The sequence below is a fragment of the Setaria viridis genome, chromosome 3, assembly GCF_005286985.2.
Source record: "Setaria viridis chromosome 3, Setaria_viridis_v4.0, whole genome shotgun sequence".
Lineage (NCBI taxonomy): Eukaryota > Viridiplantae > Streptophyta > Magnoliopsida > Poales > Poaceae > Setaria > Setaria viridis.
Window position 1 is genome coordinate 48,739,627 of NC_048265.2, and position 138,210 is coordinate 48,877,836.

Genomic DNA, 138,210 nt, shown 5'->3' on the forward strand with positions numbered 1-138,210 from the left:
GGCGGTGGCGCGGCGCTCGGGAAGTGTGGGAGTGAGTGGGGTGGCCGTGCGAGGCGAGGTTGCGGGCGACGGGAGCAGCAGCAGCAGGGCGAGGCGGGCGCTCGCCCCTTTATGGGGCGCGGGGCCCTAGGCATGGCATGGAAGCCAAGACCGGCGGTGGCTAGGGGCTCCGGCGACGCATGGGCCCAGATGGACCTTGGTGGGCCGGTTGCTGGGCCAGAGTGGGTCGGGCTCACAGGCCCGGCCCAGAGAAGGATTATATTTCCCATGATAGAAAAATCTAGAAATTCTAGATAATTCATTTAATTCATGAAAAATACTCCAAAAATTCCAGTAAAAATCCTGGAGATAGATTGGGACATGAGAAGTCCAAATAAAATACTTGGATCTTGTGAAAAGGATTCTAGAGCCTTCCAAAAATTAGATTTAGCTCTAGAAAAAGGAGAATAAATTCTAGAAAAAGCTGGAAAATTCTCAGAAGGGTCTGGACATCATCTAATCGCATTTACTTTTGCACTCATGAAACACCAAAATGCATTGGCATGAATGCAACACACGGAACAACCTTATTTAATTTTAGAAAAATAAATAATTATTTTTTCTATACTAAATTTCCTATAAAGAAAAATAAATGTTGGGAAAATTTTTAAAATTATGAGAAAATTATTTTTTATTTATTTTTTTTAATCGCATCCTGAAATTAAAAAAATGTCAGGGTGTGACATGCGACCATTCGGAGGTTTCACCTACCGTGTCGTGCGGTGGTAGTGATCACAGTTCGAGTCCCTCTGACTATATCGATAAATTATATTTGTACTAATTTTTAAAAATAATTGTATGATTTCTGGTGTTTTGAATTTGGTTTTGATAACGAATTGTACCTTCCGAGAAGGATGTTGTCAAATATATTTCTACAAAGCTGTTAAAGGTAGAAGGCGAGAGCTAGGGTGCATCGGGTTGCATTGCAACGAGGTAATATATATAACTACTGCAAATTACCTGTCAACGCGGGTGCCAATTAATCTCCAATGTTGAATAATGCAAACAAAATATAAATATCTCATGACTACACTTTGGAGGATTAATCCACCGGATTCATGAGGCAATGCTTCAGAGGAAGAAACATAGCATTGCATGAGACACGGTCACTGTCAGTAGCTAGATGCAATATAGTCCTGTTGAGAGAGAAGATGGACCAAGCTGGTTTGTACGGACTACCGAGTGTAGATGCAGGCCTCCTCTACGCCATCGTTTTCACTTTTCAGCAGAATGCAGAAGGAAAGGTAGCTAAAGTAGTAGGAATTGAAGAAGAAGAAAGTGACCTGAAGCATCTTCACAGCATGACATGATTATGAGGAAAATCTTGGGGTGCAGCAAGTTATTGTAGCAACATGTGGCTGCAAAGGTACCCGGCTTGTGAAGAAACCCAGTTCATACACAGGCATATAGTTCAGCCAATCACCTATTACTTGTACAGTTTGCAACCGGCCATACTCATCAAGGCTTGTAACGAGTCACATTTTTCAGACCATTGCCAATGGATTAGTTTTTCTATGGTGGAACCTACCAACCTATATTCAAATCTTAAACTCTGTGCCCATCGATAGCATAGCACTTGTGGTGACTTCGTCAATCTAAACTTCCTGGAGCGTTTTGCAAATAAAACCGCTGCAACTTGTAGTGCCACATTTTTTAAATAATGGAAGAAAGTTCCGAGTTCAACCTCAATCAATCCACAATTATTACAAATGATGGTCAAATGCTACCAACACCAAATAATTGAATTTAACAAAATTTCCACCTTGTAGTGCCACATGCAAGCCTGAAATCCGAATTTTCAGTTTGAAACTTTATATCTGAATCAAAAAAAAATTATCTGTTATCCTCTATTTAAGATGTGATTCGGGTGCGGAACCATATACCACTAGACAGTGTACGAGAAAAAAAAATACAACGATGCTGGGGACGTCGTGGAGATGTGAAAGAAAGGCCACCCACCCCTAAGATACTAGGAGTTAGCTAGTGTGATGGCGTCAAGGTGACTGCCACCTTGATTAGTAGCGGTTGCCTGTCAAAAAATAAACAACCACGCCCATGAAATATTATACTTTTCATCACAATACAAAGCTATTAGGTTTTAAAAACTTGTCTTATTGCTTGATCTCATACATGACCCAACAAGTGACAAGTATTTGCAAACATTCTTGAGTATCCAGCATCACGATCTACCAAATTTGTCCCTAGCAACTTAGCGAGAGAGCAGCTCAACTCGATACAATGTGGCCGCAACGCGTGGCGTGGACAACCCGGGACAGGACTGGAGTTCAAAGCCTCATGATGGAAGAGGGGTCTGGAACATGCCGTAGCAGTCAACTCATCGCTCGGAGTAATCATGAATCCATCATCGTCGTCGTATTTAGTTCATCTTGGTACGCCAGTGATTTTTTTTCTTTAAATGTTTATTTTTGCGACTCTCGCCCATTGGTTAGCACGTCAATATTGTGGAGCAATTGTAACATCCCTACTTGGAAACTCGGTGTCATAGCGTATTGCCCACCTTACCTCGTCAGCTAAGCTTTTGGACGAATTGGGGTGAAACTTCGGGAGCAATGGAAGCAAACATGGACCTGAAAGTAGCCTACAAGCCGTTGTATGCTCGCTCAGACGTAGCAACCCTATGGATTCTGACGAATCTCCTAAAGGCATTGGGCCACGGTGGCTCGGTGCTCGTAGCGCGCACATGTGGCGACGAGCGCGGCCGCCGCACACCTGGCGCCGGCGACGGCCACGAGCTCCCAAGCTCGGCCGCTCGGGGCTACGGGCTAAGCTGAAAGCGAGGAAATATCTGGGACGGCGACGCGGCCGGCCGAAGGCGACCACTCCACGACCGGTACACGACGTCCACAATAATGCGCCGGACAGGGACCCGCCGCCGGTGCATGGCCCCGCCGGCCGGCCGCTCGCCAGCGCCGGAGGCTCTAGAAGCGTCCGCGCGTGCAGCCGGGGCCCCCTGTTGATGAACAAAGTTTAGAGGATGGCAAAAGGAATGTAGGGGGAGCTCGGAACTGGGAAAGGGAGCAGATTGATCGATCCATCGATCTGTCAGGGGTAGGTGTCCTATCAGAGTCATGGTTGTTTCCTGCTCAATGATGGCTGTTGTTTCCTGGGCTCTCGAATCATAAGAGGAGAAATGGCGCAAGGGAGAAACTGTTCGCTGTCATAATGTATTAGTAACTGACAGTGCTAAATGAAAGTGATTTCAAAGAACCCAGAAAGGCCCCCCTGCTTTGACTGAAAGCGAGATGAAATACGATCGATTATTCGTATATACGAATGAATATTCATCTTGGAGAGAATGGTTTCTTAATCCTGACAGCCTCAGTCACGTCACCTGTCGTAGTGTCATGTTCAGGTTCCCCTTACCCTCCTCTGTTTCTCGTTGCTTCGAATTGACCCTCCGCTATGTTCTTCTCTGGCAGTTCCTTTCTTTGACTCCCTTTATGGACGACGAAGAAGAAATATCATTCTGAAGGATGAATCTCTAACCAGACTCATCTGATAATTCATATCCTTTTTAGACGACAGGTACATTGGCGAATAGTGAGCTGTGAGCGCAGCAAAGAGAGCATGCATTGAAGTGGATAATGTACAGCAGATCCGTCAAAACCTGTTGCTCACAGAGGTCCCGTATACAATTAGGTTGGGGACTGACTGTACGACGGTGTCGATGGGGATGGCAAAGTTCACCCCGGATGAGATCCCAGATCCTGCACAAGGAAGATTTGGCAGAGCAACGTTCAGTACATCTTCTGCACAGTATCTTGCACGCTCGGATGATATATAGCAACGATTAATGCAAGATCAATTCAATTCGTGGGATCTTCTTCCTTAAAGTGTACCAGAGACACAGGTATCACGGCCCATCTGAGATCCGCAACTATGTTTCTAGGTGTTAAGGTGTACAACACTACAGCTTGTTTTTCTTAAATTGAGGGGCATAAAAGTGGCACGACACGAAATAGATAGTGTGAACACAGAACACTGAAGCATGGGGTTTCACTTGACCTGCATAGACTTATCTTTAAGTTCCGGGGGATAAGGAGCACCAAATAGTCAAGTTAACAGCACCATTTTAGTATGACTATGACCTGGGACTTCATACAGAAAAATCAAAGATTCCCCACAAACTAAGGCAAAGCCGGACGTGATCATCCACCATGGGTCTTGACCATGGGGTGATAACAATTTGCCTGCTGCTTAGGGAATACCATCACAGGGAGAATTTATTTCGATCTTGACAGTCTTCTGTCAACCATGCCTTTCGTCATACAGGAGTCAAGGAACATGACTCAAAAGTCATGAAATGCCGTGGCAACTGTTAGAACTATAGTGTATTTGGTTCTTCAAAGGTTCAGTTTCCGTTTCTTCCAAACAAAAGTTTTTTCCCGCAAAAAAAAACTTTCACAAGGACTAAAGTATACCTTCTCGAGATGTGCATACAGTATGGTATGAGCTGACAACTGACAAAAGAGAAAGCGGTACTCTCTTACAGAAGACAAAAAGATGCATACCAAATGTCATGAGCCATTTATGATTTGATACTGAAGAAATACGAATTGCAGAAAATTGAGTGAACAATTACCTTTACGTGTGAATGTAGCTGTATTAACACCAATTACATGGCCATATGAGTCAATAAGTGGACCTCCTGAGTTACCTGACAGTAAGAAAAATTGTAAATATGGAACATATATTCATGCTAATCATTCATATTAAGCTCACACCCGAACATATATGGAATATAATGACAGGCCACAGCCCAGTACATAGCGGTAAATTAATATGTGATTCAATTACTGAGAGTTAGTGTAAATAAAACCACAAGCCAACAGGACAATGTAGCTATTATAACTACAATCGTGTACTCACAGTCGCAGCTTATCTAGCAACATAATTAATTAATTACTGTGTGAGATCTAGTATACTAATCTGCCAAGAAAGAATTCAAAATTATGCACTCTTTACTCTACCTAATCAAAGGAGAGATCCGGGTTCCCTTAGTATTCCAGTTTATGCCTTCATCTCCAAAGGAGACTCCATGTTGGGCCAAATCTACTTCATCCAACAGGCCCGAAGAGGCTTGGCCTAAACTATGTGCAATGCACCAAGAACTGCTATCTGTTGTCCACTCTTACTGCTCATAGGTTCCTAGGTTCCAAGAAAAGCGGTTTTCCGCCCTGCTTAATATCTCACAAGACTTGCAGTGGTGCTTTTTCTTTATTCTCCATAGGGAGAAAGAGCATTTCCTAATCCCTATGTTTACCTTGCAATAAAATCAATGCACAACCATACTAACGTAAGCCTTATCCATTCACAGGAACAAAAAGATAAAATTAGATGCATAGGGCCAAAACATTAATCTGAGATGCCTGAGTGCACTTAAATAACCTAAATTTCTTCCAAGAAAGCATGTCACTCGTGACTAAACAATAAAATACACCTCGAGGGAGCTCTAGTGAACAAAACAAATGAAAAGTTATCTTCATCGAATTCAATAATTATCATCTTGTACCAAAAGTCAGTTAGTGAACTTGAACTCATTTTAGAAAAGATGGTTGGAGATAATACTACACATCATACAAAACGAAGAAAGACAGTACCAGCATTTATAGCAGCATCTGTCTGTATAGCACCACGAATCGCTCTCCCATTGGGTGATGGTATCTCCCTCCCTAATCCGCTAACCACCTACAAGAAACATCAGTGATCACACCATCAAAATATTCTAGGTTTGTCATACAAGGGTGCAGAACAGTAGCATTATCCATAATTACATAAGGCATTCACTATGGGACAGAGGACTCTTAGAATGTACTTAACACAAACGTTGAACAACTTTTAAGGCATCATTACCCCAGTAGTTAGAGTGTGTTCATATCCATAAGGGTTCCCAATGGCAAAGCAACTTTGCCCAACTCGCAACCCCCGTGATGTGCCAATCAGAGCAGGCCTCAGCTTGTCACCATCAACATCTACCTGCGGCACTGATATGAATTCAACGATAGCGACTAGGACCCAATTTCACATCACTAAAACTTCAGTCACAAATAATGCAATCCCAAACCTTCAGTACAGCAAGATCATATGCTGGATCACAGCCTATTAGCCTCCCTTCCTTTGAGTAACTTTTGCCACTAGAATCCTCCAAGAACACCTAGAAACACCATAAAAAGCCCAGTTTAAAAGCGTAAATAAGCAGAAGTATTATCGTTAGTGAGTAATTAGCTGTTGATAGTGCAAGAAACAAGCAGGCAACCTTGCAGCGATGAAACACAGATCCATCTCCAGCTAGTTTTGCAACCACATGGTAATTTGTCACCTGATGCGCCAATTCAAGCATTCAAATTGAAACTCAAAGAAAAATCTCAATGAATCCCATGCAAAACACAAATTTCAAAGGATCAAGCTAAATATACAAATAAGCTTGCAAGGTAAAAGGATACAGATGAACACAATTATATAGAATGTTTGAAAATCTATTGAAATAACTGAATGTATCAGGTGGCACATATCAAAACCATAGTGCATGACGAAACATTGATGAGCATGAGACAAATTGGATGGCCAAAGTGGAAACCTCGCTTAGTCCAAATGTAGGTTTTCATGTGGGACAGTTGCAGGTAAGCCGATGAAACACCAAACAGATGTAACTAGCAATCACATTTCAGTTTGCGATAGACTAGGAAAACTACAATATACTGCAGTAATTTGAGCAAAATTCTAGTGTCAGTGTTTCCCAGCACGATGGTGAATTGTGATTGCCACTAATAACATCTGACACGGAAACCAATATCTATGTCTGTAGCGAATCAGCGTCTAACAGTAATCCAAAGCGCACTAATTCCATCTCTGAAATTCCTGGTTAATCCGAACAGAAATGCCAACAGGAAAGCACTCACAATGTGGCCCGCGGAGTCCCACACGAACCCGGACCCGGTCCCCTCCACCTTGGCGCCGCCCTCCTCCTCGTCTTCGTCGCCCCCCTCCCCGCCACCTCCCTTCCCCTGCGCCCCCGCGACGACGAGGTCCTTGATGAACACCACCGACGGCGACGCCTCCTGCGTACATCCTGGGGTCAGGGCTCCGGGGCTATGAAGACGAGACAGGGAAAGCGCACCTGGAACAGGCGGACGACGCGGGCCTCGTCGACGTCCTCGTCGGCGGCGCGGGCGGGCCGCGGAGGCGCCGGGGCGGCCGCGGACGCGGCGAGGAGGAGAAGCGCGGCGGCGGAGCTGCGGCGAGTGGTGGCGGAGGAGGAGAGCGAGGCCGGAGGCGGTGGTGGAGGGAGGCTGGGGCTCCGGTGGGGAGGCGATGGGAGGAGGTGGTGGAGCAGCGGCCGCAGCGCCATTCCCTGCGAACGGCGAGGCAGGCTATCGCAGTTGGAAGCGCGCTATCTGTTGAGTGATGACGTGGCAAAGGCTGGAGCAGTGGGGCGAAGGCAGATATGAGGTGGCTACGTCTACTTCTTTGGAAAGCGGGTTTCTGAAGGCGCCTTCTATGATTAGTCGCCGCGCCGTCTTGCATTGCGTTGCCTTGCACCGGCCATGGCCACTGGCCAGCCAGGGACGGCAAGCGAGAAGCAAGAAACGGAGTTGGATCAGGCCGGCGTTCAGAAAGCAGCGGCACAAGCAAGCTCTGCTCATTTCTCGAAGATCCTCTGCTATCTCGATCTTCTCGAAAGACCAATAAGATCAAGAAGATTTTTTTCGAACAACTTTGGGAAGATCCCACCTACTTGATTCTCTTTGGGGTGTTTGGGAGGAGGGGACTAAATTTTAACCCCCGTCATATCGAATGTTTGACATTAATTAGGAGTATTAAATCTAAACTAATTACACAACCTCTAAGCTAAATCGCGAGACGAATCTATTAAGCCTAATTAGTCCATAATTTGACAATGTGGTGCTACAGTAACCATTCGCTAATGATGGATTAATTAGGCTTAATATATTCGTCTCGCGATTTAGCCTAGGGGTTCCGCAATTAGTTTTGTAATTAGCTTATGTTTAGTCCTCCTAATTAGTATCCGAACATCTGATGTGACAGAGCTAAAGTTTAACCCCCTGGTATCCAAACATCCCCTTGATCGAAAATAAGATGGCACAGTACAAGTCTGGTCTCTGGCATAAGGGGGAGATTACGTAAGTTCTCACGTGGCTAGAAGTAAAGAGAAGTTACATAAGAGAAAACAGGAAATATCTTCAAGCCGATCCATAGAGCGGTGCAAGCTCAACGCAACAGGTGCCTAACGAAGCCGAAGTGCAATCTACCAATCGTCCATGGGAGCCACTACCAAGCAACTTGCTTGCCAGGTTCACTGGATTCAAAGTTCCACCATAACACCCCTCGCAGCTACGCCGCCTGTGGCCACCCTCCAATGATTCGGGAGGGTTTGCCAACAGAACGGGGGCTAAGGGTCACGGAAACAACTTGACCAAAATGTCGCCAGAAACGACGACCTCCCTTCAAGCTGAAGGCAACACCAATTGAGGCACATCCAGGTGCCGCATACCGCCATCCAACATCCTTTGAGGGGAGGAAGCTCCAAAGGAGGAAGGGCCGGCAAAGGCTCCCAACATTTGATTTGGTATCTCCATCAACAAGGAGAGCACCGACGAAGTAGAGGCGCTAGCGGTGGACACTTACGGAACCACAGTAAAATCCAAAGGAGCACCAACAACCTTCTAGTTCTGCTGCAAACACGGAGGCGAGGACGGTGGTCGCCGGTGGCGGCATTGGCACAGAGGAGAGGAGGCCATTCAATGATGCCTCCAAGAAGGTGGACGGCGACTTAGAGCGTTATCGTCATCGGCCCGTCAGGCGGGCAAAGGCTTTTTCCTAGGCCCCAATCCTCCGAGGACGCTGGTTCTGACCATGGAGAGTGCCGGAAAGGAGGTGGAGCACCGGTGCGGCGCACGGTCGACCGCAGGAGTGAAGGTGGAGGGGAGGGGGGAGCCGCAGGCAAGCACCAGCATTGGTGCTGCCGGTGGCTACGAGCCAACACGGTCCGCAATGCTAGGACTGCACGCAGTGCCGTCTAGGGCGGTCCACGAGCGTGAACTCGACTCAAACGCGGCGAGCCCATCACCGCTGCACCCTGGCTGGTGCCCCCCGGAGCGGATCCGTGAGAGAATCCGCCTCAAAGGTTAGGGGAATGCCGGATCCAGGCATGCGCGTGCCAAATCCGGGTGTGTCCAGACCAGAGCCGTCGTCCACTGCCGAAGCCGCCAGTAGATCGCCCCCTCCGGCGGTGTTGACGGCAATTAGCGCGCCAGTTGGTGAACCGCAAGCGCACGGATCAGTTGTAGCTTTTCTCTTAGAGTATTCCCCCAAAGTTTATCAATCCGTGGAACAAGTGGATTGCTAGCTCTCACTTTATACTAATCTTACCAACGAAACCAAGCAATATGAGTTGTGTAGAGAGACAAACTAATCTAAACTAAACAAGAAGCAAAAGTTGATACAAGATGGCAAACAAAGATAGATATGTGTTCCCTCCCTAGGATCTTGGTTCACATGAATATGCATCTACTACACAAATAGGTGTTGCCTTCACTAGCTATCACAGAAATTATGTGCTCGCTCAGCTCTTTCCCTCCTGCATATTGTCACTACTTAGGGATACTCAACAACTCCGCTCACACATATATATATCAAAGCATCTGCAGAGTTAAGCTAATCACCAAGATTACCACAAACTCTACTAAGGACATATGAAGCGCTCACATATGTAAATAAAGCATTGCAATGACATAGACCATGAAGCATTGATAGGCATAACGTACATGTAACAGTTACATATCAAAGATCCAAACAATCCTAGGGATGAATATAGGCTTTACCCATCATCTTACAGAGATTGATGCAAAAATGGGTAAAAGAGACTCTGAGAACGTCATCACCGAAGATGGCGGCAAGGGGGTGTAGGAGATCGGCCTAGGGCTCCTTAGGCCTCGGCCTGAGGGCTTCCTTGTGCCTCCTGACTCCCGCCAGCATTGGTCATCGTGGTGATCTAATCTAATCCCTGCTTTTCATCTTGTGGCGGTGGTGGCGGCTAGGTCTAAACTCGTCGAGATCCTCCTCCTTGTTGAAAGTCTTGGGTATTTATAGTTGGTAGTTTCAGTTGGGGTGCCTTTGAGGCCAAGTATCTGGAAAATAACCCTAGAGACTTCGCGGGCATCCTCCTGGTGAAAGGGGAGGTCGATCGAAGCCGAAAAAGGACCAGGCCGATTGGCCTGGACACTTGTAGGCCGATTGGCCTATCCTGTTTAGGCCTCCAATGTTCGAGTGTTTCTTACGAAAGTTGTAGATCTCGTCGAGCTATGCAATTTTCCTTGTAAATTCGTCCTAATCGGAGTTCGGATGAAAAAGATATGGTCCGTGCAAGTTTCAGCTCCCCTTGCGGGCCTGCAGTTCAATGTTCGTGTATGGGTCTTCCAATATCCAAAGTTTGGGCCCAAATCCAACTTGTAGAAAAATCTTTCATTTATGTCGTATTTCCTGTGATTTTGTAATACGGTCCAAAACACATCACATATGCAAATACGGGGTTATTTTAGGTGCCAAGTGGCGGGTTAGTATAAGAATATGCCTGAAAACACTAGTTAAATGGCACTAAAAGTGTATCAATAACGAGCGTCAACAGCCGGCGGCAAGGGGGAGTGTAAGGGAGGGAGAGGGTCGTGCCGCGCCCAACCGCCGTGCTCGGGTCTCGCGTTGGTCCGGGGTGCCGCCTCACTCCGTGCCAGCAAATCGCTCCCTTCGTGAGTTTCTCTCCAAGAAAATCAATCTCCATGGCTGCCGGATCTAGAAATTGAGAGGTAGGAGAAGGGGAAGGAGAGGGTTTTGTGCTAATTTGCCACGCCGCCGCCGTCCTCGCGAGCCCCAGACTTCCGGCAGCCCGCTCTGGCAGTGGTGAGGCAACTGGGGAGATTGGAGGAGGTGGCTGGTGGCGCGGGTTGAGGAGCCACCCGAGTCGCCCCTGGGAGCGATGCGGGACCCGGTGAGGTAACGAGGACTGAAAGACCAAGAAGATCCTCAGCTTTGAAGTCTGAATTGCCTAGAACTAACTGTACAAGTAGCTCCAAATCCACCGCCCATTCATGAAAGTCTGAACAATCGCTTGTCGTGATGCTCAGTTCTTGGTTGGATGAAGGTGAAACGCAGAGATGGCTGGGTGCTATACCGCAATCACAATCGCAATGGCAATCGTGGTTGCTGCCATGCCCGCCTGCTGCGGCTCGCTCTGCGCTGCTCTTCGGGTGGAGAGAATGGTGTGGGATGCTGCGAGGGGCTGAGCTTGGGATTGCTGGCCGAAGCGGTGGATTTGCGATTCCGGTGTGGAGGACCGCGGCGGTGCCGGACGGCTGGAGGAGGAGCGGACCGCGACGAGAGCTATTTGAAAATAGATAGGGGTCTAAATGGAAATAATCGGATCGCGACTATTAATCACGATCTAAATAGAGGGGGTTATATGTTAATATTTGGGGTAAAGTGAAAATATTCAGGTTGCAACTATTCGTCACGATCCAAATCAGCGTATTGGAAACAATAACCGGAAGCGTTCTGCAAATGTTTCGGGCCGGCCGGCGACATGGAAGCTGGCGAGGTCGCGCGCGGCGCCGGCGTCGGACTCCGCAGCTCCGCTCGACCGCGCTTTCCCCATCGATAACGCGCGCGTCCCGGGCTCCCGGGGCTCTAGTTCGTCCGGAGATGCTCTGGCTGTTGGGTGTTCGGTGGTAGCCTCAGGGGAGCTAGCTAGCACATAGCAGCAGGTGAGGCGGCGACGGCGACGTGGTACGAGCAACACCGCGGCGCCGCTCCCGCTCCTGCATGACGAGGACGGCCGGCGCCGGCGCCCCTGGAGTTGAATGGTTACCGCGCCGGAGCTCCGGGCTGCCGTTCAGGGATGGCGGGCGACTTGCTGTCCCGCACCGCCGCGACAGGCGGGCACGGCGACGAGAGCACACGTCCCCGCCGGGACGCGGTCGCCAGCTCCGACGACGCGCCTGCGCGGCGCGACCTCCGTGCCTCCACGCCGCCGGCAGCCACGGAGCCCATGCGGCTGTTTCGCACCCGCCGTCCGGCGTCGACACGCTGCACGCACCGCCTGCCTGGCGCGCTTCGCCCGCGCTTGAATAATCACAAGAGCTCGCTCACAAATCTCGTCTCGAAATGGAAGTAATCGGGGTTATCTCCTCCATAGTCGGCAAACCTTGTGCCTGCAAGGTAAATGGACGAGACACCTTTCTTACTTAACCAAGCAAATACTCCGTCCTTTTCAAATTATTATTCGTTTTAAAAATTATTATTCGTTTTAACTTTTCTAAGTACATAGATTTTGATATGCACCTAGATATAAACTCATATCTAGATATATAGAAAAAGTAATGTATTTAGAAAAATCAAAAGGAATTGCAATTTATGATGGAGGAAGTAAAACATACTGATTCTTAACAACTCGCATTTAAACCATCTAGTTCATTTTCGAGTTGTATTCTTTTTTTTTTGAAATGGCTTCTTGAGTTGAATTCGAATTGTACTAAATTGGTTGTACATACAACTTATACAAGCATATATAAGAATAAAATAAATAAGCGGTCTCTAAACTTGTCATGGGATCGGATGTCATTTAGGTACTGAGCTCTCAAAATGCATTTTCAGGTCCATGAACTTGTCTCAAGATGTCATCTGGATCCCTAAACGCTCAAAATATATTTTCACGTCCCCCAACTTGTCTCAGGATGTTGCCATCAGAGTCCTTACATTCTCGAAGTGCATTTTAAGATCCACCAATTAAGCGTCAAGAAACACACGCGTGATCACTGACATAAGGTAGTTGCCTTCCACATGCGTGATCACTGGCATAAGGTAGTTGCGAAGGCAGCGAGTAAGGAGGAAGCATTGCTATTAGCGATGGGTGTCAAGTTTTAAGATTTGAAAATGTATTTTAAAAATAGCTTCAAGAGCTTTCGCCGATCCAGCACGGTAGAAGTGGCCAATTTCCAATCTTATAACAATAAAAAAGCATTTTATGTCTTGAAGAATGTATTACGGACAATGCCAGTAATTAACAGCACACACCAACACGCTAGTCACTGGTCACTACTCATACAGCTGGGTGTACGAGTATTCCAGTAAAACACATCACGTATATATACACTTGATCCGGTGTGGCCGCACGACGCGAGCACAACAATGCAAGCAATCCCCCCATCAGGCATCATCCGGCCACACGGAACTTATCATATCAGCTGGTGGCTGAAAGCTAGGATGGTCGCCACGAATGCTCGGCGAGACGACGGTACACACAACAGTAACACGTACACACGGCACACCTCAGCAAAGCGTCATCTCTAAGGTTGCGCCGGCGGCGCAGCTCTCACGGTCACGGCTTCCATTGCTCATCTCGATCACGCGATGTCGCTCACATTGGGGACTGCGTCACGGGCATTACGGCGGCGCTGCCCATCCCGACCTCCTCGTCCAGAACATCCTCCTCCGTCGCGACCGGCGGCCTCGCCTTGGGGTCGAACCTCTTGCTCTTGGGGTTGGTCGCCGGGTCGTACCTCTTGATCACCAGCACGGACGCCGACGTCCTGAACTCGGGCGACACCAGGTAGCTCCCCACGGGTCCCAGCTCGTCGGGCCTCTCCACCAGCGGCGCCGTCGGCGGCATCCGCCCCACCACGAACACGTTGAAACCCGACAGCGACTCGATGGTCTCCAGCACCTGCTCCCTCGTGTACGCCTCCGGCTCCTCGAACCGCACCGACCCGTCCTTCGCCGCGCCCACCTTCGCCTTGAACGCCTCCACCGCCGCCTCGTCGGCCGCTTCCTCCTCCCCCGACCCCGACTGCAGCCGGCGGCTCGGCTGGAACCTCGCCAGCGTGATGGCGACGCCCGGGTGCTCCGCCATGCGCGTCGCGTAGGCCAGCGCCTCGCGGTCGTCAGGCCCGCCGAAGAAGAGCGCCACGACGGAGAAGGAGACGTTCTTGGCCGACACCTGCGCGTGCCCGCCGAGGCCGCGGTCGACGAGGATGGCGACGGAGCAGGGCGCCTCGCGGAGCACGCGCTTGTTGATGGCGTGGTACGCGGAGCCGAGAGACTGGAAGGAGCCGTCGTGGTGGAGCGCCTTGTGGTACGGCATGATGACGATGGCCGCGCGCTTGTCGGCGGCGCTGTCGATGACGTCCCGGTGGATGGTGTCGAGGTCGGAGATGGCCGTCATGGGCCGCACCCGCACGGAGCTCAGCTGCTGGAACGCCTCGAACGCCACCACCATCTGCTCGGTGCGCTGCTCCTTGCTGTTGAAGAAGGGCATGCCGTCGCGGCGGGCGCGGTGCACCAGGCTGATGGCCGACGACCGCTCCGAGAGCTCCACCAGGTGCATCGCGTACATGGTGAGGCGGCGGCGCCCGGTGCCCCGCGACGCCTCCACCAGGTTGAGCAGCGTCGGGATGTGGCGGTTGGTGTGGAAGCAGGCCAGCACGCGGAGCTCGTTCTCCGCGTCCCCGGCCGTGCACTCCACGGTGCGGCGCTTGTACGGCACCGTCTTCCTCGCCGGCTTGTAGATGGCCATGACGATGGGCGTCGTGATGAAGGTGGTGAACAGCGCCATGAGCACCAGGATGGCGAACGCCTCGTCGTTCAGCACCTTGCGGTCCCGGCCGATGTTGAGGACGATGAGCTCGACGAGCCCCTTGGTGTTCATGAGGAAGCCGAGTGTGATAGCCTCCCGCACGGGGATCTTGACGAACAGGGACGTGATCACCGTGCCGCCAATCTTGCCGAGGCATGCGTTTGCGATGACGAGCACGAGCAAGCCCCAGGACTTGGCCCCTTTGATAGTGGCCACATTGGTCTTGAGGCCACTGGAGACGAAGTAAAGCGGGAGGAAGAGCCCTGAGATGAGGTCCTCCACCTTCTCGATGAGCACACCAGCGAAAGGCCCGTCCTTCGGTACGACGATGCCGACCATGAAGGCACCAAACAGAGCATGAATGCCAATGATGTCGGTCACGAAACCAGCAGCGAGGACAATGGCGAGGGTGGCGCAGATGTAGACCTCCTTGACTGGCTCGCCCTCAGGTGACCGACGTGCCATCCAGGCCAGCACCGGGCGGAGGAACAAGCAGATTGCAATGACGAAGCCGGTAGCAGTCAGCAGCACCCACAGGGAAACTATCGGTGACCCAGAACCAGAGAGAGCAATGGCAAGTGCTAGCAGGATCCAGGCAGCAACGTCATTGACCGCAGCTGCAGACATGGCCATGCGACCAAGGTCAGTGGTCAGAAGCTTCAGCTCGGCCAGGATACGGGCGAGAACCGGGAAGGCGGTGATGGAGAGCGCGACGCCCATGAAGACAAGGAATGGCCCCTGTGGCGCCCCCTTGACAATGGTGGCACGGAACGCAAAAGATGTGCCGATGCCAAGCGCGAACGGGACAGATATGCCAGCAAGCGCGATGGCGAGGGCCTTCTTGCCAGTGCGGCGGATGGCAGAGATGTCGAGCTCGAGGCCGACGAGGAACAGGAAGAAAAGCAGGCCGAGGTTGGCCAGCGTGTCCAACACTGTCATGCTCTGGGCTGGGAACACGGTGTGCAAGAACTTTTCACTCCGGCCCAGAGCCGACGGGCCCAGCAGAATTCCTCCCTGCATCATCATTCAGGCAAACCAAGCAAGGCATGTGAGTGACCAAGTTTCAGCATCGTTCATCAAATCAGATGTCAAAAATACGAATTCAAATGTGTGTAAAATTGTAGGTCAATTGTGTTCACAAACTATGAAATATCTATTTTAGTTAGAACTTAGGATCAATGTTTGTTGCTGCGAATGAATTGTGAGGAAGAAACAATAATATAGACTCCATCACTCCAGAAGAAATATATATAGCGGCTAAGCGCAGATTTTTCCACGTTCCTCAAGACCTCAACTCATCTCCAGTATATGAATTATATAGTGAGATAACAGGGACGACCCTTCATTCTTCATAGGGACATGTTAGAACGTACCTAGTAGTTTGTTTATAGAACTAGAGCTATTGACAATTAAAGTAATTTCGTACAATGTCACTTGACTGACGATAATGATGGAAGCAACAAAAAAAATGTTTGAAAAGTATGTGAAGGAATATATACTATGTGTGCCAATAGCCGTTACTTCCCTTACTACTAATAAAACATCGTTTAGTAATTGTTGCAGTAGTATCTGTATCATTTTTTCTTGATTAAGTAATCTCTGCAGGTCACTGACAGCTAGGTTGGCAGGTAGCTGCAAGAAGTCTAAGCATCCTTCCAATAATACACTTAAAAATGCCGCCTTGGTTTCCCTATACATTTGTTTCTGTAGATACCCTCCATAAACTAGTGTTGACTTTAATGACTAAAATAAAGACAAGCAGGGCAAGCAAAAGACGGTGAGATGAACCATCCCCTATAACCTTCCCTCGTTCATTTCTTGATCGATTCAAGAATCTACAATAAAATACGGTGTGTCATCTGAACATGTGGGGAACGGGTGGTTCAGTTAGTCAAATAGTAGGACATTTGAGCGACGAAGCGGGAAGCCGCAAGGTTGTTGATGTTGATATATGCGTGTGCAGATACTGTGAATACCATGGAGGTAAAGCTGTGAATTGAATCGAAATACCCCCTTTTCTTGAAAAAAAATGGTGACAGCAGATTGGCAACTGAATCCTACCAGCATGAATATATGCAAGTTCTAATCAGATCCTCGAATCTTTTTCAAAAACAGAAGATAAGCTGTTATGGTAAAAATGGTGTCCCCCAAACGTGGTGCAAGCAAAGAGTTGAGTACAAGTCTTCCATTTTGGACTTTGTTTATCTCTAAGAAGATGCTTGGAGCCTCCTTTTCTCCTGTGCAAACAAAGTATCCTTGCTAATCTCTAGACTGACGGATACTATAAAATTCTGAGACTGGTGGGCGATCTCTGAATGCAGGGCTATCTGGGGCAGGCCTCCCCCAGGGAGTTGGGAACTTGGGATCCGGCCCGCCTGAATCTACTGACTACTAGCTGTGTATACCACGTGATGTGATGAGTTGTATGGCTCGGTGCTACCTTACTTAGTAGCACCGCACGATTTGAGGAGCAAGCTGGGATAAAATAATCGTCACAGTAGCTAATTTGGGGTGTATGATTGATTATTGGCTCCAAATCACCGCGTACTAAGCAGCGGATTTGCTGTTGCTTATCACAGTGATCTTCTTCTTCCTTTATTCAGAAGGGCCGGTGAGGAAATTAAATGAATTGGTCCATTCTTTTTGTCTATTCCACGTACTTACTATGAAATTGTTGAGGAAAATGGATATCCTTTCATAAGGCCGAGTGAGTCCACAGCGCTCAGGGTAGTCTTGTTTGAAATTTCTGCCAAATTCCTAAACCGGAAAAGGCTGTGGCAGTCTGAAACAGTGAGCGGTTGAAATGGAAGGGTGAGATGCCCCCAAGCAAATTCTCACCGAATACCAACCCCTATCGATTTCTACTCGGATGCTCATCACCAGCTGTTGTCAGGAAAAAAAATTGCGATGGTCAAAAGGAACTTCCCCCAAGAAAATGGTAACTGGAACATGAAATTGGTCAGTTCCATGCATCTAACTGCATGAAGCATGATCCCCGGAAGATTCAACTCGGCTGACTGACGGCTGAAGGTGTGAGCACAGGAGGCCCACAAAATCCAAGGAAGTTCAGTCAGCCGATGCATGTCCCCACCTCTGAACTACTAACCAAAATGGAGAGATGGGCGGGTCGTGCATCAGAAGGGAACAAGGGACGAAACTGCTAATGAGTAAAGGACAAAGGGCATGGTCCCGTCACAAAATTTCCTCCCCCGCAGTTGGATCGGCACCCGCAAGCCGAACGTGCGTGGGCGCGTCCCTATCGCCGCCCCCGGCGAGACCCGTGTCCGCACGGCACGGCGCCGCCCGCGCGTACGCGTCGCGGCAGGAGACGGCCGGGGACCCTCTGGAGTCCACAACCAAAGCCCTAGCGTCGTTGGAGCGGACCGCCGCTCCCAAATCCGCCCATCCCGACAAATCAAGCGAAAGGGCGAGCGGGGAGAACTTCGAATCGGGAGAGGGTGGAGGCGGCGCGCGGAAGAGGAACGAGACAGCGGGGAAAAAAGAACAAGAGGAACTCACGATGATCTCGGCGATGACGCGGGGCTGCCGGAGCGGGCGGAGGAGGTACGCGAGGCCGCGGGTGACGACGACGACGAGGCAGATCTGGAGGATGGCGAGCGGGAGCGCGTACTCGAGCGGGTTCTCCCCCTGGAACGCCCCCTGCGAGGTGGCCTTCATCGGCCCCGGGCACTTCGCCGTCGCGTTCGCCGCCATCGCCGCAGCAGCGATCTCGGATCACCAGATCACCACGCGCTGCTTGCTGGCCTTAAACCCCTCTTGCGCGCCGCCGCGCGCGGCTTGGTGGATCCGGCGTGGTCGATGTGGACAGAGGCGAGGCGAGTCACGCGTGACTGGAGGACGGTGGAGAAGTTGGAGACGGTTGCCGCAACAGGAGCCGCGTGTGGGATTTATATAGGCCGAGGGGCGCGGCCCGGGTGTGGGATTTAAATTAGTAATTAGTAATAGTAATGACGACGAACTTCTACGACAGTACGAGGGCAAAGAGTTCAACCTCGCCGGGGAACTACAGACTAGAGAGCGCTGCGTTACGTCTCGTGAGGACTCTTCGTTGAATTCTTGGCCCCCGTACAAGTTCATCATCATCGGACCATCCTACTATTACTGATTACTAACTTCCTAGTTCAAGACTCCTTTTAAGTCTCCAGATGAAGTCATTTATAGTTCCTGGATGGACGCTCTAGAAAAAGAGAGAAATTCTAGAAATTCTCAAAAAAAAGCAAAACATCCGACTATCGATGGGTAGACTCAAGTCATCATAGCCATCAATCGGTAGACTCAAGTCATCATAGTCATTGGATCTATTATGTTTTCTGAAAAATTACCCACCTGCGTTAATATGAAAATATACTAAAGTAACCCCCTAAATTCATATCTAAATTACACACCTCTGCCATTATATAAAATAAACTACAGTGACCTCCTAATCTTCCCATCATAAACAATATTTAAAATAACCTCTAAATTTGCAACTAAATTGTCCACCACTAATACTTAAAAAATAACTTAAAGTAACCCCTTGATCTATATTACCCATGTGGCCACGTATGCTATTACTAAAAATAACATGAAGTAACCCTACATTTGAATTCAAATCACCTTCATTAAAAAATATACACTAATATATGATTCTAAATCGTCTATGTCTTACCCTATTGGTATATGATATAATAATTAAAGTATATAGGCATGATATGGGTGACCAATTACAGAGATATACAAGAAGCGATAGGAATATAAATTTCTATGTTAAAATTATAGCTCAAACATAGAGTCCATTAAACAAATTCAAGTGCATATCTGCGATGCAAAATGAAAAGTTAATAATTGTAAATGTGGATGAAAATGTTATAGAGTAATTAGTACCTAAAATCTATCACAATCAGACGAAGATAATAAGTATATATCTATACTTTAAGTATAGTGTTCGAATATTCAACAAATGAGAAGTTGCTTGCAGTAATAGTTTTGACTTTTTAGCAATGTGGCCTCATTTTTTCCATTGAAGACTCCGCATTAGTTCGCATGAGACATGCTATATAAAAAAAGAAAATCCTAGAAATTCTCACAAAAATTAGAAACATCAAACATCAATCCTGTAAACTCTAATAATCATAGTCATTGGTCTATTATATTTTCCAAAAAGTTACCCTCCACTATCATTATAAAAATATTCTAAAATAGACCCTAAACCTATATCTAAATTACCAAGCTTTGCCATTATAAAAAAATAATCTAAAGTAACCTCATAATCTTCCTCCAATTTACTCATGCATATGATTATAAAGCATAACTTAAAATATTATTATAAATTTGTATCTAAGTTGCCCATGTATGGTGTTATTATAAAAGTAAACATCTAAATCTTGATCTAATTATCTTCATGTGTAGCATACAGAAATGTCCAAAAGTAAACTAATACATGATTCTAAATTACCTATTTATATCATTATTAATATAGAAATACTAAGTTAAGGTACATAGGTATGATGAATGTGACCATGTAGACCATTTATACATGTATTTGTGGAAGTGATGAAAGATATTGATTTTTACGTTAAACACAATGTATGGTATGGAGGTGCAATACAAAATGAAAAAAGTATGAATGTGGATGAAAGAGTGTATAGAGTAATTACTATTTAAAAATCAATCACAACGGGATAAAAATAAGTACAAGGCCAGTAAGTGAGCAAATGTCACATTTGCGGCCGTAGATGGGGATTGTGTGTGTATAGGTTATGGGCAACATCTAGGTTAATTATCATCATCGTAATTAACAAGACCACTTGTTCTCACGTATACTATAGTACCCCGGCCGGCCCTCCAACGTACGTACGACACGCGGACAGGAGGAGATGGCAACTAGCTAGTGGTATAGCACTCGGAGCAACTCGTTCTGCAGACGACGTCATAGGTGACGAATGGCAGGGCTAGTTGATTATTGAGCGCCCATGTTTTGAACTATAGGGAAAAAAGAAAATTCATTTTGGCCATGGAAGAAAAGAGAGTGCGAAGAAGTAGGACTTGACGGATGGTGATCAGAGCCGACCGGTTGGTCTCTAACTATAAGGAGCTCCATCAAATACTGTGGATCTTTTGACTCGGGCGTGTAACATGTGTTACAGCTTCGTTCTCGGCGCCAAACATAAAATCAATCCATGCATATAGATATATACAATGTATGTTCTACCTTCCGCGCGTTATTCTCGCATACTTGAGGTAAGCTAGTACCTCGTTTCGATCCGCTACTACCATATATAAGCTACAAAAAATAGTTGAGGTAAGCTAATAACCTTAAGAGCAACTCCAAAAGTTCCAAAAACTTCTTCTCTAAAATGAGGTATTGGGGGCTATGCTAAATTTTTTTCCCCTAAAACATATCAGCTCACAACAGACATTAAAAACTACTCCTCAATAATTCAAAACAGGCCACGTCATCGTATTGGGCTCATTAAGATCCGTTACTTTTTTCCCACCACCGTGACCAAGAGCCCCCTCGTGTCGCTAGCCCTTGCACACACGGTACCCGTCAAAATCCTCCGTCCGGTACCCCTCTCATGCTGCCAGCCCCTACGCACGAAGGACTCACGCCGGCAGCCCCTGCGCACGGAGGAGCAGTCCTGCGCCCTCTAGTCACACCGGGCTGCGCACGGAGGACAAGTCACGCCGGCAGCCCCTGCGTCCTGCAACCTCCAAGTCACGCCGGATCAAAGTAAGGATTCACGTCCATTGAGGCATGTGGTCCCCGCTAGGCCATTGAGATCCAATTTAAATGTCTACTAATGCAAAACTTCCAGGCAAATGGTAGAGATCTGAAACAAGCACCCGTACCCCTTGACCTTTGTTCCATTCTCGCTTTGTGAACGCCAGTATACTCATTTCTCCAGTTTGCAGCTTCTGAATTTACGCTTACAAACGAGTCTAGAATAACATTACATAAAAGCACCCATCAATTGGCTGTAGAGAACATAATGTTTCCAGACTCTGAAACAGTGAAAGAAACCAAGCAAATGGCGCAAATTGAAGCCTGAAACAAGCATCGATCAGCACCGGAACGCAACTTTGCAGATTGAACCATGGAGACCAACAGATTCAAAATCACCACAGATACATATAATTCTTGCGGTTCTTCAGATTGCAGGTTGATTAGTTCTGATGGGTTCTCCAAAGAAACAACAAGGCAATTGTACACAACATAGAGCCATGAGCAACACTGCATCGATGTTGAGCACTCCGCGGGTCTCCTCGTAGATGAGGCCAGAGATGCTCTTGACGCCGCTCCTTCTAGCTAGCCTCCGGATTGCCGGCTTGGTGATGCCCTAGATGTTGTCGCGGAGCACCTTGCGGTGGCGCTTGGCGCCGCCCTTGCCCAGACCCTTGCCGCCCTTGCCGCGCCTCGACATCATCGGAAATCGGGAAGCTTCACTCGCAGCAACCTCCGACTTCCACCAGCACAAGATGCAGCAAACCACGGTAGCAGGTCGAAGCCCACCCGGACGAGGCACTCCCTCGCCACCTCCTTCGGCAACCTGGGGATCAGCTCGCCCCACCGGCACTGCTGCCCCTCACCCGCTGCTCGCCCCGCCGCCACCGCTGCGTGTGCAGGAAGGTCCGGCTGCTCAGGTGCGCGGCCAGCGGGCACTGCGGGGTGGCCGGGAAAAAAACGCGCACGGGCGGATTGGGAAGACTGGGCGTCGTGAAAATATGCGGGGCGAAGGGTGTTTTGTTCGCGTCGCTAATCTTTTGGGGAGTTTTAAGTGGACTGTTGGAGTTCTTTTTTTCTCTTTTTTTCCCCTAAAGAAGATATTGAGGGTAAGATTAGCAACCTTTTGGAGTTGCTCTAACAACCATCAAGATTATTCCCCTTATATTGTGTCTTATTGAAAACCAATGTGAGTATTATATCGTGCCTTGTTTTTATCATTAATGTACTGTAAGCATGATTTATACATATTTACACTAACTTTTTGGATGGTAATATTTAAATTGATTCCAGGAATACTGTCAAGACGCATATATTACTTTGGATGTAATGAAACTAATTTGACGTTGTACAAGTTGATGATTATTTATGTTGACTTGGTCAAATTAATGTTGAAGAAGATTTTTTTTGACAAATGTTAAGGGAAGATTGATTTAGAACAAAACTAAAATTGTCTATATTTTATAAGGAGGTGGTAAGTAGAGTGTGCACGCAAAACACCAAAAGAATTCGATTTCTTTTTGGATCGTCCACGCACACTCACTACTGGAAAATACAACTTTAGTCCCGGTTGGATAGGGTCATAGATTTTGAAAATCCAATCGGAACTAAGTTTTCAAGATAAAAGGTGGTCCTTTAGTTCCGAGTCAAGACCCCCTTTAGTCCCGGTTGGTAAAACTAGGCGGGACATTTTGTCCCGCCAGATTTTTTTTTCAACCCAGTAGCCGTTACAACTGGGACTAAAGGAGCTCCTTAATCCCGGTTGTTATTACCAACTAGGACTAAAGAGTCCTTCGTCGGTGGTGAATTTTTAACCCAGGACAAAATATCCTTTAGTCCCGGATCCAAAACTATCCAAAACAAAAATGGTAACAAAAATGGTTGGATGAAAGGTGTGCTCGTACCGGTGCCACGCATAAAGTCGTTGCTGGCGGGCGCGTACTGTGCACATGGACAAGTTAAGACCGAACAGAAGGGTTAGCAGCAGTTAGTCGTCGGAGGGGCCTCTCCATGTCCACTTGGCTGAGCGTGGACTTGGACTTTCCGCGCCAAGTCGGTTGTCGGTTCGTTCCGGGAGCTAGCAGCTGGGCGTGCATAGACTGTATGCACGTGTGGATGTGCGTGGACTTGGACTTCTTCTTCTTCTTCTTCTCCACTCGACTTGAGCCGACTGGTAGCTACGACCTTAATCAACTTTGGCTTATACCAATCATGGCAGGTACTCGTGGGAACCAATGTACAGCTAGCTAACCGTTTGGTTAAGTTTATCTGGCATCCCAGCAGCCCGGCTGGTCTCTCACAGTGCATGAGGATCGATCGAGCTGGTTCTCCAAAAGAAAACAATGAGGATCGGTGCCCAAGTCAACGACGATGCATCCTCGATCGAGTGCTTCTCAAAACAGACATGTGTGTAACATATGTGTTCTATAGCCTTGCTCCATCGGCAGCAAACACAGGGGGAAAAAAATAAAGAATAATATGCGTTCTACAATCTTCCATGCGATCGTATCAACTCCGGATCTTTACAAATTATAAGCTCTAGTATAATTTTTTTTCAAAAAAAAATCCCGTGTATGCATTGCCGGCATTAAGGTTGGGTTGAGAAATTCTGAGACATGCAAGCAGGTCCACCAGTAAAAAAAAAAGGGAGGCCATCACAAGAAGCCAGTATGTCGGAGAGGGTATGGAGCCAGAAACTCTAAATTTCATTGTTAGACGGATCAATAGTTTATTCAAAATTTGAATCTTTTAGTCAAAATCTGCATGTCTGTCTCTATATAGATTCTAATTCCCAGACTGTTTCAAACTATTTGACGATATAAATCTTTTCGGACAATTAATTTTACTCGATTATGGTAATTTAGCGAGTGAAAGAGGTATGGCAATGCTTATTCTTATTTTTACTTTATTTTTTCTTCATGTATTTAGAGCCAATCAAACACATTATTGGACAACTTAATTGAATATTGTATACTTAATTGATAGAAAGTGTAGAATTCTACAATTAAATACATTCTCCTTACCTCTCTGCTCTTTGGAAGACCTTCGGACATCCCACGACACTCCTTTTGGAACATCTGGAAAAGCCGCAATGCTGTGGTGTTTGATAGGCTTCCGCTTCACCCAGCTCATGTGTTTCGCTTCGATCTACAGTAGCAAGATATGAGCATCTCTCGGAACAACTTGGCAATCCGAAGTGGACGGATTGCCTAAAAGAGTGGAGTAATCTCTCATGTAACATAGACTAGAAATAACATCTGTATTCCTTTTCTCTCCCCCTTTATAAAAACATGTACGCAATAACTTTCACGTTGCAATACAAAGTTCAGGCTGGCATTTAACCCGCTGTGGTTGACTTTATAAAAAAAACACTCGTGTAGTAATTTTTTACATATTGTTTTGCGAATTTGCCTACAATCAGATAATGTACAATCAGGTACTAAGTTTGATTTGCATCGTACCTGCTCTATTTCTTGAAGATTGCACAAGGAAAGGAACAAAGCTCAACAAGCACTCCCAGCAAGTGCGGTTCTTTATTGGGCGCCATGCGCATCAGGCCCTGGCGACCACGTCACCGGCACCACGCTGGATCTGCCCATCTCCGCCTCGTCCAGCACGTCCTCCTCCGTCGCCACCGGCGGCCTCGCCTCCGGGTCGAACCTCCTGCTCTTCGGGTTCGTCGCCGGGTCGTACCTCTTGATCACCAGCACCGACGCCGACGTCCTGAACTCCGGCGACGCCAGGTAGCTCCCCACGGGGCCCAGCTCGTCGGGATTCTCCACCAGCGCCGGCGCCGGCGGCATCCGCCCCACCACGAACACGTTGGACTTGGCCAGAGAGCCGATGGTCTCGAGCACCTCCTCCTTGCTGCACCCCTCCCGCTCCTCGAACCGCACCGACCCGTCCTTCACGCCGCCGACCTTGGACTTGAACGCCTCGACCGCCGCCTCGTCGTCGGCAAACTCCTCGTCGGAGTGCGGCGGACGGCTCGTCCGGAACCTTGCCAACGTGACGGCCACGCCCGGGTGCTCCGCCATGCGCGTCGCGTAGGCCAGCGCCTCGCGGTCGTCGGGCCCGCCGAAGAAGAGCGCCGCGACGGACAGGGACACGTTCTGGGCGGAGACCTGGGCGGGGCCGCCGAGGCCGCGGTCGACGAGGATAGCGACGGAGCAGGGCGCCTCGCGGAGCACGCGCTTGTTAATGGCGTGGTACACCGAGCCGAGCGACTGGAGGGAGCCGTCGGGCTGGAGCGCCTTGTGGTAGGGCATGACGACGATGGCGGCGCGCTTGCCGGCTGCGCTGTCGATGACGTCGCGGTGGATGGTGTCGAGGTCGGAGATGGCGGTCATGGCGCGCACCCGCACGGAGCTCAGCCGCTGGAACGCCTCGAACGCCACCACCAGCTGACCGTCCCCCCTGTCGGCGCTGTTGAAGAAGGGCACGCCGTTGCGGCGGGCGCGCTGGACCATGGTGATCGCCGACGACCTCTCCGATAGCTCCACGAGGTGCATGGCGTACACGGCGAGGCGGCGGCGGCCGGTGCCCCGCGACGCCTCCACGAGGTTGAGCAGCGTCGGGACGTCGCGGCTGGAGTGGAAGCAGGCGAGCACGCGCAGCTCGTCGGCGTCGTCGCCGCCGGCCACCGTGCGGCGCTTGTACGGCGCCGACGGCCGCGCCGGCTTGTAGACGGCCATGACGATCGGCGTCGTGATGAAGGTGGTGAAGAGCGCCATGAGCACCATGATGGCGAAGGCCTCGTCGTTGAGAACCTTGCGGTCCCTTCCGATGTTGAGCACGACGAGCTCGACGAGCCCCTTGGTGTTCATCAGGAAGCCGAGCGTGACGGCCTCCCGGACGGGGATCTTGACGAGCAGGGCCGTCGCCACCGCGCCGCCGATCTTGCCGATGCACGCGTTGGCGATGACGAGGACGAGCAAACCCCATGACTTGGCTCCGCTGATGGTTGCCACGTTGGTCTTGAGGCCGCTGGAGACGAAGTACAGCGGGAGGAAGAGCCCGGAGACGAGGTCCTCGACCTTCTCGATGAGCATGCCGGCGAACGGCCCGTCCTTGGGGACGACGACGCCGACGACGAACCCGCCGAACAGCGCGTGGATGCCGATGACGTCGGTGAGGAAGCCGCCAGCGAGGACGATGGCGAGGGTGGCGCAGACGTAGAGCTCCTTGACGGGCTCTCCCTCGCGGCACTGTCGCGCCATCCACGCGAGCACCGGCCTCACGAGCAGGAACGCGGCGGCGACGAAGGCGGCGGCGGTGAGGAGCACCCAGAGCGAGATGATCGGCGAGCTGGAGCCCGAGAGCGCGATGGCGAGCGCGAGGAGGATCCACGCCATAACGTCGTCGACGGCGGCGGCGGAGAGCGCCATGCGGCCGAGGTCCGTGGTCAGGAGCTTGAGCTCGGTGAGGATACGGGCGAGCACCGGGAACGCGGTGATGGAGAGCGCGACGCCCATGAAGACAAGAAACGGCGCGTGGGGGGCGTCCTTGACGATGGTGGCGCGGAAGGCGAAGGAGGTGCCGACGCCGAGCGCGAAGGGGAGCGCGATGCCGGAGAGGGAGATGGCGAGGGCCTTCCTCCCCGTGCGGCGGATGGCGGAGATGTCGAGCTCGAGGCCGACGAGGAAGAGGAAGAAGAGGAGGCCGAGGTTGGCCAGCGTGTCCAGCACCGTCATGCTCTCCGGCGGGAAGACGGTGTGCAGGAACTTGGTGCTCCGGCCAAGCGCCGACGGGCCTAGCAGGATCCCTCCCTGCACACACCGCCATTGCCAGTCGATCAGAAACACACACACGCATGCAGTCCAAGCTTCTTTGAGACACAGCCATCAGTGTGGATCTTGTTTTCTAGTGATTACGCAAGCACTGTTGTGTGTACTCGTACTAGTCAAAACAAGGTGCTTAGATTGGTCGGTGTGCAAATATTACTTTGACAAATAAAGTGCAAATCATACTATCCTAACTAGGCCGGCAATGAGAAAAATATTAACACATTTATAGAAACTGTCAAATCTGTATATTAGCTAGAGGGGCCTTCATATGATATGATAGTAGCTAGAGGGATCATATGGTATGCATGCAGAGGCTATGCAGCTGGCGACGGTGCATGGTAGCCGGCGGCCGCGGTGGCCACGGCGACGTCCGGCGACGATGTCGTACGTTCCAAAGCAACAGCAATATGTAGCCATCTGCTATGTGGAAAGGAGGAGGAGGACGACGACGGAGATCGAGCAAAAAATGGGAGGGGTCAGGCCGGCGTCGCTTACGATGATCTCGGCGATGACGCGGGGTTGCCGGAGCGGGCGGAGGAGGTAGGCGAGGCCGCGGGTGACGACGAGGACGAGGCAGATCTGCAGGATGATGAGCGGCAGCGCGTAGTCCAGCGGGTTCTCCCCCTGGAACGCCCCGTGCGACGCCACCTTCGCCATCGATACCAACTCCTCGAGACCTGGACAACCTAGCTCACCGATGACTTGACCACGTTCTGGCTGCCAAGAGTGCGGGTCCGTACTATGCATGGGTGCGTGTGTATCAGTGCATATATAGGAAGCCATAAGCCAAGGTGGTGGGCGATGGTGACCTCTCTCTCTCGCCTAGCCAACGGCAGTACAGTGATGGCCTGATTGGGTATTTGGATTCCGGGTTAAACTTTAGCCCTGTTATAATGTTTAGACACTAATTAGGAGTATTAAATATAGATTAATTATAAAATCAATTTCACAACCCCCAAGCTAAATCGCGAGACGAATCTATTAAGCCTAATTAGTCTATGATTTGATAATATGGTGCTACAGTAAACATTCGCTAATGATGAATTAATTAGGCTTAAAGATTCATCTCGTGATTTAGCCTAGGGGTTCTGCAATTAGTTTTGTAATTAGCTCATGTTTAGTTATCCTAATTAGCATCCGAATATCCGATGTGACACGGACTAAACTTTAGTCCCCTAGTGCATTCTTAAGCATATGATATTTATAAAGATAATTAGACTGGCCGAAACATGTATATTTAAGAAACAAAGAAAGTAGGTGGTTAAGTTTCATGGTGCTGCAATACTAAATAATCTATGTATAATTTTCAGAATTAGCACACCCGTTCGTTTTGAAAAAGTTTATAAGTTTCATAGTTAAAGAGAGATTCGAAATCCCAGACGATATGAGCAGTAGTAAAAAAGACACCTAATGTTATATTTTGGAATAATGAGTAACTCTCAATTATTATCAGAACTTCCAATAATTTTATTAAAAATCTGTTGCAACACGAGGACAATCCGGCTACACTTGCTAAAGGAAAGGGGGCGGGCGTTTGGGAGGACTTCTTATGAAATAGCTTCACTAGTAAAATCAGAGCCGGTGAAGAAAAAAAAACTTCACCCAACTTCTATTTTATTTTTTATCTCGGTTTGTGAAATGGCTTTGCGCTACAATGTCACATTTTGTGAAGATAGGTCAAGCTAGAGCCGGTAAAAGTCCTCCCAAATGGGCTCCAAAGCATTTCTCCATTCCCTAGCCGATGTAGACTCTATGTTGGCCGATGTAGACTCTTTTTTGTTTCATCAAAGTGGCTTTACATGAAATTTTGGCTTTCCGAAAAACTAAATTAAAGAGAAAGGCTACTAGCAGTAAAATAAAACGTAACACATATCACTTTCCATATATTGAATCCAAATACCTTGATAATTTTGCACGTCTCCAAACCCATTACCTTTTTTTATGCAAGATGTAACAAATAATAATTCAATGCGTTGTCGAAAAGGAAAAATAATTGAACCAAAATAGTAGGCTGCCTCTCCTTGTGATTGTCTTTGGACAATGCAATAATGCATTTGAAGAGTTGACGTTTGAATTTGTTTCTACTGGCTGCATGCCAAGTACTCCATCGAATTCGTAGCCGCAAAGTAACTTGCCGTACCAGTTCATAACAAGCTAAGGGGGCAAAAATTATATTCCATGATGCGCTTGGCCATCCTATCTAGTCAGTGCATTGGTGTCAACTGGATGTGTTCCAGTGGTTGCCTTCACAAATGGACAAACAGATTATTAAAACCAGCAGCAGAGAGTTGGCCTTTTGTCATACTAAAATATACTACCATATGCACATTATGCATCGTAATATATTGTGTTTTATTCTTCCGATGTATGACCTTGCAAAAACTAAATTGAAAATTGAGTATATAATGAATTGCAAGCAGGGGAGGGCAGACTTTTGAGCAATATATAAGCGCTCAACCCTCATGTCAGTCATGAGCTGTACGTGGGCAGCTTATCATCATCGTGGCACACTTGGAATAAAAAGATACGATAAAACACCCATTGCATGTGAAGAACAACTCTCATCGTTTGTACACTGGAGACTTGGCGTAGGTGGTGTACGTTGCTTTCACGTTTTTGCTTGCAATCTTATGCCAGCACTGTCACATGGACGTCTGCAGTGAATCAAGACTATGTTTTATGTACGGTGCAGAGTCCAATCTCTACTCAATTTGACTAGTCATCTTGGCTTTGATTTGCACGAATTTGACTATTCAGCATTTGGCTCGCGACAAGAGGTGCACAATTAACCAAAACAAATTCCGGAACGACTTAGATAGACTTGTCCAAGAGAATCGTCTTGCCTATCATGCATGGGATATTTCAGTTAGCAGACAGAAAGTACTAAAGCTTTGGCAAAGAAGAACCAGAAACTTATATAACTTCAGAACCAAAAACTTATAAAACTAATTCAGTGCCGTGATATGCACTGAATTACCTGCAGCAAATACTAGCGCTGGAGCATTTACCTGCAGCAAATTTGTCATGGAAACCAAGTTTCAAAATCGATCAAATAAACGGACCTGCATATGCACATGAGTACAGGATGTTCAATGTTTTTTTCAGATAAGGATGTGAATTAATAAATTAAATTGGACGTCTCAAACTATTAATACTGAAGGAAGCATCATCCATTGATTGTTTTCTCATCCCTAGCTCTGACTTTGCAAGATCGTGCACAGATCTATTGGCCTGCTGGCAAGTTAGCTTAGGGTCAACTTATATATCCATGTTATATTATGAACAAGTAACGCGGGTAAAGGGTGATAAGGTACGTTGCCCAACTACATGGTTGCATATGCGACTCCTCCATTTCTAAAGATTCAATACTACGGAACTAAGATTAAATAGTATTTTGTAAAATTACAATAAAAGATTTTTTTCTAATTAATTCTATCAGAGACATGCCAAGACATAGTTGCAAGATGAAATGAAGGCAAAAATACCGGAACTTGAACAAAAATTGACTTACGTAGTAGGTGCGGTGGTTATACTTTGTTGATGATAAGGATGAACTAAACTGCATATTGCAACTGACGATAATCATCCCTTGATTATTATTTTGCTAGTTTGCTTACTTCACATTCCTAATAAAAATGTCCAGTGCTTCCTAAGGTCTGACTTTGTAAAACCAAAGAAACCAAACTGAGCAACTGAATGATAGATCAATGAGGAGATGGAGGCCAAGGGGCTGCATTACACAAGCCTGGATAGGGGCTATGCACTCTACCAATCACACAGCCTAGGAGTCAAAGTTGCAATAGCTAACCGTGTCAAATTTTATATCAACATAGCAAGTAAACACATGTCCAGGTAACACATGTCTGGGTTGCATGTGTTATATATCACATAGTACATACTAACATGTAACAACAAAAGATTAAATAGTATGTAAAATAAACTTCCAATACTATGTACTAAGATTAGATGTATTTTGTAAAACTGCAATAAAGATTTTTTTGCCTAATTAATCCTCTAGACATGCCATGGCATAGTCGCAAGATGAAAATGACATGCAAAAAATACCAAAAACTTGAAACAATATTTGACTTATACCATTGCTGGTCAGATTTTGCTGATGAGAAGGATGGACTAAACAGAAAATTGCAATTGATAATCATGCACTGTTTACATTGCTAGTTTGTTTACTTCATGTTCCTAATAAAATTATCCAGTGTTTCCTGAGGTCTGACATTGCGAAATCAAGAAACTAAACTGAACAACTGAATGACATATCGATGAGCAGATGGAGGCCAAAGGTATCTGAGAGGAGTCAGAAGAGCATTGGCTAACCGTGTCAACTTAATTATATATGGTGATAACAAGTAACACAAGTCTGGGTTGCATATCCATTTTCCGTTAAATATAGCATGATACACATAATACATAGAGTTGTGTAACAATAAATTTTTCTAGTATGTAACTAAAGATTCAATACTATGCAACGAGTATTAAATAGTATTTCATAAAAGTGCGATAAAAGGTTTTTGTCTAATTAATCCTCTCGACGTGCCAAAATATAGTTTTTTTTTGTGGAACACATGCCAAACACATAGTTGCAAGACGAAGCAAAGACAAAAATATATACCATAACCTGAAAAAAAATTGACTTATATAGTTGGCGGTTAGCTTTTGTTGGTGATAAGGTCACATGATGGACTGGATTGCAAATTGCAATTGATAATAATCCCCGTTGCTTGCTAATTTGCTTACTCCACGTTCCTAATAAAATTACTAATTTGCTTACCCTAAACGATATATATTTAAGAATAGAGGGAGCATACACACACATACATTAATATTAAAGTGTGGTTGTTTCTTCCAACCATCATGGTTATTTTGCAAAAAAGTTCCTCAACTTTTTCGTAACCAACCCCCAGTCCTTGGATTAGTTCAACCATCGTCATATTTTACAAAAAAGCCCCCTAAACTTTCATGGAATCAACCCGCAGTCTGTGCATGTGGGCAGCAAAACAACCGTGACGACAAAGCTAAATAAAAGAATTCTTACATATTATTGTGTATATTCCAATCGGTTTTGGTCACTAACAGAAAGGGAGGAATTAATTTGGGCCACTTACAGATCTCCTGGGAGGAGGGCGGAGGGAGGATGACAAGGGCACTACCGTGAGGGTGTGGATGCCATCGGATTCCGTGATAGGGATGACTGGGAGCCGCCGACAAGGGGCGCCACCGGGCAGGAGCCTCACCGCCGGCCGCACCTGGTCCTGCGCTGGGGAGGAGGAGGGTGGAAGGAGGTGGACAGGGGCGATGGCGTGGGGGGGGGGAGGGTCGCTGGCGTGTGGGAGGAGGATTTCAGAGTGGGCAGCGGCCGCCGCCGGCTAAACCTTAGCGGCACATCGGACTCAAGCATCCCGACGTGAATAGAAACGAGAGACCGAGAGGGCGGAACAGCGGGGAGATACCATGGCGCTGGATGAGCTCCTCACCATGGCTACGGCCTCCTCACCCAGTCGTAGTGGGGGACGGAGAGCTCGTGACGGCGCGAGCCGCGAGGGAGATCGAGAGAAAGAGGTGAGGGATACCAAGGCTGCGGAATTCAGGGAGTTGGCCGGTTGGGTGTGGTGGGCCAGTTTGGGCTGCATTAGATAATTAGGCTGCTACACGTGAATGTCATTTCGTATCTTTGTATATTTCCCAGGAGAGTTACTTACCAGTTATGACGATCTTCGTTGTGCAATACTCGGTGATTTAACATTTTCACATTATAGCTTTATTTAGTTACCTTTGTATTCAATATCAAGTTATCTAAACTTCAACATCATGAGGTCTTTTATTTTAATATATTTCTCTCTTGGGTGCTCTAAATCTTCCTAAAAAGGAGAAACTCTAAGAAAATCATGAAATTCCAATAGTCGGTGGTCCAGCCATCCAGCAACGGAACCCCAACCTCTCATGTGGCTCTTCACCATCATACAGACCGCTATCCGCGTAGGCTTTGGCTAAAGCACGGGTGGTGGCGTGGAGGTGACAACATCAATATAGAAGCTAAGCGAGCATACATGAAACAAGAGAATAATAACCTGAGAGCGTGTAAAGATCCGTAGTAACGCACGGGCATTTCTGCATATATCACATAGTACATACAAACATGTAACAACAAAAGATTAAATAGTATGTAAAACAAACTTCCAATACTATGTACTCAGATTAGATGTATTTTGTAAAACTGCAATAAAGATTTTTTTTGCCTAACTAATCCTCTAGACATGCCATGGCATAGTCGCAAGACGAAAATGGCATGCAAAAAATACCAAAAACTTGAACAATATTTGACTTACACAGTTGCTGGTCAGATTTTTCTGATGAGAAGGATGGACTAAACAGAAAATTGCAGTTGATAATCATCCATTGATTACATTGCTAGTTTGCTTACTCCACGTTCCTAATAAACTTACTAAACATGTAACACTCGTGCGCAACCGCGTTGCATATTTGGATGAAGGAATAACAGTATCCCAGTCGTATACAACAGGAAATGTACAAATAATCCTTTAATTTCATTATTACATTGTTGCAGTCACTAGTCGGTCGGTACCGCTGCGTGCATATACGGGTGACGCGGCCACGCTCGCTAGTCGTCGTACACTTGTGTGCGTACGGAGGTGTTGGACTTTCTTGGCGCGTAGCTAGGGTGTGGCAGCGACGTCCCCTTCTGACTTTGCCACCTCGAATCCGACGTGTCTTCTGACCTTTTCTGCAGACAAGGATACCTCTGTCAACGACGTCAATTTGTTATCCTGCATTATTGTTGCTTGATGGAAGGAACGGAGAATCTGAGTTTGCTTATATGATGAGAGCAATTGTTCTATAGTTTGTACAACACAAGTCATTAGCACAAGTCAACCTTCAATAATCAAAGCAATTGTTCTATAGTTTGCTGAAAGACAATGTCAACCTTCAATAATGGATCTTAACACACGTCATTAGCTTCTGTACTAGACCTTTAATAATCACACGTGGCCGGGTTTAGTGCAAGTAATCAGATGATCATTGTAAATAATCAACCGTACATTTGGATTGCAGAAAAAAAAAACTATCCATAAGACCATAAGGAAACGCCATTATCATCTGCCGCCGTGTTCTGACTTTCTAACCTCTTTGCATGCATCATCATAGTACCTTCAGTTTCTGATCGAGAAGGTACCCACTCTTTTCTATTGGCTGCCTATCTCTCCTGTGTTGCTTGTTGCTTCCTCAAGGAAACAAACAACCGATGGATTGATTAAAGAACTTGTCAGTGATTCATCATCTGCCCGTGTATCATGCATCCTTATTAGTGTGGTGGCTAATCATAATCATAATCATAATCAGGATGTCCGCTGGTGAGTACCAATTTTAGCAGAAAAACATTTTCTTGCAGATCAGCAGATAAGCACATGACGTACGGTGCTAGAATAACAAATGGCACAAATTGACACGCATTTCGCATGACCTGTAATCCTTTGCAGATCAGCAGATAAGCACAGGTGTGGAGCCATGCATGCATCTTCCTATTATCATATTTCTGATGAATGTTTAGGAATCTGGACTGAACATACCTTACTATAGCCTTAGTCTTTGCTTGAAGAGGTTGCGAGTAAGTTAAGTTCCGCTGAATTATAAAGCAAATCTTGCTGTGAGGAACAACGTGTGAACTTGAGAAAGAATTGAAAACCGGCGGTTGAGATGCTACTATAGCCTTGTATTTGCTTGAAGAGGGTAGACCAAATCTTGCTGTGATCAGGAACAACGTCTGAATGAACTTGAGAGGAATTTGAAAACCGGCGGTTGAGATGCAACGACATGAATGTTGAGAATTTGCATTATGTTGCTATGCGACTTGGTCTGTTGGCCGGTGGAGTGTACGCCTCCATTCTGGTCGGGCGTTTAGGCGCCATGCATCTCTACCACGAGCTATCACGATTTTTTGATAGCACAGTTAGTGATTGTGACCTGTTGCTTATATTTTTTTCTCTCGAGAATACGCAGGAGAGCTGCGTATCTTTGTACTAAGAAGAATAGAACGATAGAAAGTTCGGTTACAACGCGGGTCTACCTGTTGCTTATGTTAATCGGCGAGTAATCTTTCTCATGGCTACTTGGCTCCGGAGATGCTGATGGTGATGGCTGACGGAGAGGGATGGAAAGATAGAGGCAACTGAAGATGTCAACGAGCGTAGTAGGCATCGCATCAAAGTCTGAACATACATGCGCAAGGCAAATCTCACCTTTTCTCCATAAAGGACAATGCGCATCTATCATTCTATCTCACTTTGAATTCAACTATGTATGATGCCCTTATTTGCAGTTTTTCGCAGCGAAGTGTGTGCAAGGTTTTCACTGTCAAGTCTGAACTCAACTCTGCCTCTACTGCTAGTCGGCTGCCATGGACGAGTCGGTAGTCGCATAGGTTTACAGCTTCTTAATAAGACCACAGATATCGTCAGTTGGCAACTTGTCATGTTCGTGATTTGCATTGACCCGGAAGCGACCGCGCAGAGTTACAAATTCTGGTTTCAAAGAAAAGCTTGGAAACAACTTTGCTTCTGAATAAACTCTGCACTTGCGTTCTCTGAATCTCTGAGAGCCTGCAAGCAGTTTTCAGGAACAGTTCAGTTGCTGCGCTCAATTTATCAGACGTCGCTCAATTTGCAGCAAACTCTGAGAGACTGAAAACTAGATTAAGTTCAGCGCTAGCTCTCGTAATCCTGGTGCTCTGCTTCGCCGCCGCCGTCCGGCGACGGCGAGCTCCCGAGGGCCGAGCGAGAGGCTTGCATGAACGCGCGCGCTGGATTGCCAATTAAAGTAGCTCGCGTCATCCTGGCACGCCGCCGCCGTCCGGCTTAACGTCGGCAGGTTTATGAACAGGACAGGACCTCAAGGCAAACCAGACCATGGCAGGCTGTGTGCGTGTCCTGTGTTCACACCAATGAAATTGAATCTTGATGTGCAAATTTTGTCTCGGTTGTTTTGGTCGGCGTCATGCATACGAGCATCTCTACTGAGCTACGATGCCGATGGCCACTTGCAATTGCAAACATCTCACGTGCTTTTAGAAGTCAATGGAACACGGAGGCATCAAAGTCTGAACATACACAGGCACATCTCACACTCTGATTTGAACTCAACTGTGCTTGTTTGCTGCTAGCACATTCAACGTTATTTGGTTCCGTCAGGCCCTGACTGCGATCCTGCAAATTCTGTCTCTTTTTATGAGCTAGATGTACACTGAATCTTCTTCACTCTACTCGTGCCTGACGTCGCTACAAAAGTGCAGTGCCAAACTAGTTCAGTTTTGACTAGCGCAAAAAAGGCAAAAGGCGACCATCACAATCTTTGCCCTATACTGAACATGTCAAACATATGGGTGCTTGCATCCAATCTCATGTGCCTAAATATCTTGGCCATGAGACAAGATGTGACGTGGCAGTGACAACCGCCACCATATGTGATGACGATTTGAAATGCCTTTGGCTAGTGCAGAGGCAGCAGCAGCGGCAGCGGCAGCAATGCTAACTTCTTACTGAAGTGGGTAATTACTTCCGGTTCTATTTCTGCATCAGAGCTAGTAATACCTTGAATAACTGAATCAGATGCTAATCCTTGTTTCCAGTTACGCCTTCTAAGTATCCTACCATTTGCAGTACCACAAAGCACAGGCAGATGCAGAGTCAGTAACTCAGAGCTCAGGTGCAGAAGACTAGAAGAGTTCATCAGAATCTCCTCAACTCGAAACATTCAGTGCCCAAGCATGCCAAGAGTCCAAGATGATGCAAAAGCATCTCTCTTTGTTCCAGCACATCTTCTGTTCCAGGTTTTCTTATGTCAATCAGCGATGATTTGGTACAGCACCAAGCAGAGTTGTATGCCTGCAATTCGGGATGAAATTACAGCAAGAACAGATGGCACTATAGCAGGGGAGGATTACTCCTCAAACGTCTGCGAATTATTCCAGTTTCCAAACCAAGAAGTTTCAGCCCTAAGCATAGAGGTACGAAGTAGCAACCGCGTCAGGTCAGCCGCCATGCCCGGAGCGACTGTTCGCTCCGCTCCGCTCGGAGGGCGACGACGACGAACTGCGCGCCGGCCTCATGTCCTTTCCTGTCCGCAGCAGGAATCAGGGCGGAGGAATCAACGGAGGGATTGAAAGGCGGTCGGGTATTGCGGATTCCGGCAGAGAGGATGGCCATGGCGGCCGTCGCCGGACGGGACGAGCCGATCCAAACCAGGGGGGTCTTTGAAAACTACCAGAGGCTATATGTAAATATTCGGGTCGCAACTATCAATCTCGATCCAAAATAGGGGGTTATTCGTAAAGAATAGGGTCGTATTTGTAAATATTTGGATCGCGACTATTAATCGCGATCCAAATTGGGGGGTGTTTTGCAAATATTGGCGGTCGGCGACATTGCTGGCCCCGGCGAGGTCGCGCCGCCACCGTTGGGCTCCGCGAGCCCCACGCCGCGCCGCCGTGCATCTCTTGCTCGCCGTAAGTCGAATCCATGCGCTAAGCCGCCGTCTCTTGACCCCCTCGCGCGCCGCCGCTAACGGCCCTGCCCCGTCGGGGGACGAGATGTTGATGCCCCAAGGCCGGCGCGTCGAGAGCACGCGGCGCCTAGAGACAGTTAGGGGCATTGTAGCCGGTGTAGCTCGACGAACGGCAAGGCGGCGCATGTGGAACGGGCTGTCGCGCGGCGACCTTTGCTCGCCATTCTGACGCTCAAACTGACTGTCCGGATCAGAAACCCCTACTACAACTGTACGCAGAGTTGTGGTTTCATCCTTGGATCAGATGCTAGTATTTCTGTGGATGCTTGGATAAAATGCTTTTCCTATGAGCTACTCGCCGAGGTTCAGAAGGAGTTCCTCAATATACATAGTTGAGGATATGAGGCTATATCAGAGCAGGAAAGCATGTGATTCGTGTGATCAACGTTCAGATAGTTCCATTTTGGATTAGAGATGCTAGATTTCCTAAAGAAGTTTCATATGCAAATACCATGCACTAACCATGAGGTTTCAACCTTATTTGCAGAGATCCAGACACAGTCACGAGCTAATTTTGGACACAAAGTTACTGATTCCGGTCTGAAAAGAGCTCTTGGAAACAACTTTGCCTCTTAATGAACTGTTCAGTTGCGTTGTCTGAATCTGTGAGAGGCTGAGAGCAGGCAGTTTTCAGGAATTGTCCAGTGCTACTGAAGGCTGCGGAAGGCAGAAGAAGCTGTGGACGTGATGCATGCCGTTGCGGTCAGCGTTCGGATAATTCACCTTACATCAGCGATGCAGTAGCCCCTGGAAAATTCATATGCAGGCACCTTGGTGTGCGCGAATTTCAGCACCGCTTTTCTGGGAAAGCTCTGAAATTGTGTTATCCTCAAGTTCTGATCTCGAAGAGCATGTACATTCAGTCGCTGTCGGGAACTGCAACTACTCGATCAGTTGCAGCAATCTCTGAGACCAGACCAGCAACAACGATGTTATCTGAAACCCTGCTTACACAAGGATATGCAATGGCAGTGGGCTCATGGCTTCCCCTGCACTGGCCGGCCGCCGGCGTGCGCACCCAAAGCAAAACCCAACGCGGCGACGCCCACTGTTCGCTCTGCTCCTCTGACCTCACCTCACCAGTAACCACCATCCACCTCTCCATACATTACGGCGAGTCCAGCCGCCGGCAGAAGCGACGGCGGTCACGCCGCCACGCCGCGCTCGCTACTCGATCGACGAAGCCATGGTCGATCACCGCCCACCCGCGCGGCGCGCCTGGACTACGGCGGCGACGCTGCTTCCGATATGCGAGGTGCCTGTCGCTGGCGCCGCTGCTGGTAGGGGGACGAGGAGTCTCTCGGCTCCTCTCCGTGGCTTCCCTCGCCGCGGCGCAGCAGCCGGCGGGCGGCGTTGGCCACTTAGCCTCCCTCGCCGTGGCCAGGGGTGGACGGTATTTCATTTTACCGTCCACCCCCAGGTAGCTGTGAGCCGTTGAATCCTCAACTCACGGTTGAGATTAATCAAGGGAGCCCCAATACAAAGGGGTGGTTGAATGGGACCGGGCGCTTCGCCGCCCTCTCGTCGTCCCGCGACCCGCCGGCTGCCGCGCTGCTTCACCGGCCTCTACGCCGTCCTCCGGCGAGCTCCGATACCGCACTAGATTAAGTTCATCCTGCCGATCTTCTTCGCTGCCCTTGCCGCCGCCTTCTGGCGACGGCGAGCTCCCGAGGGCCGAGCGAGGCTTGCATGAACTCGCGCGCTCGACGCGTGCACACCGGCACTGAGATTAAGCAAGGGAGACCCCACACGAACGTCGAACGGGGCTGTTACTGTTAGAATGGGACAGAGCGCTTCGCCCGTTCGCCGCCCTCCGGCGAGCTCCCGTCCGGCACCAGATTACTGAAGCTCAGTGCTAGGTCCCGTCATCCTGCTTCGCCGCCCTTGCCGCCGCCGTCCGGCGACGGTGAGCTCCCGAGAGCCGAGCAAGGCTTGCACGAACGCGCACGCTCGATTGCCAATCAAGTAGCTCCTCGTCATCCTGGCACGCCGCTTCGCCGCCACGTTCCGGCTTATTAACGTTAGCAGGTGTATGAACACGAGCTCAGGGAAACTGAACTTGGGAAACCAAACCATGGCGTCCGCTGTCCTTGATGTGCAAATCTGCCTCGGGTGTTCTGGCGTCATGCATATCTACGACAATGTCGATGGCCACTTGCTCTGAACAAGTCATGGAACGTAAGCATCAAGGTCTGAATATATGCAGGCACATCTCACACTCTGATTTGAACTCTTCCAGTGCACGTCATTCAACGTTGCTTGGTTATGTCAGGACCTGGTTGTGCTCCCTGCAAACTCTGTCTCTTCTATGAATTATTAGATGTACACTGACCTTTCCTTCACTTACTTGTGCCTGTCACTGCAGAAGTTCAGTTTTGTGTTGCCCAAAAGGCGACCATGACAATCTTTGTCCTGTAGTATATAGTACTAGAGTGTAAACATGCCTTTCGATCTCTACAGGTTCCATTGGCAAGTGTTGAGGAAGCGGCAGTGCTCACTTTCTACTGAAGTAGGTTAACTAGTTCCAGTGATTACTCTGCATCAAAGCTAGTGATCCTACCATTTGCAGTACCATAAAGCAGGCAGATGCAGAGGCAGGAACTCGAAGCTCAAGCGTAGATGAGTTCATCAGAACTTCCTCAAAGATTCAGTTTTTCTGACGTACCAAGATAATGCAAAAGCATATCTTCCTCATGATGGCTTCTTCTGTTGGAGAACTAAATTCTTATTATGTCAATCAGCGGTGCGTGGTAGAGTGCCAAACACAGTTTTTTTAAACTAACTTAGGTAGGAGCCCGATATGAAGGAGAGAATGCAGTTCTTTTACATGATTTCCCATAAACTCATTACTCAAACAGATAAATTCTAACAAAAAGAAAAACTAATCAACACTCGGAGACCACGTGCTTGCCATCGCAAGCTAATTTCTTCCTTGATGAAGAACAGCACCTAAGTTGGGGAAGCCAGTACTCCTTCAAAGATGCGCTTGTTTCTCTCCTTCCACATATTCCAAATTGTGTAGATGAAGTGCCGCACTTGTACACCATTGCTTCTTGTTCAGCCTTGTAGTGATGTGATCCACCAATCTTCTACGTTACATCCCGGTGTCGGTAGAGATATCAAATTGTTGGTCCAACTCCTGATCAGCGACCACACCTATATTGCATGTGGGCAGTGCAAAACAGAGATCTGCTGCCGTTTCTTGCTCTGCTTGACATAGCGAGCACACCGGATTGCATGGCTAATTTCTTGCAGCAAGCTTGTCCGTTGTTAGTATCTTGTTTTGGATGAGTAACCATACCGAGAAACGGTGTTTCCCTTCCACCCATGCCTTCCAAATTGATGTGGCTTCAAAAGAACAAAATGAGCTTTGAAACTGAACTGTTGATTTAGCACTGTACTCTCCATCCGGCGCCCATCTCCAGGATATCTCATCTAGCCTATCTGTGAAGTGGACGTTTTGCATCAAATCCCATAATTGCACAAATTCCGCCATTTCTACAGTCGTGCTCATTCGCCATAACCCTCTTGTCCAGTTGTGGTTGATCATCTCCTCATACATGTTCCTGTGCTTACACCAAGCAAGCTTGTACAGACTCGGCGCTAGGTCTCGTGGTGCTTTCCCTTGCAACCAGGAAGAATTTCAGAACTCTACTTTCAAACCATTCCCCACGGTTACCACAACACTCATTCTGAAGAGTTGTCTATCTGTCTCATTAACTAGTGCTTCACTGCCAACCCAAGACTGATCAAGGTCCTACCACTCGTACCCGGCTAAACAGATCAAGATCCATAGTTCCCAGCCCTCCAAATTTTTTGGATCTGATAGCCTTTCCCCATCTGACAAGGCGGTGCCCTCCATTTGCCTCCGCAACTCAAATTTTCCATTATATTCTCAATGTTAAGGCCATCACACTGGATTGGGTATACAACGCTCTTGTTCCTGTTGGTCAGTAGCCCAAAGGCTGCCCCGAACTCGTCCAGTATATCATTTCTTATGCTGATTTCTTCTTTGATTGGATTAAGGAAGATTGTCGTATCGTCATCATACATGCTCATCCTAACCTTTGTTACCCGGTTCTGAATTGGTGATAGGTAGCCTTCATTAGTTGCAATGTTCAACATTCTCTACGGTGGTTCCATTGCTAGAATGAAAAGCAGTGGGTTGAGAGGATCCTCTTACCATAGTCCGGTCCTATGCTTGAACCAAGGTCCCCTTGATCCATTGAGCAGCACAGATGTACTGGCAGTGGACATCAATATAGAAACCCAGCTCCTCCATCTTGATCCAAATCCCATTTGCTCTAGCACTTCCATTAAGAAATCCTACCTCACACTATCGAACGCATTTGCTATATCCAGCTTTAGGAAAAGTACTGCACGTTTTGATCGATGCAGGACCTTCACCAGGTTCTATGTGAACAGAAAGTTGTCATGTATACTTCTTCTCTTAATGAAAGCGCTTTGTGTTCTTGACACCAACTCATTTAGGTGCAGTGCCAACCAGTTAGCCATTAGCTTGGAGATCAACTTAGCGATGTTGTGTGTTAAACTGATAGGCTGATAGTAATTTATGCTGTATGCTTCCGCTTTCTTTAGGATCAGAACCATGTGTGCTTTGTTGAGTTGATTGAATGTGGCCCGCTTTCTTTAGGATCAGAACCATGTGTGCTTTGTTGAGTTGATTGAATGTTGGCCACGCTGCTGGTAAAAGAAAGTAACTGCCACCATTATGTCATGCTTTATGGCCTACCAGGCTGTCTTGAAAAACAAACCAATATAACCATTCGGCCCTAGCGCCTTCTCGCTAGCCAAATCAGTAATGACCTCATGAACCTCTTCTTCATTGATCTCCTCTTCCAAGCTGTCGAGTTGTAGCCTTGGCAAGCCTATTCAGCTCCAATCCAACATGTGTGTTCTTTGCTCTAGCTGTCCAAATAAACTACTGTAATAACCAAACAGAGTTGCATGTCTGCTACTCTGAATGAAATTCTAGCAACCAAAACAAAGGAAATTATTCCAATTTCCAAACAAGTGAGTAGCAACCGCATCAGATTAAATCAGGTGCAAAAAAGCTACAGTTACGAGCCGTCATGGCCGGGCTCCCCCAACATGAAGTCAAGCTCGCGTCTGCTCGCTTTGCTACACTCGGAGGGTGAAGAACCGTGCGCCATCCTTGCTACGGTAGGAAGCGGAGCGTAAGGGTTGAAAGGGGAATGCGGATTCCGACAACGAGGACGACGGCGGCGGCGGCCATCACCGGACCGGACGAGCCGATCTGAACCAGAAGGGAATTTTGCAAAATACCAGGGGTTGTATGTAAATATTTGAATCGTGAGTATTAATCCCGATCCAAATTTTATTTATAAATATTCAGATCCCAATTATTAGTCGGGATCACAATTATTAGTCGCGATCCAAACTACGGTATTTTGCAAATTCTCGGCGGTCGGCGATATTGCTGCCACCGGCGAGGTCCCGCCGCCACCGCGGGTCTCCACGAGCCCCGCGCCGCGCCTCCGTGCATCCCCCTCCCTCGAATTCACGCGCCAAGCCGCCGTCTCCTGAGTCCTGACCCCCTCGCGCGCCGCCGCTAATTACCCTGCCCCGTCGGCCGTCGGGAGATGAGATGCGGAATGCGTTTGTCTCACGGTTACCTTTGCTCGCCATTCTGACGCTCAAACTGAGCTGTCCTGATCAGTGATCACAAACCTTACTTCAACTGTGCAACCGCAAATCCCTACCGCAAAAAAAAAAGAAGCTTCAGTGCTGAGTTACTAACGATCAGAAGATGTGTAAAAATCAGGCAACGTAGTGAATCTTCAGGTTTCTTTTTGTCAAGTACCAGGGTAAACAACCCGTGAAGAAAAGCTAACATTATGGGTTCTCATCACAACAACAGATGTCAAGAACAAGCAGCATGTCGTGAGCAACTGACAGATATATGTAAGAATGAAAGGTGTGGTGATGAATTCATTTCTGTATATCTTCCTCTGCTGGCATCTTCGGTTCTGGCCGCTTTGTTGTTCAGAGGTTCAGCAGAAGTTCCTCAAATGTTCAGTGCCATTCTAGATCACAAATGCTCCAGTTCCAACACAATTCTCAAATGCAAATACAATGACGTCCTTTTGGTGATTGCAGTAAGTCGAACGTAGATGACTGCAGTAAGTGGTCTTGCATGGTGCACAAAGACATTGTAGTTCGATCAAATAATGTAAACTTTTATTTTCAGTATCCTTGTCCTCGATGTTCAAATTTGTCTCTCACAGGTGGTGGAGTGTTTTGGTGTCATGCATCTCTACTACGATACCGACGGTCACTTGCTCTGGCTGTCGGCTGCAACCTGCATGGGAGAGAAGCTGAAAAGGTCATGGAACGTAGCCATCAAAGTCTGAACATATACAGGCACAATTACAGCAAGAAAAAACAGCACCGATGCTCAAAGGGTCGTATCAGTCTAAGCATAGGTGTATGAACTAGCAAATGCATCAGGCCAGATCCTGTGCCAAACAAGTTACGGTCCGAGCCGCCATTGACGGGCTCCCGGCGGCCGGCGTGAAGTCAAGCTCGCGGCTGTTCACTCCACGAACCGCGCGCCTCCTGTCCTTTCTTGACCTCCTGCGCTAAAAAAGCGGATTGGAGAGCTTAACGGAGGGATTGAACGGGGAATGGGGAATGCAGAGCGAGGATGGCGGCGGCGGCAACGGCCGCCGCCGGACGGGACGAGCCGAGGCGATTTTACCGGGGGCTATGTGTAAATAACCGGATCACGCTATTAATTGCGATCCAAATTAGGAGGTTATATGTAAATTACATGGGTGAATTTATAAATATTTAGATCGCAACTATTAACCGTGATCCAAACCAGGGGTCATATTGTAAATATTGGCGGTCGGACATTGCTGCCCCCGGCGAGGTCGCGCCGCCACCACCGGCCTCCGCGAGCCCCGCCCGCGCCGCGCCGCGCCGCGCCGCCACGCATCCTCGTTCTGAGTCGAATTCACGCTTTAAACCGCCGCTTCCTGACCCCCTCGTGCGCCACCGCTAACGGCCCTGCCCCGTCGGAGATGAGATGCTGATGCTGATGCCCCTAGGCAGGCGCGTCGAGACCACGCGGCGCCCGGAGACGGCGAGGGCGCATTTTCGCCGGAGTAGCTCGACGAACGGTGAGGCGGCGCCAAGCGTTTGTCGTGCGGTGATCTTTGCTCGCCATTCTGAAGCTCAAACCGAATGTCCAGATCACAAACGCCTACTGCAAGACTGCAACTGTGCACCAGAGTTTTTTTTTTTTGAAATGTAAAGGGGCAGGAGCACTGTCATATCATATAAGAAGGGAAAGAAATATCCGGTTTACATGTGATTGATTACATTATGAGCCTGAAATCTCTCTCTCGTAGCATAAGTAAATGGTAGCTAAAAAACTACTCGATCATGGGCGCGCCACAGGCCCTTTGCCGCAATGCTACCTCTTCTTTGATCAGAGAGAAAACCTGCAGCAGCGAGCACCGGACTCCTTCAAAAATTCTTCTATTGCGCTCTTTCCAAAGGTTCCAAGTTGTGTAGATTAGCATTGCTGCCACTGTCCTTTTTTTAGCCTTCGGCACCATGGTGATTGAATTTGCCCACCACTCTTGGAGGTTACTGTCTGCTGTAGGTACGGATATTAGCCCCATTGTCCATATAGCAACTTTACTCCAAACTAGCAATGCGAAGGGACAGTGAAGACACATGTGTGTTGCTGTCTCTGCTTCGTTGTTGCATAAAGGACAGACTGGGTTACAAGGCCAGTTCCGAGCCATGAGCTTATCGGCCGTCAATAAGCAGCAACCATGTGAAAAACCTGTGCTTTCCTTCTGCGTGTGCTTTCCATACATGTTTAGCTTGAAAGGAGCAATATGAGCCATGAAACTGTGCCAAATATGCAGACTTAGTGTTGTAGATCCCATTGGCTGTCCATCTCCATGTTATGGCACCAGAGTTGCTTCTCATGTTTCATCCTTGGATCAGATGCTTCGCTCGATGCTTGGATGAGATGCCAACCAGGCATGGAAGCATGGGATGGGATCAGACTTTGGACTTTCAGAGGTTCAGCAGAAGTTCCTCAAATGTTCAGTGCCATTCTAGATCGCAGGTGCTCCATTTCTAACAGAGTTGTCAAATGCAAATACAATGATATCCTTTTGGTGCAGATGTGAGTTTCAATACCGAGTTCCTTATAAAAATAAAAGTTTCAGTACTGATTTACTAACGATCAGAAAATGTGCGACAATCAGCCAACAAACTGAAGCTTCAGGCTTGTTTGTGTCAAGTACCCTGGGTAAAATAACCGATAAAGAAAAGCTAACATATGGGTTCTCATCACAACAACAGAAGTCAAGAACATGCTGCATGTTGTAAAATGACTGTCAAATGTATTTAAGAATGAAAGATATGGCGATACATTCATTATTTCATATCTTCCTCGGTATCTTTGTTGGTATCTTCCAAACCTCAGTTTTTATCTCATTATTAGGGGAATCGACCGGATCAGGCTGGCCTCTTTGTTGTTCAGAATTGGTTTTGTTGGTTAACCATGACTTGGTACAGCACCAAACACAGTTGCAGTCTACTCTGGATGAAATAAAAACAAGGAAGTGGTCAGCAAATGGGGTTTGTTAGAAGACCTTCATATTGGTCTCTGTGACGAATGATCTTTTCTTTTATTTTATTTTTACAAATTCCTTGGATCCTATCAAGCAAGCGTATTCTTTGTTCCACTCTCATAACTTCTAAATATTATTATGAACAAGCTGTTGGATGCGTATTTCAGACCATCGATAGTATTGCTGCAAGATCGTTAGTACAATCCAACTGATTCAGAAACCATTCTCAAAGTTCAGACTCACTTCCCTGATCACAAACTTTAATTGCAACTAGTTGTTTTCGTTGCAGCTTATTCCATTTTGTTGTATTCAGGAGCTGTTTACTTTTGCAGAATGAAACTGTGCAAATTTTGGGAGGAAATCATACTCTTACCTCCAGGAAATAGTCATCTCAAGCACCAAACTCCGGGTGTCACATTTCAGGTCTTCCTTTCCTGCTGCTGAAGTCCCAGAGCTGCAGCCTCGGCTCTGCATTGACCGTCACCAGAGTAGCAGCAGCAGAAGCAGCAGCGCCGCCTCCAAGGAAGAACCGCAATCCAGCGGCATCAGCCGCTTCCAAGCTTTAGTTTTCAGTGTCCTTGTCATAATGCCCATGATTTGCAAATTTGTCTCACAGACGGTGGTCGGGTGTGTTAGGTGTCGTGTATCCCTACTACGATGCCGATGGTCACTTGCTCTGGCTGTCGACTGCAAGGCAGAGAAGCTCAAAAGGTCATGGAACTTAGACATCAAAGTCTGAACACATACAGGCACAGCTGTGCTTGTTTGCTGTTTGAACAGCTCCCTGTGCACATTATTCAACGTTCTTTGATTCTGTCAGGCCCTGATTGCGCTCCAGGCAAGTTCTGTCTCTTCCATGAATCAGATGTACACTGGCGCTTCTTCACTATGCCTGAGCCAGCGCTGCAAAAAGTTCAGTATCAAACTCATCCTGGTTTTCAGTTACGTCTTCAGAGTACCCTCCCTGTTGCAGTACCAGAATGCACAGGCAGATGCAGAGCCAGGATTGAATCCGAAGCTCAGGTGCAGAAGAGTTCAGAGAATCTCCTCGAAACGATTCAGCGCTCGAGCTCAAGCATGCCAAGAATAGAAGATGATGCACCGTGCTCGAGCATATCTTCCTGACGACGGCTTCTTCAGTTCCAGCAGAACCTTTTGTTCTGATTCTTCTGCCAACAAGCAATGAATTGGTACAGCACCGAACAGAATGGATGCCTTATACTCCAGATGAAATCAAAGCAAGGAAAAAAATAGCAGCAGAGGATTATTCCCAGTTTTTCTAATCAAGCCGTATCAGCCTAAGCATAGCAGTATGAGATAGCAACGGCGTCAAGTTAAATCACGTGCCAAACAAGCTACAAGGTAACAAGAACAGGACGAACCGCCATTGCCGGGCTCCCGGCGTGAAGTCGAGCTCCCGGCTGCTCCCTCCCGCTCGGAGGGCAACAAACCGCGCGCCTCATGTCTTGCTTCGGTAGGAAGCGGAGCGGAGGTCTGGACGGAGGGATGGAACGTGGAATGCGGATTCCCGCAGCGAGGATGGCGGCGGCAGTGTCAAGTTACCAGAGTACAACAACTGATCAAGGAAAGATAACAAATGGTATCTCATCGCAGCAACAGAAGTCACAAACAAGCCGCACGCTGTAAGTGAATGACACAAGTGACGAATGAAAGATATGGTGATACAATTCAGTTTTGCATATCTTTCTCATGCTGATATCTTCAGTTCTAGCGTCTTTGTTGTTCAGATTTTGGTCTTGCTGGTCAGCCTCAGCCATGACTTGGTACAGCAGGCCAGCAGCAAACACTGTTACAGTCGACTCTGAAAGTTTGAAACAAGAAATTCATTAGCAAATGAGGTTTGTATAGAATGTCAGCAGAGGGGATATTACTTTTATGGTCAGCAGAGGAAATGTTAGGATGACAAACAGATAATGTCACAGAAGACTTCGATAAGACATTGAGAGAACTCATCAGGTAAGTTTGATAAAATTTTGAAGATTATAAGAAATTGCAGTAAGTAGTCTTTGAACAGTGCAAAAGATACGGTAGTGTGATAAAATTTTGAAGATTATAACTTATGATGTGTAGTTAATATATTTGGCCTTCCTGATCCTGGAACTAAAACCAGTTCAGAAGATAATTTTGATCTGAGCAAGGATACACTGTGGCTTCAAGTTTCAAATCATTTCTTTTGTTGGATCAGAGGGTCAAGCAATAATAGGAGTGTCGTTACATGAACCTGCATAGAGCTATCTTTTCCAACTTCGATCCATAGCTGTTTTATAATGTACTCTTCTATAAAATAAACTACCTAAAATATTTTCCACAATGAGCATGGATACTAATGCAAGACACACTGATGTCAAAATGTATCAGAATTCACCGAATTTCATGCACGCATAGTCTATTAGAAACATGCTCTACTTTCTGAAAAAAGACATTCCCTATGTAAAGACATGCTATTATTTGAGAACACAAGCTCTAACTTTCCAAGCACGACGAGGCAGACTATTAACCCATCCAAGCTATTTGATTTGAACAACGCTTAATATCACAAATCAGTAAGGTAGCCATGTAACTTGTTTGTACATGACATTACTGAACTGCTTGAGTTCTAAAATCGCCATAGCTACTTTTCAACATAATCCAGATTAATCTATATAACAAGTTTACGAATAGCGCAGTCTGAAAAAGAGCCTATAAACTTATCAGTAGGAAGTCAGTACATAACAATGACCCATTCTAGCATTTTTAAACTAGCATGATCTTAAGTATGGTATTCAGTGCACGCATTATATTTCTGAAAATATCTATGCACTATGGCCAGCTGATTCTAATAGGAATGTCAATCGGTACTGAAAGAATAGAAGCTTTAGTGAGTTCATAGATCATTCATTTTAATCTGTACAAATTCCAGAATTTAGCAAGGCAGTGTATTCTTTTTGTTTCCACTCTCATAAATTCAAATGTTATGAACATGCTGTTGGATCTTTATCCCATATATCAATGAAATTGCTGCAAGATTTATTAATATCAAAATATCAATGTCATAATGCAACTGTTCACGAAACCATTAAAAGAGTTCAAACTCATAAACTTTAGAAAAACTGCAACTAGTTTTTGTTTCATTGCAGCTCCTTCCATTTTCTCGTAATCAGAAGATTTTTACTTTTGCAGTTTCTCTACCAGCTAGTGCCTATTGCTGCCCATAAGGAAAATATGCAAATTTTGGGAGTAAATCAAACTCTTACCTCCAAGAAATAGTCATATGAGGTGCCACATTTCAGGTCTTTCTTTCCTGCTTGAAGTCCCAGAGCTGCAGCCTCGGCTCTGCATTGACCGTCACCGGAGGAGCAGCAGCGCCGCCTCCAAGAAAGAACGGCAGTCCAGCGGCATCAGCCGGAGCAGCGGCGAACCTCTGCAGAAAGCACGCCTGCTGAGATGGCGGCCACAGTGGCGCAGCGATGGCGGCATTGGACTGAAGTGTGCCCCGGTCGAAGCCGACGGCGGGGTGCGGCTGCTCCTGGAGGAAGGCCAGCTGGGGCATCGTCTCGAAGGGCATGGCCGGCGCGGCGTGCGAGCTAGGAAGCTGCGAGGCATAGTAGGCGAGCGTCGGCTGCTGCTGCTGCTGCATTGGCTTGCTGTCGTTGGAGCAGTGCAGGAGCTCGGCGAACGCGCCGCCGCTGCCGCCGGCGTTGCCGTTGTAGGCATGGTTGGCTTGGTGAGCGCTGGCAGAGGCGTTATCGGCCGGGGCGTTGGCGAGCGAGAGCACGGAGCTCTTGCTGGTCTCGGAGGTGCTGACCTCCGCGTCGTCTCCGGCTGCCGGCGGAGAGGAGGCGGCGCCGGCTGCGGGGAGGGCGAATGAGCAGTCCAGCGACGGGAGCTCGTCGATGGCGGCGCCGGCGGCGCGGATGAGCCACTCGATGGCCTTGCTGGGCTGGTCGACGCCGAGGCGGTCCTGGATGTCGTAGAACTGGATGGCCGTGGGTACCGAGAGCCGGACGCGCCGGTCCCGGAGCCCCCGCGCCGTCACGACCTTGCTGTGCCGGTCCTTGCCCCCGGCGGCCGCGCGCGCCACCCGGCACGTCCGCCACGCCGCCGCGGCGTTCGACGAGCCGCCGTCCAGCGCGGCGCGCTGGCGCTTGCAGGTGGTGCGCTCCATGCCTACCTCCTCCATGCCTCGCTCATCCCCAGTTCTCAGTGTGCGGCTGTGCCTGCTCAATCTGCAGGTGGAAATGGAATTCAGAAACAGGTTGAGTCTTCCGCACCAATCTAGCGAACAGATTGATCTTTCTCAGAGGGGAATAATGCAAATCCGGCAAAACTGTAGCTTTGGAACTGTGGATTTAAACAAAATTCTTGCAAAATGGTTGCCAAGAGTTCAAGCGCTGCAGAAAATCTTGCAGAAATAAAAATCTTCCTAGAACATTGCATCTCATTTGCTAAGTGCAACTAGTGAAAAAAGGCAACAGCTTTGCGAGCGGAATCTACTGAAAGCAGCCGGAATCTGGATGTTCATGAAAGAATTCACGGCGCCCTTTTCCAGCTGTTTAACTTTACAGTAACCACTGGTTTTACAGCACAACAACTTGCTAGAAAAAGCACGCAAAAAGACGAAGATTCCTCTCCAGTAAACATCTTATCGTCAAATCTGGCAAGCTGAAGAGAGTGCTTTTTATGTCGCAAAGATTTTGCAGAGTTGTAAATTTGCAAGGAACAAAACAGAAGCAAAAAAAAAACGCAGTTACTGCTCAGTCACAAGGAAGAATTGAGGAGTGGAATGGTAGCTGATTTGTTCTACCCAAGAACTCCCCAGGGCAGTTTGCAGACGACATCATCAAAGATTCGAATCTCGCCCAGGAAATTTCAATGCGGCAGCAGGAGACAAGGCGAGGGCCAATCGATGCGGTTTTCACAAGCTCGTTCGTTACTGAGGACCAAATCGTCGGCGAAAGGAAAAAAAAAAAGGAATCGGAGTCTCGGAGGAGAGGAATTAATCGAGCATGGCCATGGGTGCTCACCTGAATCTGAAGAAGCTGGAGCCTGGGGGGGGGGGGGGGGGGGGGGATCGATTTGGGCAAGAAGCGGAGGGGAAGGAAGAAACAGCCGAGGTGTGAGACTGAGCAGGTGAGCTCAGCGCCTGACCTGCAACTGCAACAGCTGGACCGCCTCCTGCTAGTGCTTGGGCTTGCTTATCCGCCGGAGCAGAGACCGCTGGCGCAGCTGGGGACTGGGACTGCGAGTGAGAGAGAGTATATAGATAGATGCAAAAAGGGACCTCGGACTTTTTCCGCACGGCGCGGCTGCCGACCGCACAGTAGCATGCAGGGGCTTGACCGCGAAACCAACACCCCCCACCCACCCACCGCGGCGTAGGACACTTTTGGAACTCCGTTTCGTGCCATGTTTGGGCGAATACATACTAGTAAATAGTAATCTCCTTATCCTTTTTTTTTTTGGCAAACCATACAGGTAGGAATTTGAAGAATTTTCTGCGAAAACCCTTTGCGGGGATTCAAATTCATCATGTGGATGCCTTCTTCTTCGGAGAAACTGAAGCTGCTCGCATGCATCCGTCCATCTACCGTTCAAGCGCATGCCGTCCTCTGCGTCTTGTTGCATACAGTACTGTCCAAACTATCCGAGCAGTTGCAACGAACTGATCCGTGTGTGCTGAATTGGATCGTGTGGCTCAGGGGGGTGGTTGGATGTAGTAGGGGCAGATGGACCCATCAGGCCTCAAGAACGAAGGGGCTAAACAAAGAGACGACGTCCTAAACAAAGGGGGAAACCCCTTGGTTGCCGCGCGGGTAGGCAGGGGCACTTGTCCACCTCCCACTGGCCCGCGCCCGGGACACGTGTCGAGACCACGCCTGACGCGGCTGCATTGGGCTGGGCCTTGGCTTGCCCCACCTGCTCGCTGCTGTGCACAATTTCCGTGGGGTGAGTGGGCTAGGGACTCGGGCCCATATAGGGTCGCCGTACCATATCTAGGCCCAGTGTTATCTCCGTGCCGGAGATGATGCGGCCCAACTACGGAGTGGCCCCCAAACACACACGGGCACAGCCCACAACCTCCTTTCTTCCCCCCACAACCCACACATCCATCTCTCCTGCCTCGCCCTCGCTAGCTCTCTCGCCGCCGGAGCCGCCGTCTCGCCCGCGCCCGCTCTAGAAGGTGAGAATCTCCGCCCCCCGTTCCCCGCGACGATGGGCCTCCTACCATGTCGAGTTAGTCGCGGCAGAAGGGCGCTAGTTAGTTAGGGGTTTAGGGCTCCGTGCTCGGCTCTGCACGGCAGGGTTCTTCTCCTCCTGTCCCCGCCTGCTAGAGATTGACCCCTTCGAATGGACGCGCCCGCGGAGGTTCTGGTGCTCAGGATAGGCGCGCTGCACTCGGCGTGGAGCTAGATCGCCTTCGGTTCCCCCCTCCCGCGTCCGAGCCCTGCTTGGTTTGTCTTGCAATTGGATCGCTCTCGGCTGGATTTCCACGATTTTCGGAGGAATTTTTCGTTTTGCTGGCCCTGTTTCGATTTGCTACTTCTTTGCTGTGCTCCGTGTTAAACGCATCGTGTATCACTTGCAGGAAAGCTCGGGTGAAGAGCAGGGCAGCAGGAAATGGCGGCGTTTCTGAGGTCAAAGTGTTTGTCAGGTATAAGTTTCGCCACCTCAAAGGTTTCAATTTTGCAACAAGGACGTATAACGTAGTAGCATCTTCCTTTAGATGGTAAAAGTAGTTCCGTTTAAATTATCTTAGAATCGGAGTTGCTCATGTGCGTTGTGGTTGATGCTGTTGGTACGGGGAAAAAATTGTGTCTGACATTGTGTATCTTTAACCTTGGAAAGAAAGTCACGACTGCTAGTTGAGCCTTGCCAGGTTCAAGTTCTGGCAATGTTCTGTGCTTGCCTTGTAACCGATTATTGTAAGCTGAATAGACATGATCTAGTGGTGGATGATGATCTGGTTCCTATCGTTGGATGCTTACAAAACTAGAACTACTGATTGTGTGCAGATGCAGCCGATGCCTAGCTATAAGAAACTGTCTAGTGTCTAGGCCTTAGACAATTATGCTTCTGTTTGAATCGTTCACCGTGATATTGATGCTGTTCTAATCCAAATTGTTGGAATGCTTCTTGATCTATGTAGTTGGACGTACTCTGATGGGAAGCCTTGGGAATAATTTGTATGGAGCCGCCAGCTCATCTGTTGAGGCAGCGACAAGACCTTCTCATTGTGATGCTATCAGCCAGGTGAACTGGTTCTATCATGCAGAGTCATTTTATTGACAACATATACTCATTTTTTTGAATAAGCTGCTGGAGAGCAAACCAATGTTTTCTTCTTTAAAGCCATATGATAACTTACAATGAAATTCTTAATAATTTGATCAACAAACAGTTGTGTGACTTTCATTTTTCTCATGATACCCATCATCCATCATATTGTTTGATTATCAGTGACCTTGCTCCATACAGTTGAATGCTTGTATTATAATACCTGAGCCTTTTTCATTGCTATTTTGAACTGTGGCAGTAGGACTACAACTAGACCCTATTAGAGACAGAATCCCTATGACAAACTATATACCTTTACAAGGTAGACTGTTAGGCACACTTCAAGAGTGTGTTTCATTCATCAGTCTGATGAAAACCAGCTAAATATTAGGAAGGAATTTCTGAATTGTTTGCTATTTATGAATCTTATGGGATAATTTTCTGAAATATAAAAGTTCTCTTGAAATGCTTGCATATCTCCGCACAGATGTTTTGAAAGAAGCAAAAGAAACATTCATTAACCTCAGCATGTAAACATTGTTTCGATTAACTGCTGGCCAGCAAATCAATTTGCTCTTTCTTTTAATCCATATGGTAGCTTGCACGGACATTCTAATGTTTGTCTTTCATTTTCCCCATGATATCCGTGATCCAGTATGTTATTTGGCTGTCTGTAAATTTTCGTCATATACTTGAATACTTCAATAGCTTTCTTAGTATCTGAGCCTTCTTCAGGTGCCTTTTTTTCATTTTTAGCACTTAGTGGGATTATAAATAGTTCCTACTTCAAACTACATTGCTTTACAAGGCACTCTTTCAGATGTTCTTGTTGACAAAGTATTAAAAGTGTTTTTCTGAGTTAAATATTCTATGCAACCTGCTATATGGTCTGAAGCTAACAAGATAATTGCTGGTAGAGTGACTTTCTATTGGAATGTTGCACATCTTAGTGTGGGTATTTTCCAAGAAAACAAAATGAATGTTAACACAAGTTCTTATCCCATTTTCAGCAAATCAGAACATTCATCCAGATGAGAACCAACCTCAAGGTAGTGGATAACTCTGGAGCCAAGCGGGTTATGTGCATTCAGGCCAAGAGGGGGAAGTATGGAGCAAGGCTTGGGGACACGATCATCGGATCTGTCAAGGAAGCCCAGCCTCGTGGCAAGGTGAAGAAAGGAGACGTCGTCTACGGAGTGGTCGTCCGTGCTGCCATGAAGAAAGGACGCAGTGATGGCAGCGAGGTCCAGTTCGACGACAACGCGATAGTCCTGGTAAACAACAAGGGCGAGCTGATCGGCACCCGTGTCTTCGGTCCCGTGCCCCATGAGCTCAGGAAGAAGAAGCACCTCAAGATCCTGGCGTTGGCTGAGCACATTGTCTGAGATGTCGTCCTGCTTAGGTACCTGCCTGTTTGTTCTGCAGAGTGAAATGAATGTGGCAGTTCCCTTAAAGAATGTTTCTAGGGATGTTTTTCTTCTCTCTTGAAGCGTGATGTTAGCGTATTTCACGGTTGGGTTTGGCCATTTCTATCTCAATAATGTACCCCGAAAAGAGAGTTCGAACTATGGTGAGTAGTGATGGATCACAATTTGGACTTCCATTGATCATGAATATTGTTGTCCCATTTTCATGGCCAACTGAAAAGTAGCAATGCACATGAGCTCTATTGGCCTTGCTGCTGATCCAAATCTGAAGGCATGTGGAATGTTAATGGGAATGTTGTTGTTCTTTGTTCGATTAATGTACAGCCATCATTTGCTAACGAATTTCTTGTTTAAAAAATTATTCAGCCTCGACTGAACTATGTTTGCTGCTGTACCGAATCATGGCTGAACAGCAAAACCAAAAGCTGAACAACAAAGGCGCCAGAACTGAAGATACCAGCGTGAGGAAGATATGGAAAATGAATGTATCAGCATATCTTTCATTCATCACTTACATTTGTGATTCGCTTAGAGCATGCTGCTTGTTTGTGACATCCGTTGCTATCTTTCATTGATCAGTTGTTGTACCCTGGTAATTTGACACTGTCAAACCTGGAGGTTCACTTGTTTGCCTGAATTTCAGACATCTTCTGATCACAGTAAACTCTGTAACTCGGTACTGAAACTCATGCTTGCACCAAGAGGAAGCCATGGTATTTGAATGAGTGTTCTTTAGGAACTCCAGCATGGCAGCATCTCGCTGTATTTACATATAGCCCCCGGTATTTTGCAACGAGCCCCCTGGTTCGGGTCGGCTCGTCCCGTCCGGTGACGGCCGCTGGCGCCGCCGCGGCCATCCTCGCTGCCGGAATCCGCCTTCCCCGTTCCATCCCTCCGTGCAGACCTCCGCTCCACTGCCTACCGAAGCAAGGATATGAGGGAGCAGCTGCGAGTTCGACTTTGCGCCGGGAGCCCGGCAATGGCGGCCCTGTAGCTTGTTTAGCACGTGACTTGACTTGATGCAGTTGCTAGTTCATACCGCTATGCTTAGGCACATACTGCTTGATTTGAAAAGCTGGGAATAATTCACAGCCCTCTGAGGAGCATCGGTGCTGAACTAATCCTCCCATGTAATTTCATCCAGAGGAGTAGGCAATTAGACATTTAGGCATCCAACTCCGTTTGGTGCTGTACCAAGTCATCGCTTTGTTGATCTAAGAAGAATCAGAACAAAAAAGTTCTGCTGAACTGAAGAAGCCATCGTCAGGAAGGTATGACATTTGAGCACTGAATATTTTTTGAGGAACCTCAGCACTGAATCTTTGAGGAGCTTCTCGGAACTCTTCTGCACCTGAGCTCCAAATTCCTGGCTCTGCATCTGCCTGTGCATTGTGGTACTGCAGAAGGGAGGGTACTCTGAAGTGACGTAACTGAAAACCAGGATTGGTTTGGCACTAAACTTTTTGCACCGACAGGCACAAGCAGAGTGAAGAAGAGTCAGTGTACATCTGATTCATGGAAGAGGCAGAACCTGCAGGGAGCGAAATCAGGGCCTGACAGAGCCAAAACAAGCACAAATTGTGCCTGTATATGTTCAGACTTTGATGGCTACGTTCCATGACCTTTTCAGCTTCTCTCCCTTGCAGGTTGCAGCCGACAGCCAGAGCAAGTGACCATCGGTATTGTAGTAGAGATGCATGACACCAAAACACTCCACCACCCGTGAGAGACAAATTTGCACATCAAGGACAAGGATACTTTTTTTTTTAAAATGAGCTAGCAGGAGAGCTGCCGCTTTATTAATAAAGAGGAATGCCCGACGGGCTTAACAAGAAAGAAAACTTTACATGTTGTACACTGTGGACTCGGCTGAAACCCGAAAAAAAAACGATTAGACACCCTATGTACACTCAACTAATCGAGAGAGGGGTTGTTCCTGACGATGGAAAACTCGTGCATTGTGTTCCTTCCATACCTCCCACAGCACTAGGATGATAAGAGATCTCAATCCTTTTGCATCAATGTCCTGCACACCCGCTAAAGTTGTCCACCATTCATGCAGGGTGTCGTGTAAAGTCCAGCAACTCGGGTCCATGGCTTCGCACCTGGTCCATGTACTCAATTGGGTTCAAATATTCCTTGTATAACTGCATTCAGTGAACAAATGCAGCCCCGTCTCATGAGCCACTTCGCAGAGGACGCAACGTGGATTGCATGGCCATCCCCGACGCTGCAGCCGATCCGCTGTCCATATTCTATCTTGAACAGCCAACCAGCCGAAGAACTTGCACTTCTGTGGTGCCCAGGGTTTCCATATGATTGCCTCAAAATTGGTGTTCGTCGATCCAAAGAACTGCACTCGGTATGCTGATTGTGTGGTGTATTGTCCATCTGCCGTTAATTTCCATCGAATGGTGTCCGGGACTCCTGGTTGGAGTTGCACGCAGGATGCGGCGTTCCAGATATTCTGAAGCTCAATGAAGTATGTCATTGAGAACCCCTGGTGGTGCCGGAGGTCAATATCCATGACCCAAGCATTATCCGTGATGGCTTCACATAGCGATCTGTTCTTCCTTTTTGAGATGTTGAAGAGGTTAGGTGCCATGTCCCTGGACCTTTGACCGTCGATCAATTCCACTATCCCAGAAGGATATTTTGTTGCCATCGCCAATCGTTAGCGTCGTGCTTGCCGCAAAGAGCTTATGGTCAGCTTGCGAGCAGGGGATGTCGCAATCATCCCAGGATAAGGACAAGGATACTGAAAATAAAAGTTTACATTATTTGATCGAACTACAATGTCTTTGTGCACCATGCAAGACCACTTACTGCAATCATCTACGTTCGACTTACTGCAATCACCAAAAGGATGTCATTGTATTTGCATTTGAGAATCGTGTTGGAACTGGAGCATCTGTGATCTAGAATGGCACTGAACATTCGAGGAACTTCTGCTGAACCTCTGAACAACAAAGAGGGAACCGAAGATGCCAGCAGAGGAAGATATGCAGAAATGAATTTATCACCACATCTTTCATTCTTACATATATCTGTCAGTTGCTCACGACATGCAGCTTGTTCTTGACTTCTGTTGTCGTGATGAGAACCCATAATGTTAGCTTTTCTTCACGGGTTGTTTACCCTGGTATTTGACAAAAAAAAAACTGAAGATTCACTACGTTGCCTGATTTTACACATCTTCTGATCGTTAGCAATTCAGCACTGAAACTGTTTTTTTTAAATGATACTTCTAACGAACTCGGTATTGAAACTGTAGTATTTGCATCTAAAAAGGTCATAGTATTTGCATTTGAGAATTCATTGGAACTGTAGCATCTCTAATCTAGACATGAACTATACGGATGTGCTGTCACATTGTTTGTCTGCCTTTACATAGCCTCAGTAATTCTCAGCACTGAACATTTGAGGAACTTCTGCTGAACCTCTGAAACTCCAAAGTCTGATCCCATGCTTCCATGCCTGCCTGTAACTCGGCGAGTTCAGAAGACAAGAAGATGCAACAGAACCGGGTTAGCATCTCATCCAAGTATCCAGCAAAAATGCAAAATTCTAGAATCTGATCCAAGGATGCAACATGAGAAACCAACCTGTTGCACAGTTGCAGTAGGGATTTGCGGTTGCACAGTTGAAGAGGAGGTTTGTGATCAGGACAGCTCAGTTTGAGCGTCAGAAACTCAGAATGGCGAGCAAAGGTAACCGTTAGACAAAACATTCCGCATGGCGCCGCCTTGCCGTTCGTCGAGCTATTCCGGCTACAATGCGCCCTCACCGTCTCTGGGGCATCAGCATCTCGTCTCCCGACGGGGCAGGGCCGTTAGCAGCGGCGCGCGAGCGGGGTCAGGACTCAGGAGACGGCGGCTTGGCGCGTGAATTCGAGTGAGGGCGAGGAAGGGATGAACGGAGACACGCGGCGCGGGGCTCACGGAGACCCGCGGTGGCGGCGCGACCTCGCCGGGGGCAGCAATGTCGCCGACCGCCAAGAATTTGCAAAATACCCATCGCGACTAATAATTGCGATCCGAATATTTACAAATAGATTCCTGTAACTTATATATACACCCCTATTTTAGATCGCGATTGATGGTCGCGATCCAATTATTTACAAATAGCCCCGGTATTTTGCAGAAAGCCCCTCTGGTCCGGATCGGCTCGTCCGGTCCGGCCGCCGGCGCCGTCCTCGCTGCCGGAATCCGCATTCCCCGTTCAATTCCTCCGCTCCGCTGCCTACCGCAGCAAGTACGGGAGAGGAAAGGACATGAGGCGCGCGGTTCTTCGCCCTCCGAGCGGAGCAGAGCGAGCAGCCGCGCCCGCGAGCTTGACTTCACGTCGGGGGAGCCCGGCCATGGCGGCTCGCAACTGTAGCTTCTGGAATTCCATGACTTGTTCAGATCAAGTGGCCATCGACATTGGAGTAGAGATGCATGACGCCAGAAACACCCGAGGTAGATTTGCACATCAAGGACAGCGGACGCGCGCCATGGTTTGGTTTCCCAAGTTCAGTTTCCTTGAGCTCGTGTTCATAGACTGCTGACGTTAATAGGCCGGAACTCGGAGCTCGCCGGAGGGCGGCGTTGAGGCCGGTGAAGCAGCGCGGCGGCCGGCGGGTCGCGGGACGACGAGAGGGCGGCGAAGCCCCGTTCGTATGGGGTCTCCCTTGATTAATCCCAACCGTGGGTTGACGATTCAACGGCTCACAACTACCTGGGGTTATAGATTTCCAGATGGGCCGCCCGGTCCTAGCCCGGCACTATCCCAGCCTGACCCAGCACTAATAGGCCCGAAGGGTTTTCGTGCTGGGCTGGGCTGGCACTACGTGCCGAGGAGGCGGCCTAGGCCCAGCCTGACGACCTTTTATTAGGCCGGATCAGCCCGCTGGGACGACGGGCCCTGCCGTGCTAGTGCCCGGCCCGGCACCAGCAGCGGTGGCCGGCTCTAGGCAGCCCCCCCCCCTGCGGCCCCCAGCAGCGGTGGGCGGCTCCAGGCGTTCCCCGATGGCGGCTGGCGGCTCCGAGCTCCAAGCAGGCCCCCGCGGCGCCTCCAGCGGTGGGCATGGCGGCCCCGGTGGCAGGCACAGTTCACGGGAAGGAGAGCGGTGGTGGAAGTGTCACGGTAGAGACCGAGAGAGGGTGGGAGGCCGCCGGCTGCTCGCTTGGGTGTTGGGGGAGGAGAGGAGGGCAATGAATTAGGGTTTTTCCATACACACACACACACTTGCGGGTTGCTAGCAGGCCATCGGGCCGCATTGGGCTGACCAAAAATCATGCTGGGCTCGTGTTGGCCCAGTGTGCCGAGGATGCGGCCTAGGCCCGGCACTATTCACCTCGTGCCGGGTCCGTGCTCGTGCCATGCTTTTTAGTGCCGGGCCTCGAGCTGTCCAGTGGGCCTAGCCCATCTGGAAATCTAGGCTGGGGGTGGACGCTAAATGAAATACCGTCCACCCCTGACCGTGGCGAGGCGAGGCCAAGTGGCCAACGGCGCCAGCCACCAGCTGTGCCGCGGCGAGGGTACCCACGGAGAGGAGCCGAGAGCCTCCTCATCCCCCTACAAGCAGCGGCGCCAGCGGGCAGGCACCTCGCAGATCGGGAGTAGCGTCGCCGCGGCAGTCCAGGCGCACCGCGCGGGTATAGGCGGTGATCGGCCATGGCTTCGTCGAGTAGCAAGGGCGCCGTTGCTTCTGCCGCGTCCACTTCGGGCCGGCGTGACGCGCCATAGTGTATGGAGAGGTGGGTGGTGGTGACTGGTGAGGTGAGGTCAGAGGAGCAGAGCGAACAGTGGGCGTCGCCGCGTCAGGTTTTGCTTGGGAGGAGGGGCTGACGCCGCCACGTCTGGTGCGTGCGTTCACGCGGCGAGCGAGGTAATAGGCGGGGAGATCGCGGCCTCGGTGGGGCGCGGTCGTGTGGCCGAGGTCCAGGCTTCCAAGGATTTGGGTGTGCACGTCGGCAGCCGGCCAGTGAGTGCAGGGGAAGTCATAAGCCCACTGCCATTGCATATTCTTGAGTAAGTAGAGTTTTTTTTTATGAATACAGAGAAGAGCTGCGTATCTTTGTATTAAGAAGAAAAAAGTTTTCATACATCGCGGGCCTATCCGGGCACATGCACACAGGTTTAGATATGTTTTAGCTTACATTACACTACCACAACGATAATACAAATGGCATAGAAAGGTGGAGATCAGAAAGACCTGAGTTTCAGATTGCTGCAAGTCTGCAACTGATTAAGTAGTTTCAGACAACGACTGAATCTGAATCTACCTGCTCTTAGAGATTCAGAATTTCAGGATAAAATGATTGCAGAGTTTTTCCAGAAGCTTTCGAGAGCTTTTTGACTTTTGAGCCAGGATATAACTCATGTATGGATCTCTGCAGATCAGACAGAAATACAGCAGGCAACTCCAGGGTTTCGAACTGCACAATGCAGGAAGCTACCAAGCTGCAGGAAGTCTGCCGAGTTCATTTCGCATCAGCTTGGTAGCTACGTAACATGGATTCTATCTGTCACAAAATGCTTGGTTTGCCTGGCTTTCATACGGATGTTACCGTCACAAACGCGGTGCTGAAATTCACACACACCAAGGTACCTACATATGAATTTTTCAGGGGCTACTGCATCGCTGATGTAAGGTGAATTATCTGAACGCTGATGGCAACGGCATGCATCACATTCACTGATTCACAGCTCCTTCTGCCTTGCACAGCCTTCTGTAGCACTGGACAATTCCTGAAAACTGCCTGCTCTCAGCCTCTCACCAATTCAGACAGCGCAACCGCAGAGTCCGTTAAGAGTCAAACCTGAAGGTTAAATGCATGGTATTTGCGTATGAAACTTCTTTAGTAAATCCAGCATCTCTAATCCAAGCTGGAACTGTCTCAATGTTGATCGCACGCATCACATGTTTTCCTGCTCTGATATAGCCTCATATCCTCAACTCTGAATATTGAGGAACTCCTTCTGAACCTCTTTTACACATGCCTGGTACTCGGCGAGTAGCTTGTAGGAAAAGCATTTTACAATCCAAGCATCCACCGAAATACTAGCATCTGATCCAAGGATGAAACCAGAGAAACCAATCTGTTGCAGTAGGTGTTTCTGATCCGGGAGGGGCAGGGCCGTTAGCGGCGGCGTGGGAGGGGGTCAAGAGACGGCGGCTTGGCGCATGAATTCGACTTACAGCGAGCAAGGGATGCATGGCGGCGCGGCGCGGGGCTCGCAGAGGCCAGCGGTGGCGGCACGACCTCGCCGGGGGCAACAATGTCGCCGACCGCCAATATTTGCAAAACACCCCCCGATTTGGATCGCAATTGATAGTTGCGATCCAAATATTTACATATAAGACCCTATATTTTACGAATAACCCCCTATTTTTGGGTCGCGATTATTTACATATAGCCCCCGGTAGTTTGCAAAGACCCCCCTGGTTTGAATCGGCTCGTCCCGTCCGGCGACGGCCATCGGCCGCCGCCGCAATGGCCATCCTAGCTGCCGGAATCCGCAATTCCCGACCCTCTTTCAATCCCTCCGTTGAGACCTCTCGCGCAGTTCGTCGTCGTCGCCCTCCGAGCGAGCGGAGCGAACAGTCGCTCCGGGCATGGTGGCTGACGCGGTTGCTACTTCGTACCTCTATGCTTAGGCTGACACTGCTTTCTCTGGAAACTAGAATAATTCGCAGCTCTCTGAGGAGAATCGCTGCAGGAATAATCCTCCCCTGCTATCTGTTCTTGCTGTAATTTCATCCCGAATAGCTGGCGCACAACTCTGCTTGATCATCGCTGATTGACACAGGAAAAACTAGAACAAAAGATGTGCTGGAACAAAGAGAGATGCTTTTTTTGCATCATCTTGGACTCTTGGCATGCTTGGGCACTGAATGTTTGAGTTGAGGAAATTATGATGAACTCTTCTAGTCTTCTGGACCTGAGCTCTGAATTACTGCCTCTGCATCTGCCTGTGTGAGTTCAAAACTTCAAATCAGAGTGTGAGATGTGCCTGTATATACTCAGACTTTGATGCCTCCGTTTTCCATTGACTTCTAAAAGCACGTGAGATATTTGCATCGTAGCTCAGTAGAGATGCTCATATGCATGACGCCGGACATCAAGGACACGGACACCGAAAAGCAAAAGATTCAATTTCATTGGTGTGAACACAGGACACGCACACAGCCCGCCATGGTCTGGTTTGCCTTGAGGTCCTGTCCTGTTCATAAACCTGCCGACGTTAAGCCGGACGGCGGCGGCGTGCCAGGATGACGCGAGCTACTTTAATTGGCAATCGAGCGCGCGCGTTCATGCAAGCCTCTTGCTACGGCGAACCAGAGCGCCGGGATCACGGGAGCTAGCGCTGAACTGAATCTAGTGTGGGATCGGACCGGAGTGCGGCGGCGAGGCTGGCGAACCAGCGTGGCGGAACGACGACAGCGCGGCGAAGCGCCCTCGGTCCGTTTGTACTGGGTCTCCCTTGCTTAATCTCGGCCGTTGGTTGAGGATTTAACGGCGCACGGCTATCTGGGGTGGACGGTAAATGAAATACCGTCCACCCCGGTCGCGGTCGGAGGAGGCCAACACCGCCCGCCGGCGAGCCGCGACATGGCCCCTACCAGCGGCCGCGCCAGCGACATGCGCCTCGTGAGTCCGAGGCAGCGTCGCTGCGCGGTAGGCCAGGCACGCCGCGGTGACCGAACCATGGGCTGCTAAGCCGCGTGGCGCGTGGCCGAGGTCCAGAGTGAGCCGCATGGATCAGCGCCGGTGTGCGCGCCGGCCAGTGCTGGGAAGCCATGAGCCATGAGGCCACTGACATTGCAAGCCCAAGTCCTCTTGTGTAAGCCGTGGCTGCAGCTTTTTCAGGAATTACAAGTTGGGCATTCACAATTCACATGGCAGTAAGCACTAAGCAGAGTTTCAGATTGCTGCAACTGATTGGGTGACAGCTGAAAAAACGAGTCCCAGAGCCCAGTACAAGCTCAGCAGCTCAGCAACTGGAAAGTTTCTGAAACCTGCCTGCTCCCAGAGATTCAGACAGCGAAAGTGCCTGAGCTTAAGCTAGTGCGGGACCGGAGCTCGCCGGAGGGCGGCGCCGCGGCGGCGAGGCTGGCGGCACAGAGCGGCAGGAGGCAGAAGGACGATAAGAGGGCGGTGAAGGCTCGGTCCATTCAACAGCCCGATCTCCTTTGTTAAATCACAACCGTCGGCTGATAATTAAACGGCCCACGGGTAACTGGGGTGGACCGTCCACCCCTGGTGGCGACGAGCGGCGAAGGGAGGCCAAAGCCGCCCGCCGGCCAGCCGCGAGGCGGCGAGGGAACCCGAGAGCCTCCCCACCCCTATCAGCAGCGGCGCCGGTGACAGGCGCCTCGCAATTCCGGAGCAGCGCCGCGGTGACCATGGCTGCTCCGATCGAGTTGCTACTGCGGCGAGCGAGGTAGGACTAGGAGGAGGTGCAGCGCACAGCGTCGGTGGCCGAGCTCGGATGAGCCGCATGGATTTGTGCCGGCGTGGTGAGGGGAAGCCATGAGCCCAGCGCCATTGCAAGTCCAAGTCCTTGTGTGTAATCCTTGATGGTAGCTTTTTCATGAATTACAAGTTGGGCATCAGGGTGACAGTAAGCACTAAACAGAGTTTCGGATAGAACAGTTGTCGTTGGCCTGGTCTCAAGAGATTGCTGCAAATTGAGTGGCATCTGATAGATGAGTCCCAGTACAAGCACAGCAACTGAAGAATTCCTGAAACCTGCCTACTCTCGGAGATTCAGACAACGCAAGTGCAGAGTTAATTCAGAAGCAAAGCTGTTTCCAAGAGCTTTTCTTTTGTAACCAGAATCTGTAACTCTGCGGGAAACTAATTCGTGTCTGGGTCACTGCAAATCAGAATCATGGTCAGTCTCCATCAGCACCTCCGGAGCCGAGTCATGACAAACATTACTAGCCGATTAACATAAGCAACAGGTCACAATCACTAACTGTGCTATCACAAATATATTATCTTATCGAAGTTTTTTCGTCACTAAATTCTCTCTGCTGACTTTCTGTACAGCCATCATTTGCTAACGAATTTCTTGTTTCAAAAATTATTCAGAGTCGACTGAACTATGTTTGCTGCTGTACCGAACCATGGCTGAACAGCAAAACCAAAATCTGAACAACAAAGGCGCCAGAACTGAAGATACCAGCGTGAGGAAGATATTCAAAAAATGAATGTATCACCGTATCATTCATTTGCCACTTACATTTGTGATTCTCTTAGAGCATGCTGCTTGTTTGTGTCATCCGTTGCTGTGATGAAATACCATTTGTTATCTTTCCTTCATCAGTTGTTGTACTCTGGTAATTTGACACTGACAAACCTGGAGGTTCACCTTGTTTGCCTGAATTTCACACATCTTCTGATCATCAGTAACTCATTACTAAAACTCTCGCTTGCACCTGAAGGAAGCCATGGTATTTGCATACGAGTGTTCTTTAGGAACTCAGCATCTCTAATCGAAACTAGAACTACCTGAATGCTGATCTCACGCATCACATTTTTTTTCATGGTCTCACATAGCCTCATGTTCTCAACTCTGAATATTTGAGGAACTACTTCTGAACATCTTTACACATATACCTCTGAAGTCCGAAGCCACCTGCCCGGTACTCAGCGAGTAGTTCATGGGACATTGGGAAAGCATTTTTTTTTATCCAAGCATCCAGCGAAATTGATCTCCCGACGGGGCATCTGATCCAAGGATGAAACTGAGAAACCAATATGTTGCTGCACGGTTGGTCAGTTGCAGTCGGGGTCTGTGACGTGGATAGTCGGTTTGAGCTTCAGAATGGCGAGCAAAGAGCACCGCGCGACAAACTCTTTCAGCGGGCGCCGCCTCGCCGTTCGTCGAGGTACTCCGGCGACAATGAGCCCCAACCGTCTCTGGGCGCCGCGTGCTCTCGACGTGCCGGCCTCGGGGCAGCATCTCATCTCCACACGGGGCAGGGCCGTTAGCGGCGGCGCACGATGGGGTCAGGAGGCGGCGGCTTAAAGCGTGAATTCGACTCAGAGCGAGGGTGCATGTGCCTGAATAGTCCCAGCAGTCTAAACTCACAAAATTTCATCGAGAGTTACTGAACTTGCATTTCAGAATTTCATTATCGAGTAGAGTTGTTCGACGAGTGAACATAGGTTACTAAACACTTGCTCAACTAAATAATTGCAATCAGTAGCAATGCACATGAGCTCTGTTGGCCTTGCTGCCGATCCAAATCTGAAGGCATGTGTAATGTTTATGGGGATGGTCTTGTTCTCTGTTCGAATAATGCATTCTGAAACGATAATATGAACCATCATATTTTTTTTTACTTCCATTTAACATTGATTTTTTTGTCCAATTTTGATGGCCAACATGTGGTCACTTTGTCACTAGCCATGGACCCATGGTTCATTCTGCGATTTCTTTTTTGGCAGATTTTTCCCCCGTGTAGATCTTCCCTTTTCAATTGAGTGTTTTTCTGTGGTCTTGCAAAACTAGTTGCACTGCACAAAGAGCTGTGGTGTCCAGGCCATGCTGTTGATCCTGACCAAGTGCTATCTCTATCACCAAAGATTTTTTAAGGCATGCAGTCTCTATCACCAAGTGCTATCTCTGGCCTGGTCAGAGTTAGGACATGGATCCTATAATCAAGCAGAACCAGTGAGAGAGATGCTCACTGGTAACGCCTCGTTTCTCATCTCAAGATACAGGTTCCAATTCCGAAGGGAGGGAGGGAGGGAGGTCGTGCCGTTGCATGCATGGGAGATGGCGACGACGATGGAGGCAGCCGAAGCGTCGCCGCTGGAGGTGTCGCCGCGGGCGGGGAGCTGTCGCCGGTCGCGGCCGTGGAGCCTGAGCAGCAGCATCGGGCGTAGCGGCAGTATCGAGTACACGAGCCTCTGCGACGTGCTGGAGGAGGAGTGCGGCGGCGGCGGCGACCACCACCCGTGGCGCGGCGGCAGCGGGAGCGCCGAGTACTCGTGCCACGACATCCACGACTTCGACCCGTCCAACATCGGGATCCGGAACCAGCTGCTGAAGCACGCGGCGTCGGCGTACCTGCAGTCGGCCGTGGTCGTCGCGGCGGGCCGCGACGAGGAGTGCTGCCTGGCCCGCCTCTGGCGCCGCGTCGGCTTCGGCGGCGCCGGCGCCGGGGGAGGCCGGCGCGGGCGGGGCGGGCGCGGGCGCTTGCTGATGCGCGCCTGCTCGTGGCAGCTGGGGTGCGTGGACGACCCCGCCGCGTTCGTGGCGCGCTCGGCACGCCGCCTCGCCGCGTTCGTCGCCGGCCGCGTCGGCGCCGTCTGGCCTTCCTGCCGCTGGAACTCGTCCCCGAGAGCAGAGCCGGTAGCGTATAACTACGATCCTGCCGATTTCTAGCATCAGAGAAACAGTGCTCGGTGTATAGGATGATCACCGGCCTGTAGCGCTCCCTCGATCGCGTACGTATACTGTGAAAATACGATCTTGTTGTCAGATGCAAATGAAAATACAGTCATGCCCGGCGGCCTCGCCGGAACGAATGGAACGGCGGCCACGGCCACGGCCTCGGCCTACGGCTGCCTGCATACCGACCAACCGCAAGCCTACAGCCTACACCAGCACCAGCGGGGCCCGCCGGGCCGAGACAAAACTTCCCTTTCCCCTCGTGGGCCAATCCACAGCCGCCGCGGGACGCTGACAGGAGGGCCCGGCCTGCGCTCACCAGGCCAAATCGGGCACACCCGGTCCCACTCGTCAGCCATCCCGCCGCCGCCGTTAGGTGGCAACGGGGAGGGCACGCACGCGTTTCGAATTCGTTCGAAAAAAAAATCCCCCCCAGGCCCAACGGTCGTCTCTCTCCTTCCTCACTGCCGACCCCCCGATCCAACGGATCGCGCACCATTCGTGGATCGATTCCTCCTCCGCCGCCGCTCTTTCCCCTTTCGGCTTTTCCCTCCGCCTCAAATTCGAACCCCTCTCCCCTCCCCTCCCCTCCCCTCCCAGCGTCCGCCAACGCCGTCACGGGAGCGACGTGATCGATCGCCCAAGTCGGTCGCCAGCCACCGCCAGTTCACCACCACCGCAACGCCTCGCGCGCATCCTTCCCTCCTCCTCGCCGTCGCCGCGCGGGGTTCCGTGGGTCTGTAGCGCGGGATGGAAGAGGAGGCAAGCGGCGGCGGCCGGGGCCGCGACGAGGCGGATCCTCCCGCCCTCGCCTCGCCGGTTGCGGCGGCGAGGAAGACGGTGAGGATGTCCGACGCCCGCGACGTCATCATCCCCTCCTACGCCGCCGACCACCAGGGCTTCTTCGCCATCGCCGAGGGTACGTGCGCGGCGCGCCTCCATTCCGTGCCTCTTCTCTTTACCCCCCCCGCAGATCGATTCTCGATCGGTGCTCAATTCCTCACCGAGGTTGGTTTTTTGTTGCGGTGGTTCAGAGGAGGGCTCGGCCGCGGGCTCGTCGGTCTCCGCGGCGTCGGCGACGCGGGCCCTGGATCGCCACGCCAGCGGCGCGGGCTCGCCGCCGCCGTCGCCCGGCGGCGTCCCGTGCGAGGGGGTGCTGCAGGACACGCCGGATTACATCAGGAGGGGCGCCGCGCGGCACCGGGGAGTCGCGCCCCTCGAGCTCTTCTCCGCCGCGACCTCGCCGCCCGGCGCTGAGGCCGTGGCAGCCGGCGCGGAAGGCCGCGGCGTGCCCAGCGCCGGCGGGGCGCGCGGGGGCGACACCGTGGGTGGTGGTGGTCGGATCGACGACCAACCAATTCTGCAAGCGAAAGAGGTTACACATCCACAGCAGCCAAACATCTCATCGAGGAAATTGGATTCTTCTCTGTGTGCCTGAACAAAGATCCTCATGTCTCTTGCAGGGCGAATCCGGTTGCTGTAACCTGCTGCAACAGCAGTACGCTTTGCTCCTGCGGGAGAAGGAGGAATGCAGGAGGCTTCTGGAGGACCTGATGAGGGAGAACGTTCTCAAGACCAGAGAATGCCGTGAAGCGCAGGAGTCGCTTCGTGATCTGCAGATGGAGCTCATGAGGAAGTCAATGCACGTTGGCTCCTTAGGTAAGATCCGGTGATAAGATTAGGTCCATTGTGGCTGTTTGGTGTTTGACTGTAGCAGCAAATTAAGTTCATTTGTGGTTGGAGTGAAAAGAGATTAGCACTTGTATTGGCTGATTTCGGGGAATTTGGTAACTCTGCAACCCAAGCATGGTTCCAGTTCACTGAGTTTGTGACCAGAGAAGGATCATGTTATTTAATACTAAGAGTCGTTTAGGCTTTCTTGTCCTATCAAGAATGCTTTCTGAAATTTTCATTGTTTCTGCAGCCTCTGCTGTTGAAGGGCAAGTGAAGGAGAAGAGTCGATTGTGTCATTTTGTCAATGAATTGAGTGAAAAATTCAAGGTATTCTGCTAAGAACTCACTGTTTACATACTATAGACAAGCACCAGTGCTTTGGCTTGAATGTCATAAATGGTATGATATTTATTACAATCCTCTACAGGTCTTGAAGTTGGAGTACCAGAATTTACGCCAAGAATCACTAGAATATAAAAATTGTGTGTTGGATGCTACACAAATGTCCACAACAATTCAGCAATATGGTACGCTTGTCCTATCTACATTCTTCACTTGTCTTATTTGTTTCCACTTACTAGAAATCAGTGTAACATGATACATTCATTCAAACAGTGAATCAATATGCAACTCTGGAACGTGAATTTAAGGACCTCAAAGAAAAGTTCAGTGAGGAGGCAAAGGAACGGAAGGATTTATACAACAAGCTTATAGAGCTGAAGGGTTAGTTATTTATTCTTTTCTCTGCGTATACATTTTTGTTGCAAGATATGGCGATGACAAAATTAACAGTGACTTGGCATACTGCTTAGGTAATATAAGAGTGTTCTGCCGGTGTCGGCCACTTAATGCAGAAGAAATAGCTGAAGGAGCTTCAACAGCCATCGATTTTGAGTCAGCAAAAGATGGAGAGCTCATTGTTAAAGGCCACGTATCTTCCAAAAAAATATTCAAATTTGATTCTGTCTTCAGCCCTGAAGAAGACCAAGGTAACCCACTTCATAAATGCAATTACTCACTTTGCATTGCATCCTAACCACACTTCTAACAACGTATCTTATTCAATCTATGTGCAGAAAAGGTGTTTGAGAAAACTGCGCCATTTGCAACCTCGGTGTTAGATGGATTCAATGTTTGCATCTTTGCTTACGGACAGACCGGCACTGGTAAAACATTTACCATGGAAGGAATTGAAGGTGCTCGGGGGGTCAACTACAGAACTTTGGAGGAACTCTTTCGGATAATAAAAGAAAGAGAGGGCATTTTCCTGTACGAGGTTACTGTCAGTGTTTTGGAGGTGTACAACGAGCAGATCCATGATTTGCTCCTGACAGGGTCTCAACCAGGTGCAACAACCAAAAGGTATAATGGCACTCGTGATTTATATTTTTATATTGACAATCTAAAGTCCTAGTAAGACATGATAAATGGTACAATGATACTCGTGAACATGAAACATATTATTGTAGCAGCAAAAATTCTAGTATGACATGAAACATTATTTTGTAGGCTAGAAGTAAGACAAGTTGCAGAAGGGGTTCACCATGTACCTGGACTTGTTGAAGCACGGGTGACTAACATGAATGAGGCTTGGGAGGTCCTGCAAACTGGAAGCAAAGCTAGAGTTGTTGGTTCCACAAATGCTAACGAACATAGCAGTCGATCACACTGGTTCGTAGCCAAAGAATTTCATGCGCTTCTGCTATGTTGTAGATTGTAAATTCTATCCTAAATTCGTAAGTGATTTTGAATTTCAGTATACACTGTGTAATGGTCAAAGGAGAAAACTTGGTCAATGGAGAATGCACAAAGAGCAAATTATGGCTAATTGACCTCGCTGGGAGTGAGCGGGTAGCAAAGACAGATGCGCAAGGAGAAAGGTTGAAAGAAGCACAGAACATTAACAAATCACTCTCTGCACTCGGTGATGTCATATCTGCTCTTGCAACAAAGACCTCGCATATACCTTTTAGGTATTTAAACTTTACTCCTTTATTTAAATTGTAATTCTCAGCTGTAACTTACATTGGTGGTTATATTTCAAATTACAGGAATTCGAAGCTGACACACTTGCTGCAAGACTCACTAAGTATGTAGGCTATTTCTTCATTAGGATGGTAGAATCATTTGCTCTTGTTTAGTATTATAATTCAGTGTAAGCAATGCAGGTGGAGATTCCAAGACTTTGATGTTTGTTCAAATCAGTCCTAATGAGAATGACGTAGGTGAAACTCTTTGCTCACTGAACTTCGCAAGCAGAGTGCGAGGAATAGAGCTTGGGCAAGCAAGAAAGCAAGTCGATATTGGAGAATTGTCAAGATACAAGCTCATGGTACTGTAGTATTCTGCCAATATCTGCATGTTATGTAAGCCCTTTTGTTTTAACTCTGTTCAACTGTAACACGCTATCGGTTCTGCTAGGTTGGGAAAGCCAAGCAGGACAGTAAGAACAAAGATGCTCAGATTAAGAGCATGGAAGAAATAATCCAATCACTTGAAGCAAAGAACAAGGCCAAAGACTTGCTCACTATGAATCTCCAAGAGAAGGTACATCAGGCATAGCTTCTTGATGCCATTAGCTTCTTCCTTTTGCAACATCTGCCAAGAGTAGTAATTTGCTGCACATCATAAAACCTCTTCGAATGATCTTTTTATGCCATATCTTGATGCCATGATGACCCTAGAAGGTTCCCAACAATGATAATACTGATGGATGTTAACTTGAAACCAGTATGCATAGGAACTGTTATTCTTTCTCATAGATGATGCAATTATTCCATTACTTCTGCAAAGTTTGTGAAATCTGTTGTAGTTGATGACGTGTTTATGGGAAAATTGGAATTAGAATAAAGAAGTGACACATATTTACCGTTACTTCTAAACTCTTTGCAGATCAAAGAGCTGGAATCACAGCTGCTAGTTGAAAGAAAGATAGCACGGCAGCATGTGGACAACAAGATCGCTCAAGATCATCTGCAGAAGCAGCACAGCATGAAGGAAGAGAGCCCGTACCTGAGAAGCCCAATGGCCGAGAGGAACCTCAACTCGACAGCAGAGAAGCCATCAGCAGGACGCAAAGACTTTGGGATCGCGAAGCAGATGTTCTCTGACAGCAACACTGACACATACAGCTTCAAGCAGCTGTTGTCTCTCGGGGAGGAGAAGGAGAATAACCCTGAAGCTGGGCAACTGCCGCCGATGGCAAAAGCGAGACGAGTCTCATTGTGCAACGGTGGAGCTTACCAGCAGCCAATGAACCAGGCCTCGCGCCGACAATCGCTGATACCACTTCCACGGAGGAACTCGCTGATGCCACTGCCCACAGCCAAACCTCTTGCGGCAGCAGCGCCACCACCGCTCGACAAGATCACAGAGCAGCTGCCCTCACCACCGCTATGCTCTCCTCCGGTTGTCTCCAACGACAAGGGAAGCCGGAGCAAGAGGATCAACAGCATCCTGCGCCGAAGCCTGCAGAAGAAGGTGATCATCAGGCCGTCAGTGGCAGCGCAGGCTGGCAGGAAAGCCAGTGCCATCGCCACCACACAGGGCACTGACGGCGCGCGCAAGGCGGCGCGGCGAGTACCTGTGAGCGGCGGTGCTGGGCAGAGGGTGCAGCAGAAAAGGGACAAGGAGCGGGGATGGAACAACGGGACAAGCCTCAGGAACTTCTGAAGACTCGAGTCAGCTGCATCAGCTTAGGCCGAAAGAAGTCTGTAGATTGGTAGGAAGTTTAGGTGTTTATAGAGGTTGGTTGAGTTTGTGAGTTCTCGCTTATTGTGAGAGAACTCTGAATTTCTTACAGAGGTTGATGGTGCTTGATCTTAGGTGTTGAGTTTGTGAGTTCTCACGTATTGTGAGAGAACTCTAAATTTCTTAGAGGTTGATGGTGCTTGATGTCAGACAGACGCTGATCACTATCAGGTTTACGAATTTCCAACTTGTGTGTTCAGGTAATGTCTTGTACTCTTGTGCTGATTTCTATATTAGGAGGATTCCTATGTCCCTGTATATTTTCCCTACAGGATTAAGAAAGATTACAGTGGCATGTCAAGAAAATTTCCTTTTTCTAATTGTATACGCGGGGAGATGGTATCACGCTTGGAGATAAACATCGGTTGAGTACGATTCTTCTTTAGGAAAAGATTTTTTTTTATAAGGTTCTTTAGGAAAAGATTGAAAGGCAACACGATGATGCAAACGGCCCAGTTAACATTGGAAATGGTCATTACTGAGGTACAATCAAATCACACAATCTCATATTGAGTTCAGTTCACGCACTCAAGCCAAACTATGTTATGTATAATCGATGACTATCATACATTTTCAAATGCATCCAGCTAATGCTAATGCTTGAGTGACAGATCTCCAGCTTAAATCCTTCCTTCATCCCAGTTCTCTCGTACCAATCCGTTATATGGACTGAACTACACATTACAAGCACAGCGGCCCTTCAATGATTTGCTTCATCATCTGCTCTTCACTTGAACTCTGCCACTCCTGCAAATTAAACAAAGCCACAGCCCACATTATATGCAGAATCAAAAACACAAAGTGAATTAACACAAAAGTAAGAAAATCAACAGAGATACAGCCCGCATTATTTGCAAACATTTACATGTAAAAAGTTGAATAAAAGAGCATCACGAATTTTGTGCATCCCATTGATTTCATATAGGGAAACAATCATAAATGCCCCCTTTTCTTGTTTGTTTCTGCCTTTCTCTAGAGAACTAACACGCAACACTCCTTTTCAATTAAAAGCCTAGCACTGTGGGGAAGTTTTGCCTAAGTTTATTTTCGGCAACAATCAAATATAACATTTAATTAGAAGGGGAAGAAACTTATTGTCCTAAGAATCATAAATGCTAAGCTAACACATGTGAAAACACTGCCAAACTATATCCTATTTGTCTGAAGTTAACTGAAGAAGGCATGCGATTTCACATCTTTCTACCAAACACATTAATACTCTTAACGACTAACGTAATAGAAAGAATAACAGTGACAAACAAGGAAGAAACTGACAGAATAAAAGGAATGCATTTCCTCAGTAGATATAATGCAGGCTTAAAATCATCCTACAGTTTGGCCATGTAACCAACTCAAGGGATCCCATACAACATGCTCATTTGTATCTTCTCCCTACAATCTTGATAAGCAGAGTATAACAGCCACTAGAGTATGAAGTTTTCAGTACTTACATTTCAATGATGTCCCAGCAAGACAGGTTAGCCTTGCTTTTGTGTTAGCCACTGCCAATGGAGTCGGCTTTCCATTCCCAATTGTCCGAACATCCCATATCCTTATGACACCATCGGATGAAGCAGAAGCAATCAGATTGGAGAGCTCTGATCCATCCTTCCGATTATCAAAAACGACAACCCCTTTTACACGAGTTGCATGAGCACCCTCAATGCGTGAGGAGACCTTGCCGCTGGACAGATCCCAGGCAGTAATACCACAGTCCTCTCCTCCAGTGTAAAGGACTCCATTCTGAAAATTACCCAAAAATATGTGAGCAAAGTGCAAAAGGTCAGGCTATGACATGGGCACATGGAGTATCTGAGCTGACATATTTGATACTCCCTCCGTTCCAAATTGTAGGTCATTTTGACTTTGTTCATAGATATTATTATGCACCTAGACATACACTATATCTAGATGCATAATAATATCTATGAAACCAAAAAAGCTAAAACGACCTACAATTTGGAACAGAGGGAGTACAAATCAGGAAATTGTAATATAGTGTCTAAAATCATGATGCGAAGCTGCACCAAGATGTCAATTCAGCATGCCATGGGCAACCAAAAAGCCGATGAAAGCTGGATTTGCATTCAGCAAGATGATAAATTTCAACAAGTTATCAGCCATTGCACACTAATCCAATCATAAGAGCTCAATCCTAAACATGCCCATGGCCAAATCAACAGGATGCGCAGCCAGTGGTAGTAGTAGTAGTACCTTTGCAGGCGCAAAGGCGAGCACCCTCTTGCCGCAGTCCATCTCATGAATGATCCTGGCATCCTCCGAGTCGTGCAAGGTCACCTTCTCCTCGGCGGCCATGACGAATCGATCCCCGCCGTCCCTGTCCTCTGCGTACGCGACCGCGGACGCGGGGCGCTCGAGGCGGCACGCGAAGCTGCGGCGGCCCCGGACGAGGTTGACCATGGCGAGCGCCCCGGCGCGGCCGACGGCGAGCGCGACCCGGCCCGACGGGTGCACGGCGAGGCCCTCGGCGGCCTCGTGGCGCGGGAACGCGCGGAGCGTGGAGAGGAGCGCGAAGCCGTCGGCGTCGTAGAGGTGGAGCGCGCCGTCGTCGCAGGCGGCGAGGAGGTTCCGCGGCACGGGGCCCCGGGAGTAGAAGGCGAGCGCGGAGACGGCGGCGGTGGGGTCGAGGAGCGGGCCGAGGTCGGCGGCGGTGGGGAGGTCGTAGAGGCGGACGGAGTCGTCGGCGCCGCCGGAGGCGGCCAGCCCCGCCCGCGGCGCCGCGGCCACGCAGCGGACCGGGCCCGTGTGGGCCTGGTAGGAGAAGAGCGGCGCGAGGGTGAGGGTTTCGGACGACGAGGCGGTGGAGGAGGTTAGGGTCTTGAGGGAGAAGCCCCAGATGAAGCGCTCGTAGGAGCCGGCGACGAGAGCCATGGGAGCAAGGGAGCTCTTGCGCCGCCGCCGCCGCCGGTGTGAGGGTTGGTTGGGGAAGAGAAGAGGGGAGGAGGGTTTTGGGGTTGGAGACTCGGGTGCTTCGTGACGCCGACTTGTGGGGCCCACAAAGTCAACGGTTGGCGCAGCACGAATCTTGACGAGCTCCTTCGAGGGCTGTCAAGCGGGTCCCACAAACCGGCGGCGGGCGGTTCATTTGCTCACGTCGAGCACGGGGGGCGCGCGCGGCCGCCGCCGGCGAATCTCTCAACCCCGGCAGGCATTAGCAGAGGCGAATCAGCGTGGCACCCGCCGGGCGCCGCTCGCCTCTCCCGGTTCTCCCCAACTCTGTGGCTCCGCCTCCTCGCGACCTCACCCGCGCCGCCCGTCGCCCGGCCGAGGCGGCTTTGCTTTGTCGCGGCGTCTCTCTCACATCCGCGCCATCGCTCACCCCGCCGCCGTGCCGTCCGTGCGGGAGGAGGCGAGGACGAGAGCAAGCAGACTGGAAGCAGCCGAGCATCTTGCCAGGTAAATTTCTTGGCTTCCTAGAAATCACCTGTAGTTTTGCACGGTAGTTTTTCAAGCATTCAACAGGAGCTAGCGCATTGGTTTAGTGAAGCGTAATCTGAAACCAATTCTGTTGCATCTTTAACATGATGATTACAAAATGTGGCGAGACAGTACATATTTTTCAGTGAAGAAGACCAATACATTCCGATCGACTGTTAGTTTTGGTTTTTGTATCCCTGATTTTTTCCCCACATTTACAGATTGTCCACGTCGAGGTGCTATTGTTGATGAAGACGAAGATGGGAACCTCGAATGCACCGAATGTTCAGTAATTAGGCAGAGACTCATCCCTTATAGCTACTCCGTCCACTGTCGTTGGAACAGTTACCGACTGCGGTCCAATCGAAACAGTCATGTCAGTGCCGGCCAGCAACACCCCGCTCACTGCGGCTAGCAACATTCAGCCATTTCTTGTCCTTCACAAGGCTGCTGCATCCTTGGTGCCATCGTCCCGTGCTAGGCACCGGATTCAGACCTCACAACCATCCTCCTCCAATCCCAAATTGGCTGACAGATGCCATGATGCAGCCGGTGAGGAGCATGAGGATGAAGGGGATGCAGAGCTGTATGAGAAGCTCCGCCTTGAGGCCTTCCACCAAACCTGGTCCAAAATTCTGTCCACCATCGATAAGGTCCTAAAGGGCATTAACCTCAAGCTGTTCGACCAGGTGCTGCAGTGGGTGAAGGAGTCCATCTCTTTGGTTCGTGCCATTGGGAGACCACGCCACACTGAAGTCCATCAGTTGTAACCTCTCCTGACTGATGTGATCTGCAAAAGGATCCCCAGGCGTTCATCCTCATCAAGAATGCAGAGTTCGTTGATGACATCACCACATTTCGGGATCTTGCGAGGCATCTGGAGTCCAATGGATGTCACCTAGCCAAGCTGTCAGCAGCTGAATTATCGGCAAAACATGGAGTTGGTGGTTGCTATAGGAGCCTGTTGAGGCAGCTACTATCCGATGTTCCTGATGTTGCTGATTTACCTGCACTGGCATCTTGGTATTGTGAAACTGAGAACTACGATCAGCCTATCATTGTCATAATTGATGATTTGGAGCACTGTTCAGGTGGTGTGCTGGGAGAGCTTGTGATGATGCTGAGTGAATGGGTAATTAAAATTCCAATCTTCTTTGTAATGGGGATAGCAACTACCCTTGATGCACCTAAGAAGCTTCTGTGCTCAGAGGCTCTCCAATGATTAGAGCCCTGTAAACTTGCCTTGGGATCTCCGTTGGATAGAATGAATGCACTTGTGGAGGTCATCCTTGTTAAACCATGCGCTGGATTCTGCATCGGCCATGAAGTTGCGATGTTCCTCCGAAATTACTTTTTTAGGCATGATGGAACAATAACTTCTTTTATTAGTGCTCTCAAGCTTGCATGCAGTAAGCACTTCTCCTTGGAACCTCTGAGTTTTTTGTGCCTTGGAATGCTTGAGGAAGATTGTGAGGAATTTTGGCGTGATAAGTTTGAAGCACTTCCTCAACAGATACTGAAATATGCTTTTGGTCTTCCCTCGTGTGCAAGTGCAAAGAACTCGAGCAATTCTAGCAACAATATGGTTGAAGGACCTTCTAAGCTGTTGAAATTGCAAAAAGATTGGGGTTCTGTTCTCTTGTGCCTGTATGAAGCTGGAAGACATGACAAAGTGCAGCTTTTGGATATCTTCTGCGAGGCAGTCAGCCCAAATCTACATACTGAAAATGTGCTGTTTGTATCTAAAGTGACTTGCGAAAACTTGTCAGGAGTGAAGTCAAGATGTGGTGAAGGATTTATAGCCCAAGTAATGAATATGATAAGGTACCTGCCAATGAAAACTTTATTACATGTGCATGAAGTTTGGGGATACCATTTAAAAGGAATGAGTGAGGACAATCGGTGCAGATTGTGTGAGGCCCACAAAGGAAAAGTGGACTAGGACATCAACAGCCAGTACTGGAAATGGTACAGTTCCACTGAATGAGAAAGCTGCCGTTCTATTACAGGATGTTACTAGGAAATATGTGGTGCCTGTTGAGTGTTTACCTTTTCATGAAATTATCTGCTTCAAGAATGTTGATGTTCTCTTCCTTTTACCTCAGAAAAAAGAGAGAAAAGAGGTCTTGGGTTTATCAGCTCTTCTTCGCCGAAGTCAAACCCACAAAGGAAGGAAAGCAATTCGTTTGCTGCCCACTACAGCGTGATGAGAATGGTATAAATTTAATCCAATTGATATCGCACATTAAATTCTTACATGACATCTATAATACGAATATTTGCTGGTTAATTATGAAAATAAAAATGTATTGGTGGAAGAAATAAGATAGTTTCATTTTCAATAACCTTTGTTGATTGTGTATCTGATTTAAAGATGTGTCTAAACTCTTGCCGGAATGTTGGCATTGATCTTAGGCACCCAACAAGTGCCGTGTACGAGAACGGTCAAGAGGGCTCTGGATTTCCATTTGACAGCTTCAGTGTGAGTGACCACTAGTGATAAGGTATGTTTGCTGATTTGTAACTCTTTCATGTTCTTTTCATTACCCTATTGGGTTGTTTCGTCAGCTCTGAATTCGACTCTCAAATTCGTCCATGTCAGAATGCTAGTGTTCGATTGAATTTGTTCTGCTTTTTTCTATAATTGATTGCGAAGTGATTGCAGTGATCACTACCTAGCAGAATAATTTGATAAAATTGAGCATCTAAGTGTCCCTATGGTTTCATTCACTGTAGATTTGAAGAGCAATACGCATATGGCTTGGGAATCGCTCATTTCACCTCGGTTGACAGGAAAATTATTTTCCTTATATAAAATTTGCTCTGGTTACATTCAAAGAAAAGCGTGCAACAAACCACAGCAATATGCTTGCTAGGTTGATGAATTTATTCGAATCTGCTTGGAGCGTGTGATGGATTTTCGTATTCGTTTGTGTTCTGTTCTCCTCGGCAAAACCGCAGCAGGAATGGATGGTTTCCTCCTGCTATTTTACTGAAATAGATATTTTCTGTGGTGCTTTGGTCTAACATAATTATTGGAAAAATACTGGTCCTTTCTCATAAACTATGGTGTTTTCTCTGCTGCGCAGGGCACTTTCGATCTCATTGTGGGTGCTTCTTCAACCAATGGGCAAAGTCTCCACCTGAATAACTTTAGTGGCACCTTGTGCATAAGCATCCTCTTTCTTCTTTTTTTTTTCTTTTTGACTGGAACTGAGGACTTGTTGCATGTTTTATACGTTGTGGCAGCGGAATTGTTGAGTGCCTATGGTTTGCATCTATGATGCCATATTTTGTAAAACTGCTATTTGTCAATGTTCAAATGTGTAATGCACTAATCTATACCTAGATGTTTGTAGATTCTGTAAATCTCTCTTTATGTGTGCGTGTTGCCATATCATCGGTGGGGCATTGAATCACCGCAGAATGTTCAAAAATGATGTGCAGGTGCAATGCTGTGACCTTTGTTGTTATATACGTCATCACCTTAAAATTCACGGGTATATAGGGATGGGCACAACTTTTTGTGCGAAACATGCCCGAACAAAGTTGATGCAGCTCTTCCTTCACCAGATCAAGAAAGGTGAAAAAACACCCATGTCATTATCAACCTCAAGAAACCATAGCAAGTGCCGTACCAAGCTAAGAACAAGGACACCAAATGAGGAGAGTAAAAATCAACACAAACCACATTGTTAAATCAACGCTTAGCACACGATGTCTTCATCCAACTTTGAGGTTCATTGGCACCTGTGAATGCGTACATGATTCGGGATATCAAGCTCACGGAGCAACAAAAATTACATCTTCCAAGAAACCAAATCATTTTCAGCTTGACAATGAGATAACCAAAGGTTCCTTGACCGAATTTAGCTTATTGTCACAAACTCAAAAACCAAGTCCCTAAAGCTACCCTTCCGTAGCAGTGGAGTAGGAACAGCTCTGCCACTGAACTGAGCTCCAGTGTCAGCCAGGTTGACTCCCAGTTAGATCATGCAATGATGTCGTTGACCGGAATCACACCTGTCTGCTGCAGACGTTGCATTGCCTTCACTACCTTCACAACGAAAATGACACAATCAAAAATACGTCGAAGCAAAAGCTTCCACTCAACAAGATCAGGAGAACAGTAAAGCGCACTCACCTCCTTGTCCCAGTTAGTCCTGGCTGTGAGAACAATCAGGGCTATCGTCTGCACACTGACCCCAACGATTAAACCCCACCATATTCCCTGAACACAAAGACAGGCTGGAACTGATCACCACCTTCCTCTGAAAACTGTATTAGTTATTAAGGGTTATACAATTCTAAAGGGTCGCTGAGGAACTTACAGCAGCCCCAAGGCTTGTTTTGTATCCTAGGACGCATCCAATTGGAAGCCCAATCAGATAGTAGGCCCCAACATTGACATAAGCAACTATTGCTTGCCATCCACTCCCAATGGCAACTCCTGCATAATTTTCAAAATAGTTTCGAGTTGTGTGATGTTTGATGAACACAAACTAGGCGGTATCTGTGCTACATGTATTCCTTCAGTACGACAGTACCTGAGAGGATTGGCTGAATCCCATTCAAGAAGATGCTGAAAGCCAGCAATGGCATCAGACTGATAACAGCCTCAATTACTGTGGTGCTGCTCGTGTACAGCGTGCTCAGTGGATACCTTAGAATTATGACTAAAAGCATCACAAAAATGCTGAAGGCGATGCTTGCCATGACAACCACAATAACTGAGAACCTTGCTACCTTTGGATGGCCAGCACCAAGCTCATTGCCAACACGAATACTGCAGACGAAGTTGACAAAAAAATATATTTTATCATGAGGGTATATAAAATCTAGAGGTATAATTCAGCCTTGTACACTGACCTGGCTGCGTAGCTCAAGCCAAGCATGATCTGGAAGTCCCAGTTCCAGTAATTGATGCTGAAACGAAGAGATTGCAGTACTAAGTTACGTCTGAATATAAATGCATGATCATGAGCTGCCAAAGAGGATGTTCATACCAGATAGAGAGGGAATCAAGTGCAATCTCCGAGTTGGGGAGGAATCCAGTAAGAAGCACAAATCCTTGCACATACCAAATCTCCAATCTATTTAAGAATAGAAAAGCAAGACATAATATAAACCAGCAAGAAGCATCAAAAGCACCTAACAAACTAAGAAGAACTAGCTCCAGATCACTTACGCTAGCATGATGGCTGAGGCAAAGGTGAGCTTGGCATAACCCCAGAGGCCTCTAAAGGCAAGCAAGGAGAGTCCGGTCCAGGTCTCTTTACAAGCTGGACTACAGACAATGTAACCCCATGTCAACACCACAAGCACCCACCAAGAGAAGCTCAGTGTGAGCGCAGCACCAAGGAGGCCTGAGCCGAGCACAAACACTGCCAGCCATGAGGCAAGGGTGTGGAAGATCAGCACCGCCAGTGTGATATATGCCACGGGGTTGACAATGTTCTGGGCCTGCAGGAACCTCTGCATTGGGCAGAAGAGGGCAAAAGCAAGCAGCTGTGGCAGCAGCCCACGAGCGTACAGCTGCCCCGCCACAGCCACATCTGCCTCCTGCCCAATGAGCCGCAAGAACAGGCCAGCATACCAGTAGAGGAAGGCGATCGGAATAGCTGTTGCGAGCTGGAGCACGAGCGCCCTCTGGCACACAACGCCCATGGCCGTGTACCTCCTGGCTCCATAGGCCTGGCCACAGACAGTTTGCACTGCACTCGCCATGCCAATCTGCATTGCACACATAGTGCATGAGAGCAACAAGTGTTGCAACAGGACGTTATGTTTGAGTAAATGCAAAGGACTGGAGAGTGCATGAAGCACGTGCAGTTACGTACCATGATGCCGTAAGCTAGGCCCTGGATACCGATGTTGGTGATCGAGGCGCCAGAAAGCTCAAGCTCACCGAGGTGTCCAACAAACATCTGTGTGATGAGGCTGAGCATGAAGCTGAAAAGCGTAATGAGGATGGATGCCCATGAGATGCGCCACAGGTTGCCTGCCTCCCACGCTGTCAGCTGTGCCAGCACGCCCCATGGTACAGGCTCCCGCTGCAGCAGCTCCTCCGACGCACCCGACGACTCGTTGATGTCCAGCAATGGTACCATCACATTGCTGCCTTCCCCCATTGTCTCCTCTCTGTAAGTTCTGCACTCAGTTGAGAGTTCACTCTATAATGGAATAAGTTATGATGCTAATATATGCATATGACCTGTAGCCATAACTTCTAACATTCCTGATTCCCTGGTTGCCAGGCAACTAACCTTCCTGGGGCACAGCTACCAGTCAACTTGCTGGCTGAGGAGGTTGGTGGAACGGTTGACGTGGTAGGTGTGAATAGCAAGTGGTGATGCAGCTTACAAGAGAGCTTTAGTAACCTACCAGATGTTATGTACGTGACTTTATTTCATAGGAAAACAAGTCAGACTACACTCCAGATTTCCACCATAAGCTATAGTTGTATCAGAGATATCTATATCACCCATCAGGAGAGTTGAACTGTTTTCAGGCTGTCTTACAAGAAAAATAATGGTGGGTGCCATTAAACCTACTGATCAGTTTACCATATTTTTTTCGAAAGGAATCAAGTCAACTTCAAGTGCTGGCCTTATTACTAGATTATTCCTCCAGTCACCAGAATATGGGTGTAACTGTATAAGTGAACTATATAGCAGCAGTTTCAAGCACTGCAAGCCTGAACACTGACAAGATTGACAGAAATGGTCATATTTCCATTGAGTTAGTCCTATTGTTTTCCATCTCCGTGTCTCAAATAAAAAGAGGACATATCAATAGAAAAAATGATTATGCTCTAACTTTCATTCGACAATTTGAAGCTGCAGTCCAACAACAAAAATACAATCGCTCATGCTCACCGGTCACCAAGTTGAAGATCTGGTACTGACATCAAGTCGCATAGATATCCAGGTCCTGGAGGAGTTGGTGACATGTTACTGTAAATTTAAGACTCATGCCACGAGCCCTGAGCACAAGTCTCTGTACAAGGTACGAGGCCATGTAATGGTCCTGTTTGCACCACATTGACTGTTTATTAAAGCTTAACTGTCCTATTAGCAAACACAGGACACCAGGACCATGGTATAACTCAGCATTTTTGTTTTAGAATACCTCTTTCAACAAACTTAATGATAAGCTTTCCGGCTGCTTGTGTCTCTCCCGCTAGAGCCAGCTGACTGTCAACTTTTTGACATAATTTAACATCAGGAATTAAATTTCTCTGGAACATGCGGCAGGCCACATTATATGATTGAAGTGGGAGTCCTTTATTCAGAAAACTCTCCATCAAAACATGGCATGTCTGAGCATCTCTTTTTGAGGCAGTTCTTAGTACCTTGCTAAGGAGATTGTAAGCCTCACTAAGTTTACCAAATGCACATAGCTTCTCAATGACCTGATTGTACGCACTACTAAACTCTTGCCTTGCTAACATCTTATCCAGCAGAATGAGTAAATCTTCAACTTTATCCCTTTCACAATATCTATGTATCACTGTTCTGTATGTGACAGGTGTAGGGAGCAAACCTCTATTAAGCATTTTCTTTACAAGCTCTGTGGCTTCTTTCATTTTACCTTTCTTTCCTAGAGCATCGACAACAACAGTGTACGTAACAACATCAGGGTGCCTGTTGGTCAGATACATGTCATCCAGTAAAGAGAGCGCCGATTCCAAATCACCCTGGCAAGAAAATCCATGAATTACAGTTGTGAAGTTAACAACATTAATGGAGCAGCCCTTGCTTTGGCACTGCTCCATTAAGTCTTTGGCCTCTGCTGGCTTTCCTTCCTTGCATAAAGCATGGATCAATAAGTTAATCTCCACAGTTGTGGGGAAGAAACCCTTCTGCAACATCTGCACCACCACATCACATGATTCCTTTAATTTCCCTTCCCTCCTAAATCCATGCATAACAACACTGTATGTGATATCACTTGGAGTCCACCATTCCTCTTCGCTCTTGTTTAACAATTCCCATGCTTCTGAAGTCTTCCCAACTTTGCAAAGCCCATTTAAAAGAGCAGTATGTGTGACTGTATTTGGCTTGCAACCATTCTTATACATATGCTTCATCATCTTTCTTGCTTGATCGAGTTCCCCAATACGGCAGAATCCATCAACAACTGCACTATATGTTACAACATCAGGGCGGCATCCTTTTGAAATCATCTCACTTACAATTTCCTTTGCCTCTGGCATCCTACCATTCAAGCAAAATGAGTGTACAATCGCACTATAACCAACCTCATCAACACGGAATCTTTTCCCCTCTGACTCCCTCAGGAACCCCAATGCCTCATCTGCATGACCATGCTTTGCAAGAACATGAATGAGCATGTTATACGTGACCTGATCTGGAAATAGACCTGCATCATTCCTCATCCTCTCAAGCAAATTCCGCACCTCTACCACCCTCTTCTCCTTGCACAAGAAGCTCATCACCGTAAAGTAGCTAATTTTATCTGGTGGACACCCATTTTGCAGCATTGAACCGATCATCTCCAGTGCATCAACGACCCGCCGAGCTTCACATAATCCCTTGATCAGGCAATTGTACGTGACTACGTCTGGGTCAACCCCAACACGCCGCATCCTTTCGGCAAACTCGAGAGCCTTGTCGATGCGGCCAGCCACAACAAGCACGTTCACTGCCACATTGCATATAGATATGTCGGGCGCGCACCCATCCTTCTGCATGAGCTGGAGCACGCGCATGGCGGAGCGGAGCTTCCCCGCGCGGCTGTACGTAAGCATGAGGTGCGCGAACTGCTGAGTTCCCCGGCGCATGCCCCGGCGGATCATGAGGCGCATGACGCGGCGCGCCGGGTTGTGGAGCCTGGTGCGGCTGAGGAGCGCGAGCATTTCGTCGAACACCTCCGGGGCGTGGCGGTACTTCCACTGGCGGTCGGCCCAGCGGAAGAACTCGAACGCGGCGCGGGCGTCCCGCTGCGCCTGCGCGCGCAGCACGGCGCGGACCTGCGGCGGGGAGAGCACGCGGAGGAGGTGCCGGAGCTGCGCCTCCCGCTTCGCGCTCCACGAGTCCCGGAGCTCCAGCAGCCTGCAGATGTCCCGCACGAGGCGGCTGCGCGACTCCTCCCTGAGGTCATCTTCAAGGGGGGCCTCATTTGCGGCGGGAGCCGGCGCGATCTCCCCGGCGGCCGCCGAGGATGTAGCGTCGGCGCAGGGGCGGCGGGGCTGGAGGAGGAGGAGGAGCCGTCGGCGCGGGAGCAATGGGTTCTTGGTTAGGCGTCTGAGCATGGCGTGCGCTCGCGCACACGAGAGGCTAGAGCCTGGTGATTCTGAGAGTATAGTCGGAAATGGCAGGAGGATGCCGGCGCCGGCGGCCGCCACGAGCGGAGTCAGTCGCGCGCGGTGGCCGGTGGGTCAGCCGGTCAGGACACTTTTGCTACAAAGTCCACCGGTTGCAAGAAAATTATGAAACCAAACATTAGTAAGCGTAGCATTTCTTTTTTTCCCCCTTGCGTAAAGTTGAAACCATAGTTTTGTCGCCACTCGCCACCACCTACTTAGCGATTAAACTGGTGAAAACGGTTTAAGATTAACCACTGAATGTATTCATATTTTTTCCAACCTAGATGTATGCACTTTATCTTGACGTATTTTAGATATTTTTTAATTTAGAATGTCATGTTACTCTTCTCATTCTCCATTCTTCTCTTTTCTCAATCTTTCATTATATTAGAGCAGGATTGCTGCAATATTTTGCAGCAGGTTAGACACATCTTTAAACCACATATACCTTTTTTATATTTTTTTAATGAATATACTATCCTTGCTAACGTCTTCCTTTTCTTTTCTATTACCCCAGGAGGTCCATCTCGCATGCTAGACGAGTTCAGCAACCCACCTTATTTTATCACATCACTTATCAACGTTACGTCTTTCTCGAAAATATATCTAATGTTTTAGCAAGTACTGGATTGTTATTGATTTCCTCGTGCATTTTTCACTGACTAACTTCTATAAGATTTAAGGTGACGATGTGGTCAATCTTTATCTACAACGGGTAATAAACAACTTTATGGCCTTACTTTAACATCTCATTTTATCAATGTCACATCTTCATCTAAAAAAAATGTCTAGCTTCTGTAGTAGGTACTTGATTCTTATTGTCTCCTTCGTGCATTGTTCATCGATTAATTTCTCTATGGTTTTAAGCTGAAGCTGTGACCAATCTTTTTATCTAATAATGGTTAATAAATGATTCTTCTTCTAATTTTAATCACAGGACTGGAAATAGTTTAATAAACACGTGCCTATGCACAACGACGAACATCCGGAATCTAAAAAATTGGACGCCTCGACATATATTTTCAATAGTTACATATCGATGTTGCAACTATTATTTCCACATATTTTATGACGAATATTGCATGAAACATAAATATTTATGTTACGGTGAGAATTTTCTATTCCGAAGTCAAACAACATAGTCATTTTCTTTCCGTATATCTTTTTAATATCGCAACTATAGATTTTCAACGGAGGGTCGACGGAAAAAATCGCACGGTTCCAAACAGGTTCCACGCACCTCCGCGGCTCCGCCCACTGATCCCGTCGTCCTATTCGCTCCCCCACCATCCCCCGCCTCGTCCCGGTCGTTCGCGGCCTCGCTCCGGCAAACACAATGGCCGCCGCCGCCGTCCCCAACGGCCACCCTGCCGCCGCCTCCAGCGACGACGCGGCCCCGCAATCCTCCTCGTCTTCGCTGGTGTTCCTGGGCACGGGGTGCTCGAGCGCCGTCCCGAACGCGCGGTGCCTGATCCAGCCCCCCGACCCGCCCTGCCCCGTCTGCTCCCAGTCCCTCTCCGTCCCGCCCGAGCTAAACCCTAACTACAGGTGCCGCCTCTTCCCTCCCTCCCGAACCTCGTGCGGGGTCAGGATACCCGTCGTGCTGCGGCGTCAGGTGTTTTGCGTGTTTTTCACGAGGTCGGTGCGGATCTGTGAAGGAGTGAGATCGGGGAGCTTTAGCCTGGTTATAAGGTTATTGTTGTTAAATTTACGGACGGAATCATACATGCTTCGGGCGTTTAGGTGTTGTCTGGATATGGGACGATACCGCTGCTAGTTTGGTTTTGTTTGAGAAATGTTGGTTAGATGAATACAGGATGGGATTAGTTTTGAGCAGAATTTAGACACCGTAAATCTATCGTTCTGTGTCCTGTCTTCTCCAGCAGCTGTTGTGTCGTTTCTGCATTTGCATATATCTCATTAATTGTCCGCAACATGCATTTCGAGCAATACGAGGACTGTTGCAGTAATTGGAATGCTTTGATATGGAAAAAGTTGGGATGCATAAGATTCGATTTTCAATCAATCTGGTAGGTCAGAATCGACCTAGAATCCTCCGTAGGATAGCAAATATGTTTGAAATCAAATGAATTGGACACAAAGGTTATGTGCAGTTTTATGTACATGCTACTTGGTCAGGTTTCCCATTTATCCATAGAACATGGATGAGATTAATTGACTTCTTCCCAACTTGCTTATTTCAATTTTTGTTTCTGCATTGGCCCCCTACAGCAGAAATCACAGTGCGCTTTCTGCATTTTCTTTCTCAACCTTACAGTTAGTATTCTTCCTAATGTACGCAGGAGATGGAGTAGTATTGTGGAGGCTTAGATTATATATAATTATGTGAGGTTGGGACATTCTTATTTTTTTGTTTAAGAAAAATCATGTACATGATGAAACCGGTAGCTAGAAAAAAGAAGACGGTGGATATATTACATGCAGTTGCATGATGTCGTGAAAGTACGATAAGTGAACTGTCTATCTGGTCCAGGATATCTGATCAGTAGATTACAAAAAATAAAATAAAATAAAATACTGGCTATATTTGTGCTCATACCTCATACTCTTGGTCAATACCTTCTCTAGGATCATATTAAACTGCTTGTTTATGTTCACTTGAGGCCAGGTCAATTGAAACTTCATTCTGAAATGTTTCTGGAATACTGATGCACCTGAACAAGGTCGATAGCTTAAATTATGCTAAAATGTGCATTTCCAGTTACTAGACTTACTCTTGGTTCCTTGCAGGTGCAATACTTCTCTTTTGATTGATTATTGCCAAGATGAAGGTGCACATAAGTATATTATAATAGATGTTGGGAAGACATTCAGAGAACAAGTTCTGCGATGGTTTGTTCACCACAAAATCCCTTGTGTTGATTCTGTGAGTCCCTGATATACTCATGTTTGGTTTAGTTTTTTCTAATGTTTATTAAATAACCAAAAGGCCAACTAAGGGTTCACTATGATATAAAAGAAAACTCACTGTTTTGCATACCCATGGTACGCTAACACCTCTTCCTTATTTGTAACAGATTCTTCTGACTCATGAGCATGCAGATGCAATCTTAGGCCTTGATGATGTTCGGGTCGTACAGCCGTTTAGTCCCACAAATGATATTGATCCAACCCCAATTTATCTCTCTCAATTTGCTATGGACAGGTAATTATGTTAGAACTTCGTTAGGCATTGGTACTGCACTACTGCTCTTTTGAGAATTATAAGGAATTTCAGTCAAGAATGCATGTCACTTGACTTTTTTCATGGTTATGCTGCAGTTAGCTGACTGCCTCTCACAATATGCATTGAGGAACCAACTCCTCCTGCACATAATTTACCACTTTAGCATGTTTCATGAGAAGTACGTCAGTGAAGGATAGCAAATATCTTTAAATAAACATTGATATAGTAACTGACACATACAACCATGTTTATACTCATGCGAATTTCTTTGTTCTTGGACTACCATTTCTGCATGTCTTTTTTTAATGCTGCTCTTGTCTAATCTTGTAAAACATTTTCTAGCACTGTTGCCTCTTATCTGGTAAGGGGTTTATGTTTCACTTCCACCATTTCCTTACAGCTAATATGTAGTTATTAGTTAGGACAATAGGTGAGAATTCGTGCTAACAATGTTCATTGTGAAACAGCATCTCCCAAAAGTTCCCTTATTTGGTCAAAAAGAAACTAAAGGAAGGGGAGGAGGTCAGGCGAGTTGCTCAACTGGACTGGAGAATAATTGAAAGTGATCTTCAGAAACCATTTACAACTTCAGGGCTAGAGTTTGTTCCCTTGCCGGTAATAAGAAGCATTGCATTCAACTGCATTTTATTTTGCTATGCATTTTTCTTATTTCGTATTCCTATCAGGTGATCCATGGTGAAGACTACATTTGTTTGGGTTTCCTTTTCGGAAGAAAATCAAAAGTTGCTTACATATCAGATGTTTCACGGTTTCCTCCAAGCACTGAATATGGTAAACCTTGTGTCCACTAATGCTGCTCTATGAGTAGTGTTTTTAATCATCTTATGTTGCCATGTTGCTTTGCTTGCTTTTCTGGAATAAAGTAAACCATTACAGGAGAACAGAGTGTGGTGACTCATTCTAGATTTTTCTTAAGGTGATTGGGTGAATTACCTTTTTAGTGTTCTGTGGTATTGTTTGTTAATATCTCTGCTTGGTACTCACCATAATACATAGGAATTCCCTACAGCAGAAGGTGCTGTGCAACATAATATAATTAATATTAATGTTGATATATGGACCTTTGAAACTTAGACATGGGGCTTGGGAAATAAATATCTGTGCATAGATATTGCATAGATGTATTGTGAGTGCTTTGCTAGTTTGCTTTTCCCCTGCTTCATTTCCGTGCCCTTAGGAATGCTTGCATGCATGGGTGGCACTGTTTGCTTTGAGAATAGCTGCAGGTTTTGTAGATTTATTTCCTGTCCTCTCTTGCTTGATTGCCTCCCAGGATCCTCATTGCTGCCTGTACATGTACTTACCTTTCAGCAATTTCAAAGTCTGGAGAGGGCCAACTGGATTTGCTCATCTTGGACTGCCTATACAGGGTTAGTTTCTTTAGTTCCTTCTGTTGTCTATACAGGTGTTTTCCCCTTTCTGCTGCTAATTTTGTATTTTGTATTTATTTCTGGGTCCACATTTAAACTTGGGAACTTTTATGGATCCACAGCTCACTACAGATTACAGCACAAGGACAGATGTTTTTTAATACTGAGATGAACATGTAGAAAGACGGAAAACACCATTTCTTAAATTTTCCTATTCTTGTACTCTTGAAATGTAAAGATAGATGATAGTATTGAACATATTTGGAAACTGTCTTTTGTACGAGTAAAAATTCCTTACCAATAAAATCATAGATAATGTCAGTTTTAGTTATGGAAGTAATTCTTTACTTAGCTCCTAACTAGTAGCTTCTGAGACAAGAGTCTATCAGTTCATAGGAAGTTGATTTTGTTGCAATTCATGTCAACACAATTGCTCTTGTTGAAGAACATTTGTCAATAATTAATAATGTTATGTTCTGCCATTATCTTTACTAATTTGTTGTCAACTCTGACACCCTCTGCGCCAACAGACAGGTTCTCACAATGTGCACCTTTGTTGGGACCAGGTTGGTTTTCATTTCACAATTTAAGCAAATTGGTTTCGTTTCCCTTTTCTTATATATTCCATGTGTCTGATTTATGCTAACCCTATGATCTTATGCAGACTCTAGATGCTGTTAAAAGGATTTGCCCCAAAAGAGCATTGCTCATTGGGATGACTCATGAGATGGACCATCACAAGGACAACCAAACATTGGAAGAATGGTCCAGGAGGTAAGGTCTTCCTCCTAGATAGTGTAGATCTGTGCAGACACTTGTTTGTATACATACCACATAAGTCAACATGAAAAGAACACATGGAAATGAAAGTAATACCACCTTTTTTTCTTCTTTTGTCACATTACTATCTTGGAAAGGCATGCATGCTGGTGCACTGTAATTTGTTAAAAAAACACTTGCTTTACTGTAAATTTCTAAAGGCTTGCATGCTCATGCTCTGTCATTTGGAACTGCAGGGAGGGGATAGATGTGCAATTAGCTCATGATGGCTTGCGTGTCTACATTGATCTGTAGCCGTGAAAGGTACAAGTCTCCGCCTTTGCTTCAACTATAGCGATCAAGGATCGATCATGTTGCTTCGTTCATTCAATAGATTTTATTGTGTTCCAGTTTGTCCAAACTCGTTCATGTACGTCCATACCTGCATATTATGTTCTGCTGTTCACTGACCCTCAACTCTTCTTTGTATATCAGGACCATTGCATACTCAGTGAGCTGTACTAGGTTTCCTGCTGCTGTTAACATTCAGCCCCCTCTTGTGAAGAAAGTACAAACTGACTTGGCGCACCAATCTTCGTGTGATACCAGTAGATATATAGTCCCTATTTACATTTCGAATAGTCAACACGCGATTCGAATAAAAAGTAAGTAGTTGTTTCATTGCCCCCACAAGTTGCTGTCCATCTCCTTGGTAAAGCAATTGAACGGCTCTTGTCAATTTGGAAGCCAAACTGCACCGTATGCATCTTGATGTTAACTGCCAGCCAGTTGTAGCCCAGTATTGCCTTCCGAGAGAAGCGTGGCCTCGAATGAATTTTGAAAGCAGCTCTGTGGAAGGATGTCTAGAAAACTTCCTGGTGGCTGGCTGGGTTGCACAATCCCTGGAAAAGCCAGCTAGTGAAAGAGCAATGGAGATGGTTGCAATTTTTTTTCCACGAAGTATAGGGGGGTGTTTGGATCGCCCGACTAAACTAAACTTTAGTCCCTATCACATCGAATATTTAGTCCCTATCACATCGAATATTTAGATACTAATTAGGAGTATTAAACATAGACTAGTCCATGATTTGACAATATGTTACCACAGTAACCATTTGCTAATGATGGATTAATTAGGTTTAATAGATTCGTCTTGCCGCTTAACCTCCGTCTGTTCCATTAGTTTTATAATTAACTCATATTTAGTCCTTCTAATTAGTCTCCGAATATTTGATATGACACGGATTAAATTTTAGCTTCAAGATCCAACCCCCGAGTAACTGTGCCTTTTGCAGGGTTCGTTCATGTTGGCTTCTTCAGATCGATTTTACGGTGCCATCCATTGTTGTTGCACGGCCCTCATTTCTCCATCTGGGCCGGGCTAAACCACACACAGATGACAGAACTGAACATCGCTTTGGTAGCTTCCAAAATTGATCCTAGTCAGGCGGGCCCGCCGCCGCGCGCACGGCCAGTCGGCCACGCCCGCGTGCGGCCGTGTGTCAGAGAAGGATGCCACGGCGCAGCGCATCCATCCGTCCAGCCCACCCACCACCCAACCCATCCGGCCATCCCCGTGATCCCTCCGCTGTCCTCACTCGCTGGCCGCCTCCCCCATCCACTCGCTCCCTTCCCCGTTCCCCCCTCCTCGTCGCGGCGCGGCGGCGGCGCAACGCGAAATGGCGATGGCCTCCACCTACGCGCCGGGCGGCGGCGCGGGGGCGCTCGCGCCGGGAAGGGCCAGGGTCCGCGGCCCCGTGGGGCTCGTCAGCCTCGGCCCCACCAGGCTCGGCGGCCTCCCCCGCCCCCTCGCCCTCGCCAGGCGGAGCCCCGTCGCGGCCGGCGCCAGGCTGCGGTGCGCGGCGTCTTCCTCGTCGGCGGCGCGCCCCGTGACGGCGCCGCGGTTCATCCAGCACAAGAAGGAGGCCTTCTGGTTCTACCGCTTCCTCTCCATCGTCTACGACCACGTCATCAACCCGGGGCACTGGACCGAGGACATGCGCGACGACGCGCTCGAGCCCGCCGACCTCTACAGCCGCTACCTCAAGGTCGTCGACGTCGGCGGCGGCACGGGCTTCACCACGCTCGGGATCGTCAAGCACGTCAACCCGGAGAACGTCACGCTGCTCGACCAGTCCCCGCACCAGCTCGAGAAGGCCAGGCAGAAGGAGGCGCTCAAGGGGGTCACCATCATGGAGGGCGACGCCGAGGACCTGCCCTTCCCCACCGACACCTTCGACCGATACATCTCCGCCGGCAGGTCACTGACGCTCCGTTGCTCGATTCGCTTCACACTTATCTTCACAGCTTGTATCTGATGATTGTGCATTCCATTAGTAATAGCTAGTCATGTAGAGGTTGCTGATTTCCCTGTCCTGTCGTGATATCTTGCAGCATTGAGTACTGGCCTGATCCGCAGAGAGGAATCAAGGAAGCGTACAGGGTCCTGAGGATGGGTGGGACAGCTTGTGTGATTGGCCCCGTGTACCCAACCTTCTGGCTGTCCCGCTTCTTCGCCGACATGTGGATGCTCTTCCCCAAGGAAGAAGAGTATATCGAGTGGTTCAAGAAGGCTGGGTTCAAGGATGTCAAGCTGAAGAGAATTGGACCAAAGTGGTATCGTGGTGTCCGGAGGCATGGCCTGATCATGGGATGCTCTGTCACAGGTGTGAAGAGAGAACGCGGGGACTCTCCTTTGGAGGTACCTTTCTTTTCCCTTTGCTAATAGAAAGTGTTGCTGTCAAATTCACAATTACATAACTCAATGAATTTTTTCATACCTCCTTCAGACTTTAAATTGTTCATTTCCGGCAGTAGATGTTGAGGGGTTTTGGTGTAACTTTTTTTCATTTTATCTTCAATGCAGCTTGGTCCGAAGGCTGAGGATGTCAGCAAGCCGGTGAATCCCATCACCTTCCTCTTTCGCTTCCTCATGGGAACGATATGTGCTGCATACTATGTTCTGGTGCCCATTTACATGTGGATAAAGGACCAGATTGTACCCAAAGGCATGCCAATCTGAGTGAAGGGAACTGAGCTGCAAGGAAGAGAGGATAGCCATCATCTGAATTAGTCTTCTCTATATTAATTAGGCACTTCATGTCTGTTTTGTATTTACCTTTTATCTATCTGGTGTTATGCACTTCTTTTACTGTTTTTCATATTTGTGGGAAGTAATAATATTAAGACATGGGTTAATCTCAAAATCTCCACAGTTTCTTGAGCATTGAGTGGAACCTCTGTAGCAGATTATAGAGATGGTATCCGATAGCTCTGCAAAAAGAGCATTTTTTATTTGGGATGGTATCTAATTTGGATTCCTCTTTTTTATTCTTCTTATGCTTTGACCTTTGATGATGTTCTAGTTTTATTGCATGGCATATGTGCATGAAAATCAGTTGCTCTAACAATTTTAACCATAAATGGTAATTTTATCAAGGCATTGCATTTATCAGCACATACAGTTATCTAATATTTCTGTATCAAATTATCAATGTATTCTTGCATCCTTTGCTGTATGTACACAATTTCAGCAGGATATTTTTTTTCCCTCTTCCACAGTTCAAGCAGTTGTTTTCAATTTGGCCTCTATGATATGTTTTTGGTTTGTGCAATTGCTGTGATGTGACACTTGATGCTGTTAAGGTTTCCTCTCAACGAGCATTTGCTCATTGGAATTGACCCACGAGATGTACTGTAAATGGCCAACTGGACATTTTTTTTGAAACGTTGGCCCTGGACATTGAAAGAATGGTTTGTAAGGTAGGCCTTCCTGCGGGACAGTCTAGATGAATCTATGTGCAGGCTTATGTGCAAGGAACATGTTTCTATGTGAGTAATACACTTCTTTGCAGAAACTGCAGTTAACTAGTACACCATAATGATAATAATCGTATATTTACCTTGCACAATTTGCTAAACCTGCTCATGCAATGTAAATTGTATGCTCAGGGACTGGATAGCCTAAAGTTTGATCCTGGTGATTGTGCATCTATTGGATCTGGACCTATGAAACGGTATGATGCTTGATCCAAAATTCTCTCTTTCAATTGGTTATGCATTTTTACTGCTGTTTTTTCTCCATTGAAGTTCCATGTAGCACCCAGTGCCCTTTGGGGAAAATGACAAAAAGCAATCTAGCATGAATTTAGTTAAGTAAAACTACATTAACTCAATGCTTGCATACGGTCGATCAATCATAACCCAATGTGTTGAAATGCTAGTTTTGGAGAAAGACTGTTCTACACCCGAGCTCTTTAACATAAGGTTCATACCTTCGACTTTGCAGTACATAAGTGATGATTTTGAGGTGCACAAGCTCTCTCACACACAAACAGTTAGTTTGTACTTACAACAATTTTTATACATTACAGATTACACAAATATAAACCAGTATACATAGAGAAGAGTGAGATTGCATGCATTATCTTGCAAGATCTACATCCAGCACCAGTTTTGCTGTCTCTGTGCTCTGGTATCCCATGCCTGAAGGGACAGACATTGATGACTCTTGACAAGAATAATGTGCTTGATTAGGATGCATCTTTGTGACTAACTGCATCTGGAGTCTTCTCAGCATTTGTAATCGCTCTGCAACTTCCTTCATTGTTGGCCTCTCGTCTCCTTTTGGGCTCAGACAGTGCATGACAAGTTCAGCTAGTTTCTCGAGTACTACCATTACTTGATCATCTACTATTTCAGTGTCCAACATAGATCGGAGCTCATTCCGGTGGAACATCAGTATGAAAGTATGAGATAGTGATTTCTTTTCGTTAGAGGTATCCCTGTATAGAGCCTTCTTTCTTGTCATTAGCTCTAAAAGAACAACTCCGAAGCTGTATACATCACTTTTGTCAGTTAGATGATGACTGACAAAACTCTCAGGGTCTATATAACCAAGAGTTCCTTGGATAAGCATAATGAAATCATTTTTGTCCATGGACTTTAGTGCCGATGCTCCAAAATCTGATACTTTTGCATTGTATTCATTGTCCAATAGTATATTTAGGGATTTGACATCTCCATGCAGAATTGTACGAGAAGTTGATGAATGAATGTAGGCAAGAGCTTCAGCTGACTGTGTAGCAATATTGAATCTAAGATCCAAGGGTATTGGTGATCTGGCATCAGTTCCATGAAGGAACTCAAAGAGAGTACCGTTAGGAATGAACTCATACACCAACATTGGCACATCTACATCCAAGCAGCATCCCAGTAACCTCACAATGTTCCTGTGGTTTATTTGTGACAAGATTATTATCTCATTGACAAATTCTTCTCTGCAGTCATCATCTATTACCTTGGACTTCTTTATAGCAACTTCTTTGTTGTCATCTAAAGTTCCTTTATAGACCATTCCATGGCCACCGCATCCAAGAACACGATCTTCACTGAAGTTGTCTGTGGCTTTCTTTATCTCTTTCTCTGTAAGTATTTGAATGGTGTCAACTTGCCTCGATCTCATTTCATCATATAATTTCAGACCTCCATTTTGTTCGAAATAGGCATCCTTCTCCCTCCTATGCTTCCTTTGTTGTAATTTCATAACCAATAAGCATGTCAAAGATATCACTACAACTGCAGAAGCACTGAGGCCTGCACAATGATGTTCTTATGATTGAATGCCTCAAATTCTAGAAATTCAGTTTAGATAGATTTAAAGTTTACACTCATGTATGATACCTACCTATGGCCACCTGTTCAGCTTGGGTAAGCACAGGTCGACATCCAGAATTGTTACCATCTGATCTTGTTCCTATCCTGCACTTGCATATATAGCCTCCTGGTATATTGCGACAGATCCCATTTTTGCATGGATATAGTTCTTTGTACTTCAGGTCCTGCTTGCGTAGCTTGCACTCGTCTATATCTGGAGGGAAATCAAGAAAACTGATTAATATAAATTCAAGGAAAAAGAAGATCAAAATGCGATTTAGTTCAGTATATGATGAAGTATCCTAAATAAAAGTTGTACAAGTAAACAAAAAAAAAAGTCTTTTAAGCTGTGCTTTCAGTGAAAGAGTTAGTTATTACCATGTGTGCTAACATTGCTCCTGCAGTTTCTGATCTCACTTCTAAACTCTCTAGGTAATAGTGAGTTCATTGGAACAAATAACTAACCTTGGCAGCCGTTGGAAAGATAAGGATTTCCCTCATAACCTTGAGAGCAGTTGCAAAGGTACCCTGGCCCATTGCTTGCACTTACACAATAGCTGTTTGTACTGACACAAGCATAGTCTTTGGGTGCTTTTGTCCCATCTTTTGGACAGGAGCCTTTTCTAATAGCCCAGTCACCGATGACAGGAACGCCTCTCTTCGCTCTTTCCTTTATGAACCCAAGGTGCCCGACAAGGTCCTGCCTCCTGAAGCTGTACCACCCAACCTCAACAAGCATCGAATAGAAACATGGGTTGAAACTCCATACGCTACTCTGGTTGTTGATCAGTAGAGCTGCAAAGTCAGTGAGATTGGGGGATATGGTGGTCTCACAGCATCCTATCCCGATGCACGGCGCTCCATCAGTTGTACTGTTGATACCTTGGCAGTATGAGTAGCAGCCAGCCAAATACAAGTCAGAGTTGCTGTGCGTGTAGCCACCAATGAGCCCCAGAGTATTGCAGCCGATAACTGTGAAGCGGTTGCGGGTAATGGAGGGGATGAATGGCGTGTTCTCCAGGCTGACCCCGGCAGTGTTATTGTCTGATATGGTGGTGTTTGACGTGAAGCAGTAGTAGCTGACATTGCCGTAAACACGCACCTCACCATGCTCCAGGGAGATGTCAATGACCTCTGCAGGCCTGGAACTGTTACTAAACATTGGTCTTGGTGGCTGGAAGCTGTTGTTGCAGATCAGAGTGAAGGAGGGGCTTAGGCTGGTTGCAGCACAGCCATCACCGATGCCAAAGGGGTAAGGGATGGACACGTTACCACACTTGTCGGGGCACCCTGGCAATGATATGGTAAGCCCAGAAGAGGTGCCCGGCGCTATCACTGAGAAGGCGACGATAATCAGGAGGACTAATGCTTCTTCCATGGCTAGAGGTAGGTAGCCACTTGCTAAGGCAGTCTTTCTAACTACCTAGCTAAGCCAGTGCGATGTGATTATGCATACTAGCAGGGCAAGATCCTAGGTTATATGGAAGTTGTTGTAGGTTATGATGCGATTATCCATATTAGACTAGGTCATCCTTAGGTTATATAAAGTAGTTGTAAATCAGAATTCCCTTTCAGATGATGTATACTGCTGATCTGTCTGTTGTTAGTTCCACGATTGGTGATTAACTAATGTATGCAATATTAGCATTAAGCTAACGACTTTGACTGAACTTAGCTGCATAATGCTTTACTATTCAAAGTTGAAAATGATCTGGCATACAAAGATCAAAGTACTCGCTCCTCTGAAATTGCAAATGGTTTATTCTTATTGGTTTGTCGCAGGTTTATTAAATCTTGAAAAGCCTAGTCTTCTCGAGGAGTCAGCTATATAGTTCGAAGCCTTCCTGTGGAACAAACAAACTGGTTGGAACAAGCAACAAAAGGATTGACTTTGAAACTCGAGGCAGGCCAGGTGGCAGCAAAGCCGAAGGATAATCATGTTTAGTTGATCATTTCATCTTCGGATTTGAATATGTTTAGGCTTGAAGCCGTCGCTTGTGTGCTTTGTTTCTGCGGATGATTTGACTTGTCTGATCTTCTGTTTTCATGCAGTTCTCACTGTCTGTCAAGAATAAAAGAGGGGCCTCTGCGTCTGTCCGTTATGTGAAGAGTGCAATGGTGTCCGGTTCCATGTTCCCATGGCGTGCTTGAGTGGGTTCTCTCTGCACATGTATTTGTTTGGGCATCTGATGCAAGCGTACCCCGTTTTGGAGCGAGGAGCCTGCTGAACACCAAGGTACAATTACGAAGGCTGGAGCAATGCTAAGAAACACTGCTACTGGTAGCCTAGCAGAGGCGACTGTAGCAGCAACGACAACGGCAAGCAGCTGGGGTGGGACGGCATCGCGGGGTAGGTAGCGCACGCGGGATGGTGGTGGCGTCCAGCGGTGAAAGAGAACAGGAGTGCTAGGGCTGAGAAGATGGGAGATCCCATGGATGAGGATGCGCGTACGAATCTCAAACACCGGAAGCCAAGCTGGGATTACCGGGCAAGAACGATCTGTCTAGTAGCTATATTAGTTTCCTATTTTACCCCTTTGCCTCTATATGTACTAAATGGGCTTCGCCCTTTGGTGTGGAATGAGAAAGTATCCATTTTGAGCCAACAAGTGATATCAGAGCCTTTCTTCCCCCCACCCCTCCCTCCCGTGTCTCACCCGTGCTCCTCAGCCCAACCTCGAAACCCTAGGCGGGCCTACCTCTGCCGGCGGCGGTGGCGCTCATCCCCGACCTAGATCCGGCAGCTGGTAGTCTCCCCTCCCCCCTCGGATCCGGCGGTGGCCCACGCGGATCGAGGCAGGGACAGCGGATCGAGCGTGGCGGCGGCTCAATTCGCGGGCGGCAGCGGCGCGATTCGGTTCCAGGCGGGTGGCGCGTGCGACCGTGGGCGGCGGAGGAGGTGCTGGGCTGCTCACGCATGCGTTTGCGTGGCTCGGCGTGCGGCAAAAGCAGCTCGGCGCGCGGGTGGCTAGGCTAGGGGCGGCGGCATGAGCGGGTGGCAGCGGTAGGCTCCCGCGGCGGCTAGCAGTAGGCGCACGAGGCCAAGGAGGCGGCGCGGAGCAGGCAGGCCCGCGGACAGCAGCCCGCAGGCTACTGGTGCGCGACTGCAGCGACCAGGGTGTGTAGCAGCAGGCGCAGAGCAACTGCGGCTCGCACGGCTCCAGGGGGGCAGCGTAGCGGCAGCAAGCGTGCAGCGCGTGGCGGTCAGGAGCAGCAGCAACTTCTCCCTCGACTTCTTCCCCGACCGGCTTTCTTCACCTTCCCCATGGCTCGCTCTAGGAGAGCAATGGTCGCGGGTGGCGCAAGCGGCGTCGATGCGCAGAGCGCGGGTGGTGCGGGCCCTGCAAACGCCGCGGCTCAGGTGGTCGGCGCGCCACCGCTGGCCGGCATGGTGCCGGTACTCCCAGCCAGCTCCCGCCGTACCTCCTCCCACTGCTCGACCACGAGCAGTGCGCGGTGCCGCAGGGTGGTGGCCAAGGAGGAGCAGCAACGCATTGCAACCGAGGAGGAGGCCGCAGCAGAGCGGCGCTGGGCACGGCGTGCGGCTGCGGTGCGCGAGGAGAAGGAGGAGTTGCGGTTGGAGGCCGCGGCGGCGGCAACATGGCTGCACGACACTGAGGCGCGAGAGGTGGCTGCAGCTCGGGCAGCACGCGCGACGGCTGTGGAGGCCGAGGCGGCGCGTGCAGCCGAGGCAGCCCACCTAGCGATGGAGGAGGCACAGGCAGCCGCTACTCAGCGGTGTTTGGAGGCCAAACGCCTACGCGAGGAGGCGGAGGCGACGCGCGAGATGGCACGTCGTGATGAGATGGAGCTGAGGTGCGCGGTGCAGGGCGTCGGTGCTGAGGTGCAGGGCGATCGTCCCGAGTCGGAGGAGGCGAACCGGTGGCAAAACGTGGGGGTGGACTAGTGGGTCCAGGACGACGGGCGTCCTCCGAGCAGGAGGAGCTCCGTCCACGACTCTGGCCTTAACTCCGACTACGACTCCGACCTCGACTCTGGGCATCGACCCCTAAGGGTCGTGAAGACCATCGTCCGGGAGTCCTTCGGCAGCACGCAGTGGCCCATGTTGACAAAGACCAACTACGTGGAGTGGTCTTTGGTCATGAAGGTGAAGCTCCAGATGCGAGACATGTGGGATGTGGTCCGGTACAGCGACGTCGACAGCCACGAGGACCGGCGAGCGCTCGAGGCGTTGCTCGCCGCGGTCCCGATGGAGATGGCAGCGAACCTCTCGGGGAAAAGGACTGCCAAGGCTGCTTGGGGCGCTATCGCTGCGGCTCGAGTTGGCAGCGACCGCGCCTGCAAGTCCACTCTGCAGAAGTTTCAGCAGGAGTGGGCGTTTGGCTTTCAAGCCGGGCGAGGACGTCGACGACTTTGCCCTCCGCCTCTCCAGCCTGATGCAGCGGCTGGAGCGGTTCGGCGACGACGAGATCAACGAGGAGAAAGCCGTGGCGAAGTTCCTGCGCGTCGTCCTGAAGAAGTACTCGCAACTCGCGATCTCCATCGAGACGCTGCTCGACCTCTCGACGTTGTCGATCGAGGAGCTGACGGGGTGACTCAAGGCGTTTGACGACCGCGACGAGCCTTTTTCTGGTGGGAAGATCATCTTCGGTGGTTAGCTACACCTCACTGAGGAGAGGTGGCTCGCCCGCCAGAAGGAACGGAAGGAGGGGGAATCGACAGGTGGTCGCAAGCGCGGCAAGCAGTGCAAGGCGCCCAAGGCGCGAGGAGGCGCCCAGGGCGGTGCCGCCGGCGAGGGCGAGCCCACTCGAGATGACACCTGCTATAACTATGGCAAGACTGGCCACTGGGCCAGGGAGTGCCGCCAGCTGAGGCGCGGTTAGGCCCATGTTGCGCAGGTTGTAGAGGAGGAGGAGGAGCCGGCTCTGTTTTTGGCTCACGGGACCATCGAGCTTCTTCCTGCGGCATCGGCCTCAACGGCTCTCCTCCACCTCGACGAGCCACGAGCGCATGTCTCCCTCGGTAACGGTACCAGCGACGACAAGATTGACGGTTGGTTCCTCGACAGTGGTGCCACACACCACATGACCGGGCGCAGGGAGTACTTCTTCAACTTGGACGTCGACGTACACGGCTCCGTCAAGTTCGGCGACTCTTCGGCCGTAGAGATCAAGGGCATTGGCTCCGTCGTCCTCGCCACCAAGACTGGCGAGCATCGGCTCCTCACCGGTGTGTACTACATTCCCGCGCTGAGGAACTCGATCATCAGCCTCGGGCAACTGGATGAGAACGGGTCGCGCGTGGAGATCGACAATGGAGTGCTCCGTATCACAACCTCTACATCCTCTGTGCGAAGATGGCACAGCTTGGCACCAAGGAAATGGTGCAGGCAAGATGGTGGACGGGCACCGCTACTACATTCACTTTGAGGGAGCTGGGGGAGTGGGCAGCTCTTCTTCGCCGAGCGTGCCTACCCCAGTCCCCGGACTTCCACCGAACATTCTTGGCGACCAACCGATGTCAGAACGGGTGCCGGGATGGGATGGGACCGGTGCCGTGGGTGAGTCTCACTCCTTCGTAGAGGCTGAGGGACACGTGACCTGGCGCATGCAGATGGACGCTGGATAGCAAGTCCGCTCAACTTTGCTGAGGAAGGGAGCATCAAGGCAACCACATCAACGCTCAGGAAGAGGCCTTAGAATAATATATTAGTAGTGTTAGTTGTGCGTGTGAGCACTATTATCCATGGGTGATTCGTGCCTATGTGCACCTTATCAGCAATTATGCTTTCCTTTTTAATGTAAAAGCTTCTAGCCTATTTTACCTCTTTGCCTATACATGTACTAAACCGGGCTTTGCCCTTTGGTGTGGAATGAGAAAATATCCATTTTGGACCAACACTACCAAACAACCATCGAAGAAGCTTGGGCAGATCGTATCGGCCCAGTCCAGCCAAATTCATATCCATATGGGCCGTAGGTGGGATGTGCAGTTCGCGACTGCGACGCGAGATGGGCCGCGTCGGCCCATCTGGTGGATCGCCATCGCCCGCTTCCCGTTCGAGACGTCGACTCGTCGGCCGACGGAAGGCTTCGGCGAGCGGCGGCGGTGGCGGAGCCTCCCCGCCCGACACGCTCGATCCATCACCCAGCCCGCGCCGCCTTACTGTACAGCCGCCTCGCCCACGCGCGCCTCCGCCTCGCCCACGCGCGCCTCCGCCTCCGCCTACTCTGCTCCCCTTTGCCTCCCCGCTTGGGCCCTTCTCCGGTATGTTCTCTCGTTGCATGATATAATGCGCATGCAAAACCAATTTCTCTGTCTATTACAATAGGATTAACAAATATGGTTCTGTAACATTTTGATACCCCCTTTTCTGTATTTGAATAATGAACAGCTTCTCATGATGTCGGGAGTTGTGATGCTTGATGCTATTGAAAAGATCTTCCTGGAAGAGCATTTGTGATGATGGAGCATGAAATGGACAGCTCAAGATTGAAGAATGACTCTTAAGGTAGGCATTGCTGGGGAAAGTCTGGATGAATTTATATGCGTGCTTTTGTGCAAACAACATGTTTCTATGTAGGTAGTGCACATTGTCATAGCCTAACATTAAACTAATGCAGTATAAGGATCATCACCATAATATATTGGGTGCACGAATTCTGGTAAGTGCCCTGAAAGCTATCCATACTCATGCAGTGTAAATTGTTTGTGCAGAGAATGCACAGATGAAGTTAGGTCTTGTTGATTGTATATCTATTTGATCTGGATCTATGATAAAGTATGGTGCATAATTGGGCCACAAGTTTTTTTTTTTGCTGCTTTGCTTTGTTATTGTACTCATTTTTGTTTGAGCAAAATAGGATACGGCATGGTGAATGAACTGATGTTCTCCATGGAGGATCCATAAAGCACCCAGCCTCCTTTGGAAAAAAATTGTCAGAATGTAGCAATACAGCATGAATTTGGTTAAATAAACCTACATCAACTCAGTGCTCACATATACTCAACCTATCTTAATTAAATATTTTGAAATGCTCATTCTGGAGAAAGATTGTTCTAGTGAATATGCAAAGAAAACATGCAGCTCTTTAACATGTTGACAAAGTAAGTTAACATCCAAACATAGTTTAAACTGTTGGTGCAATTTGAGCAATTTAGTACATTTAACTGTAATACATCAATGGCGGTTTTAATGCGAAATAGCTTAGTACTTACAACGATGTTTTTGTACATTACAAAGATAAACCAATGTACATAAAAACAAGAGTGACATAGCACTTATTCACCTTGCGAGATCTACATCCAGTATCAGTTTGGTTGTGTCCATGCTCTGGTATCCCATCTCGTCTGAATGAACAGACACTGATGGCCCTCCAGATGAATACTGTGCATGAATAGAATGAGTTTTTGTGACTAGCTGCATCTGGAGTCTTCTCAATAACTGTAATCGCTCTGCAACTTCCTTCATTGTTGGCCTCTCATCTCCTTTTGATCTCAGGCAGTGCACGACAAGTTCAGCTAGTTTCTCAAGCACCACCATAACTTTATCATCTACTATTTCACTGTCCAACATATCCTGGAGTTTATTCTGGTGGAACATAAGTACGAAAGTATGGGATAGTGCTTTCTTTTCATTAGAGGTATCAATGTATAGAGCCTTCTTTCTTGTCATTAGCTCTAAAAGAACAACCCCAAAGCTGTATACATCACTTTTATCAGTTAGATGGTGACTGACCATGATAGAATTAACAGGAACTTCTATCAGACCAAAGATTCAGGGTCAAGATAGCCAAGAGTTCCCTGGATCAGCATAATAAAATCATTTTCATCCATTGACTTGAGTGCTGATGCTCCAAAATCTGACACTTTTGCATTGTATTCAGTATCCAAGAGTATATTGAGTGATTTGACATCCCCATGGAGAATTGTGCGAGAAGTTGATGAATGAATGTAGGCAAGAGCTTCTGCTGATTGTGTAGCAATCTTCAGTCTGGTATCCAAAGGTATTGGTGTTTGTTGATAATTGTCATGAAGGAACTCAAAGAGAGTACCGTTGGAGATGAACTCATACACCAACATTGGTACATCTACCTCCAAGCAGCATCCTAATAACCTCACAATGTTCCTGTGGTTAATTTGTGATAAGATTATTATCTCATTCACAAACTCCTCTCTGCTGTTATCATCCTTTACTTTTGGACTTCTTTATGGCAACTTCTCTGTTATCATCTAAAGTTCCTCTGTAGACCATTCCACGGCCACCACATCCAAGAACATGATCTTCGCTGTAGTTGTATGTGGCTTTTTTAATCTCATTCTCGTTAAGTATACGCATGGTGTCAACTTGCCTTGACCTCATCTCATCATATAACTTGAGACCTCCATTTTGTTTGAAATAATCATCCTTCTCCTTCATATGCTTCCTTCTTTGTAATTTCATAACATATAAGCATGTCAAAGACCTCATCACAACTGCAGATATACTGAGGCCTGCGAAATGGTTTTCAAGATTATTCAAGATATCAGTTGCTGGGAAAGGTACTTTTAATAGACCAGGTATTGTATCAGATATCAAACTTACCTATTGCCGCTTGTTCATCTTGGCCAAGCACAGGTCGGCATCCAGAAGTTGTACCGTCTGATCGTTTTCCCCTCCTGCATTTGCATGTATAGCCTCCTGGTTTATTGAGACAGACCCCATTTTCACATGGATATGTCTTCTTATACTTCAAGTCCAACTTGCGTAGCTTGCATTCATCTATATCTGAAGAAAGCTTAAACAGATTAACATATATTAAGATTTATTAGAAAAAAGTCAAAATGTCAACTACTTCAATATATTAGGTATGCATAAAAAAAATGTTGAACAGTCAAAATGTAGAAGAAAGTTGGCTAAAGTCGTTCCAGTAGGTGATGATCTTTATATCCAATCTTACTTTTACAGCAAGTTCAGTTGAATAAATACTTAAACTTGGCAGCCTTCAAGAAGGTAAGGATTGCCCTCGTAGCCTTGGGAGCAGTGGCACAGGTAACCTTGCCCATTGCTTGCACTCACACAATAGCTATTTGAACTGACACAAGCATAGTCTTTAGGCGCTTCTGCCCCATCTTTTGGACAGGAACCGTTTCTAATGGCCCAGTCACCAACGACAGGAACACCTCTTGGGGCTCTTTCCCTGATGAACCCAAGGTGCCCGACAAGATCCTGCTTCCTGAAGCTGTACCACCCGGCCTCAACAACCATCGCGTAGAAGCATGGGTTGAAGCTCCACACACTGCTCTGATCGATCGATAGATCCGCCACGAAGTCGGTGAGATTGGAGGATATGGCAGTCTCGCAGCATCCCTTCCCAGTGCATGGCGCGCCATCAGACGTGCTGTTGAGTCCTTGGCAGTAAGAGTAGCAGCCAGTCCCATACAGGTCAGAGCTGTTCGTGTAAGTGTAACCGGAGATGAGCCCCAGGGTTCTGCAGCCGATGACAGCGAAGCGGTTCCGGGTGGAGGGTATGAATGGCGTGTTGTTCAGGAAGATGAATCCAGCGGTGTAGTTGTCCGATATGGTGGTGTTTGATGCGAAGCATCTGTAGCTGACATTGTTGTAGACGCGCATCTCACCATGCTCCAGGGAGATGTCGATGACTTCTACAGCTTCGAAAGTGGCAGTGATCGTAGGCCGTGGTGGCTGTGGCTGGGAGGCGTTGTTACAGCTCAGAACAAAGTAGGGATTCCGGCTGCTCGCGGCACAGCCCTCGCCGATCCCAAAGGGGTAAGGGATGGTCACGTTGCCACACCTGTCGGGACACCCCGGCTTTGATAAGGCACGCTCAGATGAGGTGGCCGTGGCCGACGCCTGTGTCACCGGGAAGAAGATGATGAGCACCAGGAGGATAAATGCTTCTTGCATGGCTAGAGAGGTATGGTGGCTACACTTTGCTGCGGCACTGCGGCAAAGCCGGTGCTCTATTATTTTTTTTTGTTGTTATGTTGTGATTTTGCATCCTACTACACTGTGCTAGATTATTTCTATATGGAAGATGATGCAATGCCTCTGCTGGCGCATTGAATTATATTGTTTCGAGTAGAGTTTGTGAAATCAGTGTAAACTGGAGTCTTTGAACTGGCTTTTATATTGGTTTACTGTTCAAAGTTTATACAATTCAAAATTCTGAGTGGTCACTATTCAGTCAGGAAGTTTCTCTGAAATCACAAAGTTGACTACTTCTTGATCACTTGTACCTTGTAGGTTGTTAATTCTGGAGAAGTCAGCACCACGTATGAGCTCTAGTCATGTGCAAGTCATGTCTGATAAGTACGAGCGCGTGCTGGATTTCTACTTTGAGGAATTGTTATGGTTTGAACAGGAAGCAAAACGCAATTTTGGATCAGCTTGCTGAGAGAGATTAGACGGCAAGGAACTTGAAGTTGTGCATCACTGATGGATCATTTTTTTTCAACTGCGGATTTGTATCTTGCTATCTTCAAACAGTCACGTGTTCTGAGTAACTGATCCTTTTGCTTTCCCGGAGGAAAGAACCGTATCTGCCTTCTGCTGCTTGTGGAGGAAAATAAATCCAATGGAATCGAGCAGCACCACGTAATCTCCGCGAATTTGGGAGAGTTTTGTCGAGTCGACGATCGTGCATTCGGGGGTTGTCAGTATGAGCAGTCAGGATGGATCATCCAATGGAGTAAGAACACAAAGAAGAATATTGATCTTTTTTTATATAATCAAGAATATTGAATATTGGTCGTTGCTGCTTGGATGGAGAATATTGGCGCGGTGGCGAATGTTTTTGTGCGGACGATTCAAACTTCCTTGGGCCGTACTCATCGTTCGTTCGCTCAGCCCAGTATGCGGATTACAATCCGGCCCAAATGCGGATCGCTATCCACGCGCGACCCGAAACTTTGTTAAGGTGGGCTGACCTTCTCGGCCCATAAAACGGCCTTTCCTCCCCGATGTGCTGCGACGGGCCCAGTGCTCCTGGGCTCCGCCCCTCTCTCTCTCTCCACGCCGTCGGCCGGCACAGGCACAGCGGCGGTGGCGGAGCTTCCCCGAACACGCAATGCCTGGCGCGCTCTCCGACCCTTCCCCTCGGCCCCGGCCCTCCCCTGCAACCTCCTCTCCCTCTTGCGCCCCCCGCTTCGGTTCTTCTCCGCAGGCTCGCCCGTAGCGCGCGCCCCAAGCCCGCAGGCTCCTCCTTCTCCCTCCTCCTCAATTGAGGACTGTTGCAGTCTTAAGGATGATCACTGTACAATTTTATCGAGATTCCTTATTGGTGTCCGTACTTATTTGCTCTACTTTTTTTTTTGTGTGTTCAGGGAGTGGATGACTCGAAACAAGCTAGCCCTGACAATTTGCACATCTGGACAGCTGGTGGATCTGTATATATGATAAGGTATACAGTACGCTGCTTAATCCGTTCTATTGAACATGATTTGTCTTGGAAACAACGAAACGGATTTTGAGTTCAGTTCAAAATGCGCTGTCCATTATGTCTGTTCTTTGTTGTTTTGCTTATGCGTTTTCTCTTATGTCTCCGGTCTTTTGTAGTCCTTGCACAGTTAATGAGCTGCAACTGCAAGTTTTCTCGCGGAACCTAGCCTCTCTACATCTTCAACAAGAAATTCTGCGTGTGCATATAGGTCTTGTTGTAGAAATTAAGGCCATGACGCATCAAAACATGAGAGGAAGAGCGTACTCATAACTCATCGATAATTTGCTTTACTTTACTGCATTTGTACAGTGGCCAGTGCCCCCCCTATGTGTCACAGTGATATTACAAAATAAAAGTGATCTACCAAATACCATGCATCTACTATATTCAGGCATCTACATCAAACACTAGTTTGGTTGTCTCCATGCTCTGGTACCTTGTCCCATCTGAAGCAACAGGCCTCGATGGTCTTTCATGAGAGTAACGCACTCTAATAGGTTTCGTTTTGGTTACTAACTGCATCTGGAGTCTCCTCAGCATTAGTAGGCGCTCTGCAACTTCTTTCATTGTTGGCCTCTCATCTCCTCTTGGGCTCAGGCAATGCATGACAAGCTCAGCTAGTTTCTCAAGTACTACCATAACTTCTTCGTCTATTATTTCACAGTCCACCAAATCCCAGAGCTTATTCTGGTTGACATCAGTATGAAAGTATGAGATAGTGATTTCTTTTCATTAAGATTATCGAAGTATATAGCCCTCTTTCTTGTAACTAGCTCTAAAAGAACAACCCGAAAGCTGTATACATCAGTCTTGTCAGTTAGATGGTGACTGACAAAAGTCTCAGGATCAAGATAGCCAAGAGTTCCTTGGATAGGCATAACGAAATCATTTTTGTCCATGGGCTTCAGTGCTGATGCTCCAAAATCTGACACTTTTGCGTTGTATTTCATTATCCAGGAGTATATTCAGAGATTTGACATCCCCGTGCAGAACTGTGCGTGAAGTTGATGAATGCATGTAGGCAAGAGCTTCTGCTGATTGTGTAGCAATCTTCAATCTGAAGTCCAATGGGAGGTACCTTTGTTGCTTTGGTCGGAAAGCAATCGTTTGTCGTTTGTCGGCCATGTCACAGCGCGGATGAATTTCGTGCGGCAACATGCCCATGCATGCTTCATTAAGAGAAAATCTAAAAGTCATGATTTATGAGCTAGCTAGTCTCAGCTAGCTTTTAGAGAAATGGATTCCGTGTAACGAATGATGGAGCCGCATATTGCAATATTGAGTCACTTGTCATCAAAAATAAAAATATAAAAGTCATGATTCATGAGCTAATCACCAGAAGAAGAGGAAAAGATGGAGCCAGTTGTGACGCATCGAGAATACTGCAATAAAACAATTGGAACAAACTAAATGCCGCATGACGTACGTCATATATCACACAGATTGCTTTCTGCAAACAAATAAAGCCATAAAGAATGTTTGCTGCACAAAGGATAACGAACGAATACAACCATATAATTCATCTATTAACATCTTTATGCTTTAACGAACGAATACAATAATTATTATTGCTTTAACGAACGAATTGAAGAATACAACCATATATTCAATAACCTAAGTCGCCTCGATCACATGACCTAACTAATGAACTTTACAACATGGTAGAAAATTCAGCTACGCCAGAGACTATTTTATTGTCGCATTAATTATCTACACTAAAACAACTATCATATCGATCTACTATAAACAGCTTCTTCCAAAGAATCCATTAATTTCTCCATGGAATCACACAGGAGAGTGTATTCAACTATCATATGGATCTGCTAGTAGTGGAGGATCGGAGTTGCTTCACAAGATTGTTAGCCTGGTTCCATGCAGCAATAGTAAGAAGAGATCGATACAACCTCACTGCGAGCTGGAACCGGCTTTTATTCTACGAGCAAAATGAAGATGGTAAAGTTTGCCCCTTCTCTGCGTGATCGCCGGATCCAACGACTCTCATAAATCACTGTTTGCGCAAATGTGACCATGCATGGTTTTAAGTACATGGGTACATCGGCGACAGGAGACACGCTCACTGTTCAATCGGAGATGGGACGCTCGTGAGCTTCGTTACGCGGTATTTACCGACTAAGCTTAGTCCGTGTCACATCGAATATTTAGAAGCTAATTAGGAGGATTGAATATGAGTTAATTGTAAAACTAATTCATCACACAGGAGCACATTCTCCTAAACTCTTCAGGTCCCGATGGAAAGGATGACTGCATTCATCACACAGGAGAGTGTATTCCTGCTTGGTTTCTTCATTCTTTTCATCTTCATCGCCCGTGGAAACATATACGCATACAATTATAAAACGTGGTGCAAATAACACAACAATATATAGCCAAGGTTTTAAATCTCCGGTTACAGAGGTTGAAACTTACAACAATATATAACCAAGGTTACAGCTATAGCCCGTTGTAGCCATATTTAATTCCACTATAGCTGTTTTATTTAAAGATCATCCCCTAAATACCTTAGATTTAAAACTAACCTTGTATATAAGCAAACTTACAGCATGTTCGAACGACTGCCGCTGCCGCTGCACGCTGCCTGCTGCTGCTCGGGTGAGAGCAGCAGCTGCAAAGCAGCGCCCCGAACACGCTGTTAATAATCACCGCCGCCCACCCCGACGGTCGGCACCGCCTCACACGGCGGGTGGTCGGGGCCCTGGAACGATCTGCAGTTGCCTCCGCCCGGGAGTTTTGGCGGCGCTCGCATGATCGGTGCCTCGCCGCCGTGCCCCAGCTGATAGCCGCGGCCGGCGCCGTCTCCTGCCACCGCATCCTGAAACGGTCTCGCCGCTAGGATCACGTTGCAGCACTGCATCAGCAGCAGCATGGCCACAACCAACGCCCGCCTCCCCATCGATCGTCACTGCCGTCGATGTCGGCTATGCTAGTAGTGGAGTCACGCTACGCCGCACCTCGCCACCACGCAATGCAGAGGCCTAGGTACGAGCTCGAGCCGTTTATATAGCAGTGGAGAGGCTTCAAAAGATTATATTATAATATGATCTAGTAGTACGTGGCATTTCCGATTTAATTAATAATATAATCTGAAAAGGTCCGTATATGACACATACCAAGAAAATGGCCACCGCATTTGCTGTTTTAATTCCTTCCCACTACAAAGAATGCAGGCTCTACCTCCTCCACGTCATACGAGACATCGATCTCTACGACTACTATACATACCTCCACGTCATTATCTACGTGTGCATGTCTAAGTCATGCAGCACTACTGATGGACAGTACCATGCATGCAGCTGCTAGCGCCTGCAGCACGATAGTAAGATGCTCCTCTCCAGTGGAGATAATAGCAACCAGTGGAGATATCCAGATGCAGGCAAAAGCAAAATGGCCCTTTTTGACAATCTCACTTCACGTACAATTAAAATAATCTTCATCTTTAATTCACTACTTTGCAAATCTCATTTTTCACATCTAATTATTAACAAGATGATTTTCTTCTGTGCTGCAGGAAGAGGACAGCATGCATGCATATACCCGGCCGGCACGCATGGCATTCCGGCCGATGCGACTGTCTTTTGGTTGATGCATGCATGTGCGTAGCACTTCTCGTTTGTCAATAATGGCTTCGCCACCAGCTACGGCATAGACATAGTAAGTATCGTACACCATAGTCTTCGCCAGGTACGTATACGTAGCTTGAATACGTCGAGCAAGAAAAAAAAATGCTTAACAGTTTCAGTGCACATACAATATTCCGCATTCTGAACAGTAACAGCATCAAAAGGGCATTATTACTATGAAGAGAAAGGACTATGGTGTACGAAAGGGCATTATTACTATGAAGAGTGGAAAGGGGGTGCGGGATGGCGATGCTGGGTTCCGATTCATTCGACGGTCGGTGCATCAACGCTGCTCTTTCTCTTCTCGATCTCTCTACTTTTTCAACGCTGTTCTTTCTCTAGCTCTGCTAGCTACATCTCTTTCTACCTTTTCTCTTGCATCAACGCTGCTCTTTCTCTTCTCTCTCTACCTTTTCTCCTGTCACAAGATCATTAGCCTGGTTCGTCAATGCATCTATCTGGTCCGCTTTAGCTTTAATGTCGATAAATCAAAGAACGTTAGCTGTATCTGTATCACATAACCGCTTTAGGAAGGGGTTAGATTGCTTGCTAACCCCGAAAAGATTCCATTGCAGGCTTGAATTGTCCACGGGAAGCTTCCAGCTTCAATTGTCCACGGGAAGCTTCCAGCTTCAAGGGGCAAAAAGCAGAGCAGCGTGAGGACGGGGACCAGGTGGATGGACCTGTCCGGCGCGGCCGGGGCCCTCGCCACCGCCGCCTTTTCCCGCCTTCTCGTCCGCCGGCCCCGCCTCCTCCTCGGCCGCCGCGCTCACGCGGGAGGGCCTCGGATAGGTGGGGAAGGGGGGAGGGGACAGCCGTGCGCCCGTGCCGGATAGGTGCTGCGGACGTGCGGTGCGAGGAAAGGGAGCTGGAAATGCCAGCATGTAAATTAACGTTAAAATAAGTATTAAAAAAGTTAAAGTCCAGGGAGCTGTAATATTTGTATCGCGCATCCTTTTGGATTTTTTATTTTTTTGAAAAGCTCTATACGGATCCAGATGAGATTTGCTCTTCTGATCAGGAGCACTGTCACAAATCTCTGCAGGGGGAAGGCGAGGTGGTGATCTTTCAATTCCTGGCTATCAAAATCTTGTCGATGTGAAGACTTACCAGTAGCAGAGACAGAGTTTAACCGGATGGACGATTGATTTGAAATAATTGTGCAAGATTTTTTTACAGAAATTCTTGAATTTGCACGGAGTGCACTTCCCACTTTTACACGGATTTCTCACGGCGCAGTTGGATTTGCACGCTAGTGCAGGTAAATCTTGACTCTCATTTGTCTTCCGTTGGAGTATGAATTTACCTTCTCAAGCTCATCATCTCCCGAAAACACCGAACGTTGCACGTGCGGTGCAGGGGAGGGGGTATTGCTTGCACCAACACATGAACTTTTGCAAGAATAAATACATTGGTCTTAGACTGGGAAAACAAATCGAGACATGGCAAAAGTACCTACATTTAGTTTGTGATTTGCACAAAGTTTCTACCCGAGACTCATGAATCCAAGGCCTTGTTTAGTTGCCAAAGTTTGGAGGTGCCAAATTACTGTTACAGTACTGTAGCACACTGTAGCGTTTCGTTTGTATTTGTGAATTATTATCCAAACATTGACTAATTAGGCTCAAAATATTCGTCTCGCAAAGTACAACAAAACTGTGCAATTAGTTTTTAATTTCGTCTACATTTAGTACTCCATGTATGTACCGCAAGTTTGATGTGATGGGGAATCTTCTTTTTGCATAGTGCCAAAGTTGGGAGTTGGGGGTGAACTAAACAAGGGCTTGACATCAAAGCCAGAAAACGAATGGAGCTAATGCGTTCTCCCAAAATCCCAACTTTAGCACTATGAAAAAGAAAATTCCCCATCACATCAATGTAACACCCAAAATTTCAATAATTTAAATTCATTAAAATTTGCTCAAATTAAGGTGTTCTTTAAATTCTAGGCATTTAAATTCATTTTCTTTAATTTAATTAATTCATCATAGGAATTATTTGTGCATTCATGCTGGACATTTATTTTGATTGCTTGAGTTTGAATCAAAGTTTGAATTTTTTTAAATTTCCAGATTTAAATTTAAATTCCAAAACCATTCCTTTTTCCTCTTTCTTTTTCTTTTTCTTCTTCTCCTTTCTGGGCCGCATCTCCCTTTTCTTCTCCTTTCTTTTATTCTTTCGGCCCGGCTCCTTTACCCCCGCGGCCTGCCTTCCGCTCTCTTCCTCGGCCCGCGAAGCTCCGCCGGCCCTCCTCCTTTTCTTCCTCTCGCGGCCCAGCTGCGCCGGCCCAGCTCCCCACCTCCGCAGCTCGCCGCCCGCTCGCGCTCCCCCGCCTCGCGGCCCACGAGCGCGCCGGCCCGCGACACCGCTGCGGCCTGCCTCCGCCCGCGTCCGCTGACGGGTGGGCCCCACCCGCCTTCTTCCTCCTCCGGCCGAATCCGGCCGGACTCCCGCAACCGCCGCGCGCCTTCTCCGCCCCGGACTCCATCCGCTCCGTCTCCTCCGGGGGGGATTTAAACCCGCGCCGGCGCTATCTCCTAGCGCCTATAAAAGCCGCCGCCCCTCCCGGTCTCTTCCACCAGCGCCCGCGCCCCAAAACCCTAGCCGCCATGAGCTCCAGCGCCGCCGCCTCTTCCTCGCCGTCTACCGCTGCCGTCGGTGAGCTCCGGTCGACGAGGACCCCCAAAACGGGATCGCCGTGTTCTTCTCCTTCTTTTGGTGCAACCCGCGTGTCAAACGGTGCCCCGGAGCGCCGTTTCGGTCGACTCCGGCGACCCGCCGCCGCTCGCCGCCGCCGCCGTTCTGTTTCCGCCGCCGCCCGCGAGTCATCGACGACCGAGGCCGTCCGATCTCGATCCGACGGTCGAACGCGGGTCAAGTCAGACCGCGTACCGGTCAACGTCGCCGCGCCGCGCCGCTTTTGCTCTTTAGCCCCCGCAGTTTCCGCAAATCAACCCGCGGTCCAGATCGCGTTGAAAATATTTACAGATCTGCCCTCGCATTTTTCGGTTTAACCCTTGAGCTTTCCAGAAATCAACCCGCCGTCCGGGTTTGATGTTTTTACGCGTCAGACCCTCGGTTTATACGCATAATTACGTATAAGCCCTCGGTTTTCGCGGATAGGCCCTAAAAGTTTTGTTTTTCTCACAGAAAAGTCCCTGGATCTTGTTTTAATCATATCTTTTGCATCTTAACTCCGTTTTTCGCGTTCTTTATATCCACGTGTTCGTTTTAAAGCGTAGATCATCTTTTCAAGCTTGTTTTCTCTGTTTGACTATGTTTGGTGTACTGTTTTCTTACTTTTGCCCATGTTTGCTTGTATGTGCTCGTGTGACGCGTGTAGACGCCCCGCAGTTCGAGGGAGTTGCAGATCAAGCCTTCGAAGAGTACGAACAGCAGGAGCAAGGCCAAGAAGGCAAGTCGTGTCCTTGATCACTACCTTGTTGTCCTATACACCTTTACTTTCTCGTACTCAACATTTACGCTATGCACATGTTAAGGTTAAATTGATGGGTCCCAATTAAGGTTCGCCTAGATTGATTTACCTTTGCCTTGACCAACCGGTTTACTTTATGTTGGGTAGCTCATGCTTAGTGCTTACTTGGTACATGGTGGTTTAACTTCACACAATGCTTAATCTTGCTTTACTTCTGTTATACCTTTCATTAAGACAAGATCATTATTTGTTAATCGGAACATGGAGCGACCACCCAGGAAAATAGTGCTACCACAAGACTAAATGGCTCTGGTCTTGGCTGATTAATTAGAAACCTTAGTCTGGGGTGACCTTACTCGTGATGAGGCAAGAGGGGGGACTGAGTCGTGCATTTTACCTGGGATGGGTGGTGCACGCCAGACACCGAAACCTTAGCGGGTTACCACTGACTAATGAATCTTTGTAAAGGCCTCGTAGCGTCCCTATGCAATCACACCTCGGAAGTGTGGTATGGTGCCTTGCAAACACCGCATGGTTGGGTCTAAAGTTCTTTTGAACTTTTACGCGACTTGTGGGTAAAGATGTGCCACCTCTGCAGAGTGTTAAACTGATCGATCAGCCGTGCTCACGGTTAAGAGCGGCCTGGACCCTCACATGATAATATTATCGGAAGATGGACTTAACTTGTTATCATTTCATGCATTTGTTGCTTACTTTATGTTCATGTTTAATTTCGGGTGGTATGAACTTATACTTAGTTAATTGCTAATAAAACCTGACCAACTTAATTAAAAGCGAGTGCTATTTATGCCTTAGCCATACCTTGAATTAGCCTTACACTACACTATTCCCCACGACTTGTTGAGTACCAACCATAAGTGTACTCACCCTTGCAAAACCGCTGTTCAGACCAAGTTAATTGGGAAGAGGAGTACTTCCACGACTTCGAGGAGTTCTAGGCGTACGTTTCTTCAGTCAGCTGCCTGTGGAGTCGTCGTCATCTTTGGAGTTCCGCTGCGTAATAATTAGACTTTGTGGTTTATGTGAGACTTTCGGTCATGTAATAATGGTTAATACTCTCTTTATTCGATTTAGCACTGTCTTTGCTATTCACTATTGTCGTACATGTGTGTAACTTGATCCGGCGCACATGTATTTAATGCACTCGATTTTATCCTTAAAATCGGGTGTGACAAAAGTGGTACCAGAGCCGTGTTGACTGTAGGACGTTAGCCTAGTTAGAAAATGGTCGTATTTAAGGATTATAATAATCTAGTAGCCATTTCCACCTTTCTTATTTTAAATCTACTTAATTATTCTTAAACTTGATTTGTCTCATCCTTGTTGCTATTTTAACCTTTTATCTAGCTTCGTTCAAAATTTTATTCTAAAATTTTCTTCTTTCTTTCTGTTAGATGGCTCGCACCCGGTTGACCGCACGCAAGAGCCACCGTCCGCCGCGTCATGGCAACGCGCCGTCGCACGCCCCCGTGGATCCTTGGGACGAGGAAGAAGAGGAAGAAATCTTCCAGCATCCGGGGGATGACACTGACGAGGACGCCGTGATCGTGGAGCAGGAGACCACGCCGTCACCAGCACCGGCGCCCGCTCCTGCACCAGCCCCGACGCCCGTACCGGTCGTCGACTTGACGGATGATGAGCCCGAAGTAGATCCCGAGCCCGAGACATGGATCAAATGGGTGAAGGAAGATTATGGCCAAGGAGTGCACATGGCCGACATACTCAGGTGGACTTGTCACCGCTTGGGGTACGGCATGAGGCCACTCTACAAGTGCTCCCGGTTCACCCACCCTCGCTATCCCACTTTTTGGGAGGTGAAGGTTGTCCTTCGTGAGGAGCACGAAGGAGGATGGGAGGTGAAGGCTATTCACCATGATGTGACCATAAGGAGGACCATGGAGTCCGGCATTGCCGAGGCCGCCAGGAGGGCACTTGAGGTCGTCTCCCACAATGAACGGCCGCGACTGCAGCACACTTACCATCGGTTCCTTCCTTACCGAGCTAGTGGGGAAGCAAGAACCTTCATCGCTACTAATGATGGGGTTGACATGGCTACAGACTTCCTCCGCAAGTACACGTCGGCAGCTCTCACCGCATTGAATGAAGCAAACAGCCACATCCAGGAGCTTCAACAGGAGGTTCAGGAACTCCGGTGGGAGAGGGATGCGAATATGGCTGCCGCGACGGGAGCACCGCCGCCGCAGGAGTTTGCTGTTCATCCCGCTTCGTCGCCGTCGCCTAAGCGTCCCCGCTACGACTCGCCCGGCGCCGCCACAGAAGACCTCTAGGGAATTAGGAGTGTTTTAGTTTAAATTCTTGTAATCGTTAGACGTCGTTCGAGTGTGTTAGTTAAAGTGTGCTTAGATGATTGGTTTTGTGCTACATGTTTGAGTTGAATTTTGTAATGAGTGCGGTATGTGGGGCAATTGCCACACGATACTGGTCTTAATAAATAAAGTGCTTAGTTGGGTTTATTTCTGTTCTAAATCAGTATTTAATCTTCCTTAATCATAATCTACCCTCCGCCTAAATCTATCTATCATGCAAGCTAAGCGACAATCGATCCTGTTCTCGACATTAACTGACACGCCAGTACTGTTGTAATTATATCTCGAGATACAGAAGTCCAAATGACATGAAACCAGTGGGGTTAGTTTCAGAACTTCGTGGAGAATTTTCTGTAAATTTTTCAGAATTTTTGGAGTATCTGTCTGGGAGATGTATGCGAATTAGTAAAGCACTCAGAATCTGAAACTGTCGACCGACACTGTCAGCTTGTTAATTTTGTAACTCGAGATCCAGAAGTCCGATTGAGACGGTTCCAGTTGGGTTGGTTTACAAATTTAATAAGATACGACTTGGTAAATTTTCAGTATTTATGGACACTTCTTCTGACGACCACACCTAATTAAATGGAGCTAACAGAATCTGTTTTACTTTTACATCTTGTCGCTTTATCTTTCTCAGTTATTCTTTCACACATCTATCTAAATCTATTGTCTCTAACGCTCAGACGGTAAACACCAGGTCCGGATCAGGAGTTGACCGTCCCGCAGTGCATCGCCACAGGGACAACAGCAGCAATCCCAACACCGCTCCGCAGCAGAACCAGCAAGCACCTACAGGGATGGAGCAGTTTCTAGCAGCTCAGACTCAGCTTCTCGCCGGACTAACCAACACCGTGGCAGCCTTACAAGCTCAGCTGAACAACAAAAATAACAATAACAACAACCAGCAGCAACCGCCGCCAAGGGACAAGCACAGGGAGTTCATGAGCCACAAGCCCCCGACATTTTCACACTCTCCGGATCCATTAGATGCTGATGACTGGCTGAAAACAGTGGAGAAGATGCTGAATATCGCCCAGTGTACTGACAGGGAGAAGGTCCTGTACGCTTCAGGATGCCTGGAAGGGCCAGCTGCTGATTGGTGGGATGCTTACACCGCCGCACATGCCAATGCTAATGGCATTACCTGGGCTGAATTCAGGACTAGCTTCAGAAGTCATCATATTCCTTCTGGGTTAATGAAGCTTAAAAAGAAGGAGTTCCTTGCTCTTAAGCAGGGGAACATGACAGTGGCAGAGTACAGGGACAAGTTTGTCCAGTTGTCCCGATATGCTCCCGAGGATGTTGCTGATGATGAGCAGAAGCAGGAGCTGTTCTTGGATGGGTTGATTGGACCGCTCCAATACCAGCTTATGTCGCACACCTTCCCCAGTTTCCAGAAGATGCTAGACAAGGCAATTGGCCTGGAACACAAGAGGAACGAGCTCGGGGAGATGAAGAGGAAATTTAATTCCCAGTCGTCTTCAGGAAGCAACACTCGCCCTCGCTTTGCTCCACAGCAAGGGACGCCGTTCCGCGCAGGGGGTCCGAGTGGGAATTTTGGGCAGCAGTCATTCCCGCGCCCTGCTCAGCAGTCATTCCAGCGCCCTAGCCCTCAGTTCCAGCGTCCAGGGATGCAGACTATGCAAACTCCGCGCCCAAGCTTTACGCAGAACCGCCAGATGACCCCTACTGGCACTCCAGCAAGGCCCAATGCTCCGGTGGGTCCTACTTGCTTCAAGTGTGGCGAGGTTGGTCACTATGCCAGCTCTTGTCCTAAGAGAGGTGGACCAGCTACCCCCGTGCAGAACAGCAGTGCTCCTCGGCAGAATCAGATGCAGCAACCGAGGAACGGGAACCAGACCCCACAAGGCAATCAGGGGCAGCAAAGCTTTGTTCGTGGCAAGGTGAACCACATGGAAGCCGAGACTGCTAAGGAGGCTCCAGATGTAGTGCTCGGTATGTTCTTTGTCAACTCTGCCCCCGCATCAGTTTTATTTGATTCTGGAGCATCGCATTCTTTTGTCACTAGCCATTATGTAGCAAAGCATAATTTACCCATGCATACCATGAGGCGTCATATGCTAGTGAGTTCACCTGGGGGGTCAATGAAGGCTCAATACATCTGTCCACAAGTCAAGCTGAGAATAATGGGTATAGAATTTCCGGCTGATCTTATCGTCCTTGAGTCCGGTGGAATTGATGTAATTCTGGGAATGAGATGGTTAGCCGCTTTTGATGCAACGATTCAGTGTGCCAAGAGGATAGTTCTGCTAACAGGCCCTGATGGAGAGAAAGTGGAGTTTGTAGCTACTCTACCCTCAGCGGTAGATTGTGCAGTTAATCAGTTGGCTGGAAAATCCTTGGAAGATATCAAAGTGGTGTGTGACTACCCGGATGTGTTCCCCGACGATTTACCAGGTATGCCACCTGACCGCGACATTGAATTTGCTATTGATCTTTTACCTGGTACTGCACCTATCTCCAAACGTCCTTATAGAATGTCGGTTGAACAATTAAAAGAATTGAAACAACAACTAGAGGAACAATCAGCAAAACAGTTTATTCAGCCTAGTTCATCACCATGGGGAGCACCGGTTATCTTTGTGCCAAAGAAGGACGGTACTCAGAGGATGTGTGTGGATTATAGAGCACTGAACGAGGTGACCGTCAAGAACAAGTACCCATTGCCTCGCATTGAGGATTTGTTCGATCAGATGAGAGGAGCCAAGGTATTCTCCAAGATTGATTTGCGATCGGGATATCATCAGATGAAGATCAGGCCGTCTGACATACCCAAGACCGCTTTTACTTCCAGATATGGTCTCTTCGAGTACACGGTAATGTCGTTCGGGCTGACAAATGCTCCAGCTTACTTCATGTATCTGATGAATAAGGTATTTATGGAGTACCTGGATAAGTTCGTTGTGGTGTTCATTGATGATATTATGATTTACTCCAAGAGTGAGGAAGAACATGAGGAACACTTGAGGTTAGTGCTTCAGAAATTGAGGGAACATCAGTTGTATGCGAAATTCAGCAAGTGTGAGTTCTGGATAAAGGAAGTCTCTTTCCTTGGTCATATCATCTCCGATGGTGGAATTTCAGTGGATCCAGGCAAGGTTAGGGATGTCTTGAAGTGGAATCCGCCGCAGACAGTAACTGAGATCAGGAGTTTTCTCGGACTTGCAGGCTATTACCGCAGATTCATTGAGGGATTCTCCAAGATAGTGAAGCCCCTCACTACGCTACTAGAAAAAGAAAGGGAATTCAAATGGACAGAGGCATGTCAGGCAAGTTTTGAGGAACTGAAGAAGAGGTTGACCACATCTCCAGTATTGGTAATGCCAGATCTACATAAGGGGTTCGACATATATTGTGATGCATCTTGACAGGGTTTAGGCTGTGTTCTGATGCAGGAAGGTCATGTGATCGCCTATGCTTCTAGGCAATTGAGGAAACATGAGCAGAATTACCCGACTCATGATTTGGAGCTAGCCGCAGTGGTTCATGCCTTAAAGATTTGGAGACACTACATTCTGGGGACTAAGTGTCAGATCTATACTGATCACAAGAGTCTCAAGTATATCTTCACTCAGAAGGACCTTAATCTGAGGCAACGACGATGGTTAGAGCTCATCAATGACTATGATCTGGAGATTCACTATCATCCTGGTAAGGCTAATCTGGTTGCAGACGCTTTGAGTCGGAAGGGTCATGTTAACTTAGCCTTAGCATTCCAGCTACCTGATGAGTTGATGAAAGAATTTGAGAGGCTCAACTTGAGCGTTGTTGCGCATACTGAGGGAGCAACGATGGAAGTGGAGTCGACTCTAGAGCAAGAGATACGGGCAGGACAGCTTGAGGATGCCAAGGTCAAGGAAATCAAGGAGATGGTTAAAGAAGGAAGAGCCACAGACTATACAGAAGACTCTCAGGGAACCTTATGGGTCAAAGGAAGGATTTGGGTACCCGATGTGGGAAATCTCCGTGAGACGATCTTGAAAGAAGCTCACGATTCAGCCTATTCCATCCACCCCGGAAGCACCAAGATGTATCAAGATCTTAAGCAGAAGTATTGGTGGCCCGGAATGAAGAAAGATGTAGCTGCACATGTAGCCGTTTGCGACATATGTCAAAGGGTTAAAGCTGAACACCAGAGGCCAGCTGGATTGCTTCAACCATTGAAAGTGCCTGAATGGAAGTGGGAAGAAATCGGCATGGACTTTATAGTTGGATTGCCCCGCACTCAGGCTGGTTATGACTCGATTTGGGTTATTGTCGACAGATTGACAAAGGTAGCACACTTTATTCCAGTAAAGACTACACACTCTGGGGCAAGGTTAGCAGAATTGTATATGTCAAGGATAGTATGTTTGCATGGTGTGCCGAAGAGTTTTGTGTCTGACCGAGGTACTCAGTTCACGTCACGCTTCTGGCAGAAATTGCATGAATCTCTAGGCACAAGGTTGAATTTCAGTTCTGCTTATCACCCTCAGACAGATGGACAGACCGAGAGAACAAATCAAATATTGGAGGATATGTTAAGAGCATGTGCATTGAAGCATGGAGGTAGTTGGGACAAGAGTCTACCTTATGCAGAGTTCTCCTATAATAACAGTTATCAAGCCAGTCTCAAAATGTCACCATTTGAGGCTTTGTATGGTAGAAAGTGCCGAACACCCCTTTATTGGAGTGAAACAGGAGAGAGTCAGCTATTCGGGCCAGAAATTATACAAGAGGCAGAAAGACAGGTCCAGATCATCCGAGAAAACTTGAGAACTGCTCAGTCTCGACAAAAGAGTTATGCTGACACCAGGAGAAGAGAATTGACCTTTGAGGTAGGTGATTATGTGTATCTCAAGGTATCGCCCATCAGGGGTATGCGCAGATTCAAGGTCAAAGGAAAGCTATCACCTCGATTCATCGGTCCGTTCAAGATTCTTGAGCGAGTGGGACAAGTAGCCTATCGATTGGAGTTGCCAAATCAGTTGTCGGATGTACACGATGTGTTCCATATCTCACAGCTTAAGAAGTGCCTCAGAGTTCCCGAGGAACAGTTGCCAATGGAGGAATTAAGTGTTCAGGATGATCTCACTTACACGGAATACCCCATTAAGATTTTGGATACTTTGGAAAGGGTTACAAGGAATCGGACGATCAGAATGTGCAAGGTTCAGTGGAGTCACCATACAGAGGACGAGGCAACTTGGGAAAGAGAGGATGAGTTGCAGAAGGAATTTCCCCATCTCTTTGCAGGATCTTCCGAATCTCGAGGACGAGATTCTTCTTAAGGGGGGTAGGATTTGTAACACCCAAAATTTCAATAATTTAAATTCATTAAAATTTGCTCAAATTAAGGTGTTCTTTAAATTCTAGGCATTTAAATTCATTTTCTTTAATTTAATTAATTCATCATAGGAATTATTTGTGCATTCATGCTGGTGCATTTATTTTGATTGCTTGAGTTTGAATCAAAGTTTGAATTTTTTTAAATTTCCAGATTTAAATTTAAATTCCAAAACCATTCCTTTTTCCTCTTTCTTTTTCTTTTTCTTCTTCTCCTTTCTGGGCCGCATCTCCCTTTTCTTCTCCTTTCTTTTATTCTTTCGGCCCGACTCCTTTACCCCCGCGGCCTGCCTTCCGCTCTCTTCCTCGGCCTGCGAAGCTCCGCCGGCCCTCCTCCTTTTCTTCCTCTCGCGGCCCAGTTGCGCCGGCCCAGCTCCCCACCTCCGCAGCTCGCCGCCCGCTCGCGCTCCCCCGCCTCGCGGCCCACGAGCGCGCCGGCCCGCGACACCGCTGCGGCCTGCCTCCGCCCGCGTCCACTGACGGGTGGGCCCCACCCGCCTTCTTCCTCCTCCGGCCGAATCCGGCCGGACTCCCGCAACCGCCGCGCGCCTTCTCCGCCCCGGACTCCATCCGCTCCGTCTCCTCCGGGGGGGATTTAAACCCGCGCCGGCGCTATCTCCTAGCGCCTATAAAAGCCGCCGCCCCTCCCGGTCTCTTCCACCAGCGCCCGCGCCCCAAAACCCTAGCCGCCACGAGCTCCAGCGCCGCCGCCTCTTCCTCGCCGTCTACCGCTGCCGTCGGTGAGCTCCGGTCGACGAGGACCCCCAAAACGGGATCGCCGTGTTCTTCTCCTTCTTTTGGTGCAACCCGCGCGTCAAACGGTGCCCCGGAGCGCCGTTTCGGTCGACTCCGGCGACCCGCCGCCGCTCGCCGCCGCCGCCGTTCTGTTTCCGCCGCCGCCCGCGAGTCATCGACGACCGAGGCCGTCCGATCTCGATCCGACGGTCGAACGCGGGTCAAGTCAGACCGCGTACCGGTCAACGTCGCCGCGCCACGCCGCTTTTGCTCTTTAGCCCCCGCAGTTTCCGCAAATCAACCCGCGGTCCAGATCGCGTTGAAAATATTTACAGATCTGCCCTCGCATTTTTCGGTTTAACCCTTGAGCTTTCCAGAAATCAACCCGCCGTCCGGGTTTGATGTTTTTACGCGTCAGACCCTCGGTTTATACGCATAATTACGTATAAGCCCTCGGTTTTCGCGGATAGGCCCTAAAAGTTTTGTTTTTCTCACAGAAAAGTCCCTAGATCTTGTTTTAATCATATCTTTTGCATCTTAACTCCGTTTTTCGCGTTCTTTATATCCACGTGTTCGTTTTAAAGCGTAGATCATCTTTTCAAGCTTGTTTTCTCTGTTTGACTATGTTTGGTGTACTGTTTTCTTACTTTTGCCCATGTTTGCTTGTATGTGCTCGTGTGACGCGTGTAGACGCCCCGCAGTTCGAGGGAGTTGCAGATCAAGCCTTCGAAGAGTACGAACAGCAGGAGCAAGGCCAAGAAGGCAAGTCGTGTCCTTGATCACTACCTTGTTGTCCTATACACCTTTACTTTCTCGTACTCAACATTTACGCTATGCACATGTTAAGGTTAAATTGATGGGTCCCAATTAAGGTTCGCCTAGATTGATTTACCTTTGCCTTGACCAACCGGTTTACTTTATGTTGGGTAGCTCATGCTTAGTGCTTACTTGGTACATGGTGGTTTAACTTCACACAATGCTTAATCTTGCTTTACTTCTGTTATACCTTTCATTAAGACAAGATCATTATTTGTTAATCGGAACATGGAGCGACCACCCAGGAAAATAGTGCTACCACAAGACTAAATGGCTCTGGTCTTGGCTGATTAATTAGAAACCTTAGTCTGGGGTGACCTTACTCGTGATGAGGCAAGAGGGGGGACTGAGTCGTGCATTTTACCTGGGATGGGTGGTGCACGCCAGACACCGAAACCTTAGCGGGTTACCACTGACTAATGAATCTTTGTAAAGGCCTCGTAGCGTCCCTATGCAATCACACCTCGGAAGTGTGGTATGGTGCCTTGCAAACACCGCATGGTTGGGTCTAAAGTTCTTTTGAACTTTTACGCGACTTGTGGGTAAAGATGTGCCACCTCTGCAGAGTGTTAAACTGATCGATCAGCCGTGCTCACGGTTAAGAGCGGCCTGGACCCTCACATGATAATATTATCGGAAGATGGACTTAACTTGTTATCATTTCATGCATTTGTTGCTTACTTTATGTTCATGTTTAATTTCGGGTGGTATGAACTTATACTTAGTTAATTGCTAATAAAACCTGACCAACTTAATTAAAAGCGAGTGCTATTTATGCCTTAGCCATACCTTGAATTAGCCTTACACTACACTATTCCCCACGACTTGTTGAGTACCAACCATAAGTGTACTCACCCTTGCAAAACCGCTGTTCAGACCAAGTTAATTGGGAAGAGGAGTACTTCCACGACTTCGAGGAGTTCTAGGCGTACGTTTCTTCAGTCAGCTGCCTGTGGAGTCGTCGTCATCTTTGGAGTTCCGCTGCGTAATAATTAGACTTTGTGGTTTATGTGAGACTTTCGGTCATGTAATAATGGTTAATACTCTCTTTATTCGATTTAGCACTGTCTTTGCTATTCACTATTGTCGTACATGTGTGTAACTTGATCCTGGCGCACATGTATTTTATGCACTCGATTTTGTTCTTAAAATCGGGTGTGACAATCAAACTTGTGAGTGAAGTTGATGAATGAATGTACGCAAGTTTGTATTCATTATCCAGGAGTATATTCAGAGATTTGACATCCCCGTGCAGAACTGTGCGTGAAGTTGATGAATGAATGTAGGCAAGAGCTTATGCTGATTGTGTAGCAATCTTCAATCTTAAGTCCAATGGGATTGGTGATCTGTGATCATTGCCATGAAGGGACTCAAAGAGCGTACCGTTGGAAATGAACTCATACACTAACATCGGGACATCTACCTCCAAGCAGCATCCTAGTAACCTCACCATGTTCCTGTGGTTAATTTGTGACAATATTATTATTTCGTTTACAAATTCTTCTCTGCAGTCAGCATCTATCACTTTGGACTTCTTTATGGCAACTTCTTTGTTGTCATCTAAAGTTCCTCTATAGACCATTCCATGACCACCGAATCCAAGAACTTGATCATCACTATAGTTATCAGTGGCTTTCTTTATCTCTTCTTCGGTAAGTATACTAATGGTATCAACTTGCCTTGATCTCATCTCATCATATAATTTCAAGCCTCCATTTTGTTTGAAATTACTCATCCTTCTCATTGTGCTGAGGCTGAGGCCGACAACAATAGAAGTAGAACAGGGTACTGCGGGTTGGATGAGTGTGAAAGAATACCGGCATTAGGGGTCATGTGAGAGGAAGCACCTGAATCGAAGTACCATTCATTGTGCTGAGGCTGATTCAGCATCATCGTACTGAAGGTTGAAGCTCAGTCGCCGGGTTGAGGTAGGCAGGGGGACCCCACTGTGCAGGGACAGGAGGGTGGGCCGCCTGCGGCACTACAGGCCCGGCGAAGTAAGCCTGCGGGGCGTAGGCCTGTTGGCCCAGGAACGCCTGCTGCTGGACTGAAGGATGCGCACCGCGCGCCTGGAGTTGCTGGGCCGCCTGAAGCTGCTGAAGCGCCTGGAGCTGTTGGAGCTGCTGAGGCGTCGTTCCTGGGCCGGGCCACATTTGTATGGCACCGGTCCACGGGTTCTGGAGCGAAGGCCACGATTGGCCTCCAGCACCAGGGGCAGCGCCGCCGGCGCTGCTGGACTGCTCGCTGGCGCCGCTCGAGCCTGGAGCGCTGGAGCGCCCTTTACGGCCGTCACCGCGCTTGCTGTGGCGGTTCTTCGTCTTGGATGATGTATAGGCTGGACTAGATGATGAGTACTCCAATAATGAAGTAGGTGTGGCTCACAATTCCTTTTCAGATTGATGCCGATGCATTGTATAACAACTGTTGTTATTGTACAGATGATTTCCACAAATGTGAATTTGACTAGTCTTGGTGAGATCAGCATTAATCCTAAGACTTTGACCTGAGCTACTGCTGCTTTAAATTCAAACTTCAAAGGTTAAGTTAAACACACAATATGTAGAATAGGAATCAAAAGCTGAGTAGTTGGTTGATTTACATGATTGACTTGAAAAGCTCCTTGGAAATTGTGAAAGTCAGCTCCTTTGTAGCCCTTATGGGAAAAAAAATCCCCTTTGTAACCCATCGCTGTTAAAAACCTGGGCCAATCAACACTAGCCTTGAGACTTACTTATATGGTACTCAAAGTCGCACTACTTGTTTACTGCCCATTCTATGAGCTGTGCCTGAAAAACACAACACACACGAGATTCGCTGGTCGAATCGCCGTGGTTTGAAATATTCCTCTGCAATAAGAAACTAGCTAGATTAGGGCAATGATGGAGTTAACTTGATGAGACGGTTTATATGGCAAGAAATTTGAATGATATAGACAGTTAACATTGATCATTTTCCTACTGTGGAGTGGTGAATAATCGTCCTCCGCTGCTTATTACAAAGGATGCAACTGAATACAAACCAGCACTTCCATGGTGCTGATTGGGAGATTGATCACGCTTTTGGTCTCAATTCATTTGTGGTGCCCAAATATTGGCTGTACAAGTGTTAGAAGTCAAGAACTCAAGGGACTGCGACAGCGCGTTGGATATCTGCTTGGATGATGGACCAATTTGAGCATGGAGGTCTGCACAATGTAGAATTTACTGAGAAATAGCACCAATTCGCAATACAACTGCAATGGCGACGACAGCAACTACAAGCAGTAGCTGCAAGTGAGCTCCTTTCATGAAAGTGTCATGAGCTGTTGCAGGCTTCAATACGCCACAGTCCATTTTTACTGACAGGTGAAAGGACACTATGCTAGCTGGCCTAACACCCGCCAACAACTTTGAGTCAGTACAAATGACGGTCTACCCGCCAGCACAAATCGCTCTGTGCTGGAGGGTGGCATAACCACCCGCCAGCATAGTGGCTCTCCAGCACAGTTGATTTTTCAATTAAAAAAAGCATCCCGCGTGGCCAACTGCCACCACTCGTCCCCGACGATGGCCGCTTGCCCTCCTGCCAGCCGCCCGCCATCGACCACTCCCGTGCCTGGGTGCCCATCGCTGCCGCCCCACGCTCACCCCCCACCCGACCGTTGCCGCCACAAGTGGCTGCTGCTGCTCCCACGCCCCTCCCCCTTCCCCCCGCGCCCGCCGCCACTCGTCCCTGTTGATGGCTGCCTGCCCTCCTGCCATCAAACGCTCCCGCGCCTGGGTGCCCGTCGCTGCTACTCCTGCGCTCGCACCCCCTCCCCCAGCTAGCCGCCGCTCCCACGCCCGCCCGCCGCCTAGAGATCCAAGAAATGGTAGGCCCCCACACCAGGTGTAGGAGGGAGGAGTAGGTTGTTTGCTCGGGCCCCTGAGAGGAGAGGGGTCTGGAGGAGAGGGGTCTGGAGGCTCTTCTTTTCGTTAGTGGAGAGAGAGGGAGAAGAAAAGGATGAGAGGCGGAGAAGGGATAAGGTAGATAGTGTGCTTGGGGTCTGTGCAAAATTTTGGAACAGGACGTGCGGCACAGATGGGGTGATTTGTGCTGGCGGGCGCTCCCCCGCCGGCCCGATGAATCTTTGTGCTGGCGGGTGACAATCATGCCCACCAACACACTAATTTGCCTGTGTTAGCACAAATCGTTTCTGACGTAGTGCTTGCAGCAACCAGCGGCACATACATGAAGCTACAGTACAAACAAATTAGGACGCTCGCGTCGCCCCCGCATGGGCAACTAAGTGGGTCACCGCCGCCCCGCCGCGGCCCCTCCACCGATGACCGCCCCTGCCACGCCGCCGCCCGAGCGGATTGCCAGAAGCCCATGCAGCCCGCCAAGAGGGCGGCGGCAGGGCATCTTTCCTCTTCCTTCGGCGGATCTGGGCGGGCGTGGCCGCCAAGCCACCAAGGGACTCACCAGCATGGGCGGCGCCCCACGCACGCTGGAGGCTGGGTGGCCACAGATCCGATACGTTGCTGGCCGGATCCGGTGGCTGTGCGATTGGAGCGACCCGAAGCGGTTGCAGCGGCCGCTGGCGGTGTTTCGACGGCGCGTGAGGAGAGCGACAGCCGGTGGGGGTGTAACGCACCAGACAGGGGCGAGTGGAGAGCTGGCTGCGGCAGGTGCCTGCACAAAGCCATGCTGTCATCACACAGACTTTCTTTTTGCAAACAAAGCCATTACTTATTTGGAGAAGAAAGAATGTTTGCCTGCACAAAGGATAACGAACGAATACAACCATATAAGGCATCTTTATTATTCTGAGTCGGAAATCAATAACCTAAGTCGCCTCGATCATATCACCTAGCTAATCAACTGTACAACATGGTAGCAAGTTCAGCTACGTCAGAGACTATTTTATTGTCGCATTATCTACACTAAATCAACTATCATATCGATCTACTATAAACAGATTCTTCCAAAGAATCCATTTCTCCATGGAAGCCCTAGAAAGCTTTTTTCCAAAGAATCCATTTCGCCCTAGGAAGCCCTAGAAAGCTACAGTATACAGGAAGCATCATTCAGCCAGCGATCAAGTATGGGCAGCTACAGCATTACAGTGATTCTATGAAAATGATAATCTCATTCTACAACTTTGCATGTTGGTGGACCAACCATACTTGACAGATTCAAGAACACACGGTGAAGAACTTGAACCCTTTGATATCTGAACCTTCTCACCCTTGTCACACAGCTGATGCTAGCTGTACCCAATCACACAGGAGAGTGTATTCCTGCTTTGGTTTCTTCATTCTTATCATCTTCATCAATGGAGAAGCTACGGCTACCTGCATCTGCTTTTAACAGACCCGTCTTTTCACCAAAGAAGCCGTGTGTTGCCGCATGTGTGAATGCATGCATGGAGAGATCATAGACCTACGAGAACCAGAAAAGTTACAATGCAAGGAACCACATCATTTCGTCTCTTTAGTCTGTTCGTCGTCATGAGCTAGGGAGAATTTCGATGGAGGGATCGATCATGCCGCCGGTCATTAGTCCAAGAGATCCATCGATGGCACACGCATGCAAATCGAGGGGCTGCGCCACTGCCTATAGTATATACATGCAGCATGATTCAGGGAAGAAGGTTGTTCAGGCCATCAAGAACCTGTCGAATCGATTGCAGGCAGTGCTTGTCACATCACCGGAAAAGTACGCTCGCTCCATCCGAAAGTTCTTTCTGAACCGCTTTTGACTTTGCTGCCCTCGCCGGTCCCGGCCCAGAGTTTCTAGAGAGGCATATGCAGCAATCAGGCTAAAGGCATACCTGAATGCATGGAAAAAATCTGGGCGCTTTTAGCGACAAGAAGGCAAAGAAACACGTACTGTTTTGGCTACATGATTGAGCTTTGCTTACTTTCACCTTCGCTTTCTGAATCTCTGCATGATCATATACTGAACAAGCTAGCGCGCGCTGTGGTTGCACCACGTGTCCGTCGTCCCCGGCCGTCGAGACGTCTGTGCCCGTTCCTTCCCTGACTGCAAGCTACTCATCCTGCCATGCCACATGTAAACATAACCGTTCGACTGTCAGAAGGTGCTCGTGCGCGATGGCACAACAGGTTACAAGTGGAGATCCTCTCTCGTAGCCCTAAACGCCATCGAGTGCAAGGCCGCCGATGTGCGTCCTAGCTGCTTCTGTGCTTGTACCTGGTGTATCTTGTACGTAAAGCCTCTCGATCGCCTCTCTGCCTCGTCGCCCTGACAGCGATCGCCTGCAGCTACGTGTCGAGTTTCAGAGGCTGCCATATCTTTTCAGCTAAGCTGGTGATGGTGGTGGTAGCTAGGGTCCTGGCGGCGCCCGGTCGATCGGACAGCGCCCAATTCAGCGTTGCAACTTGGCCTGCTGCGCCCCGTTTCTTCTCTCCGGCGAACACGTACGTCGATCTGGATCCGCTTTACGGTGTGCTCGTATGTTCCTGCATCATATAACTATAAATACAAGTATATACTATACTTGCTTGTAGCTAGATTCAGAAAAAGATGCAGAGATAGCTTAAAGTGTACTGGATGGAAGCAGCTAGAGCTAGCTACCTAGTTCTAGAGGCCTCACTACCGGTTGGAGTATAGCTACCATGATTAGTATACGCTAACCTGGAGAGGATCGAGAGGACCAATCGGTGGCCACACACTGTATTTTACACACCTGTACGGCACAAGCGTAACAGCTGCCCTAAGCTTATTATCCTGTTATTGTTAAGTGCCCTTTCGGGGAGATGCCGTTACATGCTTGGCGGACGAGAAGGCAAGTCATCGATCATCGGCTGCGGCGGCTTTGCTTGACACACCAAGAACATGGCGTGCCGTTAGTTACAGCTTTCCGATCGGCCGGCCGGTCTGCTGTTCCTGTTATTCCATCGCATGCAGATCGATTGATGGGGAAGAGAAGTAAGTGAGAGAGAGAAGAACGCCACCAAGTGTGCAGCGACAGATGGAAAAGCGCAGCGATTTATGGAATATGTGGTGATCGGCTGCTGCGTACGGTGGCAGTCACATGGACGTACGATGAAGCCTCAGACTTTGATAGGGAGATCGCTATAAGTTAAGTAGTATTCGTTTTGACTTTTCTAGATGAATAACTTTTGCTATGCACTTAGATATATATTATGTCTAAATACGTAACGAATGCTATGTACCTAGAAAAGCTAAAACGACGAATAGTAATTTGGGACGTATAGTACTTCATTTGAGCAAATAAACGGATGGTCTAGAGAACATGGTCTAGATCATATATAGATATGTTGAGCAATATACTACTACTCTAGCTACTACTACCGATCCATAGGGAAGTTGTTGTCAAGAAGTCCCTTAGTTCGTTCCATCAGAACTTTTTTTTTTGCATCATACTGTACTTGGTATTTATCTGGATCAGCAGGTTACTAATGTCATTGAGGCACATTAATTCCTAGTTAGTGGTTGAATGAAGGGTCATGCAGGAGGAGGTCATGCATTTGAAGAAGCATCGAAAGACATGCATGAAAAGCGAGCATGCATGAAAATAAAGGGGAGACATGCATTATAATGCCGCACCACTAATCCTGCCCCAAAGAAAGAAAGATAGAAAGAAGACGGCGGACATTAATTTTATCTTGTGCATAATCTAAAGATCTATGCGTGACATTATTAATTTGAAAGTAAAATGTGTGATTTCATTGCATGTGTTTGGTACAATAGGAATGATCGATGCAGAAGGTATTGTAAACACAGCATGTGTTTAGGAACCGAAAAAAATACATAGATACGGGGGAGTGCAAGTTAGCTATATACAGCCCATTGGCCATTGCGAATCAATTAACTGAAGCTTGTTCCTTCTGAGACATTCTATACAAATATAGCTATAGGCTAGGACCACCATCTCTCTCTCTCACACACACACACATTTCATCATGTGTAATATAAAGCCTTTTTGCTGAGGTGGTGATTGTAATATGTTAACCCTACCCGTTGTTTCTTAATAGAAATGTTGAGGATTTCAGCACCTATAAGATTGGTTCCATCACTTCATCTTTATATTTTTTTATCTTGTTTTTATTAGGACATGGGCACAATCTCCTATGCAAAACATTCACCATTATTCTTTTGGTAATAAGTTCAAAAAATAAGTTAAATTGCTACGGGTAGATGACTTTTGATTAAGAATCCATTAATATTACTTTTCATGTGAGAAATCTAAAATGTTAGGGTAAAGTTCTAGGTGTGTAGTTATGCTTAGAATTGCCTGCCCTTTTGTTCAAACACATAACATTACCAAAGGGAATATCAATAGTTTTTAGCAAGACCTTTGAGGAACCCAAGTAGGATCTACACTAGTTTCTAGTCATAGAAATCTGCTGAGAGAAGATATATGTGCGCATTTTTTTATTCAGTTGTGGTCCTTTCATGTGCATGTCATGCATGTCTTCTTGTCACTAATACAATAAACTCAAATTTGTTAATTTTTAAAAGAATGAAGTCCCTAGTTCATTTGTGCTTGGCTCATAAGATACCCCCTTCAAGGATACTATATAGATATTTTCTCTAGATATTGACATGTAGTATAAATTCCTGCATACAATTATAAAACGTGGTGCAAATAATACAACAATATATAACAAATTAAAGCAAACTTAATCACCCCCGCCCCCCCTACAGCGGGGGTGTTGGGGACTCTTGAAGTTGCAATTTCCTTCGCCCGGGCCTTTTGGCTCTTGCATGATCAGTGCCTCGCCGCCGTGCCCCAGCTGCCACCCGCGGCCGTCCCCTGTCGCCGCATCCAGCAACGGCCTCGCCGCTAGGATCACGTTGCAGCACTGCATCAGCAACACGGCCATCACCACCGCCCTCGCCTTCGTCGCCACCATCGATGCCGGCTGTGCTAGTAGTGGAGTTACGCTATGCCGCCCTCGCCATCACGCAATGCAGACGAGGATACGAGCCGGCTATATAGTAGTGGAGTTACGTTATGCACATGTATTAGCCAGCTGGTTCAATGCATCAATCTTGGCCTTTCCGGCCGCTTTAGCTTTAATGTCGATCAAAGTACGTATCAGGCCCTTTTGACTGAGGTCTGAGGAGTGAACCACGGAGATCAGGTGGGGGCCCCCGGGGCCTACGCACCCACTGCACTCCCTCTCACACACAGTGAAGGCATAAACTAACCAGGTACAGTAGTTCTTGTGTTCTACGAGCAGCACCAAGCCAAAGTTGTTAGCTGTATCACATAAACGCTATTAGGAAGGATACGGTTAGATTGCTTGCGACCAAAGCTAAACCAGAAAAGATTCCACTGCAGGCTTGAATATTGTCCACGGGAAGCCTGAATTTGTGCCTTCAGCCTCAAAATACCAACTGATCATCTTTCTCGATCAGCTTCATCTATGGCAATATCCGCTAGCTACTGCTTGGGCTTCTTGTGAATTCTGCTGTGCAGATAGCATATACAAGAATTAATAACTTCCAGGCACTAACTGAACCACGCATCACCATTGCATTTCAAGAATTAATAACTTCCAGGCAATATTTTTTTTATCTTGTTTTTATTAGGACATGGGCACAATCTCCTATGCAAAACATTCACCATTATTCTTTTGGTAATAAGTTCAAAAAATAAGTTAAATTGCTACGGGTAGATGACTTTTGATAAAGAATCCATTAATATTATTTCTCATGTGAGAAATCTAAAATGTTAGGGTAAAGTTCTAGGTGTGTAGTTATGCTTAGAATTGCCTGCCCTTTTGTTCAAACACATAACATTACCAAAGGGAACCCAAGTAGGATCTACACTAGTTTCTAGTCATAGAAATCTGGTGAGAGAAGATATATATGCGCATTTTTTTTATTCAGTTGTGGTCCTTTCATGGGCATGTCATGCATCTCTTCTTGTCACTAATACAATAAACTCAAATTTGTTAATTTTTTAAAGAATGAAGTTCCTAGTTCATTTGTGCTTGGCTCATCAGATATATACCCCCCTTCGAGGATACTATATACATATTTTCTCTAGAAATTGACATGTAAGTATAAATTCCTGCATTTTAGAACATGAAGCAGCTGCCATTCCTGTGCGTGCCCCATGAGCCAGTCACACACATTGCATTGCTCCTCTCCCCCAGCAGGGCCGAGAATGAAGGCCATGTTTCTATCTCTACTAGTATGGTGGCACAGCAAATATAGGTGCATGTAGGCAGGCCGCGAACGGGGTGGCCGGTCTCCCTCCTGCTGTAGTGCTGTGCCATGGAATTCCTCGACGGTCAGAGGCCGTGTGGGCCCGGATGCTGCCTAGCTTTTCCTCGTCTCTGTGCATGCCTGCCTGCCTCCTGTTACTAGCTCTGTGACTCCGGCGGAGGCCTGATCAGTAGCTTTACGTGTGTCATCTGTGTTGCTGTTGTCAGCGCTTTGTTGCGTAAAGAGCTGGGTCTCGTGTGTGGGCCCTGATTCGTCAATGAGACAAAGGCAACGAATCAGAGAATCATTCTCCGTGAATTCCGTTCCCTGTCCTGTTCCTTCCTTTCTTCCTTTCGTCTGCTGGTTCAGTTCATCGTGAGTTCTGCCTCTGAATTTGTGATTCTTACCCTCTCCGTTGCGGTCGAGCGTGATAAGACCGTAACAGCTCGATCGCCTGCGCCTCGCTACGCGCCACTCCTGAGCATGCGTATTCGACCTCGTACAGGGCCGGCGGCCGCGCGCGCGGTGTGGGGGCGGCGGCGGCCTGCTGCCTTGGCTTGCCTCGCAGCATGCACAGTCAAGACAAGCATTCATGTGGGTTTGAACAAAGCATTCAGCTAGCTGGGACCTGATCGATAGCTTCCTCTGCCTTCGTCGGAAGATGAGGTACCCAATCACACAGGAGAGTGTATTCCTGCTTGGTTTCTAACACTAAATCCATTATCTACACTAAATCAACTATCATATCGATCTACTATAAACAGATTGTTCCAAAGAATCCATTTCTCCATGGAAGCAAGCCCTAGAAAGCTACAGTATACAGGAAGCAGCATTCAGCCAGCGATCAAGTATGGGCAGCTACGGCATTACAGTGATTCTATGAAAATGATAATCTCATTCTACAACTTTGCATGTTGGTGGACCAACCATACTTGACAGATTCAAGAACACACGGTGAAGAACTTGAACCCTTTGATATCTGAACCTTCTCAACCTTGTCACATAGCTGATGCTAGCTGTACCCAATCACACAGGAGAGTGTATTCCTGCTTTGGTTTCTTCATTCTTGTCATCTTCATCGCCCGTGGAAACAGATACGCATACAATTATAAAACGTGGTGCAAATAATACAACAATATATAACAAATTAAAGCAAACTTAATCACCCCCGCCCCCCCTACAGTGGGGGTGTTGGGGACTCTTAAAGTCGCAGTTGCCTCCGCCCGGGCCTTTTGGCGCTTGCATGATCTGTGCCTCGCCGCCGTGCCCCAGCTGCCACGCGTGGCCGTCCCCTGTCGCCGCATCCAGCAACGGCCTCGCCGCTAGGATCACGTTGCAGCACTGCATCAGCAACACGGCCATAACCACCGCCCTCACCTTCGTCGCCACCATCGATGCCATGTCAGACAATTACCTCACGTACCACTCGTGCAATCACGCAGTAGTATGCAGTGGACGCGGGGGCACTAGCAAAGAACTGACAGAGAACTGACCTTCCATCCTACCCCTTTTATCCCGGTTAATATTGGGTCCGTGACTAAAGTGGCTTTAGTCCCAAGTCAAAAATGAGACACCGAAAGAACACCGACGGGAGAGGCTTTAATCCCGGTTGAAAAGATTTGATAGCGACGTCCCCCCTTGTCTCGGTTGGAATTGATCTGATAGCGACGTCCCTCCCCCCTCCCCCGTCCCGGTTGGGAATTACCAACCGAGACAAAATAGGATCCAACCGGGACAAAACGTCCCCGCGGCCCCCATCTCCTCTCTCCACATTAAATCCTCGCAAGCACAGGGTCCTTAGCAGCGTAGGCACAGGCGCACAGGTACTCTCTCCTCTCCTCCCTCTCCTTCATTACTTATCCTCTCCTTCCTTATCCTCTGTTCTTCCTCTCCACGCAAGCGGACGGCATGGAGGCGAGCGGTCGGACGCACGGAGGAGGGCGCGGGCAGGGCCGAGGTGGGGCGGCGGCGAAGCAGCACTGGAGCAGAGGTGGGCGCGGGCGGGGCCGAGGCAGCGATGCTAGAGCCGAGGTGATGGCGGGGCAGGGCGGAGTGGAGTCGAGGCAGCGAGTGCGGCCGGTGGGCGTTGGGGCGGTTTTTTTTTTCAAAATTTTTTAGTCCCGGTTGATAACACCAACCGGGACTAAAGGTAACCTTTAATCCCGGGTGGACGACCTGACTAAGGGACCCTTTTTGTCTCGAAAAATTAAATCCCAGTTGGGAATTGCAGAATTAGTCTCGAAAATTAATCCGTGACTAAAGTAGCTTTAGTCCCAGGTCAAAAATGAGGCAGGAACTCTTTTTGTCTCGAAAAATTAGTCCCTGTTGGGTATTGGAGAATTAGTCTCGAAAAATTAGTCCGTGACTAAAATAGTTTTAGTTCCGAATCAAAAATAAGACACCGAAAGAGCATCGATGGGAGGAGAGTGGAAAGGGGCTGGGGGATGGCGATTCTAGGTTCCGATTCCGACATGGGGCTGGGGGATGGCGATGCTCGGTTCCGATTCATTCGACGGTGTATCAACGCTACTCTTTCTCTTCTCTCTCTAGCTCTGCTAGCTAGTAGTGGAGTTACGTTATGCGTGCTTCACAAGATTATTAGCCTGCTTCAATGCATCAAAGTATCGTATCAGGTCCTTTTGACTGAGGTCTGAGCCTCTGAGGAGTGAGGGTATGTCGTCTGAATCGAAGAAAATGGACATCCTGATTGACAAACATGTTCGATTCCCAAACAAAAGCTAAGCATTACGCACCCACTCCCTCTCACACACGCACTGGCGCACATATGTCCAAACGCTAAGCATCCCAAACACAGAAGCATCACTGATCACTTTTGAAAAATACGTGCATGCACGAATTGAACCTAAGACAGCATAGGCAGCAGCTCAACTTGGTGTGCGACTGGTAGCCTTTGGTTTCCTTTTTTTTGGAAAAAATAAAGGAAATGCATAGCTTTGGATCGGAAGAAATAATGAAGGCATAAACTAACCAGGTACAGTAGTTCTTGTGTTCTACGAGCAGCACCAAGCCAAAGTTGTTAGCTGTATCACATAAACGCTATTAGGAAGGATACGGTTAGATTGCTTGCGACCAAAGCTAAACCAGAAAAGATTCCACTGCAGGCTTGAATATTGTCCACGGGAAGCCTGAATTTGTGCCTTCAGCCTCAAAATATCCAACTGATCATCTTTCTCGATCAGCTTCATCTATGGCAATATCCGCTACTGCTTCGGCTTCTTGTAAATTCTGCTGTGCAGATAATGTATACAAGAATTAATAACTTCCAGGCACTAACTGAACCACCCATCACCATTTCAAGACATTCTCTGTTGCATTTTCAACAGTTGCATTGAGTTTGCATTTTCCCAAGCAAGGCTATACATTATTTGAGGATTATACTTTGCCATTGCAGCAGCATCTTGCAGCAGCCTCAGTGCATCATCTTGTAATCTCGATTTATCCAAGTGCGTGAAGTGGACGACTTTTTTTTTTCAAGAATACGTCGGAGAGCTGCGTATCTTTGCATTAAGAAGAAAGTAATGATAAGAAATTTGTAAAGTGGACGACCTATAACACACGCCAAGAAATGG

The 138,210-nt window shown here is 48.0% G+C and overlaps 13 protein-coding genes, 1 long non-coding RNA gene and 2 pseudogenes across 20 annotated transcripts; 7 read left to right on the forward strand and 9 right to left on the reverse strand.

Annotated features, from left to right (window-relative positions):
- Window positions 1–3,191: 3,191 nt before the first annotated feature.
- Window positions 3,192–7,467, reverse strand: LOC117846942 (protease Do-like 5, chloroplastic). Its single transcript, XM_034728065.2, has 8 exons — window positions 7,178–7,467; window positions 6,960–7,118; window positions 6,317–6,379; window positions 6,125–6,214; window positions 5,914–6,036; window positions 5,661–5,748; window positions 4,643–4,717; window positions 3,192–3,767 (listed from the first exon to the last, which is right to left on the reverse strand). Exons 1-8 carry the CDS (start codon window positions 7,406–7,408, stop codon window positions 3,661–3,663), a joined length of 936 nt encoding a protein of 311 aa, XP_034583956.1. The 5' UTR covers window positions 7,409–7,467; the 3' UTR covers window positions 3,192–3,660.
- Window positions 7,468–13,054: 5,587 nt separating this feature from the next.
- LOC117849892 (cation/H(+) antiporter 19) lies at window positions 13,055–24,574 on the reverse strand. 2 transcript variants are annotated; one of them, XM_034731627.2, is made up of 3 exons: window positions 24,449–24,574; window positions 18,221–21,643; window positions 13,055–15,715 (listed from the first exon to the last, which is right to left on the reverse strand). In XM_034731627.2, exons 2-3 carry the CDS (start codon window positions 18,413–18,415, stop codon window positions 13,487–13,489), a joined length of 2,424 nt encoding a protein of 807 aa, XP_034587518.1. In that variant the 5' UTR covers window positions 18,416–21,643; window positions 24,449–24,574; the 3' UTR covers window positions 13,055–13,486. The 2 variants fall into 2 exon arrangements, with proteins under 2 accessions (XP_034587518.1, XP_072149011.1); XM_072292910.1 differs by lacking the exon at window positions 18,221–21,643.
- Window positions 21,722–27,946, reverse strand: LOC117849893 (cation/H(+) antiporter 19). 2 transcript variants are annotated; one of them, XR_004639121.1, is made up of 4 exons: window positions 27,707–27,946; window positions 24,887–27,193; window positions 24,449–24,572; window positions 21,722–22,516 (listed from the first exon to the last, which is right to left on the reverse strand). XR_004639121.1 is itself a non-coding variant. In XM_034731628.2 (2 exons), exons 1-2 carry the CDS (start codon window positions 27,866–27,868, stop codon window positions 24,959–24,961), a joined length of 2,397 nt encoding a protein of 798 aa, XP_034587519.1. In that variant the 5' UTR covers window positions 27,869–27,946; the 3' UTR covers window positions 24,757–24,958. The 2 variants fall into 2 exon arrangements, 1 of the variants encoding a protein (XP_034587519.1); XM_034731628.2 differs by lacking the exons at window positions 21,722–22,516; window positions 24,449–24,572 and having other exon boundaries at window positions 24,757–27,193.
- Window positions 27,947–48,020: 20,074 nt separating this feature from the next.
- On the reverse strand, window positions 48,021–51,736 carry LOC117846955 (transcription factor PCF8). 2 transcript variants are annotated; one of them, XM_034728082.2, is made up of 3 exons: window positions 51,468–51,736; window positions 49,698–50,669; window positions 48,021–48,265 (listed from the first exon to the last, which is right to left on the reverse strand). In XM_034728082.2, the coding sequence occupies exon 2, from the start codon at window positions 50,621–50,623 to the stop codon at window positions 49,730–49,732; it is 894 nt and encodes a 297-aa protein (XP_034583973.1). In that variant the 5' UTR covers window positions 50,624–50,669; window positions 51,468–51,736; the 3' UTR covers window positions 48,021–48,265; window positions 49,698–49,729. The 2 variants fall into 2 exon arrangements, with proteins under 2 accessions (XP_034583973.1, XP_034583974.1); XM_034728083.2 differs by having other exon boundaries at window positions 51,592–51,732.
- Window positions 51,737–52,481: 745 nt separating this feature from the next.
- On the forward strand, window positions 52,482–55,409 carry LOC117850953 (large ribosomal subunit protein uL14mz). Its single transcript, XM_034732842.2, has 4 exons — window positions 52,482–52,624; window positions 53,030–53,095; window positions 53,591–53,694; window positions 54,729–55,409. Exons 2-4 carry the CDS (start codon window positions 53,062–53,064, stop codon window positions 55,101–55,103), a joined length of 513 nt encoding a protein of 170 aa, XP_034588733.1. The 5' UTR covers window positions 52,482–52,624; window positions 53,030–53,061; the 3' UTR covers window positions 55,104–55,409.
- Window positions 55,410–66,691: 11,282 nt separating this feature from the next.
- On the forward strand, window positions 66,692–67,830 carry LOC117849389 (uncharacterized). The gene has a single exon (XM_072292331.1). The coding sequence runs from the start codon at window positions 66,828–66,830 to the stop codon at window positions 67,533–67,535; it is 708 nt and encodes a 235-aa protein (XP_072148432.1). The 5' UTR covers window positions 66,692–66,827; the 3' UTR covers window positions 67,536–67,830.
- A 165-nt stretch (window positions 67,831–67,995) lies between these two features.
- Window positions 67,996–73,169, forward strand: LOC117846883 (kinesin-like protein KIN-14R). Its single transcript, XM_034727997.2, has 14 exons — window positions 67,996–68,460; window positions 68,576–68,916; window positions 69,005–69,200; window positions 69,466–69,542; window positions 69,643–69,742; window positions 69,831–69,938; window positions 70,028–70,204; window positions 70,292–70,577; window positions 70,725–70,886; window positions 70,973–71,188; window positions 71,267–71,304; window positions 71,384–71,547; window positions 71,637–71,762; window positions 72,108–73,169. The coding sequence occupies exons 1-14, from the start codon at window positions 68,292–68,294 to the stop codon at window positions 72,885–72,887; spliced, it is 2,940 nt and encodes a 979-aa protein (XP_034583888.1). The 5' UTR covers window positions 67,996–68,291; the 3' UTR covers window positions 72,888–73,169.
- A 235-nt stretch (window positions 73,170–73,404) lies between these two features.
- Window positions 73,405–75,932, reverse strand: LOC117846888 (uncharacterized). Its single transcript, XM_034728007.2, has 3 exons — window positions 75,180–75,932; window positions 74,417–74,708; window positions 73,405–73,712 (listed from the first exon to the last, which is right to left on the reverse strand). Coding segments are annotated over exons 1-3 (972 nt in total). The 5' UTR covers window positions 75,858–75,932; the 3' UTR covers window positions 73,405–73,710.
- LOC117846886 (origin of replication complex subunit 3-like) lies at window positions 75,925–79,776 on the forward strand (annotated as a pseudogene).
- Window positions 79,777–80,125: 349 nt separating this feature from the next.
- On the reverse strand, window positions 80,126–83,423 carry LOC117846887 (protein DETOXIFICATION 41). 3 transcript variants are annotated; one of them, XM_034728000.2, is made up of 9 exons: window positions 83,282–83,423; window positions 82,244–82,544; window positions 81,592–82,136; window positions 81,410–81,496; window positions 81,273–81,329; window positions 80,951–81,189; window positions 80,735–80,853; window positions 80,548–80,634; window positions 80,126–80,460 (listed from the first exon to the last, which is right to left on the reverse strand). In XM_034728000.2, the coding sequence occupies exons 1-9, from the start codon at window positions 83,353–83,355 to the stop codon at window positions 80,395–80,397; spliced, it is 1,575 nt and encodes a 524-aa protein (XP_034583891.1). In that variant the 5' UTR covers window positions 83,356–83,423; the 3' UTR covers window positions 80,126–80,394. The 3 variants fall into 3 exon arrangements, with proteins under 3 accessions (XP_034583891.1, XP_034583892.1, XP_034583890.1); XM_034728001.2 differs by having other exon boundaries at window positions 80,126–80,456; window positions 82,244–82,553; XM_034727999.2 differs by having other exon boundaries at window positions 82,244–82,553.
- An 83-nt stretch (window positions 83,424–83,506) lies between these two features.
- On the reverse strand, window positions 83,507–85,833 carry LOC117846884 (uncharacterized). Its single transcript, XM_034727998.2, has one exon. It carries the CDS (start codon window positions 85,678–85,680, stop codon window positions 83,512–83,514), a length of 2,169 nt encoding a protein of 722 aa, XP_034583889.1. The 5' UTR covers window positions 85,681–85,833; the 3' UTR covers window positions 83,507–83,511.
- Window positions 85,834–86,966: 1,133 nt separating this feature from the next.
- Window positions 86,967–91,870, forward strand: LOC117847772 (putative hydrolase C777.06c). Its single transcript, XM_034729055.2, has 10 exons — window positions 86,967–87,282; window positions 88,486–88,621; window positions 88,773–88,900; window positions 89,389–89,536; window positions 89,608–89,713; window positions 90,254–90,312; window positions 90,843–90,878; window positions 90,977–91,086; window positions 91,329–91,395; window positions 91,567–91,870. The coding sequence occupies exons 1-9, from the start codon at window positions 87,071–87,073 to the stop codon at window positions 91,384–91,386; spliced, it is 993 nt and encodes a 330-aa protein (XP_034584946.1). The 5' UTR covers window positions 86,967–87,070; the 3' UTR covers window positions 91,387–91,395; window positions 91,567–91,870.
- Window positions 91,871–92,683: 813 nt separating this feature from the next.
- LOC117847771 (2-methyl-6-phytyl-1,4-hydroquinone methyltransferase 1, chloroplastic) lies at window positions 92,684–94,297 on the forward strand. Its single transcript, XM_034729054.2, has 3 exons — window positions 92,684–93,331; window positions 93,466–93,772; window positions 93,938–94,297. The coding sequence occupies exons 1-3, from the start codon at window positions 92,751–92,753 to the stop codon at window positions 94,091–94,093; spliced, it is 1,044 nt and encodes a 347-aa protein (XP_034584945.1). The 5' UTR covers window positions 92,684–92,750; the 3' UTR covers window positions 94,094–94,297.
- A 617-nt stretch (window positions 94,298–94,914) lies between these two features.
- LOC117847773 (uncharacterized) lies at window positions 94,915–99,335 on the forward strand. 2 transcript variants are annotated; one of them, XR_004638706.2, is made up of 3 exons: window positions 94,915–95,087; window positions 95,445–98,112; window positions 98,509–99,335. It is a non-coding gene; the product is annotated as an uncharacterized lncRNA (long non-coding RNA). The 2 variants fall into 2 exon arrangements; XR_004638707.2 differs by having other exon boundaries at window positions 96,101–98,112.
- On the reverse strand, window positions 95,271–98,200 carry LOC140222403 (wall-associated receptor kinase 2-like). Its single transcript, XM_072292911.1, has 3 exons — window positions 97,192–98,200; window positions 96,758–96,940; window positions 95,271–96,666 (listed from the first exon to the last, which is right to left on the reverse strand). The coding sequence occupies exons 1-3, from the start codon at window positions 98,102–98,104 to the stop codon at window positions 95,495–95,497; spliced, it is 2,268 nt and encodes a 755-aa protein (XP_072149012.1). The 5' UTR covers window positions 98,105–98,200; the 3' UTR covers window positions 95,271–95,494.
- A 4,511-nt stretch (window positions 99,336–103,846) lies between the features above and the next one.
- Window positions 103,847–106,596, reverse strand: LOC117850407 (wall-associated receptor kinase 1-like; annotated as a pseudogene).
- Between the last annotated feature and the right edge of the window lie 31,614 nt (window positions 106,597–138,210).

Excerpts from the sequence above, each read along its gene's own strand:
- LOC117846942 (XM_034728065.2), bottom strand. The coding sequence starts at position 7,408 with ATGGCGCTGCGGCCGCTGCTCCACCACCTCCTCCCATCGCCTCCCCAC. Across the intron at positions 7,119-7,177 it reads GCGTCGTCCGCCTGTTCCAG|GAGGCGTCGCCGTCGGTGGT; the intron begins GTGCGCTTTCCC and ends GGATGTACGCAG. Across the intron at positions 3,768-4,642 it reads AGCTACATTCACACGTAAAG|GATCTGGGATCTCATCCGGG; the intron begins GTAATTGTTCAC and ends TTCCTTGTGCAG.
- LOC117849892 (XM_034731627.2), bottom strand. The coding sequence starts at position 18,415 with ATGGCGGCGAACGCGACGGCGAAGTGCCCGGGGCCGATGAAGGCCACC. Across the intron at positions 15,716-18,220 it reads GCGTCATCGCCGAGATCATC|GGAGGAATTCTGCTGGGCCC; the intron begins GTGAGTTCCTCT and ends ATGATGATGCAG.
- LOC117849893 (XM_034731628.2), bottom strand. The coding sequence starts at position 27,868 with ATGGCGAAGGTGGCGTCGCACGGGGCGTTCCAGGGGGAGAACCCGCTG. Across the intron at positions 27,194-27,706 it reads GCGTCATCGCCGAGATCATC|GGAGGGATCCTGCTAGGCCC; the intron begins GTAAGCGACGCC and ends CGGTGTGTGCAG.
- LOC117846955 (XM_034728082.2), bottom strand. The coding sequence starts at position 50,623 with ATGGAGGAGGTAGGCATGGAGCGCACCACCTGCAAGCGCCAGCGCGCC.
- LOC117850953 (XM_034732842.2), top strand. The coding sequence starts at position 53,062 with ATGGCGGCGTTTCTGAGGTCAAAGTGTTTGTCAG. Across the intron at positions 53,096-53,590 it reads GAGGTCAAAGTGTTTGTCAG|TTGGACGTACTCTGATGGGA; the intron begins GTATAAGTTTCG and ends TGATCTATGTAG. Across the intron at positions 53,695-54,728 it reads ATTGTGATGCTATCAGCCAG|CAAATCAGAACATTCATCCA; the intron begins GTGAACTGGTTC and ends TCCCATTTTCAG.
- LOC117849389 (XM_072292331.1), top strand. The coding sequence starts at position 66,828 with ATGCTCACTGGTAACGCCTCGTTTCTCATCTCAAGATACAGGTTCCAA.
- LOC117846883 (XM_034727997.2), top strand. The coding sequence starts at position 68,292 with ATGGAAGAGGAGGCAAGCGGCGGCGGCCGGGGCCGCGACGAGGCGGAT. Across the intron at positions 68,461-68,575 it reads CTTCTTCGCCATCGCCGAGG|AGGAGGGCTCGGCCGCGGGC; the intron begins GTACGTGCGCGG and ends GCGGTGGTTCAG. Across the intron at positions 71,763-72,107 it reads CTATGAATCTCCAAGAGAAG|ATCAAAGAGCTGGAATCACA; the intron begins GTACATCAGGCA and ends AACTCTTTGCAG.
- LOC117846888 (XM_034728007.2), bottom strand. The coding sequence starts at position 75,857 with ATGGCTCTCGTCGCCGGCTCCTACGAGCGCTTCATCTGGGGCTTCTCC. Across the intron at positions 74,709-75,179 it reads TCGCCTTTGCGCCTGCAAAG|AATGGAGTCCTTTACACTGG; the intron begins GTACTACTACTA and ends GGTAATTTTCAG.
- LOC117846887 (XM_034727999.2), bottom strand. The coding sequence starts at position 83,355 with ATGTCACCAACTCCTCCAGGACCTGGATATCTATGCGACTTGATGTCA. Across the intron at positions 81,190-81,272 it reads GGCTTGAGCTACGCAGCCAG|TATTCGTGTTGGCAATGAGC; the intron begins GTCAGTGTACAA and ends CTTCGTCTGCAG. Across the intron at positions 80,635-80,734 it reads AAACAAGCCTTGGGGCTGCT|GGAATATGGTGGGGTTTAAT; the intron begins GTAAGTTCCTCA and ends CTTTGTGTTCAG.
- LOC117846884 (XM_034727998.2), bottom strand. The coding sequence starts at position 85,680 with ATGCTCAGACGCCTAACCAAGAACCCATTGCTCCCGCGCCGACGGCTC.
- LOC117847772 (XM_034729055.2), top strand. The coding sequence starts at position 87,071 with ATGGCCGCCGCCGCCGTCCCCAACGGCCACCCTGCCGCCGCCTCCAGC. Across the intron at positions 88,622-88,772 it reads AAATCCCTTGTGTTGATTCT|ATTCTTCTGACTCATGAGCA; the intron begins GTGAGTCCCTGA and ends TATTTGTAACAG. Across the intron at positions 89,537-89,607 it reads TAGAGTTTGTTCCCTTGCCG|GTGATCCATGGTGAAGACTA; the intron begins GTAATAAGAAGC and ends TATTCCTATCAG.
- LOC117847771 (XM_034729054.2), top strand. The coding sequence starts at position 92,751 with ATGGCGATGGCCTCCACCTACGCGCCGGGCGGCGGCGCGGGGGCGCTC. Across the intron at positions 93,332-93,465 it reads CGATACATCTCCGCCGGCAG|CATTGAGTACTGGCCTGATC; the intron begins GTCACTGACGCT and ends GATATCTTGCAG. Across the intron at positions 93,773-93,937 it reads GCGGGGACTCTCCTTTGGAG|CTTGGTCCGAAGGCTGAGGA; the intron begins GTACCTTTCTTT and ends TCTTCAATGCAG.
- LOC140222403 (XM_072292911.1), bottom strand. The coding sequence starts at position 98,104 with ATGGAAGAAGCATTAGTCCTCCTGATTATCGTCGCCTTCTCAGTGATA. Across the intron at positions 96,941-97,191 it reads TCTTTCCAACGGCTGCCAAG|ATATAGACGAGTGCAAGCTA; the intron begins GTTAGTTATTTG and ends ATTTCCCTCCAG. Across the intron at positions 96,667-96,757 it reads AGCTGAACAGGTGGCCATAG|GCCTCAGTGCTTCTGCAGTT; the intron begins GTAGGTATCATA and ends ATCATTGTGCAG.